At 38.4% G+C, this 144,179-nt stretch overlaps 2 protein-coding genes across 6 annotated transcripts; one reads left to right on the top strand and one right to left on the bottom strand.

The window, feature by feature from the left end:
- Positions 1–207: 207 nt before the first annotated feature.
- Positions 208–49,948, bottom strand: VIPR2 (vasoactive intestinal peptide receptor 2). 2 transcript variants are annotated; one of them, XR_008437832.1, is made up of 14 exons: positions 49,868–49,948; positions 46,922–47,024; positions 35,055–35,162; positions 31,286–31,383; positions 22,510–22,607; positions 19,273–19,414; positions 16,413–16,563; positions 15,466–15,526; positions 13,086–13,155; positions 10,003–10,094; positions 7,568–7,697; positions 7,440–7,481; positions 1,990–5,835; positions 208–1,547 (listed from the first exon to the last, which is right to left on the bottom strand). XR_008437832.1 is itself a non-coding variant. In XM_053981954.1 (13 exons), exons 1-13 carry the CDS (start codon positions 49,916–49,918, stop codon positions 5,665–5,667), a joined length of 1,317 nt encoding a protein of 438 aa, XP_053837929.1. In that variant the 5' UTR covers positions 49,919–49,948; the 3' UTR covers positions 208–5,664. The 2 variants fall into 2 exon arrangements, 1 of the variants encoding a protein (XP_053837929.1); XM_053981954.1 differs by having other exon boundaries at positions 208–5,835.
- LOC128809734 (collagen alpha-1(I) chain-like) lies at positions 49,235–68,627 on the top strand. 4 transcript variants are annotated; one of them, XR_008437833.1, is made up of 4 exons: positions 49,235–49,767; positions 50,361–50,522; positions 59,706–59,832; positions 68,499–68,627. XR_008437833.1 is itself a non-coding variant. In XM_053981985.1 (3 exons), the coding sequence occupies exons 1-2, from the start codon at positions 49,371–49,373 to the stop codon at positions 59,801–59,803; spliced, it is 495 nt and encodes a 164-aa protein (XP_053837960.1). In that variant the 5' UTR covers positions 49,235–49,370; the 3' UTR covers positions 59,804–59,832; positions 68,499–68,627. The 4 variants fall into 4 exon arrangements, 2 of the variants coding, with proteins under 2 accessions (XP_053837960.1, XP_053837951.1); XR_008437834.1 differs by lacking the exon at positions 49,235–49,767 and adding an exon at positions 50,166–50,242; XM_053981985.1 differs by lacking the exon at positions 50,361–50,522.
- The last annotated feature ends 75,552 nt before the right edge of the window (positions 68,628–144,179 follow it).

A 144,179-nucleotide genomic window follows, 5' to 3' on the forward strand; every position in this document is an offset into this window, starting at 1 on the left:
CCCTGTAAGCACATCTAGGTTACAGAAAGCTACATATTCCTCAGTGAAGCTAGGGGCTGTTTTTCTTTAACATGTGTGTCTAACTGCTGCTGAATTAAAAAGTGAAATATTAACTTAGCCACTCCCTTCAGCATGGCCATGACCCACTGAATTAGTAAGAAAACTGCATCATTGCACACAATTTTTAAAAAAACAAAAATAATGGAATTTTTGTGCAAAACTTTTAAAATTTTTATTCTCTGATTCCTCTTCAGTCCATTATAGTGTTATTGACTATTATTATCTGTAATAGCATAAAGATGTAAACACTTATTTGTTCACAGCTTTATATATAATATCTCAGAGAAGGCTGTTAGATTTGTGACATTAAAAACTGAAACCAGAAAAGAACAAAAGAGCAAAACTAGAAGAAAACTATAGTGAATTACAGTATGAAATCTATTTACACACATTAATCTATACAACATCATAATCTGTACATTTTGTAAAAAATAATCACATTCATTTACATAATCTTTAATTTTTACCATACTTGACAGATATAAAGTTATAACAAAGATGACAAAAGAGAAAATTGAAGTAATACTCATACTAATGCATCAGGACAAAAAAAGCTGCAGGTAATCATAAACTCATTACAGTGCTTTGGGAAATAGAGGGGTTTGGGACATTTCAGTCACTTTTTTTTTATCTGAGAATGGAAATGTTCCTGACTTAAGATTTAACTACACCTGCTATCGTTGGGCAGAACCAGATTCAACAGAGTGGCGAAACTGTTTCACAGAATGCTCCTTTTAAATGTTATCCTGATGTACTCTTGTAATATACATGTTAGAACACTTTTTAATTTTATTTTTTTTTTTAGCAACAGAATAGCACTGCATCCTAACTTCTGTATTTGGTCATGTCAGGGTGGTACTGACAGCCTGCAGCTGATATAGGCACTCATGGTAACATGAAGGTATTTCTGTTGGTAAAGATATTTCCTGTATCACTGTGCACAGACAGTAATTGCTCAGATGATGACCCTTATACACATGACAGCTTTGTCTGCAGGTTACTTGCCAGTTCTTTCTTTTTGTCAGACATACTTAGGGCTTGATTTTTCCGTAAGGATGTCTGAAAAAAATCTGTATAGACTGAATTTGGACTTTATCCCAAATTGCTTTGCTGAACTGGGCAAATTCACAGTTAACAGAAGAGGATTTTTAGAAAAATAGAGGACAAATGATGCAGATGATTCATCTTAGTCTTTGCACATGGACTGTGTGATACCTGCACCTGGCAATGCCTTATTTCATCAGTCTGTCCCAGACGGAGTCTCTGGTTTGCTGAGGGTCTGTGCTTGTTCCTTGCCCCTTTGGCATGTTAAAAGCAAAGAGAAGCCTAGGGTGAATCAGGACATGAAGCAGATGCTACAGAGTGGGGTAGGATGGCTCCAACTTGACTGTAGAAGGTTTTTTTGTAATGCTATTTGCCACCAATTATCTATTGCTGCTACAGAACATCCCATCACAGCTTAGATTGGGTATTCTTCAGCTGGCTACCTGCAGTACAACATAAAGAAAATTTTGGGTACTAAAAGCACTTTCTTTTAGCACATGTCCCCTCCAACAAAAGGCAAAAACCAAACATCTTACCCAAAACTTCTAAAATTGGTTGGAAGCTGAGGCCAGGCAAATCTAAATGGGACATAAGCCTGTGGGCTTTATCATGGAAGGCAGGGACACCTGACCCAATGAACTGTGGGATCCTCCACTGCCTGACCTTTTGAATTACACCGCACATTTCTTGGAGGATAACTTTGGCCAACCCAAGGTAATTGGCTTAAAAAGGAGTATCTGTCTAGTATTACCCAGACAGTTTAATGTTCTCTTCTGGAGGGATACATCTTACCTGATTCTATCTCTGGAGTGAGAAATATAAGTACCAGCCAGCTACCCCAGGCTCATTTTATAGTAAATACAGAGAAAACTAGGTCCAGCTTACCTGCCTCAGATGCCCAGCTGAACATGGAAGGAGTCATCTTCAACTAGTGCCAATTTCTCTATGATGACTGTGGAAGGCACCTTAAAAGTGCCTTTAGCTCAGAGACAAACATGCAGCTTTTAGACACCAAAACCAGGGCAGATGAGTTTCAACTGAGTTTATCAAGCACCCAGCTGAAATTGGCTCTGAGGAGGAAAATTTAAGTCAGTGTCCATATATATTTTTTAATTGGGGTTAGTAAGTGGAGAGCAAGCTGTCACTGTGTTCCTCAGGTATCAGCAGCAGGTAATGCTGACAGAAATAATTCAGAATTAATGGTGCCTCCAGGGGAGGTAATGCACAACAATTAACCATGGTAATGGGGGTGAACTGTATTATCATTCTTGTCCAGTAAGTACAAACTGTGCTTCTGGCTTTTCAGTGGGGATGGACAAAAAAACCTCGGTTTCCTTCCTTGAAGACTTTACAACTCAGTTTGGACCCTGATGCAACCAAAGGGAAAAAGGCAGTAAAGGAATAAAGAAAGAGAGGTGCAGGGAAAGGCTACACTTGTCTTGCAGCCTCTACTTCCTCCCCTGATGCTGCTAGGACTGAGAGAGAACTAGGATTAGGGATGACAGAAGGCCAAAGGATGTTTCATTGCATTGTTCTTTGGTATCTTTAGAGTCACCACAGCACAGAGCAAGAGCATTTAATCCCATACTCCTCAGCAAAATGCAACAAAAGACAAAGCCATGAGAAGCTGTCTTGTTATGGGTGTTGTAAAGATGAAAAATACTGATCAAGTTCTAGATTTGTCACACTGTTATGCACCTTTTACTGACATTTTTATATCTGTCCATGAAAAGGCAGCTGAAAGTCAAACTGGTGATGATAGGGTTGATTCTATAACTTTGCATAAAATTATTTGGAAATCAGAAATTTTCTGTGAGTAAAAACAAGTGAGCACAGTGCCCTCTGTGTCTTTACTGCCATGGTAATGCTTGAACAAAGTATTATGAAGTTAAACTGTCTCACAAAACAGTATTTAGATTATCTGCATTTATATTGTTAATAGAGGGATGAGGTTCTCCAAAGTACTGTACTTTTCACTGGTTTGAAAGAAAAATATATACAGCACTTCTCTCTCCTGTGTGCCATTCTTTGCATGTCCACATTGTCCTTTACAAACTTAGTGGTACCGCTATGTCCTCCCACTGCAAAATTCTCATGTGGCATTTCACCCTACATGAAAAGTAGAATCAAGCCCAAATGCATCTGCACCCTGTTAAAGGAAACAATTATAGTTTGTAGCAATATAAAATGTGTTTTCTTATTAAAGCTTTTTTTTTTTATATAACCCAGAAATAATTAAAATGCAGATTTTTTTTCATGCTCACCTAATTAGAACAAAGACAGTTTTCTCTAAGATACAATGTGTTATAAACACATGTAATTGGTGATGCATCATGCAGAGCAGACTGATGGAAATGACTGCCTGAAACATCTATTTCTGTGCTATCATTCTGTCTGTGTGTCAACTCGCTCACATAACCTCATTTGAGCACAAAGATGAGCACACTTGAATGCTTGTCACATGTGCCTTTCTACCCCAGAAATTAAGGGGAAAAAAGAACATCCTGCACGTCACATCTCAGGGAACTGAGCAGTCCCAATGCCACTGCAGACAAAGAATCCTAATGTGCACAGATGCATTTAATTTAGGTGTAAAAGCTGCTCCCAAAACTTTAGTGGGTCTTCATATATTTGCAGTTAAGAGCTCGTGATAAGTTTCTCAAGAGATCCAGGAAACATATTAAATTTTAGCAGTGTTTCCTCAGTCTGAAGTCTTTGGGAATATATTGAGTTTAAATACATGTGGAGGGGCACATCTTTAGACCCCATGGGAATGTTCTTGGGCAGCCTACTTCCACCCAGAATCTCATAGTTACTTTGCCAAACAGAAAACATTATGAATGATCAGAAAGTGATCAATAGCTCCTTTAAATTCAATTTTTGTAAGTAACAATTCTTTGAGTGATTGTTGTTTAACTCAAATGACACCTACTGGTGTCACGTAATAGTCACCAGGTTCTGCAGTAGTCATGTGAACCATGGGGCCCTTTCTATCTCTGGTCTGACAAAACTTTGTGTAACTCCATGGCAATCCCATTAAAACAAATTGTGTTTGACTGGTAAATAGCTGGATTAAATCAGACCAAGGATTGTAATACACTTAGACAGCTGCTGACAATATTCCCAGTACGGGTAATACTTTCAAGGATGTACAAATATGCCTGCCAAGAGATGCCCTTGCTGCTGTTCTTCCCTTTATCTGACAAGAGTAGGGACCTTGGGTTCTGCTGGCTCCATAAAATCTGTTATCTGAAATATGAGGACAATTGTTTGTATGGAGGTACTCATGCAAATACATATTATTCCCACTTGTAATGTAGGGTGGACATGGTTAAACGTTGACATGGGAAGAGAACATCACTGGGTTTATTTCTTTTAAAGAGTGGAAATGTTATGTATATTTTTATAAGACTGTCAGTTCCCTGCCTTTTTTTTTTTTTTTAACATGGCTACATAAGTGCCTTGTCATTGTTAAAAATTCCTTCTTTATGCCTTTTATGGTAATTTTTAGGGATTATGTCTAATTTTTTTTTCTGGAGTCATGGTCAAGACTAGAAGTTAAATAATTTCAGATAGATATAGAACTGAATAGACCTAAAAGCATTACATATTTTGTTAATTATGAGTTGTAGCTTCACTGCAATATTCCTTGTGTTTTGCAGTCAAATATGTAGATCACAGAGAGATTTCAATGATAACTTCTAAAAAATGGTATTTTCAATGTGTAATGAGCTATCCAAGGCTGTTTATCCTATGCCAGGCTGCTTTAGAAATAGAACATACCTCTACAGAAAATTCCTTTATGAAACAACACAAATGACTTCTGACTTTAAACAGAAGAGAACAACTGAGAACTACTACATTCAAAAGTAATATAGTAGTTTTTTCTGTATGTCCTGTAAAGGTAGCCCTACACACTGCACCCAAGCATTAAACCAGGCACTTTTGAAAATAATAACAGGATTGGAATCAAAGTCTGTAGAAAGTAACATCTGAAATTTATACCATTAGCCTAGAAGTACTACCTTTTCCCTCTGTGTAAATCATGTTAATGATTTCCTGGATTAGCACACTGAACTCCCAGTGTGGTTAATTATGGTCTTCGTTTTGTTTTATTTTTTATTTTCCATAATTAGAAAAGAATTTCCTAATCCTTAAGGCCATGTTTCCTTAAGTATAAATAAAGTGTAAGAGATTTTCTTGCTTCCCATCTTAACCCTTACATGTGCCAAAGAAATCCACATTGAGCAGGATACCCTGCACGGATCTTGTAGCCATTTTGGAAGGTAAAGGGACCTTTGTGGAAAATGAATTTTTGAATTGTTACGGCTAGTAAACTGCAAGAGAACATCAGAATTAATATGAATACCATTTGAACAAAACAGAAATCATCCATGGGGCAGGCTTCTCTGTTATTAATAGGTTGGCTGCACAAACCAATTCCCCAAATACCAACATGTAGAAAAGCAAAGCACTGAACTGTACATGTTATAAAATATCACATCAAGCTGCATAATGAATTATCCCACAGTTTTTCATGATTTGGGGGACGTAGCTCATTTATATCATGGTGGTCTCTGTCTGCATAAATGAGTGAGCTCTTGAATTCCTGTGGAGCTGGGAAACACTTTCTGATCCATTTCGGGAAATGGACGAGTGGAGTCTGTAGTCTCTGCCTGCTGTCTGCTTCCAGCACAAACTCCGCCACTTTCTTTTCAGCTCCCCCTGCACCTGTGCTCAAAACAAAATGCACAATATGAGCTGAACATTTTCTTTTATGTGAGGACATTTTCCACGTTGGTTTGCTGTCACATGGGGATTTCTAGGAACAGAATCATAGAATGGTTTGGATTGGTACAAACTTTTAAAGATTATGAAATTCTACCCCCTTCCATGGGTAGGGACACCTTCCACCAGACCAGGTTGCTCAGAGCACCATCCAGCATGGCTTTCGATGAGGCTACTACAGCTTCTCTGGGCAACCTTTTACAGTGTTTCCACCATCCTTACAGAAAAGATTTTTTCCTTCCTAAATCTATCAGTTTAAAAGTGTCCCGACACTACAGGCCCTGCTAAGAAGTTTTTTGCCATCTTCCTTATAATGTACGTACTCTAAGGTGCTATAAATTCCTCCCAGATCCTTCTTCTTTCCAGGCTGAGCAACCCCTACTCCCTCAGCCTGTCTTCATAGGAGACCTTCTGATAATTTTTTCTGGCCTCCTCTGGACCTGCTCTAACAGGTCCATGTCTTTCTTGCACTGGTGACAATTCACCTCTCTTGACCTGCTGGCCATGCTTCTTTTAATGCTGAATAGAGGTTCAGCATTAAACTTTTTGGGCTACAAGTGCACATTGCCAGCTCACAGTCCATTCTCCATCCCCAAGTCCTTCTCTGTTGGATGGCTCTCAACCCCTTCATCCCTCAGTCAGCCCTGCAGGACCTTGAACTTGGCACTGTTGAACTTCTTCAGGTTCTTTTCCCCCCTCCCCCCTCTCATGGTCCCTCTGGATGGCATCCCTTCCCTCTAGAGTATCCAATCAGTTTGGATACTCCCTCTAGAGTATCTGATCAGTTTGGATAGTCCCTCTCGAGTATCCAGTCAGTTTTACAAAGGTCCCATAACTGAGGCAAAGACTGCCTACACTGTGTGTGAAGAGGTGCCCTAAGGCCACTTTCAAAAATTAATTTTGTATCACTTGTGCTGCAACATTAGATTTTGGTATGGAGCTATTTATCTCGTGTACTTAAGGCATAGAATCAAATGATTAGCCCAAAATCAGGCATCTCATGAATATCAAAGACCAGAACAGCACTCAGGAGAGCTGAATGTTAATTGTCTGTGCAGGTGTCTTTTTCAGACATATTCCTTCTGTCAGACACTGCATAGTGGTTGAAATCAAAAGGAATTCCTTGCATCTTTCTCAGTTGAGACTATGAACACTACAATAATCTGTTGCTGTTCTGAGGTTTAGATACTAACAGAACATTACCCCTAAATACTTACTAAATGGTATTTCAAGTTCCAGATGAATTTTCAGGTGTGTTGCACCTCACTTGCACATTGCTTCTAACAGAGCTAGATTAGATCACATTAAATAGCAGAAGACACTAACACCTCAGTTTGCAAGGAATTAGATTTTAAACAGCTCTTAAAGCTTTTCACCCAGCTACACTGATTTCTCCTGTTGTATAAAAACTATCACAAATATATTCCACTAATAGCAATGCAGACATCTTCCAAAACAGTTTTGTGTATCAGAGCAGAATTAAAGGGGCACTTATACATTTACTAAAACCAGTATTTAACATTCTCAGTAGGAAAGATGAGACTTACTTCACTGTTCAAAAAACAATACAGGACTGCAACAATCAACCCCTGGAAAGAGACAACATTCCTTAGTTAGTTTGCAGCACTCATCTAGATCAGTAAAACTTCTTTTGAATAAAATCCTTGAAATTTACCTGAAAAGATCCCAAACACAACTCAAAGATTATTTTGTAATTGTTGGAACTTCGGTCAGGAAACAAAGCAAACACTGTGTAGTGAACTCCAAATAAAGGAATAAGCAGCAACGTGGATTTTGCAAGTCTCCTGGGTAAAGGAAAGAGACAAAGCTGAAATTTGATGATGAGCTCTTGTTTTACTGAGATGAATGTGTAATTTTAGAGTTAGTCTGTACATTGCACATGCACAGTATGCAAACAGTACCTAGGAAGTGTAATCCAGAATCATCTCAACTAAGAGATTTTCATGAGCCTCAAATACTAAAACTTCATAGCTTTACTGATGGTATTAAGCATACGCCATGAAATAATTTTCAGTGTTGTCAATTACATAACAAAATTTAGCAGAAGACACTACTTACTGAAGTTAAGGAAACAGAACTTTAAATTACTAAGCAGAACTGCTCTGACAAACAGCTTGTGAAACTACTGGAATGATAAATTGCTACTTTTACCTTATATGTCATTCATTTCACTCTAATAACATCAGTTTTATATATTATACAGGGCCAGTCATGGATTGGCCAATTTTGGATGTCTGGTATCAGATAAAATTTGAGAAGTTATAATGCTGAGCTCCATAATTCATCACTGCATTGATGAATATAACTTGATTCAACAATGAAAGCATGCTGTTGTGAATTCAACTATTTTAACAGAAAAGTTAAAAGTACTTCAAGTAGCTTTATTTTTTCTGTGTCAGTCTTCATGGCCTTGCTTAGTTCATAATGGTCCAGGGGCTGCATCTGTTTATGTGGAAATGATAACTTCTGACAGCAAAGCTTCCCAAGAATAGCAAACCCCTCACATCTAAAGACGATAACAGAAGCAGGAAAAACAGGGATTCCTTAGCAGAAGAAATTAATTTACAACTGGAGGAGATGACATTGGCAGCAAATTTCCTGCTTTCCCAAATGAAATAGAAAACTGATTTTATTTGAACTTAGCCTTGTCCACTGCAAAAGTAAAATGAACAACAAGAAGAATGGAACCAGCTACAAGCATATTCCGAGAAAGGGAATAAAAATGGTGACTTGCATGAGTAGTATTCATTTTAGATTCATATTTCACTTTCACTCCATGCTTGGCTTAGTAATTTTTGTTTAGTTGATGCTACTTTCTCTATACTTCATTTACATTTTAGTAAAAGAAAGGGACAAACAAAACAGCCTTATTCTTCTCTGCATTTTAGAAAATGCATTTGCAATTTTATAAACGAGCCTCTCAGATCTTTTAATTTGCTCTGTAGATGCAGTTTCTTGAGGAGGTTAATCTACTTTCCCATGGGTATCGGCTAAAAACCAGAAATGCAAACTTAATCAGGCAATCAAATGCTAAAAGCAAAGAATTTACAGGGCTGAATAATGAAGGACAAGGTTGCTATTAATGTGAATATTTCATGTTATGAAGTGCTACAGTAAACTGTGGAAAATGGTGGGACTGAAAGTAAGAGAATGCCTAATTTTCAAAAATTAAATAAATACCACATGGAAGCAAAGAAAACTTTATGTCACAAGAAGGTGTTATCCAGGAGCTGTTTCAAAGGCTACTTGCATGGCTTTGGATTTTCAGTGTTCATGTGAGGTTTTGTCACTTAAGTATCATATTGACACCCTGAACTGTCAGAGTCTGTGTCTGGGCTTTAAAACAAAACCTTCTACAACAGATTTTATTGCAGATTATTACTTATCCAGCAGCTCTTATAATAAACAACAATAACAACAGATATGGCAATGAAGAACAAAACCAATTTTAGCAATGCATTTCAAATCCCTTGATTTGAAAGCTGTGGAAACAAGAGGTTTCCAAATTTTGGGATTTGCTGTTCACACCAAAACACAAAAGAGGAAAGTCTGAACAGAAATGAAGTTGATCTAAGCCAGAAACAACTGTTCTCCTCTAAAAAAGTGAAGATGATATTTTAAATCAGTATAAAACACTGTACTTAATCTTTAATTTTTTGGTAACAAAATTTCAGCTTTTAAAATATATCTAAGTATTTTAGAAATTAAAAAAAAATGTTTTAAGGAGGTTGAAGGAAAATTATTTTAAAGGATTTTAAACATTTCTTACATCAAAACGAAACTTTTATATACTAAAAGGAAAACATTACTCTCCATATATTTTGTATCAGCATATTCACTCATGGATTAAACTCAAATTCAATAATAGCTTGTTGGTCTTTCTAAATTAAGTATTTTTAATTGAATTTAAACGTTAGATAAAAAGTATATTTATCTCCATTTCAGCACAGTTGTATTTATTAAACAATATCTAAAAGTAGTTCTAAATTAAATGTAATTATAGTAACAAGGCAGTTGTTGGTTTTCAGCAGATGAAATCTTAAAGAGATTATTTTGGTTCTGTCTATAATATCTAAAAATATGACTCACTTGTACTGTGATTGGTCATTTCCTCCAACATCTGGAGATCTTAACTTCTGCAGTAAGATTCTTATAATGCTAATGAAAAGTATAAAATTCACCTGCAAAGAAAACAAATATAATGGTGATTTCTGAACTGTCCACTCAATCTGCAGCAAAAAGAAATTCTTATCAAGTCAGACAGGAGGCAAGTCAGCATGGGAGTCGTGCACCTCCCTCCAGACCCCCTCAGCTCTGCAGTGCCAAACCTCTCGTGTTCTGCAGCACCACTTTTGCCATGTCCAGCAACCACTTCAAGCCCACCACTGCTGCTCTGGCTGGCAAAAGTCTTTGAAAGCCCCAATTTTCAGAAGTGTCCTCCCTCCACTACTGCAGCTGAGGACAGGTTTCCCAGCAGGATGGGACACTGGATGTGATTTTCTGCAATCAGGCCCTGTCCTAAATTGTCATATGGATTCACAACTGGAAGCCCAGAGGCAGTTTTGACCCTCCCTTGCTCCTCACCTCAACTTTCACTTCAATTCTCTGTCTGAATTAGGCTTAGAGAAGATTGTTGCACAGCTGATCTGTCTACTCCAACCAAGCACAAAAAGGCCTCTCACTGGTGTCAGATTGTCCTGGATATTGGTGCTGACATTACAAATGAAAGAATCACAGAACAGCTGAGGTTGGAAGGAACCTCTGGAGATCATCTAGTCCATCTGAATCCCTGCAGCCTAATTCTCATGACAGCCCTCCAAGACAGAAGAGTAGCATTTCATTTTGCATTTTATTTCATATTTTATTTTTCAGAAAGGCACTTGCATAAAAAATCATTATGATCAGAACATAAGCAGTCTAGAAAACTGAAGTATAAAACTCAGGATATCCTAAGTCTCACTCCCATTATTTCTTCAGCCTTGACTTTCAGCTTCCTCTGGTCACCATCCCTTCTGGGTTGGATTCTTTGGTGTGGTCTAGAAAACTGCACACTAAATACAGCACGTCCATGCTGAAGTAAGGGAACAGTTGGAATCCACACCTTCAGAGCTACGATGTGTGCTGAAAACTGCAACTCCAGCTACATAAACAGCTGCATCAAATGCACACATCTTAGAATAAATTAATCTAGAGAAAAATTTGTATCGCAGTGAAAATGAGAATTTTGTTGTTTTAAACTAACCCCATCCCAAAGCAGAAAGTCAGGAGGTGGGGTACCTGAGACAGTGCCTGTCTCACTGCTATAAATCTGTCTTCATGTATTGGTGGAACTCTTCTTTCTCCTAAAAATTTGGCTCCAAGCTTTTCAAGTTCAATTAATTTCTGTGTCTTCTATAACACAGCCTATAGAATTTGGGATACTAATAAATAAACCATGGTCATAGCAACTGCACGTCCCCCTGTTTTTAACATTTTCTTTGAAATGACAGATGAAGGGTAGTGAAAGGAACTGACAGGGATGAAATAAAAATTTAGGAAAATTATATCTAATATATTTTTAAAAAATAAAAAATAAATGTTAGAAAATATAGGCTTTTGCTGAACTTAACATACATTTTTCCAGGCAGATGATTACTTAGAGGCTTACCTATAAAGAAAGGTAACAGACAGAAATCTGTTATTGCAGATTTTATCTGCAGACTTAATGCAGCTGAGTGCCCACAGCAGGGAATATTAACTTGCCATAGGCTCTGGAGCCAGTATTACTGGACAAGAAGAGAACAGGGGTAAAAGCACATTCATTTGGAACAGCCACATCCAACTGAGTAACTCTGAAGCGCGTACAGCATGAAGTGCGAACATCTGCCAAATGACTTCTCTCAAGCCAAAATTCCCAGGAGGAAATGCCAGGGAGGGTTCTGACACACTGAATTAACTGAAGCCATTCCCACTGTGCAAAATGGTATCAGAACTTGCTCTCACAATACTGTTGGATGGCTCAAACTTTGCTGCCTGCCCGTACTCCATCTGACTTCTCTGCCAAGTCTAAGATCCAGCTGCGGTTCAGGTCTGTCAATGTGCCCTGGGATAACTTCCACTTCCAGGTCTAGGACTGCTTTGAAGGAGCACTGCCTTCTGGCACATGAAGTCTCAGAGAGCTGTTCAAACTGAGCATCCAGAGATCAGGGTTTCCTGTAAACACCAGGTGGTTTGTTTTGCTTTCATCTTCCAACATATTTTCTAAACTCTGGATTGTTCCCCATTCTCCAGTTCCTTTGAGGTCCAATTATTCCTGCTGTAGTTCTCTTGTATGCTCATTTCTTCATAACATAAAACATCTTTGAGGCCTTACCTTGTGTCATTTCACACATACGGCCTACTCTTCTTTTTCTTCAAACTGCAGAATTCACTTTGATTGTGATGACAGAATTTCTCCCAAAGTGATTTTCAGCAGGCACAGATTGAAAGGCAAGCCCAAGCTTAAGGCAAACTCCTGAAATCTTGTGTAATCTAATAATGCCCTAGATCTTCTGCCTATAATTTTAAAAATGAAGCAAGTATATCTAAAATACATTAATTTGCTCTCTATTTTCAGAAATGGGCATATAACCATAGTATATTATGCCCAAAGTTAATTACACAATCATTACAGTGAACAGGAATATTATTATACTAGTCCAGTAATTCTAATGAGTTCCAAACAGGAAAAGCCCTTGTGAAACATTCTCAAATGGTATTATTTTGCAAATACTTAATGTTCAAGATATATTTCAGTAGGTTACCAATTAAAGAAATATATACACAGTCATAATTTTTTTACTAATATCAGATTCTCAATTGCAAGACCTTCTATTTACACACAAAATCAAATCTGCAATTCATTAAGAAGTATAATTAGATTTTTTCCTTCCTCCAGGCTCATAAACAGGAGAAATGTTGAAGAAAGAACAACACACAAATAAAAGCTACTGCTAATTTAATAGGAGGCAGATAAATTTTGAAGGCAACAAATTTTAATGGCCTTGGCATCTGTTTAACATTTCTCCTGCAGCACAATTTCTTTTCATTAAAATAGAATTCTTGCCTATCTGGAACTAGCAGCAAAGAATAATGGCTATATGCACTGCACAATGCTGAACAGATCTATAATTCATGCTTTAAATTTTACTTACTATAATAGAAATTAAAATTGGTATTCGTATAACCCACCAGGGACCACCATGCTCATTTGTATCCCAGCAGCTATTAAAAAAAAGAGAGAAAATCATGTTGACATTAATATCATCTGGCAAGCAAGACCTGTGAGAAGTATTTCTTATAAACAAGTCAAAGGACGCTAAAATAATGCCTGCTCTAGCCTAGAATTTGGCATTCAATAATTTCCTGCTATTAATTTTATTCCCTTTTCTATGCACACTTGATTTCCCCGCCAGGAGCGCTGTATCCAGGTGTGGAGTCCTCAGCATAAGAACAGATGTGGCCCTGTTAGAACAGGTCCAGAGGTGGTCACCCAAAGGTAATCAGAGGGCTGAAGTACCTCTCCTGCAAAGACAGGCTGAGAGTCCAGGTTGTTCAGCCTGGAAAATACCAGGCTCCATGGATAAATCATTGTGACCCTTCAGCACTTAAAGGGGGCTTATAAAAAAGAGAGACGATGACATTTTGCCAGGGCATGTAGTGATAGGACAAGGGAGAATGGTTTAAAAATGAAAAAGGAGAGATTTAGATGTTAGGAAGGAATTCTTTACTCATAAAGTCACAGAATCATTTATGTTGGAAAAGACCTCTGAGATCTTTGAGTCCAAACTTTGACCAAGCACCACTAGACCATGGCACTGAGTGCCACATCCAGCCATTTCTTGCACACCTCCAAGAAAGCTGACTCCATCACCTCTGTGTGCAGCCCATTCCAATGGTTTACAACCTTTTCAGTGAAAAAATTCTTCCCAATATCCAAACTGAACCTCCCCTGGCACAGCTTGAGGCCATTTCCTCTTGTCCTTTCACTGGTTGCCTGGGAGAAGAGAATGACCCCTCCTGGCTACAGCCAGGCAGTTGTAGGGAGTGATAAGGTCTCCCCTGAGCCTCCTTTTCTTCAGACTAAACATCCCCCAGCTCCCTCAGTTGCTGCTCACCAGACCTGTGCTCCAGACCCTTCCCCAGCTCTGTTGCCCTTCTCTGGATACACTCCAGCACCTCAGTGTCTTTCCTGTGCTGAGTGGCCCAGAACTGGACACACATCTCAGGGTGTGGCCTCAGAGAAACTGGATGTCCCATCCCTGGAAATGCTCAAGGCCAGAACAGAAGAGGCTCTGAGTAACCTGAGTGTGGCATCACTGCCCATGGCAAGGAGGGCTGGAACTGACCAGTCTTCAAGGTCTCTCCCAAACCAATCCATTCTATAATTCTATGAAATCAGCTAAAACACCAAGCACACTGGGCATTAGACATCCATTAGACATCATGGAGGATGTTGACCTTTGTGGGAACCAAGCTCAGTTTCACTTTGTGTAAGGACACTTCTCCAGTGTGCACTTAATGCTGACCTCTGGGTAGCAGGAAGCTCTAAAGCAACTGACAGGTGCAATTGAAATGACCTAATTTCTTGTGGGATATGGAGGTTATAGATGCCTGGAACTTGTTTGTAAAAATGTGAAACTGAACCCGAAGTTCTGTCTGAAAAACTGAGTGAGTAATTTTCATCCTGGGCTCAGCCCTTTTGATCCAAATACTCTAAGTCCTCTGAAAGGTTAGTCAGATTAGGGATTAATTACCCTTCAGACTTCCTCTGTAATCATAATGACAAAGGAAAAAGGAGTTTGCCTTTGCTTTACACGTTAGAGGTCTTGCAAAGAAAGCTTTGAAATTATGTAGGACATGATTTTTCAGTTTAATTACAGAACAAATTGAAAAATAATAGTTAGTTGGATAAAAGAGGACTGTGCAAACTGTTTGTCCAATAGTTAGGAATGTTCTCCCATTCCTTGGGAGCAGCAGGATCAAATTTGATTTTCCTACAAAATTCTTGTCTCAGTTCCTCTTCACATACCAGAAGCCAGGCTTAGCTCTAGTTAGCTTTAGCTTTACCTGGCTACATGCATCCGACACACTCTTACTTCACTTCACTTTTGGGAATGCAATTTATATGTACCCAAAGTTATCTACACTTCAATCTTCTGAGTTGCCAGTTAGCAAATTAGAATGGCCAGTGCCTTCCTGCACATGTTGCAGCACTGAGCCCAAGGACACCACTGCTGTTTCAAACATTATTTTGACTTCCCAAGCAGATAGCTCCAGATGTGGGTTCCAAGGAGAACAGTAGTCATAACTTTGCTCTCTCCTGCTCTGTGAGTTTTTCAAATAAACATCGAGCAGAAACCACAGATGAAGAGCTCCCAAACACCTGCCCTTTTCTTGCCATCTCTGAAATTTCAGTTCTGTGCTCTTCGCCTCCAGAGCAGCAAACCACCTCTGTGTGAGCAGCACCATACCCAAGGCAAGGATTGCACAGGCATGGGGGGGATTTAAGCTTTCTCTCCCACACACACTCACCCAGTGTCCTCTAGAATGATCCGTGTCACTGTCCACGTGATAATGAATATCGTAGGAATTCCTGAAAAATTCCAAATAGGTTTGGAGAATGATCACAAAAATGCAAGTCCGCAAAAGAAAAAGAAAAAAAAAAAAAAAGTTCAGTGAATGGAAGGAGAGGTCCATCTGATGAGTTACATGATTGCATGTATACATCAGCAATGTATAACAAACAAAGACTGCAGGGAAGTGAGTTTATTTCTCATAGAAATGCAGCCATAATTACTAATACACAAAAAATGCCTTTCTTAGGTTTCTTGCAAGGTGTCAGAGTGACTTATAGGGAAATAGATACAAGTTATGCATTCCCAATGCACCTCCAAGGACTGCAATATAAAATAGAAGTATAAATCATTTCATAAGGATCCTTGTCCACACACTAGTTTATTCCCATTTCCCAGCAACACCCAAATGTTTTATGACCACCTATTACTGGAAGTATTAAAGTGTTCCATATAAATATCATGGCACTTTCTGTAAATGAAAGGAATATATGTATTTAAAACCACATGGACAATATTACTGGGCTTTTCAAAAAGGAAAATTGCATAGTATAGCTCATGGCTGTGCAGCTGAACTTTAATTTTCCTCACAAATTAGGACACCTGAATCATGTGTTTTGCAGTGGCAGTCCTTGCACCAGAGCAGTCCCTGGGTGTGGTGCAGATGGCACAGGTGAAAGCTGTGCCAGGGATCAAGCCAGCAGTGAAGAACTGCTCCAGCAGTTTTGTGCCTGCTCTGTCCCATGCTGCAGCAGCTGTAACCTGTGCTGGAGCTGAGCTGAGCAATCTGTGAGTCTCAGGAGACATGACCAGAGACAGCTCAACTACCTTGGTATGAAACACTGCACCTGAACAACACACACACAGAGAAAAAAGAACATTACTGGAAGATGTGTGAGTTCTTACCCCATCCTATCAGCAGGTAGATCGTGAAGTGTCTGTTGGGGGAGAATATTAGCACAAGGAGGATGTGGAGGTAAAGTCCTTCTACTAAAAGCCAGTAAAAGTTTGCCATAACACCATACTGAAAAAACACCAGAATTGCCTTGCAGCCCACCTGAAATATGAGAAGAAAGATCAAGTTTGTCACAGGAAAGGTGCCATATTATTTTTATTACTGCAGCCAAAAATCTTAGCTGTCTTTGTAGTCAAGTCCAGTAGAAATGTAGTCAAGCAAATTGTGACATTGTAAATGTTACTGTATATATTAAGAGAAAGTGAATTATTAAAAATTATTTAGATGGCTTTCATTACAAGTTCACTCAGAAATTTTGAAAACTTCATATGATAAATATAGAAAAATATAGTGGTTATCAATAAATGTACACTTTTGCAACAATTTATTAATAAATTACTATAAAATTAAATTATCATCTACTCGGAGTCTAATAAATGCATTAAAACCTCACATCGCTTCCTAACACAGTAAAACTTAACAAAGAAACTACTTCATTATTTTTTCAAAGCTAAATGTGAAACTGGGTGAAAAATACAACTTTATGTGATGACTCAGTAAACTCAGAAGAAAAAGTTGGCTGGACTTTTAATGTTTTACCTTTAGAAAATGTTTTAGAGTTTCTTAGTTAACAAAACACATAGACATGTATCAAAAAATGATACTTAGAGTCTGTGTGTTGCTCTTCAGAATTAATTTTCAGATGTCTGTGCTGCTGATGTTCCATGGTGCTGGCTGCTGCTACTTTGGTACTTCCCAGTAGGAATCTGGGATGTGAGAATTGAATATGAAAATGTTCATATGGACTGAGAATGTGCTGAGAAATGTAATGATATGGTGAATGTAACAGACTACACAATCTGGACCAAATAAAATCTCTGATTTCTACCAGCTTAACTCACTTCTCCATTTTAAATACCTTTCATACCTGCATTTTTCTGTTAAAATTCCAAGTACCCCAGATACCTAAGCAGGTAATTTACTCATTTTCAGTGATTGATTCCTCTCTCTAAACATAGATGTTTATTAAGAAGTGAGATGCAGTCACCAGCTGCTAAACCAGAAGGGCACAGACCTCCACAGGGAGACTTCTTTGTATCCATCAGCCCCCTATGATGTCTCAGATACCTCAGTGCACCCCAAGTAACATCCATGCTAAGGAAGAGTCCAAAGGCTTGAATTCATTTCACCTGATTTTAGCTGCCTAAAACCAAAGTTTGAAAGCTAACTTTGGTAAGACTGATCTTACCTCTTTGGGACTTTGGGATATCCACTGCAGATCAGCAATGGGCCAGATAATGTAAGATGGATAAAAATAAGCATTTCAAAATGTGTTGAAGTTTCAAATTTTGTTGAAAAAGTTGAGATTTTCAAGCAAGTTGAAATTTGCTTTTATGCTTAGGATTTCTTACAATCAGATCAGCAGTGAAAAATTTGTAATCCTTTATGAATTTCAATATTACCTTGTATTACATTCTCAATTTACATACCAGAAACCTGCATGAATGTATTTTCTCTTCCTCCTTCAGGTAATCCTGTATCAGCTGTATTTACCCATGCTAAGCAGTGAAGGTATCTATCAGAAAAGTCAGCCAAAATTAATTCTCCATGTAATGCAGAGCTAGGACCTACTTACAGAGCTTTATGAACTGTGTGTTTTAGACCTCTGTGAGTGCAGCAGAACTGTGGAACATCACACACACATGGCAAAAGGGGCAAACACTGTGTGCTGTTACATGTGAAAGGTAGTGAAAGACAGACCAGCCTTGTCAGGCAGCTGCCAGATCATCCCAGGTACAATGCAACAGAAATTAGCCAGAAGTCCACAAAATCTGACATATTTAAATAGGAAAGTATAAGGCTTTGTAGCCAAGAATAACTGGAGAATAAAAGAAATTGCAGAAACCAAGCTGTATTTTGAGAGTCCACTAAACTGTCTTTCAAGGACTTAAGAACTTCTGATTACCCCTGGTAATATGTCTACTATTTACTTTGCCTAATTGGGGTCTACTAACACAGTTCCTGTTTTTCTCCATTAGAAATATCCCAGATTATGAATTCCTACATATAGCTTGGTATTCATTGCTAAGAACTTCATGTTTTGGGACAATATGGCTTCATCAAGACAAAAATATCTTATTCCATTTTTTTTCTCACAAGCTTAAACTATATTTAATTAAAATTAGAAGGGACTTTTGACTGAAACAACACAGCAATGAATGGGGTATATCATATAGAGGTCAGTGTTTTAACAGCAAGACTTGAGATTTTTTTAAACCCTGTACATGAAAATGCAGTAAACATATTAACTTGCCAAGAATGAAGATGATAACACTTCTGTCATAGCCCAGAAGTACTGCAGAGCTAATGAAGACAACTCCTGCAAATATTTAATTTCCTGAGTTATTCCCTCCCTCCACTGATACCTGTCCAGTTCCTGGACCTCTGATAAAGCTGTTGGAACACTTCCAGAGTAGCTGCCTTTAATCACTCCCAGCTGATGGCACTCCTGTTTGTCTTCAACCCTCCCAGCTGATTAATGCAGTGGCCATATTTATTCTGAGCTGCATCTGGTTATGATTTGTCTTGACTGATGACAAGTTGTCCTTCAAGGACATGCAAACAATGTTAAGGTCTCCTGCTTGTACTGCAACCTTCTTGATACGTCTATCACACCTTTCTCCTAGTCATTATATTCTCTTCAGAACTGTCTACTCTGAAATTTTGATACTCCTAAATATTTAAAAGGATTAGGGAGGAAAATTCAGTGACAATATAGATTTACACCAGGTAGCAAATGAGGTTTATTACCCATGAGGTTTGATCCTCTGGACAGTGAGCTGTGTTGGAGCTGGAATAGAGAATATCATCCTTGACTAAAACAGAGATTGCTCTTAGAATGAAAGAGAGGAACAGGTTCAGATGGATGTAATTCCGAGTACAATGAAGTTTTCTAAAAAGAGATTTAAAAAGAAGCATTTTAGATTATGATGTAGAAACTGTTGAACAGACTTCTGTTACTCTGTGGACATTTCTTAGCAATATGAGCCTTGAGTAAGAACATGCTCTTCATTTTTCTGTCATTTTGTCAGGGCTGCCTTGCTATTTTCTTTCATCTCTTACTTCTGTTAAGTATCACAGATTAAAAGATCCCAATGGTATTTCTCTCATATTTTAACATAACATAATAAATTGTCTATAAACTGACATAATAAGCTGACAATAAACATAGGCTATTGTATCCTTCTGTGTGTGCGCTCATTTCAGTGTTTTTCTTGCAAATTCAACTTTGATTATCCTGGATATATTTCAGATGTGCTCTCACCTATTATTTTCTGGTTTCATTCTTTTATTTAACTCCTTTATTTTGCTATATAGTGACTTTTGATCCTAAGATGATGGTGTATGCAGGAGCAATTAAAAATGCATTCAGAGCATTTGATCACCTATCCTTTCTATCCAATGAACACAAAACTTGAATCTGGCAGCTGTGTGAAAACCTTACAAATAAATGACAGATTAAATATTCCATGTAAATGAATGAGTACTCAGGGGAAGCAAGCTGTAAGTTGATGGCTTTTCCCTTAAAATACAGTCCCTTCAAGATTTTCCTATTTAAAAGATTCTTTTAATAGAAAATCCCTAGAAACCAAAGGTTTCTAAGAGGTTTTTGTGGTCACAACCAGCACCTTGAGCTGAACCTGGAAACAGACCAGAAGCCAAAGAATTTTAGCAAGCATGAGCAGTGAAAATATGAAGATGCAATAGGTGTAATGGCAATGTGCAGTGTCAACTTACAGGTATTCTTCCAGTTTTGAGTTTTATCAAACATACATAATCCATTCTGAAATTACTGAAGCAAGGATAGTTACAGTGAGTGTAAGGAAATAAAGAACAGATCTGCCATGCTAGCCCTGAATTTGGCAAAGGACAAAATACCAGGCTGAATTTTAAACAGTTGTCAAAAATGCAGTGATTGCTGTGGACATGCACATCCTTTGCTGAAATACCACTATTATGTTGGACTGCAGCACGTGTTCCTGTGGAATTCAGCGATACATGCAAACTGCAAATAGGAGGAAACTATTTTTCTTCAATAACTCATGTAGATGATTAGTTATTCATCCCATTCAGTAGCTCAGATAATAAATGCTGGGTATATACAAGGCTGTCAAACAAATATTTTGGAGTTACTGGGCAGAAATTGATTCCTAATTCAACTCACTATATTGAGAGGCCCCAGTTCCCTGCAAATAACAGAGAAAGATTCTTCTTGAAGGGGGGCTTAGAAGAACATATGTTGCCTCATGAAAAAAAGTCTGTTTTTTCCTGACTCAATTGGAAGACTGGGAAAAAATATCTCCACTTAGATATTTAAATTGATGGTTTTGAGTACAACTCTTAAATGCTTGATTTGTTACATCTGACTTCTGGTGATGGGTGACATTCAGATGTCTGCAATTCTCTGTATTAAATGTGGTTTTAGGTTTTAGCAGTTTTGAAACTGCAGTAATCTGCATTGGGATCTGCTTGGAGCATTTGCTGGGTAGAAGGAGTATGACCATGACTGGCTCAATTCATTTTTTTAAAAGGTATTTCAAACATAATTATGGGTTATGTATCTGCTCTGAATGGTCTCTGAAGATTTAGATATTGAGAAAATTTGATGGCAGACTGAAAGGCTTACAGAACTCTCCATAGGAATATTTCATGAGAGGAATGAGGCTCTAACAAATAACATGCTGTTATCTATGTATTATTTGTACTTCCTTTCTACCAAAACTGTGAGATGCACTTTCTTGGTTTTCTTGGTCCTAAGTGGAGCAGAAAAGCTGTGTGAAGTTCATAATGGAGAATATAAAGGCTATTCTGTTAGACAGGTGGAAGTGATACATAAAGGCATGAAGGTGGAGGGACTGAGAAAAACTGTGATTCTGATAAGACCATTTAAAAAGTTATTTTACTAGTTGAAGATTGCCTTCAGTCTGAGAAAAGTCACAGAAATTAGGCAAAATCAGCAGGCAGTACTGCCTTTCCTAAAACTGCCTAACAAAAACCTTGTAGACCCAGCACAATTGTCCACACCTTTACTACTGTGCTTGGAACTGGTGAGGCTTTACCTTGAGCACCATGTTTAGTTCTGGGCGCCTCATTTCAAAAAGGACATTTTTGTGATGCTGGAGGGTGTCCAGACAAGGGCAACAACCTGGTAAAGGGTCTAGAAAACATGTGCTGTACAGAGCAGCTGAGGGAACTGGGGTTGTTTTGTCTGGAGAAGAGGAGGCTCAGGGGAGACCTCCTCACTCTCTACAACCACCCAAAAGGAGGGTGCAGCCAGGTGGGGGCTGGTCCCTTCTGCCATGATTCAAGTGAAAAGATGAGAGGAAATGGCCTTTAGTTGCATCAGGGAGGTTTAGATTAGGTATTAGACAAAAAACTTTCACTGAAAGAGTGGTCAGGCATTGGAATGAGTTGCCCAGGGAGGTAGTGGGGTCAGCTGTCTTTGGAAGCATTTAAAAGGTGTTTGGATGCAGCACTTGGGGATATGGTTTAGGGGTGATTATGGCAGTGCTGGGTTGATGGTAGGAGTAGATGATCTTGAAGGTCTCTTTCAGCCTTGGTGATTTGGTGATTCGATCTACAGCTGGACAAATTAGTGACTGCCTTTGATTACAGTACCCCTGGAAACCACTTGGAAGCTTCTGCAAAACATGGCTGCACTCCTGTCCAGTGGTGAGACCAGCATCCAGCTAATTCTCCAGAGCAATTCAACATGTTGATTTTAATAATCAAATAGAAAATGCTTTATGTAATCATTCCTAAATTATTGTTCTTTCTTACGTGATCTGTAATGCCTGTAAATTTGTAAAATGCTTTGAAAATTGTTAATATGATCATTGCTAGCAAAAATCTAGTCAGTAGTACATTGCTGTCAGCTGTTTAACTGCAAAAAGTGTAAATTCCATGCATTTTCTAAATAGCTCAGCAATCAGATAACAGTTAAAGATGTCTTATTGTTGTTAATATTTACTCATGAAAAACACATACCTGAAAAGGCAAAGAATTATACTTCCTGTTGTAAGAGCAATCAGAGATACGCTGTGTCCAAGGGTATAAATTGCTTTCACCCTCACATAGAAGTTGACCTGCACAGAAAAATATATATGCAGAAACTACTTACTGATACATCAAATTGTCTGTGAAATTATGTAATTGTCCATTAAATAGCTCTGAAAGTTATAGCATGATTTTCATCTTTGCTCTGCAGTACATGATGAGAATGTTTTATCTCTATTCCAACACATTTTGCAAGGCAACATCTCAAGACAATTGCCTTCAGTAGAAAATTCAGCCTCAGGAACTCAAAACTTAGACACACAATCTGGTACCATTCCAGTTGATGATATCATGTCAATGAGGTCAAATAAAGAAGCAGATTCGTCAATTTCCATGAACACAATCAAACTAGTAAGAGCAAGTCAGTTTGAAAGAATGGATTATCTCTAAAAGAGGTAATTTCCCTCAGTCTTTCTGTTCTAGAGTACTTTGTAATGCAGTTACACATGAATTTAAAGACATGTTTAAGTATCATTAATTTCTCATTCTAAATTTTCAAATACTTTATTAAATGGTGACACAAACCCTTTCTTTAGTAAAGTTACTTGCTAAAATTTGGAAAGGAGGTTTTTCAATGGAGGAAAAGCAGGCTGAAATGCAGTCTGCTTATTAACTGCATATATCTGTAGACTCATCAGCTACACACTACATTAAGTCCTCTGAATAACAACGTCAAGAAAAATAGGGCCAAATATTTTCAGAATTAAACTGCTTCTCCATTTATGCCTACAATAAAATCATTAGTCTGACATTAGTTTCCACTCAAGCTAAATAAAATATTAAAACAGTGAAGTTTTTTATTACATTATGAAATTAAAGATTTTAAAAGCAACATAGAACACGCTACATATAAGAGACAGAATTTAAATATCTAGTGCACATGGTTATCATTTGCCTTCCCAAATGAGACTAGTAAAAAGTAGCAAGAAAGCAACTTTTTTAAGTAAACTAATATAGCCAAAGGAATCTCAAATTACTTTAGTGTATTTATTTTCATAGCTCTCAAAAGGCTAAGTAAGGAGGTTATTTTAGTAATCCCAATTCATGATGAAATTAGCTGAACATTCCCTTTGCAAATGTTATACAGATATGGAAAAGGCAAAATGAAATGTGAAATGAATGAAGAATCTTGCAACTGCACTGCTGTAGATATGGTTAAAGTGGAAAAATATGGGAAGCAACTGCCATGGATCTTAAGTGCATTCATAGCAACTGCTATGTTGTTATATATTTCAACTATTAGAATGTAGAAATCGTCTTTGGTACTTTGGTATAAAGAAAGTAGCTGTTCAAACTGCATTGGGATGATTGAGATATGCCCAACAAGAAAGCTGGACTGGTTTAATTTTTCATCATTCCACACCATTTTGAAAATTCTGTCCAGATTTGATTTCAGGAAAAACTCCACTGACTGAGACTCTTGAAATTGGAAATTGAAACTGGTTTCAGAATTCCTAAATGAAGGAAAAAAAGGTGGAAAACCCTGCATGAATTTACTAACAAAGCATCAGTAGTCCAGCCGCAGTGCTGTAACATTGCCTTGAATTTATCCTCTGGCTGAGCTTGACAGAAACTGTCAGGCTGCTGCACATGAAGTGACTGTCACTTTGCCCTGCTAGGGAGAGCAGAAGAGATTGTCTTCTGCCAGAAAAAAACACACTATTTCATGTAATGTTTCTGGCATTCTGTACACACACATGACCCCTACAACAAATAGTCTGGCTAAAACCAAAGAAGAGCCCCCTGTAGTTTTAGCCCAGCAAAGAGCTGTTGGTATCAGCAGGACTGAGTCTCTCTGCTGGCCATTCCTTGGTCAAACAGATGAATGTGAAATAACTGCATGGAACTATGTCAGGATTGAAGTTAATCAGCCAAGAGTGCTTGGACATTACCTTAATAATGACCATGGTCGTTTTACTCAAGCTAAGCATGAGAAAATAAGCAATAATTACACAGCTGAAATTATTTTATCATATGATAATAATTATCCTTATTCTACACTTGAAATGGTAGAAAATAACACTTTTTCCTTTTTCTCTGACATTTTAGTGGTTTAGTTTTATAAGGGACAGAAATCTTAGATACTACAAATTTTTCTACTGATCAAAAAATTAACCCTGTGTCTCAAACTGTTGCAAAGGTAAGTAAACACTAACCCATTTTAATCCATCAAAAATTATTCAAATTCAAATATTTTGATTTTCCAAAAAAAAATTTAGATTATTAGAATGCTTTAGATTATTAACATGGAGCACTTTATCAGACTCAGCACCAAAGATGATGCAATCATACTGGTCCTTACATTTCCTGTATGAACATAAAAGATGTGTCTTAATTTTCCTGTAAGACCTCTATAACTCCTAGTGACTCTCCAAAAAAAAAACTTAGTAAAAGGTGTTCTCAAATTATATGTCAGTTCAACACACAAACTCCGTATAGACAAAGAATTAAATTCCACATTGTGCTGTGGCAATTGAAGACCAGGAAATTCGTTAGACTAATACTGACCTAATCACAGCTATTAAATATTTGTCACTCATCTGTGTTTAATCTAGTACCCTTTACAAACAAACTCTTTGTATGTTATTGGTGCAAAAGAAACAGGCAAAGAAATGCCAAATCTGATAGCACAAAAAACCAGTGACTTTTATACAAAATGGGATGTCTTATTTATTTCTTACTGCTCTGTGTGAACAGCAATTACCCATGTCTCAAGTAACATTTAGCTTTAACCTCTAAACTTAAAATATAAATGTGTAAGATTGTCAGGAATAAAATGACTGCAACAAAGGTATGGATTGACTAAAAGAGAATTTCAGAAATTATATTTTCAACATATTTTAACACAGAAAAAATATTATAACCCCTTCAGATTTTATAGCTCTTTTCAAAGGAAAAACTGATTCAAGTTATACACATGAAATTGAAATCCCATTATGAAATTGAAATGACATGAACTTTTCTGCAGGTCTAACAAAATCAGAACATAGTAATAACAACTGGCCTCTGCAAAATATTCACAGGATTATTTCAGCAATGCTGATTCCAAAAATGAAATACAAGTATTTATTTTTAAACTTCTGAGGAAAATATTAAAATTACAACCACTAAACCAAAGTCATTAGGTGGTTAGGCATAGGAAAAAAAAATCAGTGGCTTATGATTTTCAGAAAAAAAAACAATGTAAGTGGTTATAGGAAGTGTAAGTGTTTCCTAAAGAGCTAATCCTAAAATGTTTCCTCTTTTTTTTTTTTTTGTGGCTACTTAATGTTAATAAGTTTTAAAAGGGCACAAACCACCACACATAAAATTAAACTGGATTAGTACAAGTTTGTCTAATTAGTCTTAACTTCAATAAATTTTTTGTAAAGCCTATTTTAGGCACACTTGTAGTTTGTTTTCTTAGAAAAGACACCTGGTTCTGCTAATGTTTCCTTTAAATTTAGTTTCATGTTATTTTTACTCAGTTCAGGAGATAGAATTCTGTTTATTTACGAAATAGCACAGAAGAGCAGAGACACTCCCTAGGCAAAGCTGACAGTCACCCGGCAGAGCTCCCAACCTCAGCCTTGGTTTGGAAGGACCTCTAGGGGTGAGAAGGTACCTGAGTGCTGAAGGAGAAAACACTGGAGAGAGTTAAGGGCTTGATTCTTTGTCCAAAGGAGTTTTGCTGTTGACCAGAAATCACCCTTAATGTATAAAAATGAATAAAAAGCCCTCAACTTCTTATTCATTTCATCCAGAAATATAATTTATCATTGCTAAGGAATCTATGACCATTATCATCCCAACTGTCTCTTCATTTTGTTTATTCCATGGGCTAATATAATCCTGTAATATTGCATCTAGGAGTTTCCTCTTTACAGATATAATGACTTACAACTGTATTAAAATTTGTGATCCTAAATTTTCATGATCCATGTGTTAATATTTTAATATTTCGTAATATTTGACTATTCATACTCAAACATATCACAAAATCTCAAACTGTACAATGTAAAATAGAAACTGGACCTAGCAAATGAATTCAGTGCCTTAGAAACACTGAAATGAGCAAAATCAAATAGAAATGGAGTAAGGAACCCTAGTTCTTTCCTTGTGCAAAATTAACTTCAACAAGGCAGCAGCCATTTTAAAAATCCTGTACTCATACAAGAATAAATATGAACTGAGATGAAGAGATGGATTACATGCTGTGGAAAATTTCATTTTCTCTTATAGGACATTTCTATACATTTTTAAATTATGTATGTAGAGAAGAATAGAATTTACTAAAAGATTTGTAATAAAATTTGCATTCCTCATGGCATTTAATAATCTTTATACAAGTAATTAATGATATCCTTTTTCAGACATTTTTCCTTCAATTCATTTTGAGCCTAAATACCACCCCCCAAAAAAAAAGATGAGATCAGCATTGCCATAAGTATCTCCTAGTAATAGTGGCATCATTAATTTTAATTATGCCAGTCAGAATGTGTTCTTATTCAAAGTTCCCTAACCATAATGGGAGAGATGACAACACTTTAAATGCACAAACTTCCACATTTCCTGTGTAAACATGTATCAGCAGATGAATCTGTGAATGTGAACAGTCGTGTACTGGAATTAAGCAGTTTATTAATATTCTGCAATTAAAGCAAATTCCCTCTGTGCTCTACAAGAGAGAATATCAGCTAAAATTCAGTCTTAGTCCTCACTTGCAGTGATGAAGATTTTATTTTAAGGAATACAAGTCTCTTAATCACACCTCATGGAAAAACATTAATGAAAAATGCAGCATAACATAAATAAATTTAGCATGACTTACAGGCACAAGGAAACACATTGGTAGATGTGTGCCTTGTGTCAGATTTTGGTGAGAGGCAAAGATTCAGTTTAGACTCACTGCAAACAATGCATTATTCCAGAGCAATGATCCCCTCCACAGACAGCAGCAATGCATCTGTTTTCTAAAGGCAGCTACAGCCAAGGCACTGCTGGCACTGCCTGCACTGCCTCAGCTCCCCTTGTCTGGGGAGCTGATCTGCTGCTCATCCAGGGTGATGAGAACACTCCAGAAATTGGGCAAATGGGGCATGCTTCATCCATGGATGGTGCTTCTACTAAAGGCACAAGCTGCAACAGTGTCAGCACATTTAATAGCCCCAAGGATCTTTCTCTCCAGGAATTTCTCTTCGTATGACACTACACATTCAAACCCCACAGCCTGAAACTTGTATATGGGGGGGGGGTTTGTGTGATCTTATAAATCCTGGGCCTAAGATCAGACAAAGCTGTATTAACTGATTCAGTCATTATTTTAAATAAAGTGGACACATTTCAGTTCTTTAAATTCACCAGACATCTTGCTGTATATTGATAATGTTGACACAGCATTTAATACATTCTGACAACAGCAAGGACATATCTCCAGCTTGTTCAGTCTAGGTAGAAGATGTCAAGTATGTCAAGGAAAGACTGCAGTGAGGCTGGAGTTTGGTTAACACACCTTGATGTGTGTTTCTAGCGTGGTCAACTCAAGCTTGATTTTTTTGTTGCTTGTCTGTTGTACTGCCGTGAGCTCCACAGAAATATAAAATGGGAAAAAAAGATACTTATCTGAATACCTAAGATGAACCTAAAATGTGATCTTGAAGATCAGCAGTAACTAGTTTGCTTACAGAAAAAGGTCTGGAAGCATATAATAAAGGTTTAGATCTACACTTTGATGCCATAACAACATAAAAATATTTTGTTCAGACATTGTCATTGTCATGCTTTAACCTCAGTGGCAAGAAAACATCACACAACCACTCCCTCCCTCCTCCTCCTGCCATGGGGTGGGGAGGACAGCTGGGAAGAAGGGAAAACCTGGGCTGGGATAAGAAGACAAATGATGCCCAACTCCATTGCTCAGCAGCCCCTGACTGATGCCCAGCCCATTCCTGAGCAGCAGCTGACAGCTCCCAGCCAACTCCTCTGGTTTATATACTGGACATGACATTCTGTGGTGGGGAATGTCCCTCTGGCCAGGTGGGCTCAGCTGTCCTGGCCATGCTCCCTCCCAGCTCCTTGTGCACCTGCTCACTGGCAGAGCAGGGGAAGCTGAGAAGTCCTTGACTTAGGGTAAGCACTACTTAGCAACAGCAAACCACCAGTATAAGCAAATTGTACCAAATAATAAACATTATTCTCACACTAAAATCAAAACACAGCCCTGTACCAGCTACTAGGAAGAAAATTAACTCTATCCCAGCTGAATCCAGGGCAGTCATATTTATCAAACTGATTTCCCATTTATAATGGCAAGAGCAGAAAAGAATACTAAGATCTAACATAGAATAAACCAAGGGTTTTGGATCACACAGTTACAGTTAATTTCAAAATGTTAAGCAAATAGTTTCTTTTTATAGACCCTGCTAATATATCATTAAAATGGAATAAAAATGGAATATTTTAATTTGAACATAAAATCAATAGAAACTGTGGAAGCATGCAAGATCTTTCAGTAAGGAAATAAGAGGTGACATGTTTATGCTATTTTTTAATAAGCTTCCTCATCTCAGTGCATTTTTAAGGATAGCAATTTGGTACCTGTTAACAAATTATTCAGTATTTGCTCACAGATCTTTGTCATTTAAACCTTCTCTAGAATATTCAAAGCTGCCCAAAATAAATGTGTATCTGCAGAGAGATATATGCCTGTGTGTGTGCATATATATACAATATGTAGAATATGTACAGAAATAAACCCCCTTTAGATTAAAGATAAAAGTCTGTGTCTTAAAAGACAGAAAAAAACCCCACAGGAATAAATACATAGTTGTAGCTATAATAGAAATTCATTCAGCAGTGAAGATGCAGGCACCGAATTTACACCAAAGACAGTTTCTAGTCCTCTAACACTGTCCTCAAAGCAAAACATAAAAAAGAACACTTAGGACTCACTCTAGAAAAACCATTTTGCCACCTTCCCTAAAATATTAGTTAATGTAACTTTGAGGTCAATCTCATATACTTCATACCCCATACTGCAGAGCATGTTTCGTGACATTTTTTATGCCCGGAATACTCAGTATCCAAATATTAGGACTTTATTTTTAGTTCTCATAGTTGAAATATTAGATTTAAAAAAACCCAACAAACTATACTGATTTATGATGAGTAAAGGTTTTGGTTTGAAGGGCTACCATTGAGCACCAAGATCTGAATTCAAGAAAACATCTTCTGTGAAAACAAGTAGCTGGTGCAGAACCTCAAATGCCTCCTGAAATCTCACTACTGCATGATACTTGCATTTTTCTGTTTTCTCTATGATTTATATTGTATGTATGATATATTTATTGTATGTTTGCCAATATTTTCTAGTACCTGCTTTCCACATCCCTCTCCTGATTTTCATCCTCACACTTTTACTATTTGCTTTTTTCAAGGCTTTTGCAAATGTTGCATGCTACATCCTGTTTCAAGCTGTCTAGGTTAATTCCTGCAAGTATACTCAATTTGCATTTCATTCACGTCCCTCAACTTACTAATGAATATGTCAAACAAGAACGGCTTTTCTATTATACTAGTTCATCTTCTAACTGTTTCTCACTACTTGAAATATTATATTTTGTTAATTTGAATTTTTATGTTTTGACCCATTTTCACACCACATGGCAATTCCTGGGTTGAGTGACAATGTTTAAAGTGGCTGTTTTAGCAGTAATACATGTGTGTTCCCAAGCTGTCAGATGACACAGATGTTTTAGAATTTGTCTTCAGAAAAGTTGGGGAAACAATATATTCTCTCATTTTTTCTCTATTTTAAACTACAGTATATGGTTGGGCTTTTGAATACAGAAAAAATGCCAAAACCTTCCTGCCTTGGCTGGAATACCAGGGCAGCTCTGCAAGCCAGACAGATCTGATCTGCAACAGCTATTCCACAGATACTAAAATACAGAGAAAAAAACCCAACTGGACAAGTATCTTTGTTCATGAGAGAACTTAATCCACTTTAGGTAATAACAGTTTTACTGACACTATGAGTTCATCCTTGTAAACAAACTCTTGCTCTGTTAGCCTCAGCAGGAAAACAGACAGAAAATACAGAAATCATGATGGTAAAAACCCTTCTCTCAACAAAAAGAGATAGTATCTGCAAAGTGAACAAATTCCGTTTTCCATGCATAGTGTATTTAGGATACCTTGACAGCTTTCTGAATAACTTACAACTGCTAGCACAATTTCAAGTCCAATATAAATCTGCCAATAACTCCAATGACCTAAATCAATTCTATTTTACTTACAACTTTAACACATAGCATCAACCAAGTGGTGCATGTAATATTAACAGATTATAACAGATTATTAGAATTAGGTTTTGCAATAACTTTTAAAAAATATTCTTTTGAAATTACAAATTTCACAATGCAAAACATATGGTGCACCAGCTGAGTAGCACTGCAATATTAGATATACAGATGCTTCACTGCAATTACCAACTGTTTAGAGCCTTGAGTTTCAAACAGTTACCGAGTTCTAGATTCCTGATTTTATCTCATTAGACAACTGCAATCCAAGTGTATTGCAACCAATGCTATGAAAAATTACTGCATATTTTCATTCAATCTCATTTTTATTCACTTTGAGTAAAATGGGATTTATTTAGAAGCAGAATATATCTGATAGCTGTACAGAACACCATCATCTAAATGAATAGAAGAAGTATTTTTCTTACCTTGTAATCATCTTCGTAGTCATTATATCCACAAGTACTTAAAATGTCAGGAAATATATCCGACCATCCATTACTTGTACAATTTTTGCTAATGTTTCCTGTAAAGCAAAATTAGAGAGTTTAAATCAGAAAGATTCAAAACTCTCCTCATCAATGACTCCTTAGACAATCTAACTGTGTCATTAGCTGGTCACAACCTAGCTCTTTTTCCTTTGTTTCCTAGGACTCAACCCAGCCATTTCCTTTCATGATCTTTTATTCAAATTACTTTGGCTTTTACACTTGCTTGGAGTTGCCTTTGCACTACAGAAAAACAGAAGTAAACCTGAGACTTTTCCTTTAGTATAACAGCTATTTCTGTTACACATCTGCAAAAGCCTAAACTGTTCTGCTGTTTTATTTAAAATACTCAGAAGGGAGCCATACACTTCACTCTATAAAGAGGCTATTTGTAGGTAATTTGAAAGAAAAGTAATTTCAGTGAGTATTGTTCTAAGCTCCTATTTAAGCCTTCTGAGAAGCCAATACTGAGGAATCTACTGAAGACTTATAAAAGCTCTTAGACATTGAGGTGATGACTTACTGCTACAGCAAATGTTGGTAAGTTTGGTAATGAAGCTTAAAAGACAAATTATGTCATAGACTGAAGAATCAGGTAAAGATGCATGCTGAATTTCACTCTTTGAATCAATATCGAAACAATGTCATACAGGGAATGTACAGGACATGTGGAAGTATGGTTGGAAAGGAATCTGGAACATTTATTAATTTCAGAAAGTTTCTGTTTGGAGCTGACAGAAAAAGTTGTCTCTTTCCAGAGATGACATCACACAGATGAGATGGGGGCAACCCATGATTCTGCTTCTTAATCTAATTAAAATGAATTAATTTTCATGCAATATGGAACAATTTCAAGAGGGCCAAACAGAAAAGCCTGATGTCAGAGTAAAGAATAGTCATCATATTTATTATAACTTACTTTTACAATATTAACTCATACCCAACTTCCCCTCACATTTCTTAGAGCAATTTGTATATCTATGATACTTGAAATCTATAATAATATACTGCTTTGGTTTGGAGTTTACCACTGGTCTATAACTGACTTAAAGATGCCTGGTTTTCACCATAGAAAAATAAATTTATGTGCCATAGGTCAGTGTTGGTCAAGAATCACCAAACTTGTTTATATGTACTCCAAACTAAAACTTTTGAGATCTTTATTCTGTTGATTGGTTACTGGAATTTCTTCTTTGTATAAAGTCTACAGTGGAAAGTTGTAAATATCCTGTAAATGGTTCACCAGCCAACAACCAAATCTTTCCAGCTAATAAAAAGGCCTTGACCTGAACCCACAGTCTCCTCAAACAACGGGACCACTTTTGCCATTTGGCATAGAAATGACATTTTTAAAAGAAAATGTAACCTATTTATACACTGTAAAGAGTCTTCACTTTAAAAGTACATCAAGATTCTCTGACCAGGCAGAGCAGAGGAATGTGTTAACAGAACCACAATTGCGTCAAAGCCGGTTTTGCAAAAAAAACCCTCAATGTACTCAAGACGCTGAAGTATTTTTTACTTCAAATACTGCAATACCTTCTAACCTAAAGAGAGTTGGGCAATGTTCTATGGAAGGCAATGTTTATTTCTACACCATCTTTTCATACAATTAAGTATTTCAGATGGCAACCTTATTTAAAACCTATAACTTGACACATACATTTGAATAAAAACTTTACAGAATAACTTTCTGAGACTAATAAACTTGTAAAATACAAGAAAAACATTATAGGATAACATGATTGCTTTTACAGTAAAAATTATTTTAATCAAAAGTTACTAAAAATCAATACAGAATTAATCACGTGGTATGCTTAAACTATAACATAGAGCACCATAGAAGAAATTTAGAGCCAGCTCTCCAAAAAGATGAGAAGATGAGAAGACAACTATTTATTAAAATTCACAATTTAAATTGGGAAATCCTTTAAGAAATTGATAGTATTTAAAAGCCTACTTGAGGTTTGGAATATTTGCATAAAAATAAGGTAGTCTAAATCATCTGGAAGTAGAATTTTAACTCCTCTTAAACACTAAAAGCTAAAACAAAGATCTCACAAATCTGGCTAAATAAAAAGAGTGAAATTTCTTGTTTGAAGGTATTTTCATAATTTTCCACCATAACAATGAAGTTCATTTGTAATGTGCTGTTAAGAATTAAATAAATTACATATTCCTGAGCATAATCAACATATGAAAGTACCAAGATGCTTCGTTAGCTTTTAATTGAATCAACTATGCAAAATGTTTGTTGTCTTCCTTCTCTGAAATTTTAGAAAGACAACGGTTAAAAAGCACTCCTAAGTGGACAGGAACCTCTAAAAATCAACCCTGCTAGTTTCACAAGCAGGAAGTAAACAGGTAGCTATGAAAAAAGCTGGATCTGGGAAAATTATAGTAAACTACAAAATGAAGAAATATTTCAGTCTTGCTGACACCATGGTGAAGTGAAATAGGGTTGTAATGCACTGTGAAAGTTTCAGACGTAAATATTTATTGCAGTTGTTCTATAATAAAATTAAATGTTGTTGTAATATAACTACAGTTAGACTCCAGAGAGAGTGTGCATGCTCTAGCTTTTGGCAAATAGACAGAAGCAGTGTGATTTAATTCAGATTTTGAATTTTTGATATTTATTAGTTTGCCTTGTCTCATGAAAACACACTATTATCTTCATTTGAGTAATTCAAAAACTTTTATAGATTTCACAACATTTAGTGACGATTACACATACTTTCCCCTTTACAAATTGTTTAGACTATCCATGATAAACTAATCAAGATTCACCAGTTCCAGGAATGAAAACCTTTGCTCATCTGTAGATTGTTTTACTTATCTATTTTTTACTGGAATAAGACTTTTTCAACAGTTTTGAGTCTAAAGGTATTTTAGTCATACCCCAAATTAACCTCTAAGTTAAAAGTAATATTGTTAAAGCTCTCCACGGAGACACCAACCCCTCTATCCTCCCCTGCAAAAAAGAATTACATAACTGTGGTAAGTTTTTCACCTTTCACCAGCTCTTCATGACAATGATTTCCAACCTGAGCAATGGGGATAAGATTTTTTCAGCAGCATTTTGAGATAAATGTGAAATACTCTGTGTGCATCATCTATTTTCAAAACCCCACTTAAATGCCACAGGGCAAAATATGATGTATTGACAAGATGGTGCAGAAGATGGGAGAACTTAAACTAGTTAAATGTTTCAGCAGTCTGAGACACTGATGAGCTCTTTTCAAGTTCCATTAAAAAGCAGAATAAAAGGTTTCATAATAACTACCTTAAATTGCAATAGCAGTAATTTTAGGTATTATCTGTTAATGTGGGCTCTTTATTCTCGTGATGGCAAGGCAGAGCTCCCCTCCTGAGACACAGAGGGAACAACCTACATGTGGCCTGCTGGCAACTGTTAGAGATGTCAGTCAGGCTCAGCTGCCTTAATAATTAACAAAATAAGTCAAAAAAGAGCAAGCAATGTCGGCAGCTTTGGTGAGTATCACTGTATCAGAAATATACTTAGTATCCAACTCAGAGAACACCAAATAGAACACAAAGATCATAATTTGGTCTTTTCACCATGTATCCTGAACAGCTCTGACAAGAATTTCTAATCTACAAAGAAAATTAAACCCCCAAAAAAAACATTTTTAGGACATTATGTTACAGAGAGAAGACAGTAAAAATACACCTTAAAATAAAATACCTGGTTTGCCAGAAAAAAGGCTAAATACTTTTGGACATGGGACAGTGACAGTCTCTCCAATCTTCGCAGGTTGCCAACAGGTGATATTATCCCAAACTCCAACACATCCTGAAACAAAACCAGCGTTAACAGACTTGAAAGCTGAGTTTACCTTATAAAGACCTGGTGAAAGCTTTGGACAAGTGGTTCAAAAAATACTAGACTCCTTTAAGAAAGCTGCAAAGATGATATTGTCCATGAAAACTTTAAAGGAATCATAAGAGTCTGCTGATTAACCAGCCAGTTTTTAGGTCAGTTAATACTTTTTTTGCAAAATGTCTCATTAAAACAATGTCATTGTGATGTGAGGATGCTAAGAAAAAATAAGAAAGATTAAAAAGTAACTCCTGAGCATTGATATGGATTATTAAGAATTGCAACATTTTGAGAATTTCCTAATCATCGTTAAAATAGAGTTTTCTATCAAGCAGATTGAACATCACAAATAAATATATAAGTAGGTCATTGGACTCAGCACCACATATGATAGGCATGCATTATGACTGGAGAGGGTTTGGAACAACAGGCATGGACTTACAGAATAATCTCTCAAACTAAAAACCAGACATTTGAACAAAAAATGCTTCTATATATTGGTTTCAGGAAGGGCAGGGGGCCTTCAAATTTCATAGACATATTTTATAGTTACAGTAAATTAGAAATAAGAAGTAACTTGATACAGCTTTGCCCATGTTGATATCCATATCAATGTGGCTCAAAGCCTGTATCTTGTGAATGAGTGTAAATTTTCCTATAGCTGCTATAGGCATTTGGCTCAATCATGCCCTGTTTAAAGGTGTCTGTTTATAATGCATATCTTCTAAGCTAAGAAAACAGCTATGAAAGTTTGTCAACACAAGCCTTGAAGGACAAAGAAGTAAGGAAATTATCTCAGTTCAAGTTATTAAAAAAAAAAGAAATCATGCAAAATTCTGGGCATTTATGTCTTCAGATAAGGCAATTAAAATTTTTAATTTGTAATTAATGTTAAAGACAGAAATCAAACTATTATACCACTGGTGCTATCTCCATAAGATTCTTAGCAGTATAAGGGACAGTTTGTTCCTTTCAGTAGAGAACATAAAACTTGGATTGGAAACTGCTCACAGCCATATTATTCTTCAGAATATTTATAGTATTAGCAATTCATTATTAATTTATTCTGTGCTAGTGAGATCATGCCCAAAATCAAGCCACACGAGTTAAATGAAACTTGAAAAGGAATATTTAGAAGTTCTATATTTGTATAAAAACTTTTTAGTGCGATTAAACTTGGACAGCTTGTGTTGACTTAAAATATGCAGCATCCTGCTTTCAAAGTTTAAGTTACTTTCAAAGCACACGTAAACTAGGGAACCAAAGAATGTGTAACAGGACCAGCAACTGGATTTGTCCCAGGGCTATGTCCTAGCTGCAGCACAAAGGAAAGCCAGTGGCACAGAGTTCCCATGGGCCTTGCTTTCCTCTGGAAACATTCACCCAAGTCTGATAGCTGTGAGGGAAGCCTCTGAGTGGCACAAGAACAAGGTTTGGAGATGATAAATGAAGATGAGAGGAGGATTATGGGGGAAATTCTGCATTTGATCACCAATTCCACAGAGTACTCTTCATACAGTTTCCCAGGGAAGTGCAATTCTCTAGAGGATTCACTTGCTTATGGGGATTGGGTCTTTCTTCACTCCTCATAGGATTGTACAGTTCTAAATGCAGCATCTGTTCTATATTCAGAAAGATTATGCCAAAAATAAGGGATTACTAAAGGGAACACTTCACAAAGTTTGTCTCCATGTGTAGATAACGTAATGCCTTATCGTCCACTGCACTGTGTGCTGCATCAGCCTCTCTGCGTTACCAACAGTATCCCTGAGAGATCTCTGATAGTGGCTTGGCCATCTGTGCACAATTTCAGAGGTTTACACTGAGCAGGTCACCTTCAGAGCCTTTGAAATGGAATTTCAACATGCTTAGGTCCTTCCTGAGCTGTAGTTCTGGGTCAACATCAAGCCCAAATCTCTATGATGCAGCACTAGAGCTTACTCAAAGTAAAAGAATGTTTACCTGAACCAATTCAGGTCATGCTTTCTCCCCAGCTGATTTTAAGCCAAAAACAACATCAATAACACGACATACAAGTAATCAGAAAGACAAAGAAACTATTTTCTTCATCTGCCAGCACTCAGAACTACAGTGACAAAATGAAATTATTTTGGCTTTGATTGATGGACTGCCTGAGCCAGCATAAACAAGCCCTGGAGTACACAAGAATAATTATCATCTTGTAAGACCTCAGACATCTTTATTTCAATTCCATTTCTACTAACAGTGAGAGCCGAGATGAGTCATGAAACTGGTCATGCACACCCATGGAAGCTGAGGACTTTCTGAAATTTTCCCTTTTATTCAATCCACTCTCTGTAAAACAGTGGGTTTGTTACAGTAATTTGCAAACAGCTTAGAAGCCTTTACAAATTTTTCCTATGCTGCTGTATATCAACTGGGCTAAGGTTTTGCCAAACAGGCAACTGAACAGCATGGACTTCAGAGCTCCGTTGCTATGTTTTCCACAGAAAACACTTAAAAATCTTATTCAATTGCATGGAATACTATATAGAAAAATTGAAGTTCAAGTCCTATTGCTACCAAAATTAATCAACACAATTTGTATCAAATCTCAAAGCCTGCTGGAAGGAACTCAGTATACAAGTTGCTGATGTCCAAAACATCACAAGTCACTAATGGCTTTTTCCCTTATTTTTCCTCAGTATTTTAGGACTTTACAGGCATCTATGGCCCAGGAGAGAGTGGTAGTGTTTCAGATTACTCAAATCAAATGGATGAAGTAACACCAAACACATTTCCTACATGTAGACTACATTTAAATGCATCACAAATCATGTGAGTGAAACTGAAGCGGCTGTCACCAGAACTCCAAGAATATTAAGCCGCATTTTATGTATTTCTATGGGCTTACTGATAATGGTACAGGACATCTGAGAAAACTGCTGAAATGTCCTGGATGCATTTACTGAATGACTACAGTGGGCATCTGAAAACTGGTCTAGTCTGAATCCTGAAATGGTATTGCTGGTGTAATTACTGCTAGAATTACAACCAAACAGTAATGCATCTTCTGGGCTTTCAAATCACACCTTTCCTTATCGCCCCCTTCTTCCAGTTACTACAGATTTTTACCAATATTGCATTAATATATCTTCTTTTTCTCTTTGGAAAACATAACCTTATACAAAGGTGGCATACAATTAACTTGACTTCACCTTAAAACACATGAAACTAGGCCAGATGAATTGCTCCCAACGATTGCCTATTTCTTTCCAGCCACCACAAAGCAGTCTATGGTGCTTTAAATAATCACACTGCAGGGAAGTGAAGGTGTGGTAAATGCTATGTTAAATGTTTCTGTTTCCCTACATAGGATATCTAACTTGATCCAACTTAGTATTCTCCTCTCTACTCTACAACTCTCCGTCCAGCCATTAATTCATTCAGTGTTAGGATTTCTGGACTGTCATCCATCAGTGCATCACTCATAAAATCATTATTTAAAGTCTCACTTTTGGAAATTTTACCCATCTCTCACATATATAGGCCTGCTTCCTACTGTCTCTGAATGATATTAATTAAGTCAGATAAAAAAATAGTCATATTTTTAGGTTTAAATAAGCTTTTACATTCTAGTTCTGATAACAATTTTACCAATAAAATGATACTTTCTATAGTTAGCTTTCTATTTCTTTCTGTAGCTCACTTTTAAGGCAAAACTTTAATTGCTCCAGTTTTTATTTCCTATAATGTCTGTAATTTTTATTTATATTATTTTTAAAGTATTCTAAGTACCCAGATGTACTTTAAGGTACATCTTTTTTTTTTCTTTTATGTTCATTATTGGATTTAGTCTCTATGTTTTCACTATGTTTTCTCTATGTAGTCACTATGTTTTCTCTATGTTTTCTCAACCATTGAGTGTTTTTGTCCTTTCACTTTGATATGCACACATAAAAAGTAAGTTCAGCTTGAATTTGTGCTAGCTCCTCAACTTTTTCTGCATGTCTACTATTATATTCTTTAGCTTTTTTTTTAACTGTTGGACTGGTTCTGGCTGGGATAGAGTTAATTTTCTTTACAGCTGCTAATATGGGGCTGTGTTTGGGATTTGTGCTAAAGAGTGGGTTTTTGCTTTTCCTATTAAACTGTCCTTTTCTCAATGCAAGAGTTTTTCAGCTTTTACCTTCCCAATTCTCTCCCCAATCCTGCTGATGGGGGAGTGCGAGAGTGTCTAGGAGGGTCTGGGTTGACCTCTGGGGTTAAGCCATTAACAACTGTTAACAAAATGAGCAAAGGCAAAAAGAAAAAAGATTCTTGATTCCTGATTCTGTGGTGTGTAGAAGAACACTCCTGCAGCCTGCATAGAACAATCCCTTTTCAATGTCTTCATTTGCACCATTTATTTCTTTGATGTGTTCTTCACAGAACATCCAAGGAAACAAGCAAACTTCCCTGAAAACCTTTGCTCAGTGACTTGCCCAGAAGTCTCTTCTCCTGCTCCTCCAGAGGATGCTGCAGATGCTGTTGTCAGCTAGTTTCAATGAGATCACTTACTTTATTTGAATGTTTGGTCTTTAATGCTTGTCATGCATTTGCAGATACTTCATAATTAAAGGAAACATAACAGACTATAAACTACATTTTGTTTCCCATTTTCTTCAGCTTACATAAGTGCTGCCACCCCATTCATCATTCTGCTTTTTGAGATCCAGTCTTTGAGCAACAAGTTCACTTACCTAGGAGTGCTTCTTTGTCTATAAAAACATGAAACACTGGGATGGCTGGGCAGGACCACAGTGTAGGGCAGGGGAGAGGAAAACACTGGGGCTTGTGCTGGAAAATTTTGTTTACAGACACCTTTTATAAATATATAACCACTAGGTGGCACTTTGTATTTGGATTTAAAAATTGTCACTTCCAAAAGACGTTTAGCATTTTTCAAAACTGTCTAGGCATGCATAAAACATGAAAAAACAACAGAGTGCTTTGAAAATGAGTCAGAAAGTCGACAGCTTGCCTAGGGTTTATTTTCAATGTTTTGATTTTTGTATTTGGCAGAGCGGGAGCCATCTCACCTCTTATGGGCAATGATTTCTAGACTGCAGGTCTGTGTGCCACAGCATGGAACTTAGGTCGCATGGGAATTATGAACATATATGGACTGACATTCCTTCTGCATTTTCACACGAGTGAAAAAAAAAAAAAAAACAAACGAAAAGCAGGTGCTGCACAAGTAGCAAGCTAGCAAACTGGGAGCAAAGCAGAACTGCTTAGAGTGGGAACAGGAATGCGACGGTCCCAAAAAAGGCTATTGCTCCACGCGGCCTCACTGAGGGTATTTCCCACTTGCTTTTGCCAGGGCTCTGAGAGCACAAACAGGCTGTGATGGGGCCGCAGCTGCCTTCATCCTCCTCAGAGCCTGTGCCTTCCTCTCCCCTGCCCTGCATTGTGGCCCTGCCCAGCCATCCCAGAGCTCTGCCCAACCCTGGTGCCCTGTGCTGGGCCCTGACTCACCTCTGCAGGCTGATGTCCCTGTCCCAGGGAGGTGACACCTGCCTGGGGCTGGAGCTGCCTTGACCTGGGGGAAGGACCTGCCCTACCCTGCCTGGCCAAAGCCCCTCTGCGTGGGGCTGCCTGCCTGCAGTCCTGTGACAATACAAACACTGCCTCCAATGGGGAATAGGAGCAGCCCCAATTACTCAGAAACACTGAGGAAACTCCAATATAAAAACTTTTCATTCCTGGTCAACAAACATTACTCGTAGACAGCAAACAGGAATTTGAAATTCTACAGTAGACATCAGATTTAACTAGCTTAAATAGAATGATGAAACCAATAGAGTTTATTTCATATTAACCTAAAATATTTGATGTTCATAGGTCCTTTAAAAGCCAGTTCTATTACCAGGAATGGCAAAAATATGGTTTCCATGATTTCTAAGGGATTTTGGGATTTTAATGAAATTAAACACTTCAGAAGAAACGTCTTGTTTCCCTTTTGAAGAACAGTTTCCCTTTGGACAATCAAAAATCTATTGTCCAGTTTTACACTCAATGAAATGTACATATTTTTAGGGTACTATGGGAAATACGGAAGTTGCCAGCTAAAACTTTGAAAAAAAATCCCTCTCAAAAAACAAAACAAACTTTCTTCCAAATTTTCCAGGTAAATCCTGTTTTCCAATTACTCAAAACGTCCTGTGAAGACAAGAGCATTTATTTTTGTTTGACTGAACATCAGGATAATCTTACCATAAGAACATTATTTTCTATTCTTATGCAAATATATTAATGTGTGTATAGTCAAAGCTGTAAGAGGTACCTTCATCTTTATGTTGCCCCAATTCTGACATGCTGTACATTCTTGAAAATTACCATTAAAAATCAATCTCCTGTTCGTTTAAACCCTATCACAAAACATTAAATGTCTCTATTTAGAAGTAGGACCATATATTTCTGCTAGTATGTATTATGTCTAACCCATGTGCTATTTGTTGTATTAGCTGAAGCTCTTTCAGTGTTTTGGTACTCAAAATTCCTTCCTTGTGGTATTTCACTTTGGATGTCATGGAGAATAGACTACCATGGCCACTGCTGTCTTTATTAGGACTGAAGTGCAAGACTGTGCTGGGCAGTATTTCCTTCAGAATCTTCTGGAAAACACAGTAAATTCACTTATGGATGTGCATTTTCCTTCTTCAGGTCTACAAATGCCGTATATTGATGTCTACTGCCAAATTTCTATCTACGTTTTGGGTAGAGCAGAAATTTCATGTCTTCAAAATCATTGTGGGCACCTGGTGCTTCTCTTCTTTCCAAAAGGGTTTGTTATTGTCACTCTTAATAAATTATACTATGTGAGATATTTGAATGAGGCTGATCAGGATGTTTTGCTGGTCTTCACCACTTTATTTTCAGTTAGTGACTTTCCAGCAGGCAACTCATTTCATTCAAGGCTCTTTCTCACCTCTTTCACCAAGCCTCCTTAAAAGACAGAGCTCTGCCTCTCTTTTGCCCTCAAATATTTAAGTACAGCTTCCACAAAGCCCAGACATTGTCAATACCATAAGGGTCAGTTTTATGTGGTGTCATTAATGATGATCAGTGAAAGCCAAAACATAAAAATATCCAAAGCAGCCCCTTTAACTTCCTTCATTAAAAAAAAAAAAAAAAAGTGTGAACTAAGAAGTAGCAACATATCTGTATTACACCTGCAAAAGCAGCAGCACAGAGATTTAAGAAAGCTAAAGCTGTGCTTCCAAGAGTTACTGGTGCTGCATGGAAGTTCCATGACCCCACCATCTCATTTAATTCTACTTTGAATGCTACCTCAGAGGACTGTCAGCACCACTGCAGTCTGAAGTACTGACTCATTTTACAGAGAAAATAGCTTCAAAACTAAACAAAACCTGATGCAAGACCATGATGAGACAGGGAGCATAAGAAAGGGGGAACCTTGAGGAGATTCCTGTTCATGTAGCAAAAGAAAGGTCTCATCTGGCTTTGTGTCAGTCTCCTATTTACTAACGTGGAGGATACAGGGATCACGTCTGTGTAGCTATAGAGAGAGGGGTGTGTATTATTCACAAGGGTGTGGGGGTGTGTGTAAATGCAAAATATGCACCTCTCTTCCTGTAAAAACAACCTTAACAGGTAAGCTAGTCAGATATTTAACTTCTGGGCAACTTGCCATGGGTCTGACATTTGAATGTTCATCCCACTGTTCTGAACAGCTCTGTTTCATCCACAAGATCATGAGCTCCGTGCTGGAATCACTGAGGAAAATTCTATTGACAGTGCAATTCAGGAGATTGGATTACACAGCAATATTGGTCCTTCTTCCTTTAAACTTAAGAATAACTGAGAGCATCATTTTGGTGTCTTGTCTCTTTTAATTTCCTATTACAAGCTGCATTATGAAGCTTCTCTTCGAGAGGTTTATGAAATTCTTTCCAAAGCCATTTTTCTTTTTGTCTACATCCCTTTCTCAAAGTTAAAAAGCTGTACCTAAAATTAAAAATGTTGTCTGACATATGGGTCTCACAAAAACATATTTTGGAAATCAAAATCTGAAAGGACACATTTAACTATGCTGCCACTCAGTCCAAAATGAACCAAAAGTCCCTAAACTTCATTATTTTCATAATGAAATCTTTTTTAGAACTCTTAGTTGTAGAACCCTGTTAAAAATCTTCTGAGTTTTAACATTTTTGACCATAAGATTCCATTTTTTCATTTGAAGCTGAGCCAGTTACTTTATAAGGAAAAACTCTGAAAACTCAATAAAGGCAGAAATTTGCAGAAGGATAATTTTTATGTATTTAAAATCACTTTTCTTGGGAACTTACAATTTTTTTTTTGTTAGAAGACAAGCCATGGGTAGCCAATAAAAAACAAAACAGGTTTTTTTTCTATATAGATCTCAAAATCTGTACCTATTATGAGCTAGTTAGAATGCAATTCATCTGCCCTTCAAAAAGAAAGAAATGTGCCCAAAATAAAAGAACCTCTCCTAGGCTTCCAGCTAAGGTGCATCCATATCTCAGGGGTCAAATTATGGGAGGGAAGAAGACAATGAATGTGGATAGAAGCTAATGCAGTCTTCATAAAATAAACAACCAGATGTTCTAAAGAGCACTACAGAGAGGAAAGCACTGCCACAGGTCTTTGGAGAGTGACTTCTCCCCTAAATGGAGTGTAATGCTGTCCACTAATGGAAAAGTATGTGCTAATGCCTGAAAATCCCCCAAAGGGTGCAAAGCAAGAGGTTTGGGTGTCTCACAGTTTGACATTGGTGAATTAGCAGAATTTAGACCAACTGGGTTTTAGCATATCCTTAGCAAAGGATGCTTACGCTGTCTTTATACAATGTTTCTTTGCAAAACACACTACTGTTTTATTTAGCCATGAAGTGCTTTATAGACTTCATAGTGATTTTAGATGCAATGCAAAAATTACTCAGCAAAATTCTTCAGCCCATGTCTTGAGACAGCTCAGGTGTAAGATCTTTTTATCATGTCAAAGAAACCCAAATAGCCCTTAAATGTTTCCTTTTTGCCTCCCTAACTGGGAGCTGAAAAATGAGATAAGATATTTGTGGCAGCAGCCCTTTGGCCACAGAGAGCAACAGGCACAACTTTCCCAGGCACTGTCCTGGGGAAGGCTGTGAGAAGATCAAAGAATGATAAACAATTCTTATCTTCACTTGCTGTACCCGTTGTTGTGAACATGTGGAAGGTGTTATGGAGATTTGTTTACCAGAGGGTGGTTTCTTAATTAGCCAGTGGTGATGGTGTTTGGAGTGGAGGACCAATGAGGTCCACCTGTACCGCAACTGTCAATGGGTTTCTTAATAAGGACAGAATAATAAAGAGCTTGATCAGCCTTCTGTGAATCATGGAGTCAATGCTAATTATTATCTGGCCAGGGGCCTATGACGACAGATATTTAATACATAATTGTCATCTAGTTCAAAGAAGAAACTACTTGTCCCACACAATTTGGATCCTCCAGAATTCAGAAGCTGTGCATGCCAGCCAAATTCTGGACCATGTGGCATAGAAGTGCAAAGGTTTCCCAGGTACCCAATAAATTAATGAAAAGATTCCCACTGATTTTGATAATGGAGGTCCAAGCCTTCTGTGGAAAATCTCAGGGAACCCTTATTTCCAAGATCAAGACAGTTCCTTCTCAAGATTTCATTAACAGCTTTTGTAAGTCAGGTAGCAGATACTAAAGCTAGAGAAGTATGACAGGGCCTGTATAACCATCTTTCCCATTCAGGAAAAAGTGGAATAGCATTTGGGACTTTATTGTAAAGAATTATGTTTCAAATGTATTACAAGTTACATGTGGAGCTACAATTTGGACTAGTTCCAGCTTGTCAATTTTCTTTAGTAATTCTACTTTTTCAGCAGTCAGAGTATTACTGTTCAAAAGGGTCCTTACTTGTTTGTATGATTACAGAGAGCTTACTAGGAAAACAAGGACACACGGAGAATGTCTATTTTTGTAAATGTAAATGAATATATTTAACATAAGCTACTCTCTGGAGGTTCTTGGTGAGGGTATCTGTAACAGAAAGCATAGAACAAATTCTCCTGTACTATTAAACATGCAGTTTTCATAAAGCAGGGGCTTTTTTCCAGTGTCCAACAAAATAGACAGTTTCAGGTGGGCATTCAAAAAAGTGTCTAAATCATTTCACTACTGTTTTGCCACTGTCTGCAGGGTTGAATCAACACCATCAGACATCCTGTGTCCTTCCAAGATATGAGTTTTCTTTCACAGCAGTTTTACTTCAGAAGGCACCCCTTTCCCAGTGAAAAGAGGCTGGGAAGAAAATACTGACAGCAAACTTCTTTCTTCTCCTAGGAACCCAAAATAAAACTGGTGTGCATCACGAAGATACCTTTGGAGCAGTCCAGCATCTGGATCACAAAAGTGTACCTTGAGGAAAGCTTTACTTTCAAAGCCATGTAACAGCTAACAGGGAATTTATTGGTTCATGATTTAATTAATTAAGCTGGCCTACTAATTATTTCTCCATCTGGCTTCACACTAGTATTATTTATGTAACAGCCATCTTTCTTTGCCACTCATATATAAATAAAAGCCTTAAATCTAGATTAATTATTCCAGTAAGATTTTTCTTTTTTTTAAATTACTGATCTTGATTAATAAAATGGAGAAATTATAATAAAATACAAACTGTTGATGATCCTTTGAGGTTTTTTAATCCAAATTAGTATTAGAATATGCACTGAGGGAGTTGCACATTTAAATTGAGGAGAGGTGGAAGAAGCATCGTAAGTTGAGACTCATGTTTATGCTCAAGAGCACCGCAGATGGCAGGTCTTTGAGGTCCCATTCAGGGTGTATTCAAAACAAAATGAACACAAAAAGCCCAAATGAACCACGTATTGACAATCTGAATTTATCTGTCACCTTTTTATTCCGCTTGCTGAACAAATGGCTTTACCAGCAGCTTCAACTTACAAGAAAAATGTTATTTTTCCATAAACCTTTTTTCTTCTCCCATGAAAATGTAGGAAATTTAATAAAATCTAAAAAATTAAAAAAAAACAACCAAACAACACCCCACCAAAACGCCCAAACAAACCCCAAGCCAAAAACCTAACAAAAACCCCTACATCAACTGTTCTTCTTCCTTCCACTAAATTACAGTTTGCTGAATCAATAGCTATATATTTGTCTTTCTATGCAGAAAGAAAATGAAAACAATAAAGTGACAGAGAGAGTTGGGGTTTTGGGCATAACACGACTGCCCAGTTTTCCCTTGGCACGACTCCATGGTCCTCTGGGTGTGAATCTGGCCTTCAGTCTGAAACACTGTGCACTTGGGAAACCCAGCGATCCTTCCTGCCACTAGCACTTTACTCTCAGGCATAGCTAGGGAGAGATGCTTGGATCCAAGGCTTTCAGCTTTCCCTCAGATTTGCTCTTCCTGCTGGTCCTGTCATCACAGCTGCTCTGCCAGTCAGAAAATGCTACAACAACTTCTCAGCACATAAGAATGTGTTTGCTCCCAGCTGGTGTCCCAGCCAGGGCATTCTTAGCACCTGCAGACCTCTCACCACATGCTTGCTGCAGCAGTACATTTAATGCAAAATTGCATCAATTCTAAAAAGCATAAAATCCCAAGCACAGTTCAAACAACTATGGAAACTGCAATCACAACAGTAAAGAAGGTAAAGAGAGAAAATCTTCAATACTCCAGTTATTCTACATTACAGTTTTCTTACCCTTGTAGTCCACTGGCTTTGCATTCTTTAGAAGTTCCATGCACCTGGTTTCCTCCTTGTGAATCTCCAGCTGAAACCTGCATTCTGGATGGACACCATTCACCTGTGTCAAATTAACAAACGGGTTGTGTCTTGAAACTAGAATGAAAATGCTTCCTGAAGAATGCAACTACCAATAATGACATCCACAACTTTAACTGGCACGGGTTTCACCCAAGCATGTGCTAGGCACACTCAATGCCAGCTTCTCACACACTGACTTTTCAGAACAAAATGCTGAAACACTCTATTGGCTTCTTCCTGTAGCATTTATTTAGCTTTCTAGTGCATTCCTCAATATTGTACCACCAGATCTTTTTCTCCAGAAAAACTCTGAGCTGAAACGGAAAAGTTTTTCCCCTTTTGTAGTAAGTTAGGGAGCTGAAAGTTTGATACAAATCACAGAACATGAAAATTGATCAAACTTCATTCTCTTTGACATGGTAAATTCTGTTTTTCTTCCACCCTTTTCCACCATGTATGTTTTATCTCCTGAAGGCGCCAGACCATGATTACTTGATACAAGCAAATTCTCCACAGGAAGAAAGCCCCATTTCTTAAAAATTAAAGCACTAATGTCTTTACTGGTTCAAAGCCCTGCCTTCAGTTCTTTGGTTTTCAGAAAAGTTTATATATGTCCACAGGAGGAGACAGGAACGCAGCAGTACTGGAGAGAAAAATGAGACCCTGGAAAGTTGTACTGGGGTCAGCTGAATTCAGAGAAGCAGTCAGAGCCTTACAGAGAAACACATGGAGTCCAAAAGAGACTGCATGGGAGAAATTACTGCAGGAGGTGGCAAATGCAAAAGCTGGAACATCAGTGGAGCTGGTGGGACAGTTTGATTAGCTTAAATGAAATCACATCTTAAATAAATAAAATGGGAATATGCAGTACTTCAGTCTTCCTCACACCTCACAGTTGTAATTACCAAGAAAAAGGTGGTCTCTCTCCAAGTTTCTGTCTTTTCCTTCACATCTTTTAGGAGACATTTAATAACACAATCTGGTAATGATCTCTGATGCATGACACATCAGTTTTTAAAAAATGTTAGTAATTATTAAGTTGTGATTCTGGGCCCAGAACCTCAGATCCAGAGTTAGGACTGAGAACCTGGTGATGCTGCAGTCTCTTTGTGGACAAACCACTTGCATAGCTTTTAAAAATACAGTGCAAGAGCCATAAGCATAACAGCAGGGGCTGTTATGAAAACTCACAAAAATCTGTCTCTTCTCCAAATGTCTCACTTCACTGTCTGCAACATCAGAACCTGACTTCCCTTTCCATGTCTTTTCTCTGTGTTGAGTACTGAAATTATACATTTCAAGTGCAGAATTATTTTCCTTTCAAAGACACATATTTAACATAAATTAGGATTTCTAGACTTTGTAATTTAAAGTTCAGCATTATACTGAAAATACCTACATTTTGGTATGTATAATCCTTTTTGCAGATAGCGGCCATGTAAAATAGGAGTCCCACATACACATAAGGTTTTTTAATAGTGCTTCCCTTTCACAAAACTTATTTTTGGCTACTTTTCATTTTCAAGTGCAAACATTCAGTAACTGACAGTGGATTTCCTACTCATCAAAAAGTGTTACAATTACTGGGTCTTGGAAAGGAAGGTTCAGTAAATAAAAAAGTTAACTAAATGAAGGATAAATCAAACTAGCTACTATAATTAAGAAACCTGCTGAGTAAACAACTTCTCTTTCTGATACCTCTGAAAAATCAGTGATTAATAGTAAAGTTTTGTTAAAAATTCTTTACTACCCAAAGGCAGCATATTACTTTTCACAGCTGGGCTACATGCTTAAACTGTACTATACTATGTTCTAATACATCCAGTTCATTCAGATGGACTTCACAAAGCTTAAGAGATTTAGGGTTCCAGATGATGTGGCTCTGACCACCTCCCGAAAGACATCAAGATTTTGAGGGCATTCACCACTCTTTAGGACTTGTGCTCATCCATATTTCCCTCTGCTTAACCAGAGGTACGTTATCCTTAGTCACCAGTGAGTACAGAACCGCATGTAAAGGTGCACACCGAGCTGGATTTCCAGCTCAGGAGTCTCTCTGCATTTTAAGCAGCTTAACAATTTTTGAAGCATCTAGACCAGCAATTTGATGAATAAACATTTCCTCTGACAAGCAGCTTGCACTCACCTTCAGTATGGTTTCCCGACTTTTGGTATTATACAATAACAAAAAATTGTAAAAGCTTTAAAATTTTTTTTGTACGTATTGTATTTCCATCAATGTAACTGACTTTTACAAACTACTTAAGAAACGCTTAAAAATACAAAGACTATAAAAGAACACTTCAATATTCTGACTACTTTGTACATCGCAATCCCATTGTACATATTTCAGAGCAGTTGTGGATGTGGCGCTTTTCCCCCCACGATGATGGCCAGTGGCCTCTGGACCGTTCCCGGGCAGCGCTCCGTGAAAACTCTTCGCAAGCCAGCGGTGTCCACCGGCTACGGGGCAAACTGCGGGGATCAAGCGGCGGCTCCGCGGGGATGGGACCGTGCCCGGCGGAGCGGAGCCGGGCGGAGCCGTCCCGGCGCTGCGGAGCGCCCGGGGCTGCGGCAGGGAGCGCAGGGGGAGCGCCCGGGGGTCCCGGCGGCGCTGCGCGCCCGCTACCCTCGCGTTCTCCGCCCGGGGACGGCCGGAGGCCAGCGGAGAGAGGCAGCGGCGTCCCGGAGCGTGTGCGGCGGGGCCTCCGCACCTGCCGAGCCGAGCCCCCGCCCCGCGGAGCTGCGGGAACAGCGCGAAGGGATCTACACGGGCTCCTCAGGTAAGAGCCGAGCGGTCAGCCCGGCCCGCGCTCCGCAGCGCAGCGAGCGTTCCTTGGGCGGGCTGTGCCCAGGGCGGGCTGTGCTGCGTGTGAGACTTACCCGCACCAGGCTCCAGCAGAGCGAGAGCAGGAGGATCGGCAGGGTCCTCATGCCCGCCGAGTGCCCGTTCGAAGGCGCTCCGCGGGCCCCGTTGGAAGGCGGGGAGCGGGGTCCGGGTCCCGCCCGGCACCATAGGGCCCGGGGCCGCTGCCGGCTCCCCCGCCCCGCGGGCAGCGGCGGTGGCGGCTCCCGCACCTGCCCCGCTGCGACGCCTCAGCTCCCGGCCCGACCGCGGCCGTGCCCGCCGCCGCTCTGCGCCGAGCTCCTCCTCTAGCCCCCGGCTCCTGCCCGCCCGCCCGTGTCTCCCCAGCCCCTCTCCTCGCCTTCCTTTTCTCCTCCTCCCTCTCGCTGCCGCCGGCGCTCCCCCCATAAGAGGTGCGAGTCGCTGCCCTGAGCGCCCCCCGCCCATCGCTGCGCCCCGCAGGTGCCCACCGCCACCCCCGGGCTGCTGCCGGGCACCGGATGCTTCTTACCCCTCTCTGCCCGCTCCCAGGTGCCGGAGAACCCCCTCTTCCCGTGATACGCGCCTGGGGAGCCTGGGTGCCAGTCCCGGCAGCGCATCGGCGCCCGCACCGGGGTGCCTTTTGCCGGTGAAACCAGTAAGATCACCGAACACAGACCCCTCAAGCCAGGCAAGCACGAAAAACGCTGAGGGGTGAGTGAAGTGATGCCTGGCAGGGCCCGTTTTACCACTGTGTAGAGCAACAGCTGTATCTTTCTTCCCTACAACTCTTTATTTTTTTTTTTTTTTCGAGTTCTCAATAGAGAACCAAGAGTTTAAAGCAACTCCTTGTTATTCCTTGGCAGTTTACACCATGCATGGATCTGGGTTTTGCCTCACAAGGCATAGAAAGTACACAGTTAAGTGATGTGTTAGCACATGCCTTGTGTTATAGAAAAAAAAGTGGTTTTATATTGGCTTTTAGCTGTGAATGGGAATATATTACAGTTGCCTTTCCATTGACTTAATATGTGTTGTAATGTAAGTATTATGTACTAAAAGGGACTGAGGAGGCAGCACAAAACTCTCCTAAATAGCCCCTCCAAAATAACCAGCTACAAGCAAAGCAAGGACACTTCTATCAGAAAAGCTACAGCGAATTTTAATTTTTTAATTAATGTGCAAAAATTATTTTCACATATTAAGAAGAAATACCTGATAATAACATCTTTGGTATCATAAAAAAGAAATACTACAAACTAATAAACAGTCTTATAACCTGCATGCTGAGAGCAGAGGGAAACATTAATGTAGAAAGAAAATCTTGTAGGATGGTATATTGTCAGGCTATAAAAGTATTCTCATTGTAGCAGGAAAGAGTACCTCTTTGGATTGACTTGATCTGTATGTGACAGATGGACTGAAGGGCCAGATTACATCTACTCCTGACACAGCTGGTTTGCAGAGGAGACTGGTTATGCCATTAGCTCTGAGATTCCTGGGCACGCTCGCAGGTCAAAACTCCTAGACATGGAGAATTGCACAGTGCAACCCCTCTGATTCCTGAGACCAGTGTCCGAGATTCCTCTTCAGCATCCTGGTTGACACAGGCAGTCTGGATCAGCTCCTCACAATTTCTTAAGAGCTATCAGTCTTTCCAAAATAACAACCTCAAAACCAGTTCTTTTATCGTTCACAAGAAGCTGATGTTTTATCATCACTGCAAGGCTTTCCATTCTTCTCTCTTTAGAAGTTCTTTCTTGCCCTTTGTGATGACTGGTGTCCTGCTAAGAGAGCAGTCATTCTGATGAGGGGAATTAATACATGCCAAGGCTCATCAGGTTCATCAGCAATAAACTCCAGGGCAGTGCCTGTGCAGAGGAGCCACCAGGCAGGCTGTGCCCCAGCTGGGCTGCCCCAGCAGCTGAGGACACAAGAGTTGCCAGGCACCAAACCCCAGTGTTTAATTCTTCGAGCAAATAATTCATTAGGCTGTTGAAGCTGAGTAGCCTGGGAAACCAATTAACAAATTGCTGTTAACGTTCTGTGTAGAAACAGTCTTGGGAACTGTCATCATTATTCCTTCTGTGGAATGACAGAAACTAATATCTCAAATATTAATAGTCCACATATCCTAGAACTAGCAAAGAAATTTTGAAACTTACATCTGTTCTATCAGAAGATTGTACACAGATTTTTGTGATGTTTTGTTTTCAATGAATCAACATTTTTAGGTAAAAAGAAATATCATCAGTTATTTTTCAACCCTTTCCTCTGTTGCTGTTCCCAGTGACTCTTTGACATGAAAGAGACAGCAGATGAAGGAGATGCATAAAGTACTAGTATTTTTGTTTATATACAGCTAAGTGCTTCTTTTTCTCTAAGAAGAAAACAAATTCTTGATGGATGAAGTCCAGAATTCATGGTTCAAGTTCTTTTCACTTAAACATATCACAGTTCAGTGCTCTGTTACAACAGATGTAGAAGGGAAATGAAGAACAAGAATGAAACTAGAACAGCTGTTCATATATAGAGGTAAATAGAAATGAGACTGATATTCTTAATCAGCAAAAAACAGATAGGTTTATGAAAGAACAAATGAGTCATATAAATTTAGACAGAGTTGATTTAATGACATTTCAAAGAAGGGACTGTCAAATTAAAAGGAAAAATTTTATGGAGATATCCATGAGGCACAGGACTGCAAACACACAGAGAGAATGGAGTCCAAACATGGCCAGAAATTCATCACAATAGAGGTGGTAGAGAAGTAAATGCATTTTGACTGAAATAAATAGTATTTTGGATCAGCTGAGTCTGGGTGTTCCTCAGAGGGCAGTAAAAGTGGAAATAGAAAGTTCAGTGACGGGCAATGGACCCAGTGGCAGGCAGCGCCAAGGTACGGCAAGTTCTCTGCTCTCACAACACATTCAGGACCCGAAAGCTTTTCCTCAGTTCCAGCTGTTGGAAGAATCTGCCTGCTGAGCAAAGGTACATGCCAGTAGAGCTATAAGTAACAATTACTTGCTCCCTGGCCATCTGTCTGTTTGGAATTCTCTAATACAGTGCTGGCAGTAAATGGCTGATTAGAGTTTCCATACTGAAGTAATGACACCAACCTTCTTTGAGCTCAATTCTTATTTAAATTGTTGATGGAGTTCAAGATGCTTTGGAAATTTGTATTTTACCTACAAATCATCTTGTTCTGTGTATAAAGTCTCCAAATCCATTGCTTTCATTGTTTAAAAAGAGTTTTCTTTTGTTCAATCGTCTTAACATTTATTGCTCACATAATGCATAACATAGAGTTGCCAGGAATACCTAAACTGCATGAAAAGTTTTGAAGGGTTTCCCTCACAGCATGTGTACAAGCCATCCTGAACAACGTGCCTCTTGCAAGCGTGTCTGTCTCTTGAGCCGCTCAAGCTGTTTCATGTGTTTTGAGCCCTGCTTTCCAGACCACAGAGAGTTTATGTGGAATGCTGTACTAAGTCTCATTGCCAAAGGAGTGCTCTTCCTAGGTGTTCACACTTTTCAAAGACACTAGGTCTTCATCAGATATTCCTAAATCTCCCAAAGGCACTCTCTACTGTCATCCTGCATTTTGTTAGGTTGTTTGTTTGGGTTTTTTTCCTGCAGCCCAACTATTTAAGGAAAGATTCCATCAACCTTGGAAATAGATTTTAGAAAGGGTTTCCAGGAAAGAAAGATTGCAACTAATGTGTGTGCAATTTGGATCTTTTACACTGGAGAAAATTAAACTTCTGTAAAATTTTAGTGTCAGTAACTATTACCACACTTGATTTTACTAAGCCTCTCTCAAAGATCAGATAGAATACAACAAAGACGGCTCCAGGCTTGAGTGAGGCAAACAGTGTGTGTCCTGCTTGTGACAATGGGATTTCAGACCTCGGGCATCCTTCCAGGGGATGTGTGGCTGCAGCACCATCCTTTGAGAAGCAGCACAGTGATGCTTCTGTCCAACTCTCTGGCATCAAATACTGTAGCTGCAGTAAGAGGAGAAAATGAAATTCAGGTTCTCTGTGTTTTATCTGAAGATCCAGATGGTGTCCAGAAGTTCTAAAATTTTGTCACCATTACCAATCATATTATGTCCCCATAATCTCTTGAACCCTGTGTTGTTTTCTAGGCAGAGAAGCAACACCACACAGAGTTTTCTAAGGAAAGGCTGTCCTCAAGTGTGTCACCTCAGCTTTTTCATTCTCCTCCCTCTGAGCATCCCCAACAGTGTCCTGCTGTGTCTGGCCATGAAGAGTAGCTTTATGATGTTGCTGAGGGTACATCTTCTAGTGGTGAGGCTCATACTGCTCCACAAAACACTTTTTTGGCAGAGGCCTGTGGTGTGGCATTTTGCCAATATCAGCACCCCAACGCAGAGATTCCCAACCAGCGACAGGGATACGGAGAACCCTCCGGAATTGTCTTTCTGTAATGTGCAAGTAGCTTGGCTACAAAAAGATGTTTCTGCCGATCACAAATACAAAGAAATTCAGTGAAAACAAAGACACTTTTCTGTCTGGTTTGTTAAGTTCAGGACTGCTGAAGAGCTTATTTAAAGTGAGGTCTGTAACTGTGAAATCCTCAGTCAGAAAATGGCACAGGGACACTTTTCACTGAAGACACAGAACATAGTCTGCAGTACTTAGTGTAAAGTATACAATTTTATTCTTTCTGTCTTTCAAATTTAGAAGACTTCTATGTAATTTCAAAAGAGTGAGAGAGATCCCTTTAGTATAATGAACTCTTTCAATTTCTTGGCCAGGGTATCCAATTTTTCTGATTTCCATTATACTCAGATCCTTATTATACTCATTAAATTAATAGGCATTCAGTTACATTTACATGTGTAGGTGAAGTAGAATTTGATCTTTTAAATTTATAGGTTAAATTTAAAATAAAGAAGTTGGGTATTTGGCATAATGAAAAGTACTTGGCTAATGTAATTTTAACTCTTATTTGTTTCAAAGCTCTATATTTGGTCAGTGCTTTTTATTGAGAGTTTACTGGACAAGAAAACATGAAAAGAAGAAAATTCTCCCATTACTTTTAGGTGTTTTGTAATGGTTAGTTAGTATGTTTGTGTTTATTTTTATATTTTTTTACAATTTAAAGTAAAGGGTAGATCTTCCAAAAAAACTCTAAATACAAAACACAAAACCTACAGAAAAAAAATAACTGATAAAGTGGCATAAAAGGCTTTAGAGGAATAGACCAGACTAAGTGCAGAAGGGAAAACAAATGAAAAATAAAATAAAATACAAGTAGTGTTTATCAAAGGGAGTTATCACGTCATCTAGCATGAGATAATACTTTACTGAGAAAAAGTAAGAAAGTATCTTTGATACAAAGAAAAGTCGTTGGATTTGTTCTAGATAGCTGTCAGTAATGTGTTTGATATGCTGCCATAGAAATTGCTAGTTGAATTGATGATCTATTTGGTTCAAATGTGATCAAATAAGCCTGACTAGTAATGCTGATGTATAAACAGGAGAAAAAAAGAAATAGCAGTAAAGTTCCTCAGAGATCAGGCCAGGGTCCTGTTTTATTCCTTTCAGTACTTATTTTCATCTTTGACAAAACAAAATTTGCTGCTGATTCAAGGTGCTGTCAGTAGTAAGCAGTATCCAGAACTGGATCACCTGAAGTCCTAAAAAGTAGTTGGAAATGTAATAAAGCAAGATGGAATGTCATGTGCTAAAAACAACAAACAAATGTTACCACCATAAGCTAAAGGGCAATAGCAGGAAGTCCTGTGTATACGAGTCAGTGTGTGGCAAATATGAGCATTAATGTGACATGGCTGTGAAAAGTAAGTGTGATCTCATGGGACAGAGACTTGTTGTAGAGTTAAAAAGCAATGAATGAGGTCTGGTCAGGTCTTATCTGGAGCACTGCATATAATTTTAGCAATCTGCAGTCAAGAAAGATGAATTCCGCAGATAAATAATATATTAATGAAGACCAAAGGAATTTAGAGACTGTTTGGTGCAATTGCCAGTGAAAATGTAAACTGATATTAAATATGTCATCAGGAAAGGAACTATGTGGACTAAAAGAAATTTGGCAGAAAAATTGGTGGATTAAGCTAGGTGAAAGTAAATGTGCAGATTCATATCCAGGTGCCTGTTCTGGATGAATATTTTAACAGTGAAGGCAAAGAATTTTTTTTTTTTCAAGATCGAACATGATCAGCCAGTTGAAAGGATTTTTCTGTGGCTCTGTGCACAAACAATAGACTGTGATTTTCTCTAGGTCTATTCCAAGCCACTATCCTACTTTGTCATAAATAATCCTCCAAATTTTCTGTAAAAATCACTGTTCCACAGAAACTCGATTGCTGGAATTTTTTTCTTTTTACACAGAAAAAGTAGTTTTCTGTACAGAGTACACACCTTTGTGGAAAATTCTATTTTTCATCAAAAGTCAGACTATTTTTGCCAGAAATACAAATATTTAGCTTTTGGATAAATATTTCTATTTGGGGCTTTTCAAAACAAGCATAAATTTTGCTAGAGAGGAAACAGAAGTCCCTACTAGGCTCTACTTTCTGAAGTTTTTTTGTTCAATGGAACCTTTTCTTGGAGCAGAGCAGATTTTAGGCAAATTTCACAAACTGCATCTAATTTTTTGGTAATCTGGGAGTATTTGTATCAGGAAACCTGTACTGGCTGCTTCTCCAAAAAAAAGGGGAAAATACAACATTTAGATTTGTAGTAAAGCATGATTGAAAAAAAGACATGAAGAATCCCAGCCATCACTAGTCTTGGTAAAGGGAGAGGGGGAAAATTGCTTTTATGTAGTCAAAAGATTAGGTGCTAGTTTTGCATTATTTTAAATCTTGGAGTAGAGCCAAGTAAATGTATAGTGAATTTTCAGTCAGAGTAAGTTGCAGTTCGAAGTTGTTTTGATTGTCAAGTTTTTGTATCTTTAGGATAGAACTTGGTTTACATTGTGGTGGTTTTTTTTTGGTCACTTCAAGAAGACTGAAATGCCTCTGAAATTAAGAACATCATTCTGTCAAAGACTTTGACTAACCATAAGCCTAATGGATATAAATAAAGCAACAATTTTAGAAAGAGGAGAGATGAGATTTCAGTGTAGTTATCAATATGAGGCTTGGTTTCTGTTGCTTATCTCAAGCCTACCCAGGAGATAGAAAAGGAAAAATGTCATCATTGATGTAATCGAACTTCTAAACACTATAAAATGACTGTCTCCATTAAAAGAAAAAATCATCATGTAGCAAAGTAACAACACTGTAAGTGAAGCCTAATTGTCCAGTGTAATGTGATCTGAATGACACTCTGATCAGGAAAGGATTACTGAGGCTTGTATGAAGAATTTTCCCACATAGCAGGAGGGTAAAAGAAATACGTATTGACAAAACAAGCCCTTGTAATCCACAGGAGTGTTCCATAGACAGAATCAGTACTCCCCACTTCAGGTCCCAAGTTAAATAGAAAGCACTGGGGAGGCAGGAAAAGGCAGGGCAGTTGTGCTATGGGCTGCCAACCTTAGTGGGTGAAGACAGATGGGCATTCAGGTGAACAGGTGCTCTCTGGAGAATGCAGTATTAGGAGCAGAGGTATGCTCTGTCCTTCTCTAGATGACACCTTTGGTACTGTGTCTTGGATTGAGATGGGCTACCTGGTTTGAAAGTTGTTAGAAAGGGTTGGATAGAAAATGAGAGCCAGACCCGTGGTGGCAGAGTGGCCTAGCTGCAGGGGGACACAGGGGGGATGTCACTGAGCAGAGAGCCTAGTGGATTGGACAGCCAGGAGTTGTGTTTCATCACTTATATAACCCTGGATGCCTACCTTTCCCACTTTCTGGAAAAGTGTATTTATTGCTATGGTATTACGCAGAATATAGGTCTTAACAGCTTTGTCTCTGAGTAGATGAAATAAAGTGCTTGTAGGCCCTAGATGCTTACATTTTGCTGGAAAATAGGTGTCCATGGATAAGATCTTGCCCCATATTTCCTCAATTATTCTTTTAACAAGTGCTAACTCAACACTGAGAATGTAATTCTGAAATCTCTTTAGCTCTGGTCCTAGGGAGGTGTTGAGAGTCCTTGGGTTTGTGCAACTGCACTAGATATTGAGAAAGCTCAAACTGGAATCAAGGAACCCTCAAGAGAAAATTGGGTATTGCTTTAATCCGTCGTTTTTGGCCCAGCCCTGTTCACCTTGAGATCAATGGCAATAGTCCCATTGGTTTCAGCCGGGAACAAAATCAAGCATTTGGCTGTGAAACCATGTAAATTCTACTCAAATCTAAAATTTCCATAAATCATGCTGCTCTTTTCAAGGTGAGCACAAAGCTGGCTGGGCTTCTGATCACTAGAGGAATGATGGCACAGACCCTTCCTTTTTTAAGTATCCTACATCAGCTATAGTGTGGGGCATCTCATGTACCAAGGAATGATATGCACTAAATATGCCAGTAATTAGTTAACTCAGTCTCCACAACTGAAATGCCAGTAGAACTTTTCCCCAGTTGCAATGCTCTTTTGGACTGAGAACTTAGAAACTGATTCTAGAAGTAATTTCCCTGCTTTAATATATACTATTTTTAATGGAATTGTGCAGAATGATTAGTGAGAGGCAAATGTCAAAACACCAGACAGAAACTGACTCACCAGTCATAGGATTTAATATTAAGGTCAGGCTATGGAAATAACAATGGCGCTAAGTCTTGATTATCTTGTGCCTTGTCCAGTGATTTACATTGGAGAAAAATGACTGGAGTGGATATAATGTGCTAATTTTCCAAATTTGGTTGTATTTTATATATTCCTTCCACACTTGTTAGCAATGACACAGGGCACAAAGCAGTTAAAAAAAAGACAAGAACACAAAACAAAGGAACAAGCTCAGAATGTCCTAGAAGATTATTATGAGCAATTGTCTACAGGGATTTTAAGGTTTACTCTTTTTTCTTTTTAGGCAAGATTGAAATGTTGACATTCTGTCCAAATAGAGCATAGCAAGAGCACACAAAATCCATGCTTTTTCTTGCTAGTTATTCCAATTTCCCCTGCTTTTTCTTAATGCATTTGCATGTGCCAATTGGTAACAAACCTTTAATGTTGATGCTTTTTATTTTAAAAAGAGCTTTCATCAGAACTTTGATTGCATGGACTGCTCTGTGGTAAATGAGCTTCAAATTACATTATGCTTGAACTAACTGCATCTGCTCACTATGAGTATCTCAGTCCACAGTGGCACAGGAAGACATGAAAGGTTGTCAGGTCAAATGCTGATACCAGCTTTCAGGCAGTACAAAGCTTCCATGTTAATGATACTTGATACTCCTTCTGTATTACTGAAACTGCCCCAAACTCTCACCCTGTGTCTTTGTAAGTTCTGTCCCTTCACTGCTAGTCATCCCTCTGTGCTGCTGGTTTGTGTTTTGGCTGTAGAATGTTGATGAATTACAGGCTTCAGACTCAAAGTGTCATCTACTCATGTTCTCAATTTTTGTTGTGTTTGATTATCTCAATGTTTATTGGCATGTGGCCTTTCTCCACTACTGTCTACCTGCCTTGTACTTACTGGACATTAGATAACATTGGTAGCAATTTCACTTTGTTTTCCTCAACACCTTCTTAAGGTCATTTTCCAACTCTCCCTCATCAAGCCATGATGATAACTTATCTTGGGAGTGCAGTGTTTGGTCAATATATGGATTTTAGAATAGCCAGTGGCTATGATTTTGACTGCAGTAGCCACAGCAACTTCAGTACAACTTAATTTTGAATATATTGTTCATAGAGGTCACTTACCTAGCTGAATTTGAAATTAAGAGCCTTTCAGTTATTTCTGAATTATGTGTTTCTGAAAATTAATGGTATGTTTTTCTATTCTCTTGTAGATACTCTGAAATATGAAGGGCTTGCCATTCTGCCAAGGGCTGAGTGCATTGATTATGTTAATGCAGAAGGGAAGAAAGATGTGACACTGCAGAAATGATGCATAAGAGAAAAATCAAATTCATGGAGGTAATACAAACTTGAAGAAATAGTTTATCATGGAATGATCCAATCAAAGAAATGTTCATGGAATGATAAAGTGTGGAAAGGTCTATAGGATGATACTCAACGGTCTGTCACTTTCTATGGAGTGTGATGCCTCTGAACCTCTGGGTTAAAGAACACATGATGTCTCTATGTAAGGCCTAAATATTAGTGTAACTTTCAAATTTGGTAGAAGGTACATAAACAAGAATGCCACGCCTTTTATTGTCAAAAACAAGAATTTCATACAGGGGAGGAAGCTCAATTAAAGGGTAGCTAAAGGGTAAAGCCCTGGCAAGCAGCAGAGGCTCTTTAAAAATACCATATGGGAATTCAGACCATCCCATTTTAGAAAGAGAAAAAGAAATCCAGCATGGCTGAACAGAAAGGGTAGGGAAAGTTAATAGATGCAAGAACCTTCAAAAGCTGAAAAGATAATAACCAGAAAAATCATAAAACTCCATATAATACACATGAAGAAGCAGAACAGGACAGGAGATGAACTTCCAAATGGCACCAGTATTAATTAATAAAGTCTTTTCCACACACATCAGAAGCAGCAAGCCTGATAGACCATCAGTATAGCAAACAGAGGATCACGATGCATCAACATTTTCAAAAAGATAAGCCTTAGAAAAAACCCCAAATGGATTCATTCCACCTGTGTACATAATGAAGGAGCAAGTACAGAGAGCCCACCATGGCAGAACCTTGATCATAAGTGATGTTTCAGGAAAATATGTCTGTAGTCAAGATTTTTGTAGAAGTTTATGGAATAAAGAGACAGGAACAACAGTAACTACCAGATCTGGCAATATTCCCAAAAGATCTTAGATGAATTTCCAAGTGAAAGAGCTGAGCTGCTAACTGAGCTGCTAATAGTGTGTGATGTTTCACTTAAATCTTTGGTGCAGAAGGCTGGCAGTGAGATCATATGATACAAACTTTTAAATGGTATTCCAGGGAACAAGTATGGATGTCATGAAGATGAATAATGAAAGTTTACTGATACTCTCAATACAAAGATTAGTTAGGACATGAAATTAAACTACTAAGTTACCTTTTTCACACAATGCACAGATGATTAGACATTTCTAGAGGATGCTGGTGGCTAAAAATGAATACAGGATAGAAATTGTAACAAATTAATGGAAGGAAAGCTTAAAGAGGGTTAAGCACAAAGATATTACCACTGGCTTAGGAAACACTTTAAATACAAATCACTGGATTCTGGGAGAATAGTCACCAAAGACCAACTGTCCCATTTTAAAACTCTTCTGTACATATTTGCTGTTTGCTGCTGTCAGAGACAATGTGTTGGATTAGTATGGAGTCCTGGTGTTAGCTTTTATGTTCCAATGGTTTTATGAAGCAAATTAATTTCTGCTAGCTGTTGTGCAGGTAGTTAACAGGCAGATTCCTTCTCCAGAATCATCCTCAATAACCTGTATCTGCACAGGATTTGGGATTAGAAGTTACTCCCTGGAAGATGAACAAATGAGGCCAATAATTCCTGTTTATTTAACTCTTCTTCATCTCTACCCAAAATATGTAAGAAGAAACTTAAAGATAAAAAACAAATAACAGGAAAAAGGAAGGCGTTATCAAAACTCTGCCTTTTAGTTTTGGTTTTTTTCCACACTAGTTTTAGTTTGAGTTTTCCCTTTTGATTTTCATACACTTTGAGTAACTGTATACACATTAGTAAATACTAGTTTAAGTTGCATGTTTATTTCTTGCTGACAGGCAAAATTATTAATATTTTTATGATAATATATTTATCCAAAGTTTGCTTAAGCACTTTTTGTGTCCACCTAATTGTAAGGAAATGGAAAACTGAAGTCATACCAACCTCAAAAGAGTTTATTAAAGGGCAGAAACAGCAACTAGAAATATGTGTTAGCCAAGACTGTTGTACACTGTGTTCCCAAACTAGTAAGCACAGAAAGATCTATTTCAATTGATATTTTATTTGGCATATAAATTTACTCTTATATCATTTATTCAATAAATTAATCAGGTACAACATACCTCATACAATCTATGGATCCCCTCATACTAGAAGTTTAAAATAATATTCACAACTGGAGCTCCAAAGAGCTGCAGCATATCTGGAATGACCCACAGTATTTCTCTACTCTCCCCTAAGAATTTGTATTAGCAACCTATTTCTGCAGCACGGCTGGCCTGTCTCAGAGGCTGAACTGAAAGGTCTTCCAGGATGGTCTTTATTAGCTCTTGGCAGCACAAATGTGATATTCCTGTGGTATATCATGTTTTCCTAAGCCAAACTAATACAAGGAATGTCCATTTAACACATCTCCTTACACAGGCTGAACATTACAAAGTGATGAAATAAAAAGTAGCCGGAATATATAAAAGAGACAATACACCTCTCGAAAGGAAAATCAGTATTTGGTTTTCCAAGGGGCCATGCAGAAGAAAAGGGATGCTCTCAGGTATAGTGCTACAGGTAAAAGCATACTTGGGAGAAAAAAGCTTCCTCACAACTCAAGTATAGAGCACACAGGAGAGAATGACTTTTGCAGACACTGTTAAGACTGAAAAACCTCCTGAAGGGAGCTGTCCTCATATGAATGTCTGGTGATTTTGGACAGTCAGTGAACATCATCCTGGAAGAGCTTCTTGTTGATACTTTTATCAGTGACAGGGAAGCAACTGATTGAAGCAACACCAACTAGTAATTTGGGAGCACGTCGTTTTCTCCAGTGCTGGGTGAGTAACTGGGTAGAAAGAGTCAATTGCTTCCATGCTGCTCGGGGAATGTGGGACAGTTTTTCATGGACTTTAACATTGCTTATAAGTTTGAGCTGGTAGGGCTGCTGCAGCAAATTAGATGTGGGGTGTCTTGGTAAAAACTCTGTGCACACAGAAAGGACTATTTACTTCCTTGAGTCTCATGAGCCATTTATGGATACAGTGACAATATGGCTGGCTTTGACTGTCTTATTTCTAAAGACTATTCAGATCTCTCTCACAGTTAATTTTTATTTTTTTGGAATCAAGAAAAATATGGCAGAACATAAGTTTAAAAAATGTTGGCCAAAGAATGGCCAAAAGGAAAGTTTTAAATTGAAACCATCCCAAAAGCCCCAAAATCTATTGCTAATGGACAAAAGAAAAAGCTTTTCAGAAAATTCCAGGCTCTGTCTTGGTACGTGCAGACTACCACAATTAGAAGAGTTGTCAGTTCCTGCTCATTTTTCTGGAAGATTCTAATTTCCAAAAGCATGCATCAATGTGTTGCAAGACTTTGGCTATGATTTTAGGACCCCATCCTAAAAATGTGCTGCTGGGTGAAGACTAACCAGCTTTAACACCACAAGGCTGGATTGAGTCCCAATACAAATGCTCAGCCTGTTTCATTATCTCCAAATATTTATACTTAAAAATGTATTTCAGTAAAAAAAAATGTGCATTGTTTAGTAACATTTTCTCTGGAATTGCCCAGAAAGAGAAATATAAAGAGAAAAATAATTTTCTCCAAGGTCAGTATTGCTGAGATGAATACATATCCTTGTTTATTATTTCTGTTTCAAACTGATTCATTCCTCTGTAATAACTTTCTCTGGGAGATAAATCTAATCTCCAAATCCTTCCTACTGAATTGTAAATAAATCAGATAAAACAGCTATAATCTAGTTTCATTCACAAACAGAAAATGGAGATTTTAAAACTTATAATTGGGTATCAGGACAAAGAAAATTAAATACATTCCTGAATGCTAGCACAGGCCTTTGTTTCAAATTCCTCATTCCAGATGAAGTGAATTAGCCCAGATTTTCTGCTTGAAGGCTTTGGTAACAATGCTTGGTTATGAGACCAAATATTGGACATTTGATGGCTTTTGTGTCTTTCTACCTGATCTGCACTCACCAGCTTTAAATAAAGTTCTGCCAGAATGGGTATTGCAAACATTTCAGATGTTCCTCAGAGATGGCTTTCCTGAATTCAATCTGTGGGCTGGGGGCTGAATTTCACTTTCCTGAGCCTGAAGGCAACATTTGGTCTTCCCTTGGAAAATCAAGAGATGCTCTTCTTAAAATTTCCTTGAGATTAAATTGCAGCATCTGCTCAAAATACTGAGGGAAATTTGAACCAATAAAGTTACTGCATTTCCAAAAATACCAGAATTGAAGAAAACACACAATTCTTCTGGGAGTTTTTTATGTTTTAATTGATAATTAAACGAGAACTAAAATTTCTTTCAGCAGTTCCCAAAATGAGGTTTAATAGCTCTCATGAACTGTCTTCTATACTCCATAGTATATGCCCAGCCAGTAAAATATCTTCTGCCAATTCCTGCCGCCGAATGAATAAAAATATTAAGACCAGCTGCATTAAAATAGCTGGAATAAAAAGATGGCAGAAACTTTTTGAAATGCTGTCAACATCGTTTTGATTAAGGTTATTTCAATTTCACAGCAGTTGACCTCAAAATAATAATAAAAATTGTTTTCAAGTATAGTATTACCCTGAAATTTTCATTTTAGGCCCACATTTTTATAAACATTTCTTTACAATAGTTTTCATTCACTGGACATGGAGAGAAATGTCTGTTTATTTATAGACTAATACATATGTCAGCTGAGGTCTCAGCCTTTTAAAAGGAAAACTTCTCATGTCTTATGAACTCATACTAAGATTTAAGATAAAGGGGTTTATTGAACATTGCAAATTTGAAGCCCTGTCTTAAAGGTGGTCTGCAAAAATTGTATCTGGTTTTCTAAGGTTGTGAGCCCTTTGTGATGACACTACTGGCCATGTATGTGCTGTCTAACATTGGTAAAAAAATGGGATTTGAGGAGAAGATGGTTAGGGGGATATTGTTTGGTTTTGGTTGTTTTTTAATTTTTTTCCTATTAACTTTAAAAAACCTCAATAAATATCAACTCTTACTTTGTTTTGTTTAATTATTATTTTGAAAAATAAGGATACCATCTGTTAATACCTTTTTTCAGATGTGATGCCAAATATTTTTCAAAAGGCCTCCTGAAGTTAAGTGACAAAACATAAAGAGCCATGAACACCCAGAACTTTTTTGTTAGTAGGAGAGAAAATTCTTTCTGTTCTGAATAGCTTCAGTTTCACTGCCTTTGATCTCAGGATGTCACTTCTGATGTACAATATGTCACTATTGTGCTGATCTTTTCAGACAGACTTTACAGTCTGCTCATATTAATAAAAGGGATAGCTGCAACCTCTTAGCTGCAACCTCATGAAACCCCATGTACTATTGAGAGAGGAGATTTTATTGTAGCTTGTGTTATCTAGCAAAGAAAATCACAAAGGAAGAGTTGAGGTTTTCCAGAAGTATTTAACACATTTGATTAAATTACTTAAAAACTTGCCACCAAAACTGGCCACAAAATTTTCCAAAGTACAAAACTTTTGTTCTAGACATCTATAAGCTCCTAGAATCTTAAAATCCAAATAGGATCAACCAGGAAAAAAAAAAAGTAATTGCTGGAGCAATGGGAGAGAACAGCATTTTAAAGGATGTGTGTTCAGCTTTAAATGAGAACATTGGTGAAGGGAACTCACACAGAAGAAAAATCTTGAGGGAGGAATGCATTCATCAGTGCCTAATAGGGTAAAGCTCCCACTGACATTTTTCCCGTGTTTAGAATATTTCTAACATTTCTGTATTCCATTAATTCTTTTTCATAGAAAGGCCAGAACTACTACTGAGTTCTTCTCTGGGGATGGATAAACTGATGGAATTCTTCCCTTTTGATTCAGCCATTTTCATAAAATTTCTGGCAATTTAGGATCTATGTTTCTGCAGTAATAGGACAGTCTGGCTTTTTGGGGGTTGTACTTGAATGCAAAAAACTCTCCTTGTTATATGATACTACATATAAAGTCCACTGTAAACAAAGAAAAATGGAATTTGACAAAAATATTATTCTAGATGTAGTTTTTTTAAGTGATAAAATTGATTTATATTGTTCTAAGAATACATCCTTAGGTCTAGCTTTATTTTAACATCAGCCTTAGTCATATCATCCCATATACTGGCAATGGTAATGACCTAAAATCTGCATAGCCTTTACTTTCAGGGCTCAGCTGATATTTTTGTTTTCATAGGGAGGGTGAGACACACACACAAAAAAATAAAATGGTAAAATAACAATAAAATAAAGAAAAATAGTAAAATATTACCTATTATATCCAGTTTTCTATATTTTACCGTGTTTCTGTTTTTCATATGATTTTGAATATAAATACTCACATAGGAAATATTTTGGGTTGGGTAAAATCATTATATTGACAACCAGACATGGATTACTTTGAGATGGATTACTTCCCTTTTTTCTCCCATGACCTGCTATGCTTCTTTTGAGAGGAATAAAGACCACATTGCGCCTTAGAAGTTGCAATTCAACCAGGTAACCTGGCTCATGGAAAAGAATGAAAACAAAACATGTTTGAAATGCATTTCCCAAGCACTAAAGCTGCAAAGACAAGGATTTAAAAGTTTCAGAAGGGAAGACTAAAGGTTACCTCTAACTTTCTGTTGACCTTCTGGGTGTGTGCATTACAATTCAGACCTTCATTACATGATGGTATTCTCCCCCCAGTTATCTATCCCTCATTCAGTTCATGTACATAGAATAATTTCTTTTATTTTATTCAGTATGTGACCTTAGACATCTTACTTAATTCGTGCTATCCAAACCCTCCTTAGAACAGAGATTTGTCAATTTTCTCTATGGCTGTTCTGCTATGCTCAGTGTCAGAGTATTTGAATACTTCACAAATGGAATGGATTAATTTTCACAGCACCCAGACGAGGTGGTGCATTATTAGCCCTTTGTAGGGACCTAAAGATGAAGATCAAAAGGTGACTACGTAATTTTGTGTTCCAAGCCAAAACGCCTGCAACCTAATTGTTTAGGACTTCCTATGGTATTTTTTCCAGCAACCTACAAACTGCAATTTTAAGATACTTTGGTGAGAGTGCTTCAGCCTCTCCAATGAAATCAACACCGAATGTCAGGCAGAAGCTCCCAGAAGGGCACCTATCTCACTAGCATCCTGCAAGGACTTGCAGTGTTTACCCCCTCAGCCCCACACTGCTCAGCCTGTGACCTGCTCTCCTGCCTCTGACCTGATCAGCCAGACTGGTGGGAGAGAGGGAAGCCAGGCTGAACTGCAGCCTCTGTGGCGCCACTTAATGCCACTGTACCACGCAGGGCCTGTCTGCCCCTATGAACTGCTGCAAGAGGGGATCTTCCTTCGTGGTCGCAGCTTTTTGGAGGGACAGCACAGAGAGAACTTTGACTTCAGGCCAGGCCTGCTAACACGCCCTAGGGATGTCATCTTCTGGGGAGTGAATGCCACCTCCTGCAGGAAGTCTTCATGCCTGGCTAAAGCAAAACCACGTCAGAACCTCACAGGGTCCCTCAATGAGAGCAGTTGGGCAACCTTCCATGGCTTTTTTGAATGTGAGAGGTCTCTGGGACATAAACCATTATCACACTAGCCAGGACTTCTGATCTCAGAGCACTTCTGATCTCCCCAGTGAGTGTAGAAAAAGAAGCCCTGATAACCATCTTTAAATATTAATTGAGGCCTTTGCTTCTACCAGAAAAGCACTTTCCTCTGTTACCTAAGAAAACAAAACAAACAAGACACCAAATCCCATCTCAAGGCTCCCTTTCCTTGTAGTTTGGCCTTCAGCTCAAAACAAGGGCTTATTTTATCCCATAAAACTGAATGAGTAGAAAACTACCATTATTAGAAAGATAACCAAATTAACTCCAGCACACCCTTACCTCCAGCATGCAACAGCCTCACTTCCCAGGTTGTTCTTCACATACAAACTCTCAATTGTTGTCACCATTCAGCTTACATGGCTCTGGTGTCAGTGGTGGCATAAGGAAGGTCTTGGGCCTAAATATTCTTGTGATAAATATAACAAAGGATCCCAAGGTGATTTGTACACCTTGTTGTCAGAATGTAAGCAGTGAAATAGAGAAGAAACCAATTTAAACGTCATATAAAGAAATGATCTTTTCCTCCCTGGTGTTGTGAAGTCCCAGGACAGAGCTAACTGTGACAATAATTTTAGGAGGAGCTAGGGAAGAGAAGTTTTTTGGGTGGAGAGGTAAAAACAGCCAGGTATTTTTACCAGAGCCAAAGGAAAGGAGAAATCCTCACCCTGTTGTTTGTGTCTGCAGCGCTCTGGAGCCATCACAGGTGTGTGTGGGAGAGCTCCCACCAGCCCGGGAAATTGCTCTGGGCAGGCAGGAGATGCAATGACACTTAGGTCTCCTGACCTCAACAGAACACTTGTGCACATGACACCTTTTCACTTTTTGTTGTATTTCTTATCTTTTGAATGGCTGAATTTTCAACCATTACTTAAGTTTGGATGTTATCTCAATTTCTGAAAATGGTAAATTGACATCAGCTTGTATTATTCCTCTTAAAATGGTTGAACTGTTTGTCATGGATTTCACCATGCTCTTCTGCAATGTGCCCAATTGGTTTCACTAATTATACATCATTTTTGTATTATGTCCTGAATATTTTTTCTGTTTCTTCTGTTTCTTTCTTATGTGCTTCATGCAGACTCTCTCTTCCCCTAACCTCATGCCTTTACTTTTTCTTCCATACAATAGGTACATGGAGAGAACAGCAAAATCTTCTTAATGCTTTTAGCACCACCATGAAAAAAGAGCAATTGCAAGGAAAGAACAGCTCAAGCTCTGCAGGTGTGGACTGCAGCATACTGAGTGTTAAAATCCCAGGAGACTTACCTACAACACTTACCCAGTTATTAAATACTGACAAGATTCTGTTGCTGACTGATTTTTTTCAGAACTTCACAACATACAAAATTTTGAAAGATTTACTTAGGAATGAAGCCAGGATAACCCTCCAAACCACAGAGGTCCCCTGATTTCATTCAGTTTGATGAATTCATGATTATTTTAATGCACAATTGTTACATGCAATTGTTACCTCCTACGCCCACTCACAACCCTCCCGAGCCTGTCGAAGTTTGAGAGTCATTTGAATAATGCCCTTAACAACATACTTTACTTGTGATCAGCCCTGAGGTGCTCAAAACATTTCTTGTAATGCTACTTCAGGCTTATCCTTGTGATGTTGGTGGGCTTTTAGGAAGCAAACCTATTAATCTGCAGTATTTATGCACTTTTTATTAAACAGTTAATAATTGCAGTTGTGCATGACAAGGAAAGTGCTGGAACCATTTCTTAGAGGGTTACAAAATAATATCAAGTGAGTTTTTAATATTTTCTCTGTACTCCTGTTTCATTGGAAATCGGCAAGTTACAGAGACTTGGGAACAGTAGCTACCTTTCTGAGGAATAATTAAATGAAAAAAAAAAAAAAGAAACTGCAGTCTAGAGGTTAAGAGCTTCACAGTTATTAATAAATTTGTTCCATAAATGCTTGAATATGCTCAGCATTTTAGACACCGCAGTGGTGAACCCACATTAGATGGCAGCTCAAAAGAGGAGCAAAATAAGGCTTTTTGTACTGAGTCTGGAAAACCATCCTTAAATACTTCAAGAAAGTAATCAGCTTCCCATTTCAAGGGGAGTGAACAAAGCTCTCTCCTTGGGTTTGCTCTGCTTTGGTTTCATCTCTAGCTGATATTTCTGATTATCAAACCATTGTTATCAAACCTATGCAGTGTCAATGAACTCTATGAAATTGCCAAGCACACAACATTTTTAATCAGTAGAAGATCCATGCTGAATATTTCGTTATGCTTTATGAACAGAGAATAATAAGCTTTATAAATTTATTTACAATTTCCCAGAGAACACTACCATAGAGATATGATTATCTAATGAATTTTGCATAATTATTTAGTGCTTTTTGAATTATATATTTTAAATGTTTTTATAAACTTAATTAGTTCACATAATCTTCCCTAATATTTTTTTAATTGCAATTAAATTGCATGGAAATTTTACATAGACATTGGTATGCTAACTCTTGTAAATTCCATATTAGTTTGAGGCAGTAAAAATATTTTAAAATCTACTGTTAAATCTACAAAAGCATGTCTGGTTTCAGGCTCATTCTTATGGAGGAATCATGCATTTTTAACTTAGCACAGTCAGTCTGGTCAATGTTACTCTAGAAGTCCCGTCCCTTTGTCCTTCCCACCTCTACACTAACCCTGAATACACATGTATGCCTGATGGAAGAGCTTGTTTATTTGTTTTAAGCTGATGGAATATTTGTAAATATACATATTTTTAGAAAGTATCTGCAGTGTCATAGCAGAACACAAATGTGACAAATTAGAAATGGTGCAGTATTTGTAGGCACAATGGAGCAGCTCCAGCTCCAGGTGCCAACCAGCAGGACTTCAAGCACTTTGTCTCACTACCTGTTCCAGTGCTGAGCCCGGGAGTGAGAATGCAGTCAGGGATGGAAGAAGAGGATGTAGAGGAGCAGGAGTGTGTGTTCACAGTGTCAGTGAGAAGTGGGTTTTTCCCATGAAAGCCAGCATTGTGGCTGCTTTTTACAGCCACATGGCCAGCCAAGACTTCAGTCTTCACCATGGGTCCAGTAATACCAAAAAGCAGAGCTTGAATGATGGACTCAAGTTTTGAGTGAATTAATTAGTTTTTTGAACTACTTCAAATCATTTTAAAGCACTTTCTGGAGTTCAAGAACATGCCAAGCTGTTTCTCTATGCACAACCAAAGTGTTTTGCTTTGTTGCCTTGGTGAAGGTTTATATGAAGACGTATGCTATCTGGCCCTAAAAGTTTTCTCTCACGGCCTGCCTGAAGTCAAAAGAAGGGTTGCAGGAAGAAATCAGGAGGGCTAAAAGGGACTTAAAATTGATACCCTGAAGTAATATGAGACAGTTTTGTTGCAAGACTTATTTGCACAATTTCAAGCTATAGTAATCCTTCTCAAAAGGAAAAAAAAAACACAACAAAATAGATATATTGGATTGCTGACTGCTAGTTGTCATTGGTTGCTGTTTCATTAATTGCATACTATGTCTCTTCTGACATTTAATGTAGAGTAGAAAACATTTTCAGATGCTCTGAAATATTAATGTGGAATATATCAAGAACTGTCTGCAAAATCTCAGGGTTGCATTGTGATACTGTAAAAGACGTCAGTGCAGTTGAGCACAAGTGAACTGCGTAAATTCACAGCTACAAAGTGTTTCTATAAAATGAAAGAGGTGAATGTAGATTAGATATTAGGAAGAAATTCTTTTCTGTGAAGATGGTAAGACACAGAATATGGTTGTTGAGAGGAGCTGTAGGTGTCCCATCCCTGGAATTGTTCCAAGGCCAGGTTGGATGAGGCATTGAAGTACCTGTTCTAGTGGAAGGTGTCCCTGCCTAGGGCAGGGGAATTGAAACAAGATGATCTCTAAGGTCACTTCCAACCCAAACTCTTTTATGATTCTATGATTTAACTACTTTTCTACAGTCATTGTGTTACAACTGTGACATGGAGTCAGGAAGAGTCCAACAACAGTCTGAAAATGTCTCCCTTTTTCAGATGGAGAATTATGTTCATCTGTAGCTAATGTAACATTGGATAACTTTTGCCACATCAGCTATTTATTAGCTAGAAAATATGTTTCTGAGTAACCCCAAACCACTTACAACTGCAGACTGAATTCAGAGAGATGTTAATGAAAAATATTACTTATTATTCCCTTATTGCATACTATGAAAAGTTATTAGTAACTTATTTTCTATTTATATTAAGATAAAACAGTGAAAGAAATCATCAGTTAGAATCAGAAAATACTGGAAGAGGTTGAATCCTTTGATACAGCATTTAGGCTTTTACCCAAAGAACGAAGAACATGTATTTCCTTTTCTTCTTTAGATGTCCAGATCCACCTCTCCCTCTTTCCAAGCATCTCCCTTCCCTGTGCATAGCCTCCACTAACTATACTGTACTAATCACAGAAATGATGTCACCGAAACATGCCCACATGCAGGAAGGGACAACAGCCACCCTGTGAAGTGAGTCTTTGTCTCAGTGACAATATTTTATACTTCTTGCAGAGAACATGGTAGGAAATGTGGGAACCTTTTAAAGACAGCAGCAGATCCAACCTTAGAGCTCTAACCAAGGGTGATGACTTAATTTCAGTTTACAGAGATCAGCATCACACTCATATTTTCATCACAGTAGAGGCTGAGGCCTGATATTCAGGCCTCATTAACTATCATTTTGTTGATAGTTAAAAAGATATAATTTATTTTTTTTTTATGTTAAAGAAGGAAAGAGCATAATTTTTGTCTTTTGTTCTTTCCTACTGATTGCTTGATTTTATGAGCTCTACCAAGAAATAATTATGTTGACTGTGGACATTTATATCTTTGATGTCTTTCTCAATACACAAGAGCAGGAGAGGCGATCATATAGTGAACTGCTTTCAGGAATAAGGAATTGCCTTCAGTTCAAGAACTGAAAAACAGTTACAAGGGGTACTGAGGTTGCAGCTTATATAATCTAAGGAAGTTGGGAGGAAAAAGTGATGTATGTTGTGATTTCTGGCCCGAGTCTCCAGTGCTCTAATCCATATACTACTCACCAGAGTGCTTATTCCTTTGTTAGTGAAATAGCTGCAAAAGGATTTTGTCAACCAGATTAACAACATTAAAAATTAGCAGCATTTGTAATACATTTATATTTTCACAGCTCCTGTCAGAGCAAGATCATCTTATCATGCTAATTGTACAAACAAACATTTCTGATCTCTAGAGCTAACAGGCTGAATTCAGACACAGTGTACAAATAAAATAAATGGAGAGACTGGAGAAGAGGACAGAAGGGAAAAACGATAAGGACACTTAGTTGAAAAGACCTTGTACATGCATAATTGAGGCTCTATTAATAAACTAGAGCTAAGCATGAGATACTAAGGAGGTTAGTAATCCCTGCTGGCCAGCTGCAGAGCTGTTAAAGGAAGGACAATTTGTCTTTAAGGAGACTGGTCCTGCACCCCACTGTGTAGCTGAGTGGTATTTTATAAATGCCAAAGAGTTTATGCAGTTTCTTAATTCTGCTGGCCTGAGTCACGTATGCAAGGATAAAAGTTGTACCTCTTATGGCTATATATACTCTTTAATCTTCTTTAACACTTACAGCATATTAGGGCAGTCCTTTCCCACCTCACACTCTTCATAGAGACCATTTGACATATCGGGAGAGAACAAATAAGTTAAAGGTTTTTTTCTTTTTACTTACAGGACTTTCCATAATTTCTGCCTTAGTAGTAATAAAACACTGTTGTAATAAGCAGATATATTACACAGAATCATAAAATGGTTTGGGTTGGAAGGAACCTTAATTATCATCCACTTCCAGCATCCCTGACAGGGACACCTTCGTCTAGACCAGGTTACTCAGAACTCCATCCAACCTGGCTTTGAACACCTCCAGGAATGGGGCATCCCCAACCTCACCACCCTCACAGTAATTTTTTTTTTTCCAAAGTGTCTAATTTAAACTTAGTTTCTTTTAGTTTGCATGCACTCCCCTTGTCCTGACCCCACACAACCTTGCAAAAAGTCCCTCTCGAGCTTTATTGCAGGCTCCCCTCAGGTATTGGAAGGACACAATGAGGTCACTTCTCTTCTCCAGGATGAACAATTCCAATTCTCCCAGCCTTCCCTTGTAGGAGAGGTGCTCCATCCCTCTTATCATCTTGGTGGCCCCCTTTGGACTCACTACAAGAGGTCCATGTCTTTCTTCTCCTGGGCACCCCAGAGTTGGATGCAATATTCCAGTTGGGGTCTCACTAGAGAGGAGCTGAGGGACAGAATCCCCTCCCTGCCCTGCTGCCCACGGGGCTTTGGATGCAGCCCAGGACACGTTTGGGTTTCTGGGCTGTGATTGCCCATGGCTGGGTCATGTCCAGCCTCTCACCCAGCAGCACCCCCAAATCCTTCTGGGCAGGGCTGCTCTCAATCTGCTCATCTCACAGCCTGTGTTGATAACAGGGGTTTGTCCTGACCCAGCTGCAGCACCTTGCCCTTGATCTTATTAAACCTCAGGAGATTCTCATGGGCCACTTCTTGAGCTTGTCCTGGTGCCTCTGGATGTATCCCATCCTTCAGGTGTGGCAACTGCATCACTGAGATTGCTGTCATCTGGAAATTTGGTGAGGGTGCAGCTGATCCCTTCATCTGTGACGATGTTGAAGACATCAAATAACATTTCCCCAGTACAGACCCCTGAGGGACACCACTTGTGTCATCAGGATATGAGCCATTGACCACTACCCTCTGGTAGTTTATGACTACAACAATAAATATATTTTGGTAATGAAAGCTTTGGATTAAAATCAACCAGTCTCCTCCCTTCTTCTTTCTTCATGAAGTCTAATCACTCCTTATGGTGTCAGGAGTTGCTGTTAAAACATTGCTCCATGCAATTTTCCATTTTCTCTGTGGCCCTCTGCCCAAGGCACAGATGCACAGCCATCCTTGGGCTGACACTTCCACTCACAGGGAAGAGTGAGAGGTGACTGTGGGGCTGGGGTGAGCTGTGCTGGCAGGTGTTGTGGGGCCAGTGTGCTCACAAGAAACACGTCCACGTGTGCCTGATTGGACAATTCCCTGACAGATAATTCTGCCTTGGATTGCCATAGCTGCCTCTGTGCTGATCCTGGAAGACAGATCTCTCCCCTGTCCTAGTTCATACAAGCCAGGACTTGAATGCAGTGAGAAAGTAGATGTTACCAGTAGCAGTGAGTGGCAGGGAGATTCATCTCTCATCTTCCCTTTCACCCTTCCCTCACTTGCCATGGTTTTGAATTGTTTTCTCAGCTGCTATAAACAAAACATTCCTCTCACCAATATTCTTTGCTAAGATGTTCACGCCCTATGAACTGCCAGCTGTACAGGGAAAGATCAGAGCAAGAGTGTTTGTACCTTATGAGGAAAGCTGCTGGTTGGTGGGCAGTGAATTCACAGCTAGAAAGGAGATGTACAGGAGCTTAATCCTTCTTCATCCCATGGGAAGTGGGTGTATAGCTCACATCCTGCATTAGTAGTGCTCGGCACTGGGATGCCCTCAGGAAAGCCCTAAAAGACAAGGGCCAGTGGGAGCAGAGATGAATATGGGCCTGTCCTGTTCTCATTTTTCATGCTTTTAACTTGGCTTCTGCAGCTGGTCAGATACCAGGCCAGACAAATCTCTGGTCCGAGTAGGTCTGTCCTTGCATTTCTATGGTCCTGTCAGCTATCATGCTATATTATTATATTAAGAAAGGCATCTCAAGTCAAAAACTTTCTATCTTCTAAACATCATCTATCTCACTGCTCTCTCCTCCACTTTCTTAAATGCACCTCTCTTTCAACTTCAAGCTTTGGGCAATCATTTTCCATCTTTGTTTTCACACTGCCCCAGGTCCCTTGGGACTAGAATGGGAATAGCCAAAATTCTATGAGAAAGCCTTTTCTTGGGCTATATACAATTTATCCAGAAGCAGAAAGTACTTTGAAAAAAATAATAAAAAAAAACCAGTTCTCACAAGACTGTCTAACCCAATTTAGCAGATAAAACAGATTCTAATAGCTCCATGAATTATCCAGACTTTTGTCTGGCTCTCAGTCCTGAACTTTTTCAACAGTTTGTGGTTTACTGACCACCATCTGTATGTAGTATCAATGTTATGACATCAATATTTATTTCTCTGTTGGGCTGCCTGCATGGAAGTAGATTTTACCTTTCTTTTTGAACACAATGAATTTTACAGTCAATAAAGAGAGACAGGTGCTTAACTTACATGCTTTGCCTCTTCTTCTAGAGCCATAACAGAGATAACACACTGGACTTGGCCTTCTGATTTAGGCACCTACTCCATGCCTAAGGTTTAGGGTACTGAATACTCCCTTCAGCTTCAAAGGAAAAAGAATCTTGCCCCAAAACAGGGGTTTTCACTGTGGAAAGTCTTAATATTGTGGTTGCACTCAACAGTAAAACTTGCTTTTCAGGCCATAAGCAAAGTTAATTGTGAAAAAAAGACAATTTTCAAGCTTCCATATAGTGGCTTTTCAGACAGATGGCTCAGAGGCTGTTCAGAAGGTGAGAATAATGCTCATTTTCATATTTCATGCCTTGCTTGGAAGCTAAAAGGGAATTGGTACTGGAGATGATCCAGTGCTTTAGTTTCTAGGTTTTCCCTATGTAATAAGAACAGATCCAGCAGGGTTATAAGATATCTACAGTCCCTGATGTGCAGTGTTGGTCTCAGTAAATTCAGTGGCAGATCTCCCATTGACTTGAGCTAGAGTCAGGGTTTTCCCAGAAAAGTTTGTCAAGAAAGGTGTTTTTCCCTTAGATTCTTTAAAAATTACTTTACAGAAATTTGAAGCAGTGATGTGATTCTAAAGAGAGTCCAAACCTGTACACTGACCAGACAATCAATCCTAATTCCCTGAATCCCATATGAAAATGAGCTTTTGCTTCTAAGTTTTGAGCAGAGGAATTGTTGCCTACTCAGTAGTGTTGTGGTACCCTTCACTGGAATTACTCTGGTATGAAGGACCTTAACAAAGGCTGATTTACCATATTGAGAAGTCTGCATTGTGTTCATACCCGTCATTGTAGTCATACCCATCACCATTAATTATAATTCTAGAGAGGATTAAGAAGGAGAAATGAATGGACTATTAACCTTATGGGAGCAGGCTGTAGTTGTACAACAAAATTATAGACTGAGAAACAGCAGTGAAACTGGTGAATTTGGGGGTTTTGAGACTGAATGACAAGATCCTTGGTGGAGTATAGTGCATTATTTCCTACATAAAAAACTAAGGCTGAAAAATCATCTCCTTTTAGGCTACAACTCAAATCTTATGTATTTGCAGCAACACTATAGCTACTAGATATCTCAGCAAGACAAACACAAGGAGGTTATCACTGTGTTTTTTAACAGCATATTTGGGGACCTGTTTTCTCTGCACATCACTTATGGATAATGTTTACTTTGTGTCTATGGCATAATATGCCATGGTATACTAAGTTAATTCAAAATAGCTTGCTAAGTTAATTCAAAGTCCTTAAACTATCTCTTTGCATGGATGAATATCTTGACCAAAATATAATTAGACTCTATGATGATCAAGGGAGCCTGGCAGTGAAAGAAGGAGAAAATAGGCTGGACAAGGTTAAGTCTGCATTTGCAAACATCTTGCATAGCACATACAGCTAAAAGAGACTAAGCCAGAGACTAGAAGAGAGAGATATGGGCAGATTCAATGGAAATCCATTGAGAAATAATGACAAATTCCAATTGGCTTTTTCTTCCTCTCTTTCTGAGTAATTAGAGATGTCCTGGAGAAACAGACATCTTTTCCAGGACACGGGCAGGAATTTCCACAAGGTGGGTGGGATTTGGGGGCAGTGGTGGGGAGGAGAGCAGTGGCAAGGAGCCACTGGCCATTTGGTGGTGAGGAAGGAATGTAAGGCCAGTATGGGTGATGTCAATGTGAAAAGCTGGCACAAAAACAATGGAAAGCTTTGGTTGCTTGTGCATATCCAGTGCCTCAGTCAGGAGGTGACTTAATTGTGTTTGCTCTTATGCTGACCCAAGAGAAATCCTTGTCTGAATGATACAAATATCTGTTCTGCTCTGTTTATAGTACTTTCAGTCAAAAATAGCCAGGCCAGGAGGGAGTCATTTAAGGAAAGCATTTTGCTTATGAAAATGCATTTTCCTGTTTGCATATAATTTGTATACACACCCACACTCTCACACGTGCAAAGCCACGTCTCACAGATGAGTTTTTTCCTAAAGCTGCTCAGCAGAGAAACTACTCACAATACTTTCTCCCAGCTTTGCTTACTAGCAGTGTTTGGAACAGTGATCCCAGGTCAAAGCCCATTGGAGTATATGGAAAGATGCCCATTGACTTCACTGAGATTTGGATCAGGTCCCAAGTCTTTCCCTGTTTAGAAGCTGGAAAATAAGCTGCAATTTCTCAGCTGTATATGCTGGACTAACTGGGCCTGAAACTAAGTGCACAGGGAAGCTTAACATACCCAAGGCTGTACCTTGCAAATAAGTCTTTTGTTTCTGTCTGTTCACGGATCATTGGCTTCTTCAAAGTCAGACAAACAAATAATGCTCCTAGTCATTGAGTTTTCTGTCATTACAGGGTTTGGCAGTTGTCATCTGCAAAGATGGAACCATCCCTGTGGACATGCCAGAGACACAAATTTGGTCTTCTGCAACAATGAAAAGTAGTGGATTTTAGTGTATTTAAGAAATACATTTTGAAAAAAACTTTTTCAGATCCTCTTCTGCAAAATAGATATTCTCCATGCATCCAATAGACTTGAATAAAAAGAAGCATCTTTGGCTTAGTCTTGGCATTATCAGATAAATTTCTTCCTAATGTACAATTTTATCAAAGAGGATTTTCAAAAGATTTTAAATAATGACAAGTGGAAGCTTTTTCATGATGAGGGATGCATTGACCGTGCTGCTTCTGATCTACTTCTTGAAAATTAACTGACTACATTCACACTTTCTTTTTTTTTCCCAGGCTTAATTTCATTTTTTTACTGTAATAGTAATCCAGAATATTAATTTTTGTTTTGTTTTTAATTGAGACATTACAATTATTACTCCTGCTCCTGACAGGGGGGATGGAACTAGATGATTTTTAAGGCCCCTTCCAATCAAGCCCATTCTATGAACAGACATGAATAAGAATAATAGGCTACATCCTATCTTTCATATTTGAGGAGATTTGCATTATTTTAAGGCTTTTTAGCATCCCAAAGAGTTTTTGTGTTGATTCCAATGTGAATTTCATTGTTCTGAGGCCCAGGAGAAGGGCTGATGGGGGACAAAGGTAGCTTTAAGCTAAATGTCAGCTATCTCTTACTTCTGCACCAGAGGAATCCATTCCAAGACTACTGTTTTATGCAGTGATACATTACTAAAGTGACATAATTATGGGTGTGGCATAAGAATTATGATATTTTTAATTATTTATTTAAGTGTTTAGGGATTCCTCTTAATGTGACAGATGTACACTCTTCTCAAGGCACCAGCTGAAGTGTCTTTTTCTATTTTAATAAGGTTATTTACTTCTGGAAAAAAAACCCAGACATAGACTGTTGTCAATTTTTTTTTTCAGTTTTAATTTCATTCAGACTCATAAGAGAGTTTGTCTAATTTTCTTATCTTCATTATATTTTGATGACAACTTCATTATTTTAGAAAAATTAATGATTACTCCACTTTCCTGTGTTAAACATGAGATGAGCATTATGCACTAATTATAAGGAATGAACTACAACTGACGTCAACAGAATTTGACTGCGCATATTATAAATTAAATCAGAATATTATACAACAGCTGGAAGACAGTCTAAGAAATAACTTTTTGAATGCCATGTTGAAGGACATGCTGACTCACACATCCATTTAATTCAAGAATCTCTACACAAATAATATTCTTGTCTACTGACTTTTGCATAGCCTGGAAAATGTAAATGAAATTATTTCTATGCTAGTTCTGGCCAAATGTAGTGATTCCCATTCAAATGCATCAGTTGTACTCTGATTAGGAATTGGCTTATACTGCAGTGAAGTCTGGCTTAGGCAGAGCCTGAAGCGCTCAGGGTAGCAGTCACACCTATGGTCACTGTGTGTGCAGCCAGTGAAAGGTTGGGAAGGGAATTCATCACCAGCTCCAGGATTTGGAGAAACAGGTGAAGCTCAACACCCTTCTTGTTGTGCTCAAGAGCTCATTTTAATGGTCTGTGATCAAAAAGGAGCACCCCAGCTTTTGATCTTCAGCCACATTGATCTTGCTCCTTTCTGGGTATAGGGGATTTTCTATTTTTGCAGCACTACATGAGCTAGGCCAAGCTGTGCCTTACCAGAGATCCTGCAGACAAGAATGGCAGGCCTGGAAAGTGTTTCTGAAGTAAACAGTAGGCTCCTTTCTAGGATAAGGAATTTCTTAAAGGGCTGAGAGTGAAACAAGATTTCTCCATTCACACATCTGATCTGATAAGCAATCTCATCAGAACAGATTGAGTAGTGTTCACTGCACACTCCAGTTCTAATACAGATATTAATGTGTGCAGACATCTGAGATCAGACCTCTCCAAAGCCCCCACCTGTAAGCTAAAACAAGAATCACCACTAACTTCTGCTCAAAGCATACATGGTAAGTAAAATTATAACTAGTCTTCCTTGTGCAAAGTCTTTACTGTCCCTTGCACACTGACATTCAGGATTCTGTGGAATAGTTTGTTGGGAAGAGAGTGGCAGAACCAAGTGAGTGTCTGCTGAGGACCAGGTCCTGCCAGACTCATTCCAGAAAATGGAACATAAATTGTCCATTAGCCAAACACCACTTGTACAAATCATTGGCCTCATTGACAAGATTATATTGGAAGCTTATTTTGGCAGGTCACTCATTATATTTAAGGTAACATCAAGGACCTTTATTTTCTCAGTTTTTTAGGGGAATAGTTTTCTTTTTTTGCTTTTGCCATATATTTTTCATTTGTACCTGAAGAGAATTTACTTTGGTAGACTGTAAAGCTACTTGTGAATTTGATATGGCAATTCAGTCTATAAAATCTGATCATTTATTCCAAAAAAACTTGAGTTTTACATGTGGTATATATATTTTTCTTTTATTAAATGGTCAGTGAAGACTATATTAATATTCTGCAAGACTATTGAATATTAGATCCCAGAAATTGCTGGTTCATTCCTGCTGCTGGTACAATGATTCTTGGCTGCAGGGGTGCAGACTGAGTTGTGTAACTGAGAGTCTAGAGCTGTATGCTTGATGTTGCATTTTCATGTCATAGGTCAGGGGGAGGGTAAGAAGAAACCATCTCACTGAACAGAGAGCCAGCCTTCAGGGGCTGAGAGGTCCCACTTCAGCCCCCCAGCATGGGTGACTCCTAGGAAACAGAAAATGTGAATGGAAAAGTTGTAATCTGCCTTGAAGAGTAGCAATCCTCTTGAACACATGTCTTGAGAGAGTGTCAAAACAGTGTTGTTTTTTTTTTCCTGAGTTTGTTGGTTATTCCCATTCTCTGCAGTTACCTATGAATAATACACAGCAAATGCTGGGACAATAGTCTTATTTTAATATTTTCTCTGATCCTTTGATAAGCTTCAAGCCCACAATGGAAAGGGAGGGAAAATGGTATTTATCTTTGCTTTTCACTGTGAAAATAAAGAAATTTCCTGGTAAGGAAAGAGATAAAATCACTTGGCGCAAGGACTTCTAATTCACACTGGACAAATTCAGGACAGTGTTATATATATATCAACAAATAATGATGGAGGAATTTCCTTATCATCTTACAGTATTTTCCCAGACTTCTAGTAACAAAATATTGGTTAAAGATTTATTTAATGGAATGCAAAGTTTGCCAGGACTCTAGAGTGGTAATCTAAGAGAAGTTTAAGTGCTGATATAAATATATTTTACCTATATAATTTGGTATCTTACATATCTATGTCTTATCAACCTTTATCTTTTAATACATACACACTCCTGACAGGCAGGACAGGATCACACACATCACCCCTGTGGTTACAGACCTGTTTCTGTAAAATTTGTAGCTCAAATTACTTTGCATCAAAACACTTTTATCTGAGTGTATTCAAGATATCAAGGACAAGGTTTGGGAGCCGAAGTTGGTGTCTTTTATGAGAAAAGTTAATGTCTGTGGGAAAACACAAATTTGGGGAAAAGTTTCTTGTTAATCAAAAGGGCAAGACAATACAAAGTTACTAAACTTTAGCAAAACAAGTGAAATTTAAGTGTGCTTAATCTTACTGCAACTAAGCTTTTTTTTTTCTCTCTTAGTAACTTTGATGAAGCCACCTGGAGCACCGAAGTTTGTCATTTCTCCCAGGTATATAATTTGAGAAAATGGAAGTATATAGTAGTTTCTAATTACCTGCTTTCTGTGTCTTGGAGCAAATTCAGCTGGAGCAGCTTGCACCACTTCTGCAGGCAGCTCACAGCTTTGCAGGGAGGACGTTTCCCTGAAAGATGGGTGCAGAAGTGCTGAGATGAAAACATGCTTGGATTTCTTTCTCTCTTTTAGGGCCGTGTGTCCTGTAGTACAAAGGTGTAAAAATAGGGAAGGTTCCTATGTTTTGAGAAGCAAAAAAGTTTTGCTCGGGAAGAAAAAGAAAGGAAGAGTGACCTACAAATGCTTCTTCAAATAATGGTTATAGACTACAGAACTTGAGTATACAGAGTGCACAGCCCTGGGAAAAGTGCTGCAAGGTGGGTTGTGTTTCACAGGTAACTTCAGAGCTTAATTTTGGTCTGCTCGAGGGGTCTCCATGGTGAGTGACAAGAGCTGGGTGTTCATCCTCTGGTGCAGCTTGGTGAGTGCAGTGAACTCTGTTCTGGGATCAGGCTTTAGCAGCTCAAAATCAAAGCATCTTAACTATTGAGTTTCTAAATCTTTAGGTGTATCCCTAAAGCTTTCCGAATATTTTCTTATCCCAGAAGGTGTGAAGAAATAAGGCCAGCCAACAGCCTAGGTAGTCTAAGAGTTATTTGGGACTGAGGCAAGAATCAAATTGCCTTTTAAGGTTGTAATAATTGCCATGTGGTGAAAATGAACTTTATCAAAGAACATTCAGGAATTCCCATGGTCTGATTTCTGTTCACTACTGAAACCTACCCAGATCTTATCACTCCCATCCAATTTTTATTATATTTCATTATTAAATATTTTCCTCTACAGTGTTTCATGTGTGAATAGCAACTTACAAGTATTTTGTTGTGAGAAAGATTACCATCCATCCAACACTGACAGTCAGTCCCTATTTATCTTTCCAACAACATGCAATCTTTAAAAATTCCCATAGCTACCTGATATTTATAGGCACATTTATTATCCTAACCATAATTTTACTTGTGGGAAGGCACACAAATACCCTGCATTGCAGAATGCCTGGTTTGTTGGGGTTTTTTTTCCACTTTAGTATTTCACTGAATTTATTAATCTTAAATGGGATCCAGTTCACCTGAGAGGAAAATATTTGAGTGAAACCTTTTGGGGCACCTTTTCCCAGCAATTTATAGAAGCAGACAGCAGGGGAAAAGCAGCTCATCCCAACAGTCTGGGATGTCTGTTTCTTTTCAGGAGATGCCTTTGACTCACCACTGAGATGGGGGCTTCTTAGATGTCCTGCCCACCTTTTAAATGGTGCTTATTAAATGAGGTGAACCCTAACTGCTAATTTACAAAAATACTTCATACATTCTAGGTAATATATTGACCAGTATCAAAATTATATTTAGGTTCTGATTAAAAGGGTTTAACCTTTATTTTTTTTTAATATGAAATCTTGGCTCTCAATTTTTGTAAACAAAAGTATTTTAATATAAGGAAAAAAGAGTTCATGGTGACTTTAATTTAATTGTGCAAACTTACAAAAATAATATCAAGTGTATTCTCTTTCTATCTGTGTTTTGGTTCTGGCTTTAATTGTGCTGAATTTCTGTTAACAGTCCTGTCAGAGTAATGTCCTCTATCCCCCTATTTTTAAATGTGAAAATCCCTATGAAAATTGAATAACAAAGGGATTTTTGGATAACAAAGGGATTTTTGACAATATGAGAGTATTACCCCAAATATGGGACAGATCGAGGACCAGACATGCAACTAAATGAGGCAGAATTTCATTCCAGACAATGGAAAATGAAAAGAAACAAAAATCCTGTCAAGCATATCTGGCCCTCTATTTGATCAAACCTTGTTAAGAAAGAGATTTCCTAGTGGTGGCAAGAGGACTGGACTCTATCCAGACACAGAGCTCAGCACTGACATTCTGGGACCTCACTTGGTGTTGGAGAAGAGAGGATGTTTTATTTTTCCCTTTCTGATGCATATAGGGGAGCAAACTTCCTATCTGCAAAAGACAAAAGAAGTAGATGAATTTCAGTCACAATGTACAACAATGGCATTAATATAAATTGCTCTGTTGCCCAGGCACTAAATCATAGCTGTATAGCTGCTTATTCCCTGTGTGAGGAAAGAAGAACCTGAATCCCTGGACATTCTGATGACATGGGAGGACTGCCTGAATTAAAGCCATGACAAATTCATCCTTTTTTATTATTATTTTTAAATTTTCTTTTCATTAAAATTTTTGCCTCTGTCTTGTGAGTGCAAAGATTGTGGACATCTTGGGTGGCTACATTTCACTTGGGCTGTATTTTTCAGTATTTTCCAGGGCTATGTGCCCTGGAACTCACAAAATCTTTGATGAGACAAGCAATGATATAACTCAGATCCTTGCTTTAGGTGAGGACTACTATAGTAGATTTTTATTATTTTTCAAAGTGTTCTTGGCAATCACTACTGGAGAAGCAGGGTTTCCAGTTCTCATTTTGCTTTTACAAATCCACCAGTGCTTCATAGTAAATCTATCCCTGTTTAAATCCCTGAACACCACCAACCTTGTACAAAAAACAGATGAAGCAACACCTCCTGTTACTGAGACTGCAGTAACTAAACAGACTACAATGGACCTTTCCAAAAAGCAGGAAAAATAAGCAAAATAAATACTTAAAACATTGCCTGAATTTGGCTCTGAATTACCCTGATGTAAACCAAAGAGCTTTCTTACACTTAGAGTGGATAAACTTCATTTGGGTGCTATGTTTTGAGATACATAACCAAAATTTTTCTGAAGGAGGTTTTTAAGAAAATCACAGATTTTCCCATATTGACGCAAAGGCAGAAAGTTGGAATTCTAGGACACACAGCAGAAAGAAAAAGCTCCTAAGGCCCTTGACTTCTGCCAGCTGTCCACACTGTCAACAAAATTGTGGGCAATATAGGATGTATGAATATATTTCTTTCTCTTAACATTCTTCTTAACTCTCTTTGAGGGGAACATAAACACAGAATAGGAACAAAGTTTCTGTTGTCTTTCATCTTTCCACTCCTCAGAAACTGGAGAAGTTTTCAGCCTGCAGCAGTCTATTACTATAACTTGTTTAGTTGCTTTCTTGCACCCATTTTACCAATTCATCATGACAAATGCTCTGTGCTGACTCCAGAGTTGCCACATCTGAAAATATTTACTTCCCCTATATTTTTAGTTATTGTTTTGTCTCATCTATTATTTTCAAAATCATAATACACAGGAGATGGCCAGTCTTCCCATCAAGATATGCTTGATGTGATATTCTTAAAACATACCTAGCAATTTAGGAAACAGATAACTGTTATGCTGATATTTTTCCTGAACATTGTTGTTTGCTTGGATATGAGAACTACCCTGAACTGCATCATTTACTTATTAAAGTTGAGTTCCTTCAGAGACCTGAAAAAGAAGATCCTACACCAACTCATGAGACCCAGCCAGCAGGGTTTGCTTTCTTGCCTAGGATCTTTTGATTTCCTAGGCTAATTTGCTCAGAATGTCTTCAAGATTCCTTTGTCCTATGCATTAAAATCCATATAGCAAAATATTGTACAATCTATTGTGTATGCATACTTTCTTTTGTTTGGAGTTAATTTAGATTTATTTATTTATTTATTTATTTATTTATTTATTTATTTATTTAAGATTAAAAAAAAGCATTTTGCTTTCAGAAAGCCTAGAATGTTGGTTATATGACAAAAATCCTTTTGCATTTTTTTGCTAAGAAAGGAAGCTCCATAAGATGTACATTAAAAGCAGCCTAGAATTATGTGATGATATTACAAAGCAACAACATTTGTTTTTATGAACCTTCAGTTTTGGAGCTTGTAGGAAAATTTTGGATGAGATATCATAGTACTGATTGATTGATGGATTGATTGATCCCTTTTTTGGTTTTTGGTTTTGGTTTGTTTGGGGTTTTTTTTAAGAGCTTATTTTAATTCCCTTATGCAGATCTAGAATACCTACTCTAACATATTAAAAAAAAAAGTTTGGTTTTTTTTTTTTTCCTGGAACTGTAATTTAGATCAGCCCATAGAAGTAACTTATCTGAATCAAGTTCTCTCCTTCCTCCATCTTCTAATCTATAATATCTGAATTTATACATGAACAAGCAGAAGGAACAGATTGCAGCTCAGGGAAAAAAGATTGACTTGCTTATCTCTAAGAACCATACCTGAGCCAGGATATACCTGGCAAGGTCTCAATCTTCAGACAAGCTGATCAGGAAATTATGAACAGATTACAATAAAAATATGATAGATAGTCATGGTAGCTCAACAAAATTTTGATTTTTTTTTTTTCTGACTAAACTGACATTTCTTCCTTTGAATTCCTTTTCCCTCAGTTCACTTTAAAAAAAGCTTAATGGAAAAGACAATAGAAATTACAGTAGTCACTGAACTAGAAGTATTTTTTTTCATAAAAAATCTAATAAAATCAGATTAAAAAAAATCCAAAAAGCTATCAGGAAGAAAGTAAAACTTTTCAAAAATGCCCTCTATGGTAACCTTAATCATAAAATAAACCATGTATCAAGAATGAGAGAATGAATTTTCCTTCACTCAAGTACATAAATAAATGCATATCCAGAAATGTCTTTCCAGATTGGAAAAAGGCAGATTGAAAAAATAATCCTTTCACATTCAACTCAAATAGCAGAAAGTCAGAAAGAGGATTCATCCTGACATATTTATGGTTTAAAAGCACTGAGAACTTCCACATATTTCAAGGGTAATCATGTTCAGAAGGGACTTAGCCTTGGAGCAGGGTATATATATTTATAGTTACTCTGTAATTCTTCCAGTAGTAAGGATTGAAACACTAGACTACTCTTTTTTTTTTTTTTTTTTTTTTTTTTTAGCAAAGCAATCACTGATGCACTTAGGGATGGCAGCAGTAATACAGAGACACAAAGCCCCAAAGACAGTGGAAACAAGATCTCTGGTTTTCTAGGCAGCATGCTCAAGTGATTCCACCCAGCTCTGGGCACAGGGCTGTGCAGGTGGGACACTGGAGTGGCTCCAGGAGAGGCTGTGGTACCACCTCAGGCTTCAACACAGCTAAAAGCAGGAATGTGCTCTCCTACTTTGCTCTGTGAGAAATGTATACATTGATACATTGGTTTCATGGAATCTCAGAAATCATAGAAACACTTGCATAGGAAGGGACCTTCAAGCCCACCCAATTCCAAACCGCCTTCCGCAGACAAAAGTGGCACCCACTTCACCAGGTCCTCAGGGCTCCATCCAGCCTGGCCTTGAACTCTCCAGAGATGGGGCATCCACAGCTCCTCTGTAAGTCACCTCACAGCAGATGGTTGGTATGGATGGAGGTGATTCTCAAAAGTGCTTCTCTTGCTGCTCTGAGCTGGCTGGGCATAAAGCTCAGTCCAGGCTGGGATTGTTTGTGGAGGGTTTGCTCCAGCAGATCGTGTACGTGGCTGGCCCATTCTGGCCAGGCCTTGTCTGCAGCGCCTTCACAGACAATTTCTGCTCACAGTTCCAGCTCAGGGACTCTCAGCAGGGCAGACACCATTTCATTTTCATTTTCCTGCTCCAGGTCTGACAAGCAAGGACTCAGACTTGTTGATTCCTGCTGAAAAGTGAGGGAAGGGAGAATGATAAAATCAGAGCCAGAGGTCAGGGGCAAACTAAAGAACAGCCACTAAGAGTTGTCTGCCAAGAAGAGAAGGTGGGAGCACTGGTGGAAGAATGGCTTACCAGGACCCCTGCTCCTGACTTGTACCCAGCAGTTTCCTGTCAAGGCAGCAGTGCCTCCAACTTCTCAGGGCTCAAAGGCAAAACAAACAGGTTTTGGTCCCACAATGGCTTTAGAGGACCGTGGCTCCACCTGTGCCATTCTGCAATGAACTGGTCTGAGTGTCCTGATGAATCTCATCCACCAGCTGAGTGTCCCTGCAGGCTCAGGCTCTCCCTGATCAGCCTCTATCCCTTCACCAGGAAAAACAACTCTTCTGGGCTGTACGTGGGGAGGGGGGAGGGAGGGTGTTTTTGTCACGTTCAAAAATAGTTCTGTGGAAAGATAAGCTAACCCTAATGACTTTCAAAAATTAATACTGCATATCACCAAAAGAAAAAACGAAGAACTTTCTATAGGCATTCCAAAGTGCCACTTACAACTATAATTCAACTAGCAATTCAATTTTCCAAGGTCTAAATTCAGGATATGATGTGTGAAAACGGCCCAATTCAAAAGACATATGAATTAAATGGAAATGCAAGACTGTGTGATTCATTCTGTCAGCATCATCAGCTTCACAAATGCAGGTTCAAAATACCCAAGGTCAATATTTCTCAGTTATTAAAGTGAAAGGAAACTGCATTCATGAAAATCAGCAGTAACTTCAGAGCTGTAATGAGGGATCTTGTGAGGAGTAACAGCTTCTTTCTTTCTTTCTTTCTTCAAAGCATGAAAGGTAACTACAAAGGCCTGACTCTGAAAATAGTCAATGGCTTGGCTTTTGTCCCATACAATCAAAAAAAAAAAAGCTAGGAAAAAAGAAGAAAAAAGTTTTCTATTCCCCTTCCTTTATCCCATTTATGTTCTCTCCACCAAACCTTCCTGCATGGGAAGTTAATTTCTCTGACCCTTTCCCACGTTTTCCTGTCAGGCAGTCATATTCACTGTAACTTCATTCCAGGATGTGCTGGAATTAGGGAATTTTAGGATAAACCTATAAATCTGTTACAAATTAATCTCTGCTCAATATTTACTAATTTTCCATAGCTTTTAAAATTATGGAGACATCCAGATATGAATTCGGAAATTATTTTCAAAACAAGGATTAGTTTGGTCTTGAGTTACTAAATTTGCAGTGACCACATTTCTTTTGACTCAATGAATGATGCAACTCCAGTTCATAACAGCTTTGCATCTGATCATTTCTCATATCTAGATGAAGGCAAATTGTCTTAATACTCATTGCCCTTAAGTACAGTGCCAAAATTATAAAATATTTGCTTTTTACGACTGCATTGTTTTTACGACTACGTATTAAGCCACTTTTTCTTACTGTGCTATTTTACTTTCCTGTTAGCTGACTGACATTAGTAAAACATAAGTGGTGTTCTGTTGTTGTATCACTCTGTTCTCCCTTTGTCTGTCTGACCTCAGCTTAAAAACTTGCATTTTCAGTGCCAAATGCCACACTGAGAGAACCTCTCTGACATCAGTGCTACTGTTATTGAGTGCACTTCATCTCTGCAAGATATGCCCTGGTATAAAACCATCTAATATTCTTCCTGCTTATATAGTATTCCAAGAAGTTGTATTTGTTGCTGTTTGGTATATCTCTGACATAGTCTTTTATGGCTGAAAATGTGCTTGAAGAATGGTGAAGACCAGCCTTGTTCTTGCTAAGCTTTTTTTTCATTCATTTTAAGATGCTTTTGTAAGTAGCCTATTTGTCTTATCAATTCTGTTGTTGAACTTTTCCTAGATTGAGTTCTGTAATTTATTTAGCTCTTAATACTATAGAAGTATGTGAGCCTTGTGATTTACTACCACATCTTTTAACATTTATATAAATTTTCTTACTATTCATGTAAATCCTCTTGGATGTTTCTGTGTTGATTTTGCTTCACAGTGAAGAATTGGGAGTTTGTTGGCATTTTTAAACATTTTTTTGAAAAAGTGTATTTTGGCTGATTTCCTCTGGTTAGTAGAGCTCTATATCTACCCATGCTGAAGGATTGCCTCTGTAGAAACTATTATTTTTTCCTGAATTTATGATACTGTCATAGAGAAAAGGCTTCAAGATGTCAATGTTGATGGTCTGTGATCAACAAAGTTTTCTGCATGTGAAATCTTTAATTCAGTTTGAAAATGTGCAGTAAATAGCTATTCTTAGTCCTCCATGGTCAAATTACTCTTTTCCAGCTTTGGGTTTTTTCCTTAAGTTTCATCTGATTTCTTATCACATATAGTTTGTTACATTTGGTTCTGAGGATTAGGATTGTGGCAAAGCCAGATATTCATGTAAGTTTTTTCCAATACATTCATGGTAGCTGGTAGCTCTTTTGGGAGAATTCCAAATTACTTCATGTATTTCTTCATGAGGAAATGTAATTCATGAGCTTCTGTGCCAGAAACAACTCAGATTTCTGTGCATCATTCTAGTTTGGAAACTTATGCTATATTTGTACATTTATTCTGAGCTGTTTTCCCAGCCACTGGGTCTTAAGTTCCTCATTAATTACTGGAGATTTATTTAAGTAAACTGGGATTGGAGTTTATGTGAAAACAGGAAAAGTTTTTGCTTGGATTCTTTGCTTAGTTCAGATTTGTTTTTCCTTTCTTTTTATTTGTTTGTAAATTCTTTTTTTCCTAATCTAAAAACGAAAACTCCCTACAGTTAGATTTAGATACGATTACAGAAATGGAATGAGACACAGTCAGTCATTAATAAGTTAAATATTTCTTTAAATTATTTCCTGCAATGTCTTTGACAGTACATTTTTTAAAATATAACTTAGAAAAAATACAATGTTTGTAATCAGGAGGCTCTCAAATCACCAGACTGTGCTAGTAAGAAGTGGCATGTCCTGGTGATGGACCAGCTATGCGGGGCTTTTCCAACAGAGCCTCACTCCAAATTCCCACTCTACTGCGTTATGCTTGAACCTGGAAAGTAAATGTACATCTATACTAGCCAAAGCAACCAGTGCTGCCAATTCCTTAACTAAAATGTAATTTTTATTAGAATTTAGAGGCAGATCTCACTTTCCTTCCAGTCAGTGACATCTAGGGGATTCAGCCAGTTATAATCAACAGGAGGGGTGCCATTACATAGCCGTGTTAGTTTCAAATATTTAATAATTTTTTTTTTAGTACGGTATTGTTGATATGAACTAGGAGTTCATGTTTTTATTTCTCTTACCTCCAGTGATCAATTTGTATTTCATCTCCTCCTGTATATATATGACAAGAATATACTGCCATGTATTCAAGAGAGAGTTAAAGCAGAGCAAGTCAAATTGGAAAGAGGCCTTTGGAATACTGTCACATTCACCATATGGTATGAGTTATTATTATGCAATTTTCATAGGTATTGGTATAAATTAAAACATTTAGAAGGGCCTTCTTAAAACCCTAGATGTTATTAAACAATTCATCCAAATCCCTAATCCCTGAAAGGCCTTTTGGACCATTAATCAAGCCATGCTGGCTTTTGCCTTGCACATTTTTCTTCAGACTAGTCCACAGAAACAAGCAAATAAATTACACATTAAAATTTATGAGTACAAATTTTTCCTTCCCTCTAACTAACGTGTACGATTTTCCCTGGAGAAATTCCCTCCTGCATAAGAAATTAAAGCTTTTAAGCAAAGAATAGTTCCATGTCAGGAAGAAAACCAGAACTATTGCCATAGCCATGATATTTAATAATACTGAATACAATATTGCTGATGTGAATGAGGGCTTATTAGCATATATAACCATAGTAATACATATAACCATAGTTAGCTACTGAATGTTGCAGCACTGTAATACAGTAGGAAAACATTTTTTTTTTTTTTTTTCTGCCAGAAAGGAGACATTGTAACAGTTTGTTCTTTAAAGAAGCCTCAAAAGGAACAAAAAAACCCTCAAAGCAGCAAACCTTTTGGCTCTTTTGATCTCCTGGCAGCTGAAATCAACAACTGCAGAGCCTAGGGACACTTTGGTTTCCAGCCTAGATGATGGACTGCATTTACAGGAGGTTATTATCTGTTTGTTGGGAACAGACAGAGAAATCAGATGCCTGAATTGAGAAGGCTGTCTCAGTTCAGATTAAAATTTTCCTCAGTTTCTGAAGACTCAGCGAAACTCCAGCATAGGTTGTTATTTTAGTCAAGAGTAACACTTTGAGGTCAAAATGTACCTTTTTAAAATCATAAAATTGTGGATGTAGGCATTTTAAACTCCTAGTTGATAAGTTACCACAATATTGTCTCTGGAGGTTACTTCAACATACTTATTAACATCATTTTTACATCTGAATGCTTTTGAAAACCAGATTATTTGTGCAGAAAAGTAAGGGCTTTATCTTGGCTTCCAAGAATATACCCAGTGCAGTTATCTGCTACACTATAAATACACATTGTGCAAGAGGGAAAGCATAATTATCTAATGCCATTGGAGCTGATGGTTAGAAGACAGTTATTTTCTTGGATCACATCAAGATGGAGCCTTGATTAGTTCTATATTAAGCAAAATTATTGCATCAAACACTTGAGTCAAGCAGGCCTTGTTTTTAGCATTATGTATGTAAGAATTTTATCAATATATTGCTAATGTGACTTTCCAGTTGTAGAATGGAAAGACCTGCAAAGGAATAACAAGTCCATGCTTGCTGAATTTTCAGCTGGTACTTGCCCAGCATTTGAAACAGGTAAATTTTTATATGGAATGTAAATTTGGTTGTGGGCTCCCAGCAGTAAAAGGCCTTGCAAAGCAGAGCAGTGGGCTGAGAGACTCTTTGCAGTCAACCTATTCAATGTAATTACACCTTCTTGTTGCTGATAGGTTCCTCTGAAAGGCAGAACAAGAGGGACTTCACTTTATTTGAATTACCTTGAAAACAGATTTGCAGAACAAGAGGGACTTCATTTTATTTGAATTACCTGGAAAACAGATTTACTGAGCTCAGCTGAGTATTATACATAAAAATAATAAAAGAAAATAATTTTCGAATCCCAATTTCAGTCAGACCTGCAATAAGCTGGCAAGTGGTTTTATTCTATACAGCAAAAAGCAGAAATATTAAATTTTTTTGAGCTATACAAAGATGAAAATAAAATGTTAGAAGTCGTTAGAAAGTTTGCAATTTCTCATTTTATCTTCTCTTTACTTAGGGGACTTGAGACTTTTTCAAACTAGGGGGAATTCTAAGGCTGGATTATTAGACAAATCACGTAGATGTTTACTTAGTAGCCAGACACCAAAGTAGAATTTGGATGGGAACACAATCCATTTTTAAGATAACACTCCAGTAAGTCTTTAAACTACAGAATTTGTCGAGCAACTCCCTGTTTGATCCTGACTGCTCCACTCCAGCTTTTCAATTTCAATGTAAAATTGACTTTTCTGTGCAAGGCAGAGGTTTCCCATGTTCCACAGTGCTCAGAGCTGTGTTCCAGAAATGGGTGCTGCCACTTTCACTGGGACCATCAAGCTGTATTTGTTCTCTGGACATGCTGAAAGAATGAGGACATGAAAGTTTGTCATGACTTATTCCTGAGCTTTCATCCAGAAAGAGATTTAGTGGACCCAAGAGATAACACAGCTTCATACTTTTTGGGAGAAAATAGTTCTCAGGAAAGAGGAACATTTGTTTTTAAAATAACTCAGTGGCATTTTGGGGCAGCTTGGGAATGAGAAGGTCTTTCACATAAAGGAAAAAAAGATAATGAATAGCCAGAGTTAGATAAATGTTTATGACCTAGCCACATTCTCAATTTGATCAGAAGAACTACAGAATTACAGAAAAAAAAAGCAAAACATGAATACAATAATTTTATTTTAGTCTTTCCAGATCTGCTTTAAAGATTTAAGAAGCTCAGTGAAGCCACTGAGACTTTGCATGCTCAGTCTAAGACAAAACCAACAGGCAAAATTTTGATACCTGACTCATTACAAGTACTGGAAACAAACATTATCTTTGACCTAAACTGGTACTACTTGTTCTCCTAATTTAGAGGAGGAATTGAGGGGGTTGCTTATTTATTTTGTTTGTTTGAAAACATATATGAAATTTGCCAGTGGCTGTGGGAATGGGTACTCATAATAGCAGCTTTTCATGTTTCTCTTGATAAGCTTAATCAAAGTATCTGATTATAACACTTCTCTTAGCACTTCATGTATTGTTTCCTTGGGAGCACAATAGATGTAATTTCACTCTTTCAGACTAAATGATTTTCATGGTAATTTCATTGCCATTATCCATCCCACACGTGGTGGTTTTGTATATAAATGTGTCTGACCCATGGCTTCTCACTAGTAGTCTGGAAAAAGTAGCTTCCAAACATAAAAAGGTACAAGTCATAGCAGAGCTAATAACAGCAAGTACAGATAAAAAGACAACTTGGACACAACAAATTTGCTAAATAGAAGCTGAGTAAGAGAAGCATTGTGAGACCATACCTGATTACTCTTCAGTGGAAATAATTCTTGTAAATATATCATATAAGTTAGCTCTTGCTAGATTATTCTACACCTCAAACATTTCATTTTCATAAAAGGCTGATGCATCTAAGGGCTCTCTGTGGAAGATATTTAATGTGATTCACCTTTGGTTTCACTATTCAAGTATTAGAGCTAAATCTTACAGCTTACACTTGTGAGAACCCTGATTACAGGGAAATTCAAAATCAAAGGATTCCCTTTACAATGCACAGACAAAACTCTCCTGTTTGGCTGTGCTGTTCCCCAACAGTGTGAAGCACCACAGCTACTTTGGGGTTCACAGCCAGCACCTTCTCCTGCAGTTAACCAAGTTAACCAGCTCTATCTGCTCAGTCCTTTCTCGTAATGCAGACCCCACCAGAGGAGGAGGCTGGCACAGCAGCATGGGTAACTGGGAGTTGGTTTTCTCCCTTCAGGTGGCTGAAAACAATGAAAACTCAAAACAATGTCTTCCATCTTGCAGGTGTGTACCATAAAAACTGATATATTTGGTTTTGTCACACTGAAATGCAAGACACATAAATGATGGGCAGAGAAGACTTGAGAATGTGCTGAATTTCAAGAGAGTACTTGAAAACCCCACAAGGTGATGATATGTGGGCTAGAAAACAAGGGACTTTTGCTTCACTTCAAAAAATGTATTAAAAAAAGAGTGACCTTACTACTTTTGCCCTTTCAGAAAGTTTTCCCCTCCAGTTTACAATGCACTGCTCCTTAATGTCTAAGAGACTGTACTGGGCTCAGACTTTTTTTTTGCTGTTATAATTTGTCTTTTCACCAATCAGGGAAGCCATCATGTCTACTAACCTGGTAGAGTTGGCTTTCCTGTGTACAAGGTGGCATATGACTATGAAATACTCAGATTAGGTGAACGTTGCACCTAAAATTCCTCTGAAGACTTCAACAACTTGAAAAAAATTCACTAGAATATAATGGTCCATGCTCATATGACTAGAGCTAGGCATTAATGACCTGTGCTCAAAGGAACAGCTTATTTCTCTAATGCATTGTGAGAAATATAACTTCATTCTTCCTTGGGAGAAGTAGCAGGAGCTGATCAAGCTGTTTTAAAAGCACCTTATATTTTATTTATATTTTGTTGTTATTCTTGTTTTGAATTTCACTTCAGTATGTGTGTTTGACACAGAATGGTGTTGAGAGGGCAGGTAAAAGGAAAATTTGAAGTTGTTTCAATGAAGAAAAAAAAACCCAGTTGTTGCAGAACGGCTAGTTCATTATATTTAATCCATTAACACAGAAAGTTTTAACATGCTTCAATACACTCTCACATTTTTTTGAATATGATTTATACAAGGTTTGGTCCCTTTTTAAAAGGAAAGAGAACTTTTCTTTGTTAGAAAGAGGGAGATCTGAAACTCAGAATATATACTAGGATGCAGTTTTAAATTACTTTGCACTAATCTGATAAACACACTCTCCCTTACTCTGGAGTGACAATCTACCATATTTGAGCAATTATGATAGAAAATATACCAGAAAAGTATTCATTATTTTTCCAAATGCATAATATGTCATGAAGAAACCTGTGCTTTAGTTCAGCCAAACCTGAATTCCTTGGAAGACCAAGTTGAAATCATCCAGCCTCATCAGGCACCCTGGCTCTGGGGGAAGGTTTCAGTTCATCTTGGGGCAAACACCACGTGGGGAGAGCACCTTGGATGGCAGCAGGTCTAACACAACCTCCTTTCTAAGGGCTGTGTCCTGTTCCCAGTGGATCCCTTAGGTCCTGACTGCAGCAATGTGCCTCTGATATCCCCAGTCCTGACTCTCAGTGCTCCCCATGTTTGGAGAGAATGTCCCTTTGTGCCTGTTCCAGCAGAACCATTCCATTTGGGCTTGGTAGCTGGAGCCTGGGCTGTAGCCAACAACGCTTTTTGTTTATTCTTGGTGCTTTGAGAGCAGTCCTTGGACCCACCCTCATGGCCTGGGTGGACATCCAAGTGAGGCTGGGCAATGCCAATGTCATGAGATGTCCCAGAGCCCCCTAGTCCCTGTGTGACAGGTGATGGGCTGTCACCAAATCATAGATGGGACTGTTGTCATGGAAACAAAACGGCATCAAAATACTAAAAATAAAGCTGGCCAGACAAACTTGATAGTTTTTAGGCAGAAAACTGGAGTCAGAGACTGTCATGGATATACTTGGATTGTAGACAGGCATTTGCTAAGGAAGTATATGATAGTCTAGAGAGAAAATTAAATCAGTTTGGCTTGGACAACAAGAAAATTGGTTCAATCAAAAGCAAGCTTGTGAGCTACTGACAATGAAAAATTATAAATAATCTAAGAGAGAAATTGGCTAGTGATATCCCATAAGAATCAGCATTGAGCTACCTGTTTAAAGTTTGGATAAAAAGATCTATAAAATTCTATAAAGAATAATGAGTTATTCAAGATACATGTAGAAGAGAGAACAATTTGGAATAATTCACTAAAGTGGAGAATAATTCATTTGTATCCCACTACTAACTGCTGTGAAGTGAGTATGTGGGTGCTTATTAAAATACATGACCAAATTCTCCAGCCTTCCCAACCCAAACACTTTGGGCTTTTATCTGTCAGTGGAAGCTTTCTGTAGATAAGCCTGATTTTACATGTCTCCTGCCAGCAGAATAAGGATAAAGGTCTGAGAACTGGGCCTCTCCTTGATGGGAGAATCCAAAAATCCTTCAGTCACAATTTTCTCCCATTTAGACCTACATTTTCCAGTATTTCCTTTAACAGCGACCACACAAGTAGCAGCATAGCAGATAACCCAGAGCATAGCAGATAACCCCCCCAGAGCTGTGGGTCCCTGGGCTGATATCCAGAGATGCATTGATCCTTCTCTATGGTCAGATAGCTCAGTATATAGTGGCAACTTTATTCAGCTGTGTTAGCATGTGTGATTAAATTAGAAGCCTGCTAGTAATGTCTATGATAGAAAAAGCTCTTTTACCTTCTTGATGACAAGAATATTTTTACTATCCAGTCTCAGATAGTGCTGACACCTCAGCTGTGGAAAGATTGGTGTTAATAAGGTAAATGGACTATGCAGAAACATTTGGGACTGCTGTAGCTGTCTCATCCTTGACTTTACTATTAATCATTTAAGTCATCCAACTCTTGCAAACATCAACTTTAAATAACACCAACAGCTAAACTTATAAATACATCAGTAGTCAAGGCTTATTCCCATTTGGAAAAGTGGTGAAATAGCCAGAATAACGGTTCCATTATAAATCCTCAAATGCTCACTATTTACTGAGACAGCCATTTCACTTAATTTCTGAAGGCAGAGAACCTTTGAGTCATCAAAACTATCTTCATTGTCACTGAACAGGGATTTTTAGATAACTGAAAATTTATTTTATATCTCTTCCTCAGTCTTCTGTCCTATCTATTATTCAAATAATAGCATTTTCCTCTCCTCTTGAATTATTTAAACTGTTGTGCATGCAGACAAACACACTTCCCCAGCTCTGAGGCAAGATTCTATTATAAGCATATACTTGTGTCTATTCACATGCATTAGTGAACTTAAACACTGAACACATCCAACACTGTGATATTTCTTGGATGCAAACTCCCATCAATACTATTTAAAAAATACTTAGGGCTTTCACTTTAGATTTTCTATACTAATATTTTTTTTTGTAAAGGAGCCAATCTGGCTGTGCTAAGTGCATATTCTCCCAAAAGTTAATGCATGGAATCTCAGGCTGAAGGCAATTTATATTTGTGATTTAAAACTACCATCTTAATCAGAGTATTAGTGTTATTATCATAATACTCATTAATGTGTTTCTCATAGATAATTTAAGTATGAATCAATGCTCAAAAATAACTGATTCCTCTGAGATCAAATAAATTAAGGAACTGAAAGATGTAAATAAAATCTATTTATTTCAAATTAAAGCAACAGCAGCATGTTTAAAGTTTAATCTGAGACTATTATGCAATGGTAATGCAGGGAGAACTAACTTAGGAAAACTCAGCATGAAGTACGTAATGCATTCTTGAGAGATTCAGTTTTGCCATGTAGAAGAGAGAGCATTCTAACATCAAAATGTATAAGAGTGGTTGGGACTACATTGTAAAACCTCTGTGGTGAGAGAGAGGGAGGCGCCTGTGAGAGTCAAGGTGATTATATTCAAAATTATAAAGCAGAATGCCCATTACAGACACTAAAAAAAACCACAGTGGGGTTGAACTCCAAAGACTGGAAAGTCTTTAAATGACTGGAGAGCCTCCACCTCTCTCTTTGCCACCAGGAGAGGAGAATGCTCAGGATAATACCATTCAAATAATAAGATTTTTTTGGTACATTATTTGCCATACTATTTTTCATGGAATAGATACGTTCTCTAATACAGAGTCTTCATCCTTTCCCATGGAACCATTGATGAGATACAATTCAGAGGCCCTTTCAAACCCCCCAAAATCCCATTTGTGCTGTTCTTAAATTAGTTTGAGGGGGTTTCCATGTGGTTTCAATGGCCCATGGCATTAAGTATACTGTTCATGTGGAGACCTCAATTTCAACCTGTTTTGTACATTCCATACATCTTCATGTTAGAGGCATTTTGGCATATAAGTAATATTTTAAGAAATTATCAACAGTGATACACATTTGGCTACTGAGAATAAAAAGAAATTTTAGAGGAAAGGATTTATGGGTTTCACTTAGAAGCTAGTGTTCCACGAAAAGAAAAGAAAAATCTTAGAGACTTCTAGTAACACAGATCATTTCAGAAGTATTTGTTTGGCAAAGGTTTTCCAAATACAAACTTTATAAATGTAGGTAGAAATGAGCAACTGCTACAGTGTTTGAACAAATTAACACAGAATGTTTATGAATCCTATGATACTATAAATGTGTAGCCATAGGGTTGTACAAAACCTTCTACATTCTGCTATATATTTTCTGCTCTTAAGTTATTTAGTTTGTGATAAAATATAGTTTTCTCATAACCACTGGAAATAACAGGCTTTCTGAGCCAGAGGTGATGCTTCTTCCAACAAAAACCTTCAGTAAGCATTGTCTGAAGTTACAGTTGTGTAGTGGCCCCAGCTGACATTTTAAAGATTCAAAACTTTGTATAAAGTATCACTTGGAGACCTCAGATTTTATGGCATGATTTTTTAAAACTGATCAAGATTAAGCTCTCTATGGCTTTTGCTATATTTATTGTACTGGAAACTTGTTCCAGACCACACTGCTTTGATGGGTAAAATGAACCCTGACTTCCAGCCCACCTGTATTCCTAGACAGTCTGGATTCATTTTTTCTCTTGTTAGTTATATTAAGTAATCCTAAGAGCACTTTGTTTTCACTCTGTTTTGATATATTTCCAAACCCATGATATTCCCTCTCAGCATTTGCTTCATGTAGTTAAAGAAGATTAATCTCTTGCACTCCTTTTTCCCCTCTTGGTTACCTGCTTTTTTTTCATGGAGACTTGAACTTAGGTGATTCAATTTGCATGCAATAATCCATCAGGGTCCAGCCATGCCTTCCACCAGGTCATTAAAACTACTCTTCCTCTAAAGAAAGGACTCAGCCTGCAGCAATCCTGCCTTTTATTTCTTATGGTTGCACATAACAATGGATCAAGATCATTCTGTGACCTAAGTTAGCCAGATTTCTTTTTATTTCAGTGCAAAGAGGAAATAAGCAGCTACAGCCAGTGAACCAGTTTGTATTATCCCTATCATCTATGTACAGTGTGCATTGCATCAGCTCCCAGATTTGTTACTTCAGCCTGAAAAAAATCCTGAGGATCACAAGGGTGACTGCAGCCAAGTGACATAGACCTCCAAAGCAGACCAACGGGGAAAACTGAGTTCAAGAGGGTTAAAACAAGGAATGTTATTGTAGAAAAAGTCACAACATGCCCCTTATTATGGTGTTTTACCCTCATGTACCTGTAATAACAATGTATTCATAATTGCACAAAGACATCTTAATGTAAATAAATCACAAGATAGAAAAAGAAATTACCACAATAAATCTTAATATTGGAAATCCACAGAACTGGATTCAAATGTGTTCGAACATTTTCCTTAGAAATACAAGTCATTCAGTGTTATATAATAGTGTGCAGAAAAATTTGGAGGAAAGTACTATTGTAATGCAGCAAAATAATCTGTTCCTTTATAATTAGAAAAGCATTTTGAAATTAGCTTAATTTATAACATGAGCAGTCATGAGTATAAAAATAGATGCATTTTGGCTTTTTAAGCAAATTATGCCCTCATTTTAGAACCCAAAGTGACGTAAATCAGTTAGTTCTCATGCACTTGTGTGATACTCTGAGGTATGTGTATCCAGCATGGCAGAAACAGGTTTAATTTAAAAAAATATTATTGTTTTCATTCACATTTTCAAAAACCTTGGAAGTTTTCCTATCCTGATTAGTCCATTTTAGGGGAAAATCTAAAGCTCTGGGTCTTACATTGCCTGAAAACTCTCTTATCATTGTCCATGTTACAGGCAGTAATCTAACTAGAGAGGTCACTGGTGAACTAAAGAAGAAAAATTAGTATTTCTATTTTAAGAGACACATGAACCTTGCTGGAATTAAAATACACTGGAAATGTAACCCCTGAAGTGGCAGAAGACTTTTAAATGGTTTTCTGAATTTTCAGTGGAGCTGCACATACAAGTAAATTACTGTTACTGGAATTCCATCAAGCCTCTTTCTCCTAAAATCCAAATTCCGTGTATATTTTTTTGCCAAAAGGTTAGCAGGTGACACTCAACACCTGAAGCAGAGTTTCAAATCTGAAAACCCCCACAAATGCCCTGCCAAGTAGGCTTACAGCCAGCTACAGAGTATTTTTAGAAGACAAAATCAACATAAGACTTGAGTTTTCCCCAAGCTGAGACATAGTAAATTTTCCTCTGGATCCTTCATTCTTGCTGTAGTACAAAAGACCAGTTTGCCTGGATCAAACTGAAACAAAACTATTTAATCAACTTGCAGTGATGAAGATGCCAGTGTTAGGAAATATTAGTGATGTCTGTTAAAAATCATAGAAAACCACCAAACCTTCCCACCCCAGAAAACTCAGAGACTAATATTGCTTTGAATCAGCAACTGCCATTGCTGCAAAACTTAATCTCAAATTATTAATTATTATACTGAAAATAGAGAATCCTGATTTGTAATCTGTGCTGCCTGTTTTGAGCTGAGCACTTTAATTTTTCCTGCTGGAAAATCTTTCCTCATTGCTTGTGACATCCACATTCCAGAGCTGCAATATACGGGCAGCAGTTTGCCCTGAGCAGTTTTATTCCTGGTGTATCTGTAAAATCATCCAGCTCACCCTCTGCATGGTTTTTTAACTGCATCCAATGAATAGTTCAGCAATATCACATCTTGTAACTTTTCTTTTCTAGGCTGTTTTCCCTAAAGACAGAAATGGAAGATATGCAGGACAGGAAAAGATGGAAAAGAAACGAAGAGGGGAGTTTCATAGAAACACCATTGCTCATGTGAACCACGTGTGAACTGTGGCATAAAGTGCATGAACCAGATTTTGTTTTGCCATATTTTACTTCATGGAGGAGCAGGACACTCTAGAAAGTGTGGCCTTGGAGGAAAGAGAGTACCTGGGGCAGTGCAATGAGAAGCAACAAGAATTAGAAAGTTCTGCTAAGGACCCAGAGTGGCTCTGGCTCCTGCTGTGATTCACCTCCAGGAACAGTACCTGCATGCTCTGCTTGATGATTCAAGATTGAATGCAGTATTTGCTGTGGTCCCATTTCACAGGTGGGTTTGGAAGAGTTCTGGAAAAAAAATTGAGTTTTGGAGAATTTATCAACAAATTGACACGTTCCTCAAAATGTTCCTTTGCCTGCCTCTGCTTCTCACTTCCCCAGAAAGCCTGATTTATTTATTCCAAGATAAAACTGACCAATTCTGGTGTGTTTTTCCATGTCTGCTCAACTCACCATCCTTAGCCCTCTTTCCTGTGTTTCTCCACAGTCTCTAGTTACTGACCTAAAGTAAATAAACACTCCTATCTCTCAAACCATACTTTTTGCATGTTCTTCAGTGTGTCCTTGCCTTTTTCCATCCCCCTTTGGGGATCTCCTACAGCTCTGTCTTTTCTGTGTATCTTTTTAAAGTAAATGTCATCTACAAACAAAAATTCTCCCTTGTGCCTACCCTGTATTCTATGTCCACAACTGAGATTCAGGTATCTGAATGTAGGTATTTATTTCTGAATAACCATTGTAGGGTGTATGTGTTGTCTGAAAAGCAAGGCAATAATATTTAAAGAACTGTATAGTTGAATTAATCCAAGTGGTAAAGAACAACATCTCTGGCAACTGAATGATGATCTAACTCTGCATATTTCACTATGAAGGGTAATAGCTACATGGAAGCTATTGAAAGTTAGATAGGATAAATCCTATACTCTTGTCTAAACTAGAATTCTAGACCCTCTCTAACACTTCTTTGTAGACATTTAAGCTCAATATAGCCACTATAAAAGTAATATTTTTCATTATATATTTTTCTCATTTCTCGTGGACAGAGCTATTAAGCCACTGATCACACAGGACCATAACCTGAGGCCTTTATTGCCTTCTGACATCTCTAAAATACACAGTTTCTGATTCATTCATTCAGACTTATTATCCGGGCTCTGCTGTCCTGCATGTGGCATGCTTTCTTGGGACTGAGTAAATCCCATACTTCCCCTCTACACCCAGAAGACCTTTGCAAGGATAATTTTCTCTCTGAGGTAGCTTCTCTCTTCTATATGAAATAAAGGTTTCTTAGAATTTTCCCAGCCAGCAACAGCATTTTTCTTCTGATTTGGCCCTGAAGCCATCTTTGGGCTTTGTTCAGATCATGTGGCTTGCTTGTACCTGGCTAGATTTTCAAAAAGCAACTTTACTAGTTCTTTCCAGCCCCTGCTAATGTTCAAGAACAACCTCTTAAAGTATGTGCAAAACTGCCCAGTATGTCTTCAAACTTTTCTTAAAACATCCTTTTCCATAATGTTTCAACAGCCCCTTTGCTTGTTTGATTGTTTCCTTCAGCAGCTGTCCCCTCTTCTGTTGACAAGCACTTGTGAGACTTTTGGAAACACCAAGGTCCCAGGACATGTGTTCAAGTAGAATATATCTCCTCTAGCTCAGTAAATATGCAAGATTTCAGAAAATTGTCATACTATGAGGGTTTTTACCAATATGTTCATGAAGTATCTACACTTCCAGAATTGATTTTTTAGTAGTTATTTCTTTTCCCAGCAGAAAAGAAGTTTCACTAAAAGAGCAGAAGAGATTGTCAATTTAGAGCATACATTTTACATTTATAAAAGTATACATGACTTGTCCCAAGGCAAAATGCATTAAAGGAAGTTCAAGTTTTATTGTAACTGTCAGTCAAAAAGGAAGGCAAGAAAACCCCACAAGATTATTTAATTATTTTTATTTGGATTTATTTTGCATTCTTGATTAACTAAATCAAATAACAAGAAGAAGCTGCTGTGAATATTCTCCAGCTGGCTTGGAGGTGTAAGAATAATACTGCATGTGGATTTTCTAATTTCCCTTGTGGAAATAAAGCTTTTAGTGCACAGTGCACTGAAGCAAAACAAAGACAGCAACAGATGCTCTCAAAGTGTTTCTTAAGTGGACAAATGGCCTTTATAACACAATAGAGACTCAAGAGTGTTATTTATCAGAAGCTGTGTAAAAGCTGACATTCAACTTTATCTTGTGGATCTGGAGTGCCATTTTTCTCTTCTCTTGTAAGACAGCAATTGGTTCTGAAATGTGCAAAGTCCTTCCACAAGATCATTCAGGTGCTACATTAAAGATTAACAATAATTGCTGGAAAGTCCAGTAGACTGGGCTAATTAAAGATGAACCAAACAATGTAAAAAATTCAACTATCACTTGCTTAGCTAGCTTCAACTAATCAAAACACTGGTTCAAACAATTAAAAAATAGGAGGATACTAAAAAGAAATCATATTAGTGCAAGTAAAACACTGTGCTTCATTCCCTCCTCCATCTACTTCAAAAGCACTACGCCTTGTTAACTGGTGTATTTCTCCTCCTGTGCTGCTTGGATGAACCTAATGACCAAGTACACCAAGTATTTGTTAATGATTTCTCTTTCCTTTGGTTCTACACAGGTATAGTGATGCTTTCAACCTCATTATTTCCCCTTTATTACAAGAGATTCAAAAGGCATCCTGCTCTCCTCTGCAAAGGAAAAACAGAAGATAAACTGAAGTGATTATGAGATGAAGGCTGCTATATAGTAGATATTAAATAATGTTCCTTGTAAAAGGAATCAGAACATATTAAAGCAGCAAACATAAGGCAACAAAATGTAGAACTAAAAGAGTTATATGTGTATCTGTGAGGGAAATCACAAAGAGGAAATATCCACTCTTTTTAAAAGGTTTAATCTAATGTAATAATAATAATAATAATAATAATAATAATAATAATAATAATAATATGCTTTATTCATAAATAGAGTAACTGTATGTTGTCACAGTGGTATAGGTTTACAGTTGCCCTAGTACAATAGATACTATTTTCTGATTTCAATTTTTTCTTTTTTCTCACAGTAATTCTTAGTTTTCTGAGCTTTTTTTTAAGACTGGCTAAATAGTGATATTTGTTTTTGTCACACATAAATGGTCAATTGTTTTCAATTGCCACTTAAATTGTAGTTTGAATATGAGTAATAATGTGAGCATCAGTGCTTTAAGAGTCCTACAAGAGATTTTTAAGAGCGTGTAATTTGTAAGTTTGAAGAGAACTGAATGGGAAGATGAAATTTGTTCTGATGTGAAGCAGTCCTGGTTAACTGGGGAGGTCCCAGACAGCTGGAGGCCAGCCAGTGTGGCACCCATGTATCAGAAGGGCTGAAGGAGCATCCAGGGCACTGCAGACTGAGTCAGACCTCAGTGCTGGGGAAAGTCATGGAACAGATCACCTTGAGTGCCACTGTGTCCAGCTCTGGGCCACTCACTTCAAGAAGGACATTGAAGTGCTGGAGTGTGTCTGACAAAGGGCAACAAGGCTTGTGAAAGGTCTACAGAAGATGTTTTACAAGGAGCATCTGACAGAGCTGGGCTTGTTCAGCCTGGAGGAGAAGAGCTCGGTGGAGACCTTGCTCTCCACAAGTGCCTGAAAGGAGGGTGCAGCCAGGTTGCACCTGGGGAAGTTCATTTTAGATACTAGGAAAAATTTCTTCACTGAAAGAATGGTTAAGCATCGGAAGGTTTCCCAGGCAGGCGTTGGAGTCACCATCCCTGGAAGTGTTCAAAAAATGAGTGGATTGGTACACTGGGATAGGGTTTAGTGGGAATAGTGGTATTCACTCTAAGGATAGTCTGGGTGACCTTGTCTTGGAGGTCTTCTCTGACCTTAATGATTCTATCATTCTTTGAATAGAAAATAATAATTCTCAAAGAGGGAAATCAGTTTCAACTGTTTGAAGTGGAAGGCCATCTTCTGAATGTAGTAGCTGAGAAAGCCTGAGGTTTAATTCAATTTTTGTAAAATAATATAATTACTACCTTACACATTTTCTTAGCACCGTTTTTGTTGTTCATGTTGTACATGTGCAAGTACTGAAATCGAATGAAATTCCCTGGATGCTGAGAACCAGTTTGAGGGTAAAATCAAGGATGCCTTGAGGAACCAAAAGAACCAAGGAGTTAGATGATTTCTTGGTGGACCACCCAGTTATGCATAGACACACGAATTGCACCAAAGCTGCTTTTGGGGATGCACTCTCAATGAAGCAAGGAACCAAAAGATGAAATGATGCATAGATGAAATGCCAGCTGTCAGATCTAAGTGGTGGAAATCTTTCCAGCATGAAAAGCAGAGCCTGGAACTGTAAAAGTATACCAAAATATAACAGTAAGATGCAGCAGGTGGCAAGTCTCAGTTTGTTGTGCTCCATTCTTTCAGCTTTCTTATGAAATGACATTGTATATTTTTATCAAAAAAATAGATAAGCAGAGGCCACTCTGGCATCCCGGAAATTGTAACAGGCTACATGTGAATTCAGTTCTTTAATATTACCATTATGAAGCAGGGTGGCAGAAGGCCAACTATTGCTAATTGGGGAGCAATAAAGCTAATTACTGCTAACTGCATCTGAACAGTCACCAGACAGCAAAATTTCTCTTTCATTAATGGCTGACTCCCATCCTGAATTTCATTTCAATTCAATCTGTTCTGAACAGCGAAAAGTTGGAGCGTGACAAAATCCTTTCCAAGGCAGCTCCTGGAGCACCAGCTTACAGGCTTCTGTCAGCTATGGTCTCTGCTCTGGTGTAGCAGCCAAGAGACACATAAACCAAACTGGTATCCTGGTTTCTTACCCAGGACAACTCTCCTGAACTCTCATGGAGACTTCTCATTAAAATCTTCCAAGTTTTAAAGATTAACACACTATCTTCAAATGACCCTTGCTCAGCTGGTCTTCAAACGCTCTGAATATTATCAGACTTGGAAAAAACAGAGATGGGCTGCTAGACAGAGCTCTGTAGGAGTTTTTTAGGGAAGCAAATGTCAGATAAACTTCATATCCCCTGAGGTCTCAACAGGAATTGTGGGGCTAGATAACAACTCTTGAGATACAGTAGAGTTTTCTCAAAATTTATTCTAATTATGAAGATCTGGCCCTGCTTCCCATTGTCTGTTTTAAAATGAGCTTGGCACACATCAGCTGTTCTTACATTTACACATCACAGACAGAAAAGGTTATTTTATTATACATATGAAATATTTTTTGAGTGTAGCAATGTTGAAATACACCACATTAAATTAAATACTAGAAAGAGAACAAGTGGTCTCTCTGTGCCACTAAGGTTTCTCCAGAAGGATCCATCCGTTTTTATCAGACCCTTGCAACCAGACACATCTTGCTGTCTTGAGTCCTCTCTCAAGGCCTCATGAGGGATATTTGTACCACTTCCCATTAACCGAGTAAAATGGAAAACAGCATGAATTCCAGGAGTAAAATTCAGTATGTTTTGGTGATCAGATTCTTGTCATGCATAAAAGTATTTTAAATCAGCTAATCCACTGAGTGCAGAGGATTGTTTGCTGAACTAAACCTATGAGAATAACTAGTTGAAGCCATTTATATGGAAAAAGAATAGGAATTAATGTACATTCACCACTTTAGCTATTGTTCATGCCAGCAGTCATATGTAACTGGCCTTACAACATTTGGCCAAATAATGTGCTTATGAACACTTAAATTTTGGAACATGAATCAGTGTTTTGGGAGGAAACAATATTCAGTAAGACTTGATTCAGGATATGGATCTTTACAAGCTTATGGCATCTTCTATGCATTTAGAAATCAAGAGGCAATTTGGATTCAGTATAACTTTCAAAACCATTTGAAAATAATTCAAAATTTATCACAATATAGAGACGTTACTGCATAATGCATTAACATTTGGCACTGAAAGTGTTGCAAAATTTTCTAATTAATAACCTGTAAATTAGTCCTTTCTTGTATTGACATGAGTGATATAAATCCCTATGTTATTTTGAGCAGAATCTATTTTGTCATTCAGTGCTCTCCCAGCAGATAAACTAATTTTTTTTTTAAGACAGGACTGCAATTCCACAGCACACAATTTAGTTTCAACAGTGGGCACAGGACTTTGCTAATGGGAGACAACTTTCATTATTTCAAATGCTATTTCAGGTGAATTGAATCATTCAATAGGAAATTTTGCATTTGTTTTCCTCCTTTTGCTGGGCTTCTCTGACAGGAAAATGGCCCTACTGCCAGAGTAGTAGGCAGCATCTGGAAAACAGAGCAAAGAAGAGAAAAAAATGCTGCAAGTTGGGTTAAGAGTCCTATTCTTATGAAAACAGAATCAAAATAAACCTCCACCACGGAGAAGTTACGATGAAGTTTCATAATTTACATTTTTTTAAGCTACTGCTATATCTAGATAAAGAATGGGGAAATTACTGGATTTATTTTTCTCTGTAGCAGACACTAGATTAAACACTTTCCCAACAGAACTGGATTTCAAATCTAACCCCAAGGCAAAAGGACTGTTTTCATTGAGCAAAACAAGACCTTTTGGAGGAGGGTTTTGATGAGTGCCTATGAGGTATTCAAAGACAAAATGAGTTAAAACGTGGCACTTTGTTCTTGGCAAAGGCCTGTGAGTGCAGGGGCAGAGGGCTGACCTTGGCCCGTTCCCCTCTGGGTAAAATGAATCTTTTTCTCTTTTCCATTCTCCCTTGGGCCAGCACCCACATTACTTACAGAAAACAAAAAGCCATGAAGAAATTGATAGGAAAGCAGCTAAGTTACTTTTGAGAAACCCCTTGTGTTTACAGTTGTCTTTAGGAATTTAAGTGTATATCTGCATACTCCAAGATTGAATCCTCTTTAAAATATTTAAATAGATGAATCACATTAATAAGCAGGAAATACAGAGACAAATACAGCTTAGAATCTATGACAAGAGATTTAAAGAATATTTTTGACTCTTTTCTACTTCCACAAGGCTGATGCTCAGGCTCAGCAATATGAAACAAGTGAACCTAATGATAATAATAGCATTCATAGATTCTCCTTTAGCTTCCCACAGATCAGAAATGGAAAATAAAGTAACCCAAGATGGGTTTATAAACTACTTGCTTGTATTGAGAGATGTGTCATGGAACTTGGCAAATTTTCTCAGGTCACAGACTTTACTACCACAGAGCAATGTGAGGAGTTTAACCAATTGAAGTAAAAATAATCGTTTCCTATCCTTTAATCATAAAATGTTCCTAAATAGAGCACAGATAACTCCCCCAACATAGTACAGAGCAAGTGTTGTAAATGGGATTTGTTAAACATATGTGGTAAGAAGACAGACAACTCGGTAGGTTTTAAGTTGAATTTGCATTTCCAAGGGCAGCCTCAGATTATGCCTTTCACTTCCACAAAGTGAACAGGAGGACTGGCAGATGTTTTCCAGGCTAATAGAAGAAAGTATTTCCCTGGTAGCATCATCCTTAATTGAGGGCTCTGCTTATCTCGTTCCTAAACTGAGAGAGAAAAACCACCTGAAATATTTTGTAGTTCCAGCTACTGTTCTAATTAACCTCTTTGAGATGCTGAAAGTGAACTTCCCTATGCTCTTTGGAAGCCAGCATGATCTCTGAGACTCTTTCCCACTCTGAGAATTCAGTACTCATTAGTGTAATCTCCTCACTGTGATTTAAAGAAAGCTTGTGTTTGCAGCCGACTGCAAGCCATGGACAAGGGGAAGGCTGGAAAAGTTCATCTAGGCTTTAATTACAGCTGAAATAATGCTAACATTTAGAAGACATTTAACAGCAAGGTTAGCAGATGAGTATTCCTGGGGGGCTCTGTTCATTTTTTATTGTTATTTTTGACAACTGTGAAGTGTTTCAAAAGCAGCAAGATAAGTTCAGCCTGCATGTAAGAATGCAATGATAGCTCTGTTAATCATCCAGAAATCATCTGCTTGGGACAGTGTGATAAATAACAGGCAAACTACTCAGCCAGTTCTTGGAAGCAGAGCCCCTGCTTTGGAACAGTGTTAAACCACAAATACTATCCATGTGCAAACAAATGTGACTTACAGTTTATCATTTATATTCATGCTGTCCTGAAAATGTCTTTCCTCTTCCTGGATCATTAGCTGCTCTGAAAAAAAATAGAATCACACACATATTAGAAGAGGTCGATAGAGGAGAAGCAAATGACAAAAATTAAACAAAACAATAGGCTGTGTTATGTTTCCATGGAAAGGCAGCAAAGGAAAAAAAGAAAGTCCAAAAAAAGAATTATGAAAGGATTAGACAGAACATAACCAATATTTCAGTAAATGGTGGCAGGTTTCTCTTCCCTTTGCAAATGTTTCTCACGTGTCAATAGTTACAGGTCTTACCATGGGCAAGCTGGGCAGAGCTCACCCACAGAATCACAGAATCACAGAATCACAGAATCAGCTAGGTTGGAAAAGACCTTGGAGATCACCAAGTCCAGCCTATGACCTAACACCACCTTATTAAGTAAACCATGGCACTGAGTGCCACATCCAGTCTTATTTAAAACACCTCCAGGGATGATGATTCCACCACCTCTCTGGGTGGCCCAACAACTCTTTCTGTAAAGAATTTTTTTCTAATATCTGACCTAAACTTCCCCTGGCACAGCTTAAGGCTGTGCCCTCTTTTCCTGCTGCTGGTTGCCTGGGAGAAGAGGCTGACCCCTACCTGGCTACAGCCTCCTTTCAGGCAGCTGTAGAGAGGGATAAGGTCTCCCCTGAGCCTCCTTTTCTCCAGGTTAAACAGCCCTAGCTCCCTCAGCTGTTCTTCATAGGGCTTGTGTTCTAGACCCTTCAACAGACTTATTGCTCTTCTCTGAATGTGTTTGAGCATCTCAAATTCCCTCCTAAATTGAGGGGCCAGAACTGGACGCAGCACTCGAGGTGTGGCCTCACCAGTGCCAAGTACAGGGGAAGAATGAATGACCCCCCCTGCTCCTGCTGGCCACACTATTGCTGGTACAGGCCAGGAGCCATTGGCCTTCTTGGCCACCAGGGCACACCTGGCTCATGTTCAGTCGGCTGTTGATCAGCAGCCCCAGGTCCCTTTCTGCCTGGCCACTGTCCATCCCTCTCAGGGCATCTCCTCACTCCTCTTTACACACCGATGTATTTATTATGCAAGTTAGTTTGAAGGTCGCTTTTTTTCATTTCTCAAAGCCTTCTCCATGTGTTCAGAATTGCATTAACACAAGAGAAAAAGATGGTGATGGCCCACTTATATGAGTGACAGACTATTACAGATGTAATTACACCCTGAGTCTGCATTTGCAGCATATTCCCCCTCACAGCTTCAAAGCTTCTCAAATCTGAGAGCTCTTCCAAGGAGATGTTGAGCTTGCCATTATCTTTAGAGACATGGCTGAGTGAGAAAAACTAAGTGGATGCTGGTGTTCATATGGAAGCCTTGGCAAACAGAATCCAAGGCAGATTTTCACAAAATGTATTGCCCTGGTAATTGCAGAAGTGAAAAAGAGTGGGTAATTGGGAACATAATACCAGTGGGCAAACACAACAGACATGTTGGGCATGTTATGGTGCCAGGAGAAAGTGAAAATTGGACCTGAAATACCAACATTTACTTTATGGTAAAGGTTCAAGGAATAGCTGTGTGCCATCCACTCTGATTACACATGGAAATTCATTTTTGCAGTGTGCTGCTCTGGTTTTGTATGTGCCATTAACACATTTGCATTTTGAAGATGCAGAGCAGAGTTTGCTTTTTTTTCCACGTGCAATCAGTTTTAGGGGCTATTTTTACCAACTATTAAAGCCATAAAATAAACATGATTCTAAATATTTGTGAACTATTTTCTTTTTTTCCCATGCTGCATTTATATACATGGTTTTACATTTTATTTTCATTCTTCTGGCTCCCATTCAGCTAAAGTGCAGAAAGGATGATAAAAAGCAGGCACTATACAGATTTTGGTTTTCTGCATTTTACTTTCTTTTGCAGAAATAACATTGGAAATAAGGATATACCTTCCTTTAGAAATTTAAAATAAAATAGAGAAAAGAACAATGCCAGTTCATACAGAGGTGATGCCTAGTTCTTGTGGGCTGTTTTCAAAAGGTTAAAAGTGGTGGGTTTCTTCTGCTGTTCTGATAACAACACAAACATTTGTATTGAAAAAGAGCAAATTAGAAGATCAGGAAATAGGTCATAACCATGGAGCTATGTCTAGCATTAGTCAAAAAAGCAGTTGCAAAATTTCTCTGATGTAGCATTTGCAAGGGTTGTAGCTCCAGCCTTGAGGCCAAGGACCAGCCCCTGGTAAATGGTCCCAACCGCACTGAAGTCAGAAATGCTTCCTCAGTTTACACAGGCTGGCCTTTTGTTTAAAAAATCTTGAAATATATATACTCTTTAATTAAAATTACCTAAACATATAGGCCTGGAAAGCCCATTACAGAGAAGCTGAATATTAATCTCTGATCCATGAGGAGCTTTCCACCAAGACTAAGTCAAACAGCTGCTCTTAAACATTCATTGTTGAATGTGCCTCTAGCAGATAGCAGTACAAATTAACTCATGTTCTAGATGTTATATTCAAATTTATAAAAGATGTAACTAAACCACAAATTCTTCACTGGGCACAAAGTACCATGCTTAGCAATTGCTGTATGAACTAATCATCAGAATAATTTCAGAATAACTGAATTATCAGAATAACTAATTATCAAAATAACCTTGCTGTTCATCTTAGCAGAGCAGGCTTGGGGCTCCAGGATTTCGTCACTGCAGAGTGAGAAAGTGTTTTCTGCTGTAGCATAGGACATGATTGCTTCTCAGTGCTGTGGGAACCCTCAGGAAAACATGTATTTGTTACATCTGGGGACTGATGCTACTATGTCTGGTTTCTGTTAAATGAAATCTTTTATCCTGTCAAAGTGCAGCCACAGCCACCTCTCTTAGGGAAGGCACAGTTTTCCCTGTTTCCCTGTTGCAGTGCTGGGAACATTGGCCACCACTGCAGATTTGTGTGTGTCACTGTCCAGTCACACTGTGCCACCTGCTGGGACGTGCTGTGGGCATGTCCTCTGTGCCTGCTCTGGGTTGCACTGAAGATTGCCCAAATGTTAGAAGAAAGTGGAGGTGAATAAGCTTTTAGTGTTAAACAAACCTGGAGACACTATTAAAAATCTGCATTTCAGGCTCTATAACCTGTGTTAGGTGTGAGCAGGTGGCAGACAGCACCTATACTGACCATTAATCACCTTTTGCCAATGCCTCTTCTTAGAGCACCCTTTTGGTGAATTATGTCCAAACAGGGCTACATTTTTACCTGTCTTCTTGTAGCTGAGATTCTTTAATAAATAGTTTGATGAATATTTGTCAGTGTGTGTATGTATGGCTTAAATACATACAGAGGATTTTATGTTGCTTACTGATTGTTGGAAAAAACTGGTTTTAAATTCACTGCCAGTAATGTCTGTGCACCTTTTGTTTCATATATGGCCAGAGACCTATGCACATGGCTCTGCCACAGCCCTAGCAGGATGCCAGGGTTACTAATCAAGAGCTTTTACTTAGCAGGAGATGGGGAAGAGGAGTTGATTCTGAAAGATGCTGCCAAGAAATCTCAGCAGACACTAGCTCTATATGCAGGACCTTGCAAAAGGAATTCAGCCTCTCAGATCCATGGTAAGGAAGCTACAAATGGCTCACTCATTTAACTTTGTGGAACTATGTGTACCTGCCAAAGGCCACCTAATGACTAGAATTTTTACTTTGAATTTTTAAATAAAACTACTTTGACAGGAACATCCAAAAGATCCTCAATTTTTTGTGTGTGTTTTCGTTATATTCACAGAAAAGCAAAAAGCAATCCCACACACTAGCAAAAACACAGATTACACAACAACTGATAAATAGAATATGACTATTTTTTAGTTTTTCCCAGGATCCAAACCTGTGTGAAACAAATGAAACAAACAGCTGTCATGCTGTGAGCCCTTCTAGAAAAAAAACAGAATTCAGAAGTAACAGCTCTCAGCAGCATCACTGAGCACTCAGGACTTTGCTCTCCTTCAATTAATAAACTGGTCTTGGCATATAACAACTGGCTGTTTCACAACATTTTAAAAGTACAGAGTTTCTATTTTTAATCTAGATGGATGGCACATTTCATCATGACAGTTCTGATGGGCAGGAGAAGGATTCATTTTTAAAAATGGTTTTCACAATCTATGTTTCCTATTTTTTGACTCTCTAATCCTAAAAGTTAAAAGGACATCTACAAAACTGTATTAGGCTCCCTTTCCTCTCCAAAGAGCACTCAAAAGCTTAGATCCTCCTATCCCTGCACAGTGAACTAGTGGATGAGCCTTTGCACCAAGAGAGGGGTGGAGGTAACTGAAGACAGCCCTGAGGCACACAGATACCCAAGTGTGTGAAGGACCTGAATTCAGATACTGATTTTACACTGCTGGGCTACACATCTTTTGAAATACCTTCAGGGATAATGACCCTACCACTTCCCTGGGGAGCCTGTTCCAATTCTTCACCACCTTTTCAGTGATGAAATTTTTCCTAATACCCAATCTAGACCTCCCCAGGTGCAACTTGAGGCCATTTCTTCTTGTTCTACCACTTATTTCTTGGGAGGAGAGATGGACACCTACCCTGATGCCTTGGAATGGCTACCTAGATCAGAGGCTAGACAGAGTTAGGAGGATAAAGTGGGTATTTATAAAAGGCCTTCAAAAGATACACCTTGGCCAGCCAAAAGCCTTGCAGAGGCTACACCCAAGATGGACACTGGTTATGAGTTTTTCAGACAGATGCAAGTTTGGTCTATTTGCATAATCAGGCATTAATCCTTCAATTACAGCTTCAGGTAATGAAGAATATTCCCCCACTTTGCTCCTTCCTCATTCACTTTTTGGGCCTGAGGCTGTGATGGTGACCTTGGTTCTCAGGCCTGAAGGAATATTTTGTCTGACCAAAATGTGAAGTTCCATATAGAGCTTACTAACACTCTATATGGAGTTCATTGGTGAACTCCAATGCAGTGTAGGATCTGAAAAATATAAAAGCTAAAAACTTTAAACTTCAACCTTGCTACATCCTCCTTTCAGGAGGCCTCCTTGGCTTGGTTTAACAAAAAAAAAAAAAAATGGTTGTGGATGTGTGAGCAAAGCTGTAGGCTGAATCCATGCCAGGCAAGAAAAGCAGGAGCAGAGAGGTATTTTTTCTGAGAGACTAGTGGCAGCTCAGTGAGTCAGGAGGATAAATCTGATATGACAAGGTAAATATAGGTATGACAATGTATAAAACCCAAGGGGGGAAAGCAGGGTGTAGGAAGATGGGAGCTCATCAGCACAAGGATCACAGAGGACAGTCCTTCCCCCAGGGCTGACATCTGTGCTGCCAGCAAAGGTGTGCAGGGTTTCTCACTAGAGGCAGTGAGACACATCAATGCTCAGCCTAGTGAGTTACAAGCCCTTGGCTTCTGCTGTGTGCATTAGCCAGTAGATAATTGCCCTCTTCTCTTAAGTGGGTATGTCACTCTTAGTGTCCCTGCTCACAGCTGCAGGTGATGAACCAGATGTGACCACTGGGAGAGGTTCTGCTCTGCTGCCTGGGGCTGTGGCAGCCTGAGGGCTATGGGGGCTCCAGTTCTCCCAGCAAGCCCAGGACACCAGGTGCCAGTCACAGCTTTCTTCCCTGCTCAGTGCCAGGAGTTTGCTGCTGTCTTGATCTGAGGTGCTTTCTGTAGCTGGCCCTGAAGAAACTCTGCATTCTGCCACATGTTCTAGTGCTGGCAATTCAGTCCCCAGCATGAGTCCAGCTCACTACACAGAGATAAGGCCATAAAGAGAATTAGAAGAGCACAGACCAGGTTGTGATATTTCCTCCTGGTTTGTGCCCTGATGTGTCCATAGCCCTCCTGAGCCAGGCATTGGGAAGGACACAGCAGATATTTCCCAGAGTTTACAGCAGTGCAACTCTAGCCCTACCTGAGCCTGCCCAGCCAGACCAGGGTCTGGCTGTAGGTCAACATCCAAAAATTCACTGCAAGGTGCCTTCTACACATTTTGCCTCCTGTAACCCAGATCCTGAGCCGGCTTAGGCGCTTTCACATTAACATGACAGGAAATGATGCTCAAGGTATTGCAGCGATGAAAAATACTAAATCAACCATGAAAACCTCTCTATTTCTGCTGTTTCTCTGCTTGGACAGCAAACCCTTATCGGCTCTCTCCTCTGATGACCCAAACCAGGCAGACAATCTCTTGGTTTCAGCATTTCAGACCCCAAATTCATCTCTCTTCTCCTGGGACACCTTGAACCCACCACAGCTCAAACAGCCAGCCTGAACTAACAGGATTTCTTTTAGCTGGCTCACAGCCCTTTAAAGAGAAAAAAAGGTGGACAAAATGTTCAAGATGCAACCTCGAGAAAGAAGACTTCTTAGTTATCTGCTTTCTACAGAATTTTTTTCATTGGATTTTCAAATGAATCTTAAATTGCTGTAAATAATGATTTTCAAGTCTGTAAACTCCACCTCTATGCCCTTGGATATAGCATTATGGGCCCCAGTAGTTGGTACCTGCCAGAACACTTAGAGAAACACTTGTAACAGACAACAACCAGACAACTTTCTTTTGAGAAATTTTTATTCTGTTATCTCTTTCACAAGGAATTAAACACTTGCTGTTGACCCAGAACTCAGTAAAACTGACACCAGCCTCTAACGTTGAACAACTGCAAGAAACTAAGTGGCATATGTGGTGAAGTCAAGCCTCTCTCAGCTGAGCTGGAGTAAGTGCACACGGTTTCCATCTTCTGATAATGTGAACGAAAATACCTTTGCTTAAACCATTGTAGAAGGTTCCAGTGCACAAGTGAAGACAGTCAGTAAAATTGTTTTATTTCCACTGCAGTGGGATTCATTTCTACACAGGCAGCCTTTGTGCCTGGGCTTCAGGGCAGCCACTTTCAGCTGACAGTGGCAACTTCTGGTTGCTGAAAATGCTGACAAAGAGCCTGTATCCTCTTTTGAAACCTCCAGCCCTTTGCCTTGAAAGCTCTGGCTTTAAAGTCTCTCCCATCAGTTTTAGGGCAGTGTGTAAGGCAGCCACACTCACAGAGAGGAATACTGGATGCCTTTCTTAGCTTCAATCAGGGTTTGAAATGGCCGTAGGAGTTTTACAGAGCTGGGCTGCTGATATTCATGTTCTCTTTCCCTTGCCCAGCTGAGCAAGCTGGCTTTGCTGTGATTTCCACATGGCCTGCACAAGACTTGGATACTTCACTATAGCTTAAGCTTTCATTAATGCATTATGAGATACACTTTTCAGGAACTGATCTAATTGATTTTTTTCTTTAGGCATCTAATCTAAAGGAGCAACTGAGATATTATTCTCCAGTTGGAAAATTATCTGTACTTCTTGTTTCCTCAAATACCTGTGAAATATTCTAGTCTTATACATCAGCATTTGTATACACATAACCATGCATAGTATGTGTGCTATATGTGCAATACAATATTATAATATAGCAATACTCTGTATTATGCTATATATTTGTCTTAGAGCTGGAGAGGAACTTTCCTCCCTGTTACCTGTAAGATTAGAGAAACTTGGTTCAAAAAGTCTTATGATGGAGGGAGGAAGGGGGATTGCTTTTTTTACTTCACTGCTCCAGCTTTCATTCATACACTGGAAAAATTAATCCAGTATTTCTGGATTCTTGGCCTACCATTACCTGGACATCAGTGCCCAGATGAGGAGGCCATTTTTTTTTTTTCCTGTGGAAGCTGAAAACCCTGGGTTTCATCCCCAGTGCATGAATAAATGATTTAGTGAAGTGTTTTTCTTTTACAAATTTATTTATTTTCAACACAGTTTATTTAGACCAGCGCCTCTAGTCCAGAAGCCATCTGTAACTCTCATGAAAGACAAGTCAATTCCCAAAGAATAAATAGAAAAGGCTTTATCCACTACAAATTTTTCAATCACATCCATTTCACTTAAAGATTTAAATTGTAACCTGGAATTTGATCAGTATCTCTATTAACTTACCCCTTCATCTTATATCAATCAAGCAATTATTTTAACTAATGAAGATAATGGATTATGAGAAAATAAAGGACACCTAGAAGAAGAAAGCCATCTATATTAAAGTTGCACAGAAAATATCAATTTGCTTGGTTGTGAAAACATATGGTGAGTCACTGTAGAAAACGCTACCTATAAAGAAGTCTAATAAGAGATGAGTTTAATGGGTTACACGCCCTTGATTCCTCCCTCTTATTGTTTCTTTGTCCTAAAACAAACTTGACAGTATGTCTTTGGATCATCAGGTTAATGAAAGATATGTATGTTGTGAAGGTTAAATAAGACCTCTGGTAAAGAATTTTCACCAGAAAAGCCTGAAGCAATTTGAATATTTCTTATGCTTCTGATTTCTAATGCATCCACTAAAGAGGCAATTTGACAAACATAAAGCGCTCAGGGCTCTTTGTCCACAGTTGTCAACTGTTTTTTCTTCAGTAAAAGCCCAGTGGAAAGAAAGGGCTTAAAACAGTCATTTTGTTATCACAGAACTCAGAATTAATCCCATGCATCTGTACCCAGTGGTGCTTTTAGCACTGTTCTTTGGAGCTGTAAATCCCCCATATGAGGAATGTGCAACCTACATGTGGGAGCTCATCCGGCTGCCCCTACTGCTCCTGCTTTTAGAGTCACCAGGGGAACACGATGTGAAAGGGTTTTTGGAAACAAACAACCTGATTATGTGAAGTATTCTTACTTCTACTTTTTGTAATGAACTTCGTATTTCTCAGTGCATGCATTATTTTTTATGCATCTATTTTAAAGTTTTATTTAAAAACTTAAATAGAATTGTCTACTGACATGCAAGAGGAAAACCCTCAACCCATAGCTCTGTGAACATCATTTAAATCAGTGTGTTTACAGATCAGTAGGAAGGAAATAACTCAGTGTTTTGTTCCCTGATTTTTTTTTCTAAAATCTTTGATCCCTCATTCCATTCATGTAGAAAATAAGGATACTTAAGAGCTGATCTGTCAAGTAAGACCAGTGGTTCATTAAATGTACTTTCTCCTCTTCCAGTGGAAAATGCCAAATGCTGGCATGAAACTTTTTGACACATAATGATGGATTTCTTTACCTTTTTTTTTTTTTTTTTTTTTTTTTTTTGTGGGTTTTTGTTTTGGGATTTGTTTGGTTGTTTGGTTGGTTTTTTGTGGAATAACCAACCAACCCACAGGGAAATACCAATTTACTTGCATACTTCAATGGCATCTATGGAAATGTTTGGAGATGTTTGTATGTCCTGTTTCCCAGGAGCCCAAAGCAAAATGGAAACTGTAGAGAGTCTGTAGAAATTAAAGACAGCTGCAGGAAATGGACAGGACCCTCAAAGGAATTGCCTTATGGACTTGCTTAGTTCCGCATTTAAAAGATGAAACATTACATTTAGAAACAATGATTTCCACACTATGGCAATAAAAATTCATTATATGTATAGAGCCTTATAATTTTTGATAGTTTAAAATGACTTGGTTTTGTTATTCTTTAATGCAAGTTTCTCTCAGCAACTAATAAATGACACATGATTATCCACTTCTGCTGACTCTCACAGATCCAGGATGGGCTCTGGATGTGGCACCTGGATCCCCATTTAGATTGGCTTGTAAAAACTTTCCAAGAGAGAATTGGCTGCAACTTCAATCTGAGTCAAACTTTACCTCAACAGTAAGATGGGAGATCCTGGGGAATGAACTCGCTTGGGAGGAGTCTGTAATGCTTCCCAAGTGTTCTGGGCACAGAGATTTTCTTTGGAAAGAAATGATCCAACAAAACAAGTCCTTGGAGAGTAAAGCCCAGTATTATATATTAATAGGTGTTAAACTTATTTTTTTCCAAAGCCAATCAGCAGAATTTAAAGAGATGTTTGTCATTAAAAATCCCTGCTAGGAAAGAGAGGCAGCCATCTTCTGATCATTACAGTTATTGATTTTTTCATAAAATTTAACATGTAAAAATTGATTGGACTTTGAAGAAAAAATACACTGGTGAGTCCAGTTGTCAATGTAATTTACAAAACCCCCTTAAACTGTTAAATGCATATTCTTAAGAACAAAGTTTGACCTTGCTTCTTCCTGGATTACTAATAATTCATTTTCTTGTTTTCCAAAGGAAATGGATTTTGCAAGAGCAAATAACTGAAACTTGCTTTCAGACCTTCTAGCTCTAATATAGTAAGGGAAAGATGAGCTGATATAAGGTTGCATCAACAGATGGTAAAACCACTGTATTTAAAAAATGTTGGTAAAAATCAAGGAGTGGAATTATAAGGGAGTCTATTTTGCAAAAGGAAAGGAGAGAAAAAAAGTAGCTTGATTTCTAGACTTTCTCCTTGCAGAAACATATTGAAGATACTTTGCTAGCAAGAACTAGTCATAGGATTGTGATTGCCTCTCATGATCAGATCTTTCTTATAGGCTTATTAATTCTACCTAAGAAGCATGCAACAGGATTTATTCTCATTGAAATATGGCCCAATTTTTGGTTTTTTTTCCTGTGCTATCTTTTTCTCTCTCTTTTTTCTTTTATTCCATGATTCTGACCATATTATGCATTCTCCTGGTAGCTCCTCACAGTTGCATGTCCTCTGTCTGTTTAATGAGCATTCTCATTCTCTATCCTTCCATAGTTAATGATAATGGGCTCCACAGCATCCCCCTTCATTATCACTACAGAGTACACATTTCCAGCCTGTTTTATGCCCTTTGTAGTTCCATTTAGAAATACATTTGCAAGACCTGCCTGTGAGAATGCTCTATAAAGCAATGTCAAAAGCCTTTTTACTGACACCACCCTGGTATCTTCTGCTTGTCTTCCATCCACAGAGCTGCAGGAGGAAGTTTGAAAAGTTTGACATTATTTTTTCTTGCCAAGTCTGTGCTGGCTGTTGCTCAGCTCTACCTTCAGCTCCCATCATTCTCCCTTCTGCTCTGACTCCTGTGCAGTTGCTCTCAACTCTGCAGCTTTGATTCGTGCACTCTGAGGTCCTTTCCACTGACAACCCTTCTTGCTGTCTGTAGAATGCAGTTATCATTCTCTTGGTTTGTCATCTGCACACTTGGACTTGCATTTCCGTTCTCCCCCCATTTTTCTAAATATTTTAATGTTTTCCTATCACTTGATAAAAAAGTTATGCATTCATTCTTTGCCTCTAATTATATTCCATCTCTCTGACTGCTCCTTCAATTCCTCTGTTGTCTGTTTTCTCCTCTGCTTCTAATCCTTCAGACCACCCTCTGACTTCTTTCTCGTCTTCCAAGTACCCCCACAGCTATTTCTATCATCCTTAGAATCTATCCTTTAAACGCCATTCTTGCTAATTCAAAACAACAAACGAAAAACCTCTTTCACCTCATCTGCATCACATTACCCTCCACCACTGAAAATGAATAAACTTCTAAATATCTTTGTCACTTCTGAAAATGAAAAGGGAAGATAAATCACTTTTACTGATTTAATTGGGGACCCATGAGCACTATGGTAATCCAGGATTAGCTTCTTGGGGTTATTTTTTAAAGCATGCATAATCATATTCCTATTTGCAAGGTTGACAGATCACAGCAACATAGTCATAACTTTTTACAAATTGCCAATAATCCCAAGGCTTCTGTCTCCTAAATAAGGCCATTCTGAGTTTCCAACTCTTATAAAGTAATTATGTTTTGTACCTCATTTACAATGAAAATGGATGAATTCAGTCTAAAGAAATAGGCTTTTTCAAAGGAAATCAGATGGAGCAAAAGTAGCTTTGCAATCTGAGAATTCACACAAAGCAAGCAGCTGATCTTGCCTACACGCACTGGGAATTTCTGGGAAAAGGAAAGGTCTAATTACACTTTGCACTTTGAAACCAAATTCAGCTTTGTTGTAAAGTGACAAAATTTTTTGAAACTGCTGACATGGGGCACAATGTGCATTACTTGCCATCCTCTCACCTCCAATCCAAAGTTATGAAAATATAATTGAATTTTTGTTCTATTTTTAATGTCAGAATTTTGGCATTTTCTTTTGCAGCATTGTGTCAGGGAAAAGGTTTAGAGAAACATCAGGCCAGGATAACTAACGAAAATTGAAGGGCTTGTTTAATCCCCTAAACTGTGGTAATAAACTCAAAGCAACAGTATTTATGCTTCAAAAGAACAATCTGAAGAATTTGCAAATGGTATTTTTAAAATGATGACCTAAAGAGGTAAATCCACTTAAATCATATTCTTTTAAACTAAATGTCCTTCTCCCTGTTCACAGCAATATTCTCCATTCACATATCAGATTTTCCTGTAACAGGCCAAAAAGCTCCTAAGTTAATGCTGACTGCATCAGAGATGCACATCATGGCTGGGGATGCAGGAGAGAGCTGTGTGCTCCAAAAGGAAGATCTCTCATAGGTAGGACAAACATCTGGACTCTTCAGATTTTCTGGATGGGAAACAGATGAGACCCACCTGGCCCCAGTCTTTGGACAGGGAAAACCTGTGAATGTTATCTGAGAAACATGGGTAATGAGAAACAGTGTATTCATGAAGGATGAAAAAGGATAATTTTACCCAGGATAATTTTCTAAATCTTATCTAACTCTATATTAATAACTGATAACTATTTAAAATGTCTTTTTTATCCTGTTGAGGTCTGACCTTTCTATCACTTGGTAGTCCAGACTGATTCCTTCTGCTTTCAACTCTTTTCAGTTTCGTAATATTTTATTTAAAACAGATTTCTTTGATGCTGTAATTATGAATTTAGAAGTTTCTGATTCTTTAAAGTACAAGGACTTCAAGTGGCTCCTTCAAGTGGCTTTATATTTGGCAAGCAGTGCTTTCTTCCTAACAATATTTCTAATATTCATGGATTTATTAAGGTTGGAAAAGATCTCCAAGATCATCAAGTCCAACCATTGACCCAGCACTGCCATGTTCACTTAATCATATCTGCAAGTACCACATCCACACATCTTTGGAAGACTTGCAACAAGGGTGATTCTACCCCTTCCCTGGGCAGCCTTGACCTTGTTTGTAGTTTTTCTGTTTGTCCTTTTTTTCCTTTGTCTTACTGCCATGGACTCTGAGAAATGTTACCCCACGACCCTTCCCCCTTTTAGTAAGGGGCAGCATGAAGTTGAACCTCCTGCTGGACTCTCCTTACTCTTGGGTTCCTCTCCCTGCACTTGGGCTCTTCACCAAACACTGACTTCCATTCTGTGTTGACTCTTCTGTCTCAATTTAAAGCAGCCTGAATGGCAGAGTCAGCCTATTCCTTCAACCAGGCTGCTTCTGAGCTGACTGAAAAGCAATCAGGAGTACATTGTCTGAAAAAATCCAAGCTTTAAATGTCTTCTTGGTCCTTTACAGTCAGATCATCAAACAGCTGCACAGCATTAACACAAGTGCATTGCGAACGTTTATATTCTGATGAAAAGAAAAATTCTGTTTCATCCCCGTCTGCCAGAATTGTCAGTGATGAATGACAAAGTGTAGGAAAAAATAGAGAAAGAAAAGGACAAAGAGAGAATCTGCTTCTCTCTGTGTTTACAACTGGACCAATCAATTATCCCATGGCGAGGCTCACCCCACCTGCGCAGGAGGGACTTGTTCTGGCAGTGCACCCACTGCCTTGGGACAGGGCACTCCAAGGAAGGGCCTGCTCTGCTTTCAAGCCCTGTGCACAATTTAAATTCCAGTATCACATATCAGCCTCTCAGGAAGAGCTACAAAAAAGAACAGTGAGCTTCCTGAAACGAAAAGCATTTATATATCTGTTCAGATGCTACATTCCCAAAGAGGCAACATGCTTCTTAAGTTTCCCAGATCCAAATGAGGAAATTTTGGAATGAAATCTCCTAGTTTCCAAAAGCTCCATAGGCTTAAAGTCCACATGTGCTTGGGCCATGCCTAGAACAATATGTCTCAATAGTTCTGAGCAATTAGGCATTTAGGTAATCCCAAAGTTTTGAAAATATCCAGAAACCCTTCTGAGGCGGGATTTAGAAGTGCTGCTCTGAAAATCCTGACCTGTGCTGGACTCTGCTGTAAAGATGGAATGGCCACACTGCAGGATGGGAGGTGAAAGAGAAGTTATCTGCCAGGGCATCTCAACCCAGCTTTTCTCATTGATAGTCCTAATTCACCAGGTCAAAAGATAGACTGGTTTTGTGACCTTGCTTGGGAGGAGTGCTTGGATGAATGAGAAAAACAAACATGCATCATGCATATGATTAAGAAAAGGGTAAAGTGAGAAGAGGACAATTATTTTTCACCCTCATGGTTCATCTGGGACCAAGGGCATCTGCTCTTCAGTCCCTGCTCCTAAGAATATATATACAATCTGTTTCAAGATCTTATGTTCTGGCTTGTAAAAAATGTGTTTTTAAACCCAAGAAGTGTTGGACTACACAGTAAATGTGCACTTAAAATTGCTGCATTTGGGATGTGATCATTTTTAAAGACGATAACATCTGTTTGAAAGCTGAACAAAAATTGAGCTCATGCATTTTCGGGAGCTTATTAAATAACATAAGACAGATTGTCTTTCTTTCATATAAAACTTTTTTTTTTTCTTTAGAAGGAAAACGACAAGCACTACACAAAATGAAGTCAAAGGCTGCTAACACTTCCACTCTACAAATAGTTTTTACTAGTAATTGCTGGATCAAGCTGGTAATAGTGCTGGTGTGTGCCCACTGAAGAAATAATAATAATAATTTTAAAAATAATATATATCAGTCCCTGTCTCTGCAGGCTTCTTTTTCTTTAGCAGTGATAGACTCTGCACACACAGCTGGATACAACAGGATTTCAGCCTCCTCTCTACAGCATGTTTTAAAACTGGAAGGTGTTTTCACATCTGTACATCAATTGAGTTCTGGAGGTCTGATCTTAAGAAGGGATAACAGTGAGAGTTTCTGCAGGGTTATTGCAGCTGGTATGTAAGAATCAAAGGATTTTTCTTTTTACCTTAGAGACCTTAAGCTTACAAGGGTTCCATTGTAAATAATGTGCAATAAGTAGCTCATGATCCATAATAAATGTAGTAATTTGTATCTGTAAATCAGACACAGTGTGTGTGCACATTTTCCTTCTCTAGAGGGAGAGACACCTTTGAACCTCCTTTGCAAAGGGACATCCCACTCACCTCATTCAAGTGCTTATGTTTTTTGTCTAATTGCATATGCAGAAATACATATTTATCTACTTACATATAAAATTATAAAAAAAGCCTTTCAGTCAGAGTGGGAAACTAGTTTCTCCTGATAAACATGTGATGATATGTTTGGTATATTATTTAGATTATATAACAGTATAAAATATTTAGATTATATAACAGTATAAAATATTTAGTGTACCATAATGATCTGAGGACAAAAGTGGGTGAGACTCCTATTTACATGGTGCTCTTGATACATTTAGTACTCTGAACTGAAAAATCTCAAAAAACCCAAACCAGTCCTAGAAGAAAGGTCTCAGGTGTGACCCAGAGGAGTCTCAGGCTAAGGATACAGACTGTTGATACAGCCCTGTTTTGTCAAGGCAGGCTGTGCTGCCTGCCAGGACTCACACAGAGTGTCCTGGAGGACTGAGTCTCCTGTTCCTCCCCCCATGGACAAGACAAAGAATTTACACATTGTCCACGAGAAAACTAAGAGCAGGAGAAAATTAATTACTTGAGTTTGTGGGTGGGTCTCACTAAATGGAGGCAGTGGCAGCAGAGATATATTTTCCTGCAAAATGAGGAAATAGAATAGCTGTGGCTTTATGCTAGCAAGATCTACCTTCAGTGACTCCAAGACTATTTATCTGACTTATTAATGCCTTCTTTCTTTTTTAATTTTCTGTTTGAAATGTAGTTCTGTAGTTTTTGTACCAGAATATTTTCATACATTCATCTGTCTGCCTGTAGACGTTTTTCTTTTCTCCTAGGTCAGTTTGCACCAAGATATCAGTATTTCACTATTTTTGAAGTTTCTTCCTTATTAGTCACAGGAGCCTTTAGCATTGATGTGCCCAACAGTGAGGAGGTAGAATGGGGATTGCAAGCTAAAAACTTGCTGAGGACATCTTAGCTCTGCTGGGACCCACAGCTTCAGTGCTGGTGAGAAATCTGGGGAGCAGGAACTGCTTGAAGAGGGGCAATGAGATGCCTTTGAGTTTTGTGATAAATGGCATTATTGGGATGAACAGCCTTTGAGGGTCCAGGTCAAGCAGTGAAGCATGGGATAGGTAAAGGAGGCAAGTGAAAGAGAAATAAAAAAACCCAAAAAAACAACTGGTGCAGCCAGGCCCAAATAATAAAGCTTCTGGTAATCTCCACCCTTGAACATGCTTTAAAGCTGGAGAAATTCATCACACTCATGCAGTAGCACAACTATTCTTCATATTGTATAATAAATGCTGTCAGCTGCATAAAGTGACCACATTTGCAACCCTCAGGGAGAACTGGACTATTTTCTCATCACAAAACACAGATACTTATTGGACAAAAACAAATGATGGGCCTTGAATGTATTTATTTTAATTTGTTAAGTGTTATTTTGTAGACTTGAAGGGATTTCCTATATAAAAATATTAATCAGTGGGAAAACCCTTTTTTTCCTGAGAAGCACTTCACACTGCTAAAAACATTTGCTGGCAACATGTGCAAGCAAATGCAACAGTGACTTTTCCTTTTCTGTCAAACTCAAATTTCTGATGCCCTTTTCCTTTGCCAATATGATTCACAAGAGTTAGCCAAAGGACTGAGTTTTTTCAACTTCTTTAATAAATTTCTATTCTAATTATGTGGTATATTCTCATGACGGACCACAGGTACTGCAGTTTGTGTTTGACAAGTATTAGGTTATGTTTTAATTCTGGGGCAAAAATTTAGGAACACCCAAGTGCTTGGGAATGGCAGGAGAGTCAGGCATGCAAGAGCAATGTCCAGCATCGTGCAGAGCAACAAAAGGCCTGTGAGCCTGCCAATACTGTGAATATCTGAAATGGTCAAACCTTCAACTCAGATGCAGAAGAAAGACAATAAAACCACCTCCTCTAGTATTTAAGCCCTTTCTAGCCAAATGAACTAAGCTATTCACTGCATAAAATTTTAGGCTTTGCCTTGTTTGCTTTGTCATAACTCTGATAATGGCAGTTTGCCATTATCTCAGTTCTGAAGGATCCTGAAGCACTCCACAAATCATAATACAAATTATTAAATGGGGTTACTCTGTTAGCACACAGGGGCAGCTGTCCCTAGGCCTCTTCAATGTTCCTTTTTGCCCATTAAATCTATTTTGACCTCATAGTTGAGTTTTTTTAATTATTATCTTCTAAGTCTTAGTATAAAAATACTCTAGACAGTACAACTCAGACTGACAAAAATTCAGTCTTTAAACATGACATTAACATGTACCACTGTAATACCTTATCTTGAAACACTCAACTGGAATTAAAAGTACTTACCTGCTAATATAAAATAGTTCTCCCAATTTATCTATAGATATATTTCCCAGGAGAGAGAGAAGGGAGTAGAAATGTCAAAGCATCTATTCCCACCTGTTTTTAAACTTGTGCATTTGTCTTGTTCCATTCACTGCAGATATTTTCTTGTTTTTCTCTCACCTGTCTGCAGTAATCCAATACTCAAAAGACAAAGGGATAATTCAGCCCATTTTTTGTTTCAGCAATAAAAATACAACTTACCTGCTGCACCTATATTACGGAGCAGGTATGAAACCTTCACAAGTTTCACCCCTGTAATTTTCCTAGTAGTGACTTTTAAGCTCAAAACAACTCGAGGTCTGTAGTTCCTGCCCATATGAAGTTTCTACTGCTTTTCACTATTTATTACTCACTCATAATTCACCATTTTCAATCAGAACTCTTCTCATTGCCCTTTTCAGAACAGTTCAGAATTCCTGAATGTACAGAATTCTACTGTACTGCTCCTACTCTTTCATACTAGTTACTTATTCCATTATCAAATATTGCCACTTTTCCCAAGTAAGCGCTCAATTTGGATGCATGATACAATTATTTTCTAAATGGCTGACAATAGTATCACAAATCTCAGCAAGGTGAACCTATAAACTTATGTCTTAAAAGAGAAAAATTATCAAATTACATAGTGTGGTAGAGATATAAATGGAAATAATTTATGAATCTTCCTAGGCTGTAAGCACAAAGAAAGGTAACCTGGCACTGGTTTGGTGTTATAGGCCACCCTTTAACAAAGCATAAAAACTCACATCATCTTAGACAAAAAAAACCCACTAAAGCCCCCCCTCCCCAGAAAAAAAAAAAAAACAAAAAACCACCAGTGACAAAACAACCCCAAAAAAACCAACAACCAAACAAAAAGCATTTTATCCTTATATAACTGCATTTATGGCAAAAGCATATATCTATCTATCTAAAATATGCCAAGGGCTATCAGTCCCAAGCAAAGAATTTGCACATTGGTTTGAAAATGTATCTCCTTACAGCACACTCTGGACCCAGTTCTCTTGATGGGAATGTCTGTATAAGACATTTCTTGGAATCCAAGTCATTACAAGTCCTTATTCAGAATTAAAAAATAGTATTAAAAAATCCTTCTAGCAGAACTGATTCTGGACCAGGGTATGGGAAGCCCAGACTTCAGTAACCAGAGGCTAAATATGCACTGTGCAATAGAAAAGTACTCAGACAAAATTGAAAAATGTTTTGAATTAGGAACCTGTGAGAAAGAGAGAAAGAGAAATATTTTCATCTGCAGGCCTCAGCTTACTTTATTCTACCAGCCGATTTAGCTTATGGTTGGTTTAAATCCCTTTTCTTTTTTTTTTTTTTTGCCTCACTTAATACTTACTTTTGGCATAGCAATTTAGGTGTCCATCAAAGTCCATTGTGAATTCTTGGTGCCAGACAGCTAACATTTGGGAGCTGCAGCACTGAATATTTCATTGGATTTTTGACTCTTTTCCCAAGAGAAATCATAGTTACAGGATGCTGTGACCAGGAGCCCCATAATTAGTCCTCCTGCAGTCATCAGCTTCTCTTATACAAAAATGTGACCTAGCCAAACTGTGCTCCTGCGCCTTTATGATCCACTTTGATTCCACGACCTTACTGTTCTCTCTCTGAAGCATCCTGGACTCCACAACTGGCCTTGGCTCTGTGCCAGACCAAGAAAAATGGTGGTTATCACATTTTACACAGCTCCACGACCTCTTGGAGGGCAACAGCAAATTGCCAGTGCAGCTGTCAGCTGGGAGGTTTGTGTCTGGCTGAAAGCAAATGTCAACAACAATCAGCATCTGTTTTGGGTCTCACACTGCTGGGCACATCTTCAAGTGTGCAGCATAGCTCCAAGTAAAGCCACTTATTTAGCTGCCTAAATATGGATCAGGAATGCACATTTATTTGTTGTTGCTGATCATATGCATCAGAAGTGATGCATCTCCATGCCCATTCCAACCTAGGGATGACTAAAACAGGGTAAGAGGAAAGTTTCTCTTAAAATGATTGAGTGTTAATGCATAGTGAATTCCTACACTATGATACTGACTTGTGTTTGAACCTTCTCCTGTTTCACAGAGTAAAGAAGTCTCCAGCAAGACTTTGAGGTACTAAATCTGATCCTTATCATTCAATTTACATTAGAAATCTCCTAACATTTCATGCAGTTTCAGACTAGAAGAAACTGTGATATAAATTACTCTAACTTCTTGTCTGTGCCTTTTGCTAAAGACTTGACCTACTGAGGATACTCCAAATTGACCACAGTGGCAGGGAACCAATTAGGCCAGATCACCTTAAATGGTCTTGCAGACAGTCTATATCCCACAGAGAGGACAGGGGGAAAAGCCAAAGTTACCTCCAGATCGAGAACTTCAATGCACTTCAGATCATTCTGGAAGCAACCAGCTTGTGTCTCCCAGGGATTCTGCCACCATGCAGGTACAGCCCAGGCGACACCCCTTGCCCTCCAGCAATAACTCACAGTCCCAGAAATTATTTTATATCCATCCCTAAGTCATCAAATTTAAAAAAACATACCAAGAATAGAACTCATCTTAAGTTACGGTGATCCACCATTAAAGTAAAGGTTCCTGGAGAAATTCCCTCAGTCCTTGTGAGCTGCCATTTGCCCATGGAAGTCCAGGTAAGTGCAGAACTAATCTCTTCAATCTCAGTATCTGGTGTCAAAGATGACAGCATTATACCTGGACATAAATAAAAATAGGTTAGTCTTTAAACTCAGACTGATTCACTTCAACAGGACACAGTTCTTGCTCGCTGTTCATTCCCAGGATTTATGGTTATGTAATAGATTTCTTAGACAAGGACTCCTGTGATATTTATAATCAGTTGGGTTTTTTTGGTTTTTTTTTTTTTACCTCCCCTTTTAAGAGTTTCAAAACTATTTAACCTCAGGGTAGCCTTTCTCCCCTTCAGTTTCTCCTTTAGACAGAACACTTTTCTCTGCTCCTTTCCTCCTGCCAGTTGAACAGCTGCTGGTGAGAAGGTATGTCCTCAGCAAGAGAGGCTCTGAAGATGTGCTCAGGGCAGGTACACTTGGCTCATGACAGGTGTCACTGAAATTCATGGAAAACTGAGCATCTCATTCCTCTAGTGTCCTTTGAAGAATCAGTCTTCAACTCTTCTGAACATCAAACTCTCCTGAGATCTCTCTTTCTGCTGCCTTACACTTGTGATACAGTCTCAGATTCAGACTCCAGACTCATTGCCAGCCTACATGAAGACTATGGAGGGTAAAGAAAATGACAAGACATTTAATACTTATGTGTGGTCTATATTTTTCAAGGTAGTTTAAGAATCCATGTCCTGTCAATATTTTATTTACCCTTAGACGTCCCACTAAACTCCCATTTCAGCTTCTAAAATAACCTCATTGCAGTGCAGTTTTTAAATGACACATTTGACTGTTTAGCAAAAGATAAACAGATTCATTTGCTGTCTGAGTCTTCAAAATAGTGTTATAGATTCTAAAGGAAAGGAAAAAAAACGTCTGTCACTGACTGCATCTGTGTGCATATACCACCCTCTTTAATACCCAAAGAATTTGTTATGATTCCTGATATTCTTAAGACCACATAAATTAAAACAATAAGACAGATAGAATAAAGTGTTACCAAATCCTAATCTCTAAAAGTGATGTGAAATATTTTCCAGCAAATAAAAGCAGAAAGAACTAATGATCCAGAGCTTTTAGCCTATTTATGTGAAAGATTAAAATTAACCTAGATTCTAAGTCTTGATCAATAATAGAAATGTGTGGTCTACAAAACAGTCTAAAAAGTGTACACATTGGTCTCCAGCTGAAAAAGGTGGACATTTTTTAGTTAAATATTTTGGTGGGGGAAATCCACTTTGCAGTTTAGGGGGTTCTGCGTTAACTTCAAAAGAAATGTAGCTATTTCTGGTTGTTATTACAGGAAGCCATTCATAGGCCTAGACCTCTTTGGAAAGAATGCTAACAATTTCAAATGTCATAGGCCAGTATTGACATGAGCTTTGAAAAAGGATCACATTCAGTGCACTGAGTCAACAGATTTCTTTCCAGGTAATGATTAATTCTCTTTATACAATGTAATTGTGCAGGGATAAGCAAATTCATCTTTTCATCAGAAAGAGGAGGAGGATTTAGTTAATAATTAAGGTTTTTCGCCTTCTTTGAGAATCTTTTTTGTCTGTGCAGCATATAGTAACAGAGAATAGATGGTGCTTAAAGCTTGGATGCTTGTGACAGAGAACAAAAGCACAGATTTCTCATCTTTTCACTTTATATTGCAAGTACAAGAGTCACTGTCGCAGTGTTTCCTGGAATAGGGGCTTATCCTCTCTAATGTCCTTATTATTTAATTTATAAGTGATGAGGAAGAGGGGGACATTGAGGAAGGACACCACGTTCAGTGGGGAGGTGCTGGTGACCTCATCCCCAGCAGCTCCTGTAGAAGGGACTGTGCTGCTTTATGCAGAGGAGGATGTTGACACTTTCAGGCTTTGCAGCCCTTGGGACACCTTTGGCTGGATAGTACAGATGACTTTGACAATCTCTGGGCCAAAGTGCTCCTGAGCAGCACCCATGTCACACTGAGTCTCCTAATGTCAGGAAAAAAAAAGCCCTAATCCTATGATTGATTACTTTTTTTCTAGTCTAAATTTAGGTCCTAGGTGAAATTTAGGTGGGATACCCCATGTCCTTCTGGAGCCAAGGGAGCCCAAGGCCATTGAGGATCTCAGATGCCTCTATACATCTATATGTGGGAAAATTAATTAAACACTGACCATTACTGTTTTAGATACAATAGAAAATAAGATTTTTAAATTTTTTTAATGTGGATTCAACATAATTCTAAGTAGTGCACTGACAGTCTTGCTTGCACACTTTTCCTGGTGTCAGCTGAAAATCTCACTGAAACTAGTCCCTTTACTTGTCCTCTGCAGTCACTTGTTGATCTCTACTGCCTCACCAGATTTTGTACTTTTTGTCATTTGTTCTTGGCTCAGCAGATGAAGATTAGTTTAGAAAAAAATATAAGAGGACTAAAATACAGACTCTAAATAAAGTAACGCACGTTAATGGGTATCCTACAATTTCTCCCCCTTTAGCCAAAATTGTCTCTAACAGTGAATGAAAGGAAGAAGATGGGAAGCAGATGTTTTCTACTGTCTTGATTGTAAACTGGCCTGATACTTCACCCCAAAGAGTTTATCAAGAGAGTTTGATTCAGGAGAGAGTTAATCAGTCTCAAACCCAGAGCTGAAGCACCAACACAGCCAAAGTGATCAACTTCTTGGACCTTATGGGAGAAGAAACCAACAAACCAATCAGAGAAATTATTCTGCCCCTACAAAGACACATTTCTTTTGTGACAGGCAAATACTTAAAATAGCAAAGGAATCCTGAAGGACAGTTACACCTCACATAAATATCCCTGGGAGTTAGCTATAGACCTCTGTGAGTCAACTTTAAGTTTCAAGCTTTTCTTTAAAAGAAAATTTTAAAATTTGCTTTACTCTGGAACATGTTCCTTTGTAAGTGCCATGTGGAAGGAGTTGCCACTTGAGTTCAGATATAGCAGAAGACAGAAATAACTGATGCCACAAGTCAGTTGTGGGACATATGCTGGGCTAAATGAAAGGAGAAAACAAAGACACAAAAACCTGAAGTAACTAATCTCAGTTAAATGTTAAGTGAATTTTAGAGTTAAAAATGTATTCTAGTCATTAGAATTTGGCTTATTAAAGATTTAGAAGTTTTAAAATGAGATAAAAGTAGGCTCTAGTGTTAGATCTGAAATACAAATCAAAGCATGAAATAGAAGAAAATTATTTTAATGCAGTTATTTTAATACATAGCAGTGAAGACATACAGAAACACTACTTTAGCTTGTCAGAAAAACAAATTGGAATAACAGTCATAGTTCTCATACAGAGAACATAAATAAAAAAAAGAAAACTAAAAACCATATGTCCTTATTTTGGAGGATGAGGAAAAGTAAAACAAAGAAAGGATAATAGTGAAAACAGCATGGAGATAAAAATATTAAAGAAATGGGATATAAATGCTGCTGCCAGAATGTTGCATAATGACTGCTTTTATGAACAAACAGAACTAGAAATGTTGCTTTCTTGCTTTCCAAGAAACCTCCAGCAAGTCCAGAATGTGAGATGATTAAGCAGGAGGATAGTTTTTTCCTTCTGAAGTAGTGAGGATGGGGCACTTCATGTTCTCTTGGATAAATACACATGCTCTTCTGGGTAGCTTTTCAACACGCCTCACGTTCTGTCCATTTTCTGTTAGCTCTGGGGAATTGAGCAACACACTTTAAGGATGATGGAACTTAAGAGTTCATCAACTTCAGATTTGTAGAGTGATAAAAAATATATCAATCAGAGTCTGGAATTATGTTTACTTTTCCCAGCAAATCTGCAAAATTTCAGTCACAATTATTATCCTGGATTTTTTTGATGTCCTTTTCTTTCTGAGATAAGATGGAAAACACAGACTCCATGCTGGAAAGAGGGATTGTTCTACTACATACTCAGTGGCGCAGATGAGTGCTTTCCATGCCTTGAGGTACAACCACTGAGGAAGCCATGATAAAATCTGAAGAAGATTAAGGCCTGCTAAAAGAAGCTTTTGACAAAGAGAGAAGAGAGAAGAGAGAAGAGAGAAGAGAGAAGAGAGAAGAAGAGAGAAGATAGAAGAGAGAAGAAGAGATTATCACTGCTAGAGCAGGGGCAAGCATATGCACTCCCTTGTCCTGCCCTAGTTGCCCTCCTTGTGATGGAACAGTTGGCTGGAAAACACAGCTGCTCCCTGGGAAGTGTGAACATTGCAGCCAGCAAATATGGGCTGTTCCTGGACAGGGATTTCATGTGGACGTTGTAGTAGCCCTGTAAATAAAGTAGCGTTCTGTTCATATCCCCTGTGGCCCAGCTGCGTGATCCCCCACTCACATCCATCTTCATGTCTGGACTGTGGCTGTCCATCCATCAGCCCGTGCTGAGGACAATGTACCTTAAAATACTGCTGCAATGGTTGAAAAACATTTCTGTGATGGGTTGACACCTGAGGAAGGGAAGAGGTGGTTAAAGGAGGACAGATAGGCCAGAAGAGAAAACACATATATAACACACCTGAGGATGGTATTTTCCCTCTCTGGGAAGAAGAAAGCCTTCTTATTTTTAAGAATTTCCATTTGTGTGAGTGAGCTACTATCCCATAGTATTCTACTACGTGTTAACAGGACAGGTCACTGAGGTTATGTCTACATTAGTAAACAACCAGTAAATAGCAGTGATAAATAACACAGAGCAATGCTGTACAGGACCTGTACAAGTGTCCACTCCCACCGAGAGTGAGCAGCTGCATCCAGCCCCCTTAGCAGCAAGATGCCCCCATTTGCTTCACGTCCTGCATCTCATGGCAGAAAACCACTTGGAGAAAGAAGCAGTCATGCCAGGCCAATCTTTACAGTTCATAATAGAATATCTTCATAGAATCATAGAGGTTAGAAAAGATCTCTACCCTCAGCCTGTAGTAGTGCAGGACCCAGCACTTTGCCTCACTGAATCTCATACCTTTGGCCCCAGTGCAAGTCCCTCTGCGGAGCCTTCCCACCCTCCAGCAGTTCAGCACTCCCACCCAACTTTGTGTCATTTGTGATCTGGCTGAGGGTGCCCTTGTTCCTCTCATCCAGATCATCAGTGAAGATGTTAAACAGGACTGGTCCCAGCACTGAGCCCTGGGGAGCACACTTGTGACCGGCCACCAGCTGGATGTAACTCCACTCCCCACCACTCTCTGGGCCTGGCCATCCAGCCAGTTTTTACCCAGTGAGGAACACACCTGTCCAAGCCATGGGCTGCCAGCTTCTCCAGGAGAATGCTGTGGGAAGCAGTGTCAAAGGCTTTGCTGAAGTCCAGACAGACATGCCCACAGCCTCTCCTTCATTCCCTAGGTTTGTCACCCAATTGTCCTCCCCATTGTTTGTGACTGTTGTGGTGCTGGGATCCTGTCCCCTGGTCCTTCTTTGTTTACTTGTAGAGACAGAACTAACAAGGCTAGCAAGTGGCAATGAAATCCTTACCACGGTTTTGGCTCTCCTAGGCAAGGTGTCACACAGTTCAGGGGACAGGAAAGGCCAAGGAATGGTACCTGTTACCAGGGTGGACTACTATGGGCCAATATGGGCCAGTATCTGCCAACAGCAGTCAAGGCCTAATAATGTGATAATACAGATATAATAAGTGTGCAAGTTTTAATTTACCTAGGCTTGGAAGACTGATGGCCCAGGGATTACTGCTGACAGGACTTACTGTACTTCACAAACTTTAAAGAGGACTCATGAATATTTCTCATAGCTCAAAGGAAACGTTTCAGATAGCATTCCTGCTGCACAGAGAAAGTAAATATTTAAAGCTTAATCTGCAGGATGAGAAGGAACAAAACGTGCAAATTTTACATCTTCTACAAAACAGTAATTTAAATTCACAAAGGTAAGAGTTTCTTGTCAAGATACTAAATAACAAGATACTATTTGATAGAAAATAGGCCAAACTGCACCAAGAATAGTCTATGATGATTTATTTTACAAGAAGCTCCAGTGAATTGCAGCAGCTTAATCTAAGATCATGTCTACTATTAGGGTTGTAGGAGGATGCTTTGTTCAAATTTCCCACTATTTCATTCACTTCACAGGGAAGTCTCAGAGTGTATAAAGAGTTTTCTTTGGGTAAAATCAGAAGGTAACTGCAAGCACATTCTTGGTGGGCTCCAAAGGTACAGGGTAACTCAGCCCATGTGCCCTGGCCACTGCTAACCTAAAGCAAATCCACTGAAATGTGTATGGTATGGACATCAACACCAAATGTTTTACCTATCTGCTCCCAATATCTGCCCTATTTGCTGGTTTAAACATAACCTAGAGTGCTTTCTGTCTACAGCTCAGATACTAGCATCTTTTTAATGTTTAAAAAAATAGTAGAACAAAGAGGCAAAGCAGAATTTTCATGTACTATTTTGGAAAGAAGCAAGGCACAAGCATTGTACTATAACATATTTAAAGAAAATTCAAACCTTTGACTCTTCCTAGCAGCAACTTAGTCTTCCATTCCAATTGACTGAGCCAGTTTTGACTTAGCCAGATACCCTGGTTGCATGCAAACACTGTTACCTATGTCCAGTGCTGCCATATCTCACAGTGCAGTATTTGATTTCTGCAGAAATACATGTACTGGAGTCTGTGAAGCTGCGCAAAAAACGTGGAGCTCCAGGTACTCGCCATTCTAATTTCTTCATTAGCATTTCCATTGAATAATAAAAGTCAAAAATGCTTAAAACCCATGAAATGATCTGTAAAGGAATAATTAGTGGTCGTCAGTATAATGCATGCGTATCTGAAATGAAAAATCTTGAGGTTTACATTTTTAGGGCATTTGGAAGTCCCAAGAGAAGATCAGAGCAGGCACCCCATAAGCAACCCTCATTTCAGTGCCTGCAGATATTGGTAGCAAGTTCTTTGGGTCAGTACAAGAAATATTTTCTTTAAATAGCAATTTTCAGGTGCAGAAGTAAGGCCAGTCACAGCAGTTAAATATTCTCTTGTGACTTTCTAAATATAGGCACATGCATCACTGAGTTTTATTTCTGTACAAACAGGATGCTGTCGGTGCATGGTACAAGTGAATCTTCTAGTCTAACACTTAAATGCTCATGAAATGCACTTATCTGAGAAGAGAGGTGTTATGTACTCTCCACAGGCTTTATCAAATAAGATCTGAATATGGAGTCTATTATGCTGCCTCATGTGTAGAAGCATCTACTCTTGTATAAGAGCACAATAAAACTTGAGATAATAATGATATAAAGTTACTAATACTATATTCATGTACAGGATTATTCTTCCATTTTTATTGCTAAACATAAAAAAAAAGTAAAAGTTAATAACTGAACTAGAGTCTAAATTCTTCACTCCCCTTGCAGATCAGCTACTTCTCTGAGTATTTCCCCATACATACACATCCAGTTTTCACAGTGTGGACCCAGACTACAGGAGCTTATGTCTGAGAAGTTGGAATAGCCATGAAAAAAATTCTGATGCAACTGAAAGGGCAGCTGAAAATACAGGAGATGAAGACACACAAAACAAAGCAGAACAGCTTGGTTGGAAATGAAATGGGGATGAACAAAGTGCACAATGGTCAAGGTGTTGAAACAAGATACCAGTATCTACAAGAAACAGGTCACCAGAAACCAGATGAGCAAACTGAGACTTGGGGTCTACTTGCCAACTGATGTCTATGCTTATTTCCTAGTGACAAATGACCCTTTTAAGAAAGAAAGAATATACCCTGGGTTACTTTTTTCCCAAACAAAGGAGACAGCTAATGGAAAGCTGGAGGACAGAGAGATTCACTTATGGCAGGGGAAAGAAAAACAAAACTGGAGGAGGCAATGTGATAAATGAATGCAAAGGGAGCCTGACTAGGAAGTCCACATCATGCCAAACAACTTACTGAACTACCATGAACGTGAATAAAAACCAAAGTTACTCTTTAAAATGTAAATACAACAGAGATGCACATCAATGTTCCCCAGCTGTTATGCTATAAATAGCATAGAAAAGGTAGTGGGAGGTCAGAAATCATGGGAGCCATCCAAGGACAGGTTGAGGCTGAGAGAAGGCCAGATTCTGCAAACTACAGAAAGCTGAATTTGAGTAAACACAGGAGCACAACATTCCTGGTATCAGGAATGAGCTGTTGATGGGAAGGTTCCCTTGCACCCCTCTGGTCACTCTTACCACCAGCACAGCAGGTACAACTCTGTGTTTTACCACTACATTTCTGACTTGGCAATGTCCTCTCAGACAGATGTTTTTTCCATAATTCCAGCTGTCAAATTCTCAAGGCAGGGTAAACAAGATCTTGCTGGCAGCATTCCTCCATCCTGGATCTGTTAATGAGATCTCATGTCTAGATCATTTCACAGCTGCTTTAGGGGTTCTGCAGCTTATTACACAAATATTTACTTTTTCAGGAGGAGAAACCAAGTGCATTAGACCCAAGTTTGAAAAGCTTTGTTGCTTCCAGCCCCTTCCTGTGGGGGCTTGACAGGCTGGAACAAATGAGTATGAAGACAACAAGGTGAACAGCACAGCAAGTCATTAAAAGGTAAGAGTAACACCTAAGTGCTGCAGTGCTGCAACATCCCAACAGCCAGCAGAGCACAAGGAAATGGTGCAACTGCAAATCCCATCAGAAGGACCTCTCCAGCCCCAACAGCTAAAAGAAATTTACAGTGGTCTTTTGGAAAACCAACTTCAACACACCCCACTGAAGTCCAAGTGAGGCTTGGACATGAGCTATTGGCTGTAGGAAGATAACTTCTGATCCTCAGAGATGCACCTGCACTGCTCTTGCAGAAGAAAAGTGTTTCTGAAAGTTGTCAAAATCTCTCTGTGGCTTAGTATCTCAAGTTTTTTCTTCAAGGCAACCTACGGTTTGAAAACAAGGTCAAGGTTCTTCCATCATCATTTAGACAGTCTGAAATTGAGTGCTCAGAATTTTGGGAGCGAGGCACATTTGAGCTGGGCACATTTGCATCACTGAAAACAACCAGAGAGAAGGCCTAAAAAAGCAGGTACCATTAAAGAAACACGAGATTACTCAGGCCCTGAAAAATCACACATTACTGACTGCCTTTGAAAAATTGTGGCCACACCACTGTTTTCATGCTGTAATCATACATCACATAAATCTAGATCTCAAAATGATACCACAAAGAAAATGTCAGGCCTGACTCCAAGGGGTTCATTAAGGCATTTGTTTTCATTTAAATCTTATGCAAACAAAATTATCTCAGGTTACTATGAGTAAAGGCAATTTGTAGCATACAGCAATGGATCTATAGAAGGTATGTCAGGTCTTTTTCTTTCTCAGAAAGAGACCAATCAAGTATTTAAAAATAGCTAATATGATTAAGTAGCATTTATTGGCTATTAGTGGCAATGCAAGTGCAGTTCTTACTATATCAATACTGTTCCAGACCAGCAAGATTTAATTCTGGTCTGTAAGCAATGGTGTCAGGTACATGTTAATGTATTCCTTAGGTGGTAAAAGTGAAAAAAAGTCACACTGTCACTTTAGGGGAGTTCACAGTTGTTGCTTTTGAAAGATTAATTTTCATCTTACAGTGCCAACAAATTTCATATAGAATGATTAGAAGTCCACCTTGCCCTGCTTTTGTATTTTTTTCACCTCTCTAGGTTGGGTTAAACTAATCTTGTAAAGGTGTACTGTACTATGGAATAGACTCCTCAAACTGAATTCCCTGCAGACACATAAAGAAATAATGTTAGGCATGCAACACATAGTAAAATTAGCAGCATATTCCAGGCCAGGATGCATATTTCACGAAGAAACCAGTGGCAAAAGTTTAGCAGTGGTATCAACAATCATCTTGGGAACCAGCAGTGCCAGACGCTTAGATTTATGTAATTTCACTGACCTGGATTGTGGGGTTTCCAGCATAACTGGAAACTTTGTATGAAAATACTGGTGTACTAGATCTTAAAAATGGCAATAAATATATCACCTCTTTATAACAAATATATCACCTTCTTTATTAAGAAGACTGTATCCACGTTGTCTTCAAAAGTGACATTCCTGAGAGCTCCCTTTCATGGCATGGTGGGACAGCAGAAAGAGCAAAGCATGACATGGACTTCACTTCTGCCAAACAGCGTTGATGAGGTGGAGTGAATTTCCCAGAGAAAGCCCTGCCAAGAGTTCCCTGCCCGAATCACTTGGGCTGGAAAGTCACATTGTTGTTTTCATTCCCAGCTAGATGAGAGGTACTGGAGACAAAGCTCACACTGCCGAATTCAGCATGGAGAGACAGACCATTAGTCAGTCAGCTGTGAAATGTAAATAATTTTTGCCTTACAGAACATCCTCCCTGATTCTGTCAAAATCCATCATGCACAACTGCTTATTCAAGCAAAAGGTAACACAAAGTAAATATCCCCCAAACTTACAGATTGGAACAGGGAACTGGGAACATCTTAATTTCAGTCCATCATTCTTCTTATGACACTTTAGTAAAAAACACTGTCCTTCCAGTATCAGTCTGTCCTGATCCCTTTTGAAATAACAAAATCGAAATCTTTTAAAAATTAGAGACCTCTGGTTTGCCTCATGAACTGTGAATTGGGAATAACTCCACTGGCCTCACAAGCCAGGTTACTTCATTCCTAATTGCAATCAGGGATAACGCTTGGCCCACAATCAGTGAAAAGATCAGTAAAGGCCAGACCATGGACAGCCTCCTGATCTGCTTTTCAGGAGGTCAATGACCCCTCTGGGAGTATCCCCTCTGCCTGTGCAAGAGTGAGAAAGGGAGAGGAAGAATCAGCTTTGGGAATCAGCTGTCTGGGCCTTATTTTGTTATTTTCCTCATTGGATTCATAGGCTGATTCTGTGGAAAGTTGAATTTGATTGTATTTCAAAGATGCAAAGGATCATGACAGTGTTCACTGCTGGATGCTTTCAAAGGTCCAGTCCCACTGCAACAAGAAGGGCAGGCTCTCTGGGAGACATGTGAACCTCCTGAGTCAAGCACATACCCAGAAATACTTACCAAAGCTGATATTTTGACCATTTGGCTTTTCCAAATGGTTTGGAAAATGGTTTCCATTTTGGCTTTTTCTTGCTGGCACCCAACCAGCAAGAGTATGACCATAAATTTTTCTTTAAAATCCTTGTAGATGGAAACTAAATTTCAGAGAAGATTTAAATAAAACTTAGCAACTTAGAACTTAGTATTCTGCTAAGCCACATTTGGGGTTATTAAGAAAGAAAAAATACTAGCATTACCTGGAAGTTAAAAAAGCTATAAAATCAGATTAAATTTAAAGACTATATCAATTTACTAATAGATGAAAATAAATACATAGAAACATTGAGAAACAGCTAAATCTGTTAAATGATTCCTTGGAAAGGCAGAAAATAAAGCTTAATCTGAATATCTATTTCGATACTAAAGTTGCCAAAACCAATGCCTGCCTTTATCAGGCAGATAAACTGTGCTCAGGCATAATTGCATTAAAACCATCCATAGGAACAAAGTCTCCAGGATGTCAGCACTGAGCCTGTCTTTAACTTTGGGTTTAGCACTTTTTGTCTTTTTATCTTTCTTCCACTTGCTGGTTTGTGCCCTAGGACAACTTCCCCAGTTACTGAGATTCTGACAGGGGATCTTTACAGAAGCTGTCAAGCTTAATATTTTGGCCAGTGATAGTGAATGCTTTCTTTAATCTTATGCCCTCAAAAAGAAAGCATCTACCACATTCTATGTTAGCAGCAAAGAAACATCTGTCCAGGTTAAATGTGATTGCTTCCATCAAATTTGAGATTTTTTTTTTCCATAATTTTCCTCAAGGTGCACAATATATTCATATGACCTGCCAAAGCATTCATAATGTCAATTTAATTAAGAATACTGCTGTATTGAAGAGCCTCAGAAGAAGTATGGCTATTTTTAAAACAAAGAAGCAAAGAAACAAGTCAGAGCATATTTCCTTTTAGGAATTCAATAATGAATTAATGAATTAATTTTCATTAATTTTACAGACCAATCTTCCCCACCCAATGTTGTCATATATCTTGTAGTGTAGAAGTTAAATCAGACCTAGAACTCAAATTATATTCTTTCATCTGCTAAGTCATCATACAACTTTAAGATTTCCAGCTGCCTTGGGAATTGATTAAAGCTCCTTAGAATTATAAAACCACAGAATCATTTAAGATGTTCTTTCAATTAAAATAGCCTTCCAGCACCCCACTTTATTCTGTGTTCATTAACTTGTTAAAGCTGCATGTTAGAAATCTATTTTAGTAAGAATTCTTAATTATAATTAAAAAGTCCATCCTGCTGACTGACTTCCAGAAAAAAAGGAACAACCATATCAAGTTTTCCAGTGGTGCTACAGGTAGCTTCTATTTGAAATAACAGATGCTATGCAACAAAAATATGTGGTTTCTCTTCCCCATATTCCCCAACATCCCTCATATCTCCTTCTCCTTTCCCACTCCCAGCCCCTCACAGGTGATTAGATTTGTCCTAGGAATCAGATTCTTTAAAAAGAAAAACCCATCTGGATACTCCTTTTCATCTAGTTTTAAACAACCAGATTACAAAATACCTCCTGTTCCTGATTCCAGCAAGGCAAATTCTACTTAGCAGGGATGAGGTGGTGATATGCCAGCACTAGAAAATTAAGGAAGGTTCTGATAGAGAGTAGCTTGGAGACATTAAGGAGAAAAGAAGTTCTTTGTAGATAATCTAAATAATTTCTGTCATTAGCTCCTATTTCACATGACACATGGATCTTTCAAAAGAAGTCCATTTTGAATACAACTGGATGTACTCATTTTTCTTTTCAGGATAAGGAAGATTTATTTTTCAATTTCTAACTTTCATGTCAACATATGTTACAGATCTGATCCTCTTTTTCATTTTCCCCTTATGCATCTGCTGCTCTTTCTCCTGCTCTAAACAGTCAATTTTTGGTACTCAAGTGCCATCCTGCACCCAGGGTGATGCAAGGGCTGCCCACCTTCAGCCACAGGCTGGGCACTGCAAGGAGGATAGCTCAGTGCTCCAGCACTGCCCTCAAATCCCTCAATCTCTATATTCTGACTCAGGCAGTCAGAAAGAAATGCCCATATTACATTTTAACACCAGTTCCCAATACCAAAGCATGTAAATGAGTGTATGAACATGTGAAAGTGCTTGGTGCAGAAAATAAGGAGAGAAAGAAATGAATCTCCTGAATAAGGTTACTTGTCTCCAGCAAAGCTGGCTCAGGCAATGTTTTGTCTGTGTGTCTGAGGAAGAATGAAACTTAGAAAAAATGGCAAAGCAAATTGCTTGATGGATTGCTTTGAATACTGCAGATTACTTTTAGGTTCAGGGTGGAGAGTGTTTAAGGGCACCCCTCTGCAATCCCAGTTCCCTGGCCTGGATATTACTGGAATCCTGCTTTTCTACCCATGGGCACAAGGAGAGGCACAAGGCTGGCCCACAGCACTGACTCTGTGCATCCTCCAGATCTGAGGTTTGGACCTTACTCCAGCCAAAAGGAGGGGCACAGCCATGTCATGCTGATCTCTTTTTGGAAAAGACGTGCAGAAAGCACGGCCTACCACCAGGCTGATGATGTTCACACCCTACCCTTCCTCCTTCTTTTGCATAATTAAGCACTGCTGGTGATCCAGCCACTATTTCTCACTCTTCAGAGTAGGTACCTCAGTGTTTAAAATACAGGAATGAGTTGGTGCCCTCTCTGTTGCAGCTGCCCTGCAGTAACACACTCTTGAACAGTGGCATGCTCCACAAACCAAGAGAAGATGACTAAGTGTCACAACCCTTGCCTGCAACATTTAATTACAATTGAATTTAAAAAATTAACTACAGTTTTTTAACCTAGTTTAGAAACACAACTGCAATCAGAAATCAGCCACTGTGCAAGTATCACCTACATAGATTTTGCAATTAAAAGGCCATGCACTTGTATACCCGTGTCAAATCAAGGAGCTTCAACCTCATCATAACATTGCTCAGCATTTTCTGTTTTGTTTTTTACAAGTGTTGTACAATCAAACCCTAATTAATCTTCATGACAATAAGGAATAGAAAAGTTAGATTTATTTGGTGGGTATACAAAAAATCAGGTGGCAGAACTGGGAGAAGAATTTCTGGGGAAGACTGTCTTAGTCCTGTGCTAAAATCATAATTTCTGATAACTTTTCGCATATAATTAATTTGCTAATTTTGGTCTAAATTTCCATCTTTTGACTCCAGTAATTATTATTAGCTGATGCAGTGTCTGTAATGTAGTCAACACTTTCCAGACATACAACCAAGAAAAATTATTTTTACAAGACTGCCTATAAAAATACATTGCATTTTTGAGATCACTTTGGATTAGTGAGGCCGAGAGATTTTAAACATTGGTATGCACAATGTATGCAG

Source organism: Vidua macroura, chromosome 1 (genome assembly GCF_024509145.1).
Source record: "Vidua macroura isolate BioBank_ID:100142 chromosome 1, ASM2450914v1, whole genome shotgun sequence".
Taxonomy (NCBI): domain Eukaryota; kingdom Metazoa; phylum Chordata; class Aves; order Passeriformes; family Viduidae; genus Vidua; species Vidua macroura.

What these genes read in the sequence shown, in the direction of transcription:
- VIPR2 (XM_053981954.1), bottom strand. Translation starts at nt 49,918, where the DNA reads ATGAGGACCCTGCCGATCCTCCTGCTCTCGCTCTGCTGGAGCCTGGTG. An exon ending in CCTTTTTTCTGGCAAACCAG is followed by an intron (nt 31,384 to 35,054) that starts GTATTTTATTTT and finishes TTTGCTTTACAG; the next exon opens with GAAACATTAGCAAAAATTGT. An exon ending in ATCATTCTAGAGGACACTGG is followed by an intron (nt 13,156 to 15,465) that starts GTGAGTGTGTGT and finishes TTTTTTTAATAG; the next exon opens with CTGCTGGGATACAAATGAGC.
- LOC128809734 (XM_053981976.1), top strand. Translation starts at nt 49,349, where the DNA reads ATGTGGCGCTTTTCCCCCCACGATGATGGCCAGTGGCCTCTGGACCGT. An exon ending in GATCTACACGGGCTCCTCAG is followed by an intron (nt 49,768 to 50,360) that starts GTAAGAGCCGAG and finishes GCCCGCTCCCAG; the next exon opens with GTGCCGGAGAACCCCCTCTT.